General features: G+C 40.2%; 5 protein-coding genes across 5 annotated transcripts; 2 read left to right on the forward strand and 3 right to left on the reverse strand.

Moving 5' to 3' along the window:
• Positions 1-2,139: 2,139 nt before the first annotated feature.
• LOC139310324 (purpurin-like) lies at positions 2,140-16,993 on the reverse strand. Its single transcript, XM_070934482.1, has 5 exons — positions 16,962-16,993; positions 11,261-11,381; positions 7,446-7,582; positions 5,339-5,451; positions 2,140-2,540 (listed from the first exon to the last, which is right to left on the reverse strand). Exons 1-5 carry the CDS (start codon positions 16,991-16,993, stop codon positions 2,140-2,142), a joined length of 804 nt encoding a protein of 267 aa, XP_070790583.1.
• An 11,865-nt stretch (positions 16,994-28,858) lies between these two features.
• PDE6B (phosphodiesterase 6B) lies at positions 28,859-73,488 on the forward strand. Its single transcript, XM_070935447.1, has 22 exons — positions 28,859-29,326; positions 35,027-35,179; positions 35,296-35,385; positions 44,015-44,155; positions 45,011-45,085; positions 45,167-45,231; positions 49,503-49,569; positions 49,851-49,898; positions 51,331-51,480; positions 52,630-52,773; positions 53,119-53,184; positions 54,869-55,015; positions 57,049-57,156; positions 58,535-58,644; positions 61,189-61,276; positions 63,440-63,540; positions 65,298-65,405; positions 67,255-67,318; positions 67,841-67,915; positions 69,750-69,833; positions 72,477-72,630; positions 73,424-73,488. The coding sequence occupies exons 1-22, from the start codon at positions 28,859-28,861 to the stop codon at positions 73,486-73,488; spliced, it is 2,571 nt and encodes an 856-aa protein (XP_070791548.1).
• A 4,731-nt stretch (positions 73,489-78,219) lies between these two features.
• ATP5ME (ATP synthase membrane subunit e) lies at positions 78,220-83,469 on the reverse strand. Its single transcript, XM_070935448.1, has 4 exons — positions 83,369-83,469; positions 80,967-81,021; positions 80,063-80,161; positions 78,220-78,400 (listed from the first exon to the last, which is right to left on the reverse strand). Exons 1-4 carry the CDS (start codon positions 83,402-83,404, stop codon positions 78,378-78,380), a joined length of 213 nt encoding a protein of 70 aa, XP_070791549.1. The 5' UTR covers positions 83,405-83,469; the 3' UTR covers positions 78,220-78,377.
• A 1,642-nt stretch (positions 83,470-85,111) lies between these two features.
• MYL5 (myosin light chain 5) lies at positions 85,112-92,431 on the forward strand. Its single transcript, XM_070935449.1, has 7 exons — positions 85,112-85,187; positions 85,906-86,013; positions 88,356-88,431; positions 89,227-89,331; positions 90,011-90,089; positions 91,412-91,460; positions 92,333-92,431. The coding sequence occupies exons 1-7, from the start codon at positions 85,185-85,187 to the stop codon at positions 92,429-92,431; spliced, it is 519 nt and encodes a 172-aa protein (XP_070791550.1). The 5' UTR covers positions 85,112-85,184.
• Positions 92,432-97,932: 5,501 nt separating this feature from the next.
• On the reverse strand, positions 97,933-117,703 carry TMEM175 (transmembrane protein 175). Its single transcript, XM_070935450.1, has 10 exons — positions 117,598-117,703; positions 115,308-115,346; positions 113,192-113,289; positions 111,242-111,293; positions 109,050-109,085; positions 106,628-106,711; positions 104,478-104,642; positions 103,375-103,453; positions 101,387-101,516; positions 97,933-99,300 (listed from the first exon to the last, which is right to left on the reverse strand). Exons 1-10 carry the CDS (start codon positions 117,598-117,600, stop codon positions 98,634-98,636), a joined length of 1,353 nt encoding a protein of 450 aa, XP_070791551.1. The 5' UTR covers positions 117,601-117,703; the 3' UTR covers positions 97,933-98,633.
• Positions 117,704-127,050: the final 9,347 nt, after the last annotated feature.

Here is a 127,050-nt window from a genome sequence, read left to right on the forward strand (position 1 = left end):
ATAAATGTCTCCCCCATGGAGCATAATTTCCAAATCCTACTGAGAAATACCAGATAATTTGCTAAATAATTAGACAAGCACGGTAAGGAATAAAGCTGAAGCCAGGATTGAAGAACCACCAATTAATAGAATAGAATAGAATAGAATAGAATAGAATAGAATAGAATAGAATAGAATAGAATAGAATAGAATATAACAGAGTTGGAAGGTACCTTGGAGGTCTTCTAGTCCAATCCCCTGCTTAGGCAGGAAACCCTATACCACTTCAGACAAATGATTATCCAACATCTTAAAAACTTCCATTTTGGAGCATTCACAATTTCTGGAGGCAAGTCGTTCCACTGATTTAATTGTTCTAACTGTCAGGAAATTCATCCTTAGTTTTAGGTTGCTTCTCTCTTTGATTAGTTTCCACCCATTGCTTCCTGTCCTACCCTCAAGTGCTTTGGAGAATAGCTTGACTCCCTCTTCTTTGTGGCAGCCCCTGAGATATTGGAAAACTGCTATCATGTCTCCCCTAGTCCTTCTCTTCATTAAACTAGACATATCCAGTTCCTGCAACCGTTCTTCATATGTTTTAGCCTCCAGTCCCCTAATCATCTTTGTTGCTCTTCTCTGCACTCTTTCTAGAGTCTCAACATCTTTTTTACATCATGGCAACCAAAACTGGATGCTGTATTCCAATTGCCCGGGAAAACTTCATCTGTTGAATAAAACACTCAAAACAAGAAAGCCATGCTGTTCTCTTTCCTTGGTAAGCAGATACAGCGGATGGTCTGCAGGATCTTTATTTGAGAAGCTTCCTCAATTCTATATTTCTAGCAGATGCTGGCAACAGCATATTGGAGATTGTCCATTTTGGATGCAGCTACACAAAGAATAGCGGAGGCCCCATAGAAAGCCTCCCCTTGCAATATCTAGGTTAAGTATTCTGTGAACTACAATTTTCAAATAGTTTGTCCTTCCATACATAACTCTTGCGTCTATCCTAAAGGTGTTTTCAAAAGGCAACTGGACTTTCTTGTTTTGCTCAAAAAAAAAAAAAAAAGCCAGTTGCCTTTTGAAAGAAAGCACCTTTGGGACAACCATGACTTAGATAACTGAGAATCTCCATAAACACCTTGTGTATAACTGATGTTTTTCTATTTAAATTAATAAGTTAAGAGATGGAATTAATGCAGGAGAGAGAAAACTTGGCATAGGATTTTGAGAAAGTTTGCAGTAGGAAAATTACATTCATAAGGCCTGTATCTTTTGCTGAAGGATTCAGCGCCATACCAGATGAATATTGCCCAAGAAAGGTTAAATTAAAGGATAATTGAAAAAGGTCTAGTATGCAAGAATATGAGAAGTAATTTGCTATATACTTGAGCCAGTTTTCTTTCAAAAATCTAAATACTAGAAATCAGAACTTAAATGTGCTTTGAGGGGAAAAAAAGGATTCAAAGAATTTGTGAGGAACATGTTTGAGATGTCAACATTAGGCCTTTTACTTCATCTCTGGACTGGACGAGTTTTGCTTTAACAAGCCCCTGTGGAGACAAACAAGATAAACACCCTTTAGTGCCCATAATGCAAGAAAAATTTGCTCAGATCATTTCTTTACTTATTTCTGTACATGGCAATTCCACAAGGCAGTTTTTACATTCCTTACTTTTATCTATAGGAGAATCAATAAATGTTACAACTGAGGTTCAGGCCTTAAAATTAACTGGCAATAGTACAACTTTAATTCTGAGGCAGATTTAGTTTTATTTAAGAGATTCAGTGCTAGAAAAGATGACTGCAATCTCAAGATTGAGACAGCTTTTTTTAAAAAAAATCATAATTGTGGTTGAACTAAATGTGGGAGGGTTTCTATATGTAGTCTTTGCAGAAGCATTTTTGGTATCTGTTATTGGAGACCTTGGCTGAATCATCATGCTGTGGTGTGGTTTATTTAACCATCATTTATTTAACCCTATGGTTTATTAAGATTCACACAGCCAAACCAATTAAACTATATTATGAAGGGTCCTTGTTGCTCTCTGAGCTAGGTTGTTGTCTTTGAGATGTTTTATTACCCAACTAGGTAACATTATCAGTGCTAACATGGTTTGATGTAACTATGAACCAAAGCACTATCCTGAATTGTATTGATCATGCACTGGGAATTTTCATGATCTTAGAATCTGAGGCCAGGACCAGAATTGCCCAGACTGAAACATTCTTCCCACATTCTTCCTTTTCATAGACAATATCTAATTCAGTCTTCTGATAGATCAGTGCCTCGTGTTGCCCCAAAGAAGTCAAATTCATAACTGGCGCCATTGGGCCTTTCCACATACCTGACTGTAGCACAGGCTGGAACAGGCCAGACATGCAGACTTCCTCCTCCTTCTGCTGTACAATTTTCTGAATGGCAGGGGGAAAGCCCCGAGGGTTGCGGGAGAAAACAATGGCGTAACCATCATCACAGGACCCATCCTCCTTCAGAGTGCGGCACGCATAAGTGATGGCATAGTTATCGTAATCTGTGTCAATCACCCAGTAATTATCACCTGGAATACAAAATCCAGTGTACATAATGAGTTCTGGTAACTATTGATCGTGTCAAAAATGAAAGGATCAGTATTAATTCATGAACCCTGTGCCCTTCCTGCATGGTTTTTCTTCACACACAAAAAATCATCCAGAACTTAGAAAAACCTTCCTGAGAGTGTAGGGCAGGAGGGTCAAACTCGATTTCATTGAGGATCACATCAGGGTTGTGTTTGACTTCGGGGGACCGAATGGGCATGGCCAGCTAGATGTCCTACAGCCTATATATGGTCCCCCCAGGCTCCATTTTCAGCTGTGACGACCTCCTGCAGCCCTGTGCCAGGAAACGGAGCCAGGGAAGCTCCATTTTCACTGGCAGAGGGCTGCAGGAGGTCGTCGCAGCTGAAAACGGAGCTTGGGCAGGCCACGCGCAGCCCTCCCAAGCTCCATTTTTGCTGGCAGAGGCACTGTGGGCTGGTTCTTTGCTGTTTCCAGGTCAGCCCCACAGGCCAGATCTAAGCAGCCCCATGGGCTAGATCCAGCCTACAGGCCTTAAGTTTGACACCCCGGGTAGACCTTGAAAAGACTAAGAGAACAGCTGATCAGCCAGATTTTTCATTTGAGGGATTAATATCTTAATGTCTTCAAATTGTTGCTCATCTTTTTTTAAACAAAGATAGAAAGCAGCAAAAAGGAGAGAGGAAAAAGAGGTAGGGTGACATAATTTTTCTTGCCAGAAAATACAGTATAACAGTGTGGGTTTTTCCACCATTACTAAGATGTTTTTCAAGTCATGATGCCCGCCGTTTGAAATATACTCTAAAGCAGGGTTTCCTAACCTTGACAACTTTAAGATGTATGGATTTCAACTTCCAGAACTCCCCATCTAGCTGGGGAATTTTAGGAATTAAAGTCCACATGTCTTAAAATTGCCAAAGTTTGGAAACCTCTTAATTTGATCTTCCTCATCACCAAGTTTCATTCTTAGTGGGTTGTGTGACTTTGCTTAGAATTTAAACTGAATTTATTTTAGAATGTTCTTCTGGAATTACAGGAAGGAATCGGAGGTTTTTTAGAATTAGGACATAACTTTCATTCTTACTGAAGCCATCTTGAATATTTTTGTAATAAAACAATGAGTCATACAATCAACAATAAATAGAGGGATATGCATACAAAGGACTAAGTTAATGCCAGAAAGACTGCAAACACTCAAATGGATATATGTCTGTGGAGATTCTCAGTCATCCAGATCATAACTGTCTCAAAAGTGCTTCTTCAAAAGGTAACTGGACTGTTTTTCCCTTGAGGAAGAAGAACCTCAAGGGGAAAAAAAATGTTCTTCCTCAAGGAAAAAACAGTTCCATTGCCTTTTGAGGAAGCACTTTGGAGTCTCAAAATGGATATAATATTGGATTTTAATATTATTTCAAAATATTCTGATATATCTAGGATTACATGGACGTATGACACATGAGTTTTCCTCTACATTCTTGGCCATAAACTTACAGGAGATTCAAAAAAGTAGCTGGAAACGGGTAGAGTAGAGATGCCTAAAATTATGCACAACATAGTGAAAGTAAATAGAAGTGTCTCTTCCTCTCTCATTCTGAAGTCATCTAATAAAAGTAGTGAGAGATTCAAAACTTCCCTTTTTTTCCTATGCAACACCTAATTGAACTATGGAATTCTCTACCAGAAGATGAAATAATAGTCATTAAAGATATTTATTTATTTTTTTGATTTGATTTATATGCCGCCCTTCTCCGGAGACTCAGGGCGGCTTACAATGCGTTAAGCAATAGCCTTCATACTTTTGTATATATTTATACAAAGTCAGCTTATTGCCCCACAATCTGAGTCCTCATTTTACCTACCTTAGAAAGGATGGAAGGCTGAGTCAACCTTGAGCCTGGTGAGATTCGAACTTGCAGTAATTGCAGGCAGCTGATGTTAATAACAGTGCTTTAGTCTGCTGCGTCACCAGGGCTCTTGGTAGATATGATATATCAATGGCATAAGGTAAAGGTAAAGGTTCCCCCGCACATGCATACTAGTTGTTTCCGTTTCAAAGCTGAACAGCCAGCGCTGTCCGAATACATCTCCGTGGTCATGTGGCCGGCATGACTCGACGCCGAAGGTGCACGGAACCTTCCCACCAAAGTGGTCCCTATTTTTCTACTTGCATATTTGATGTGCTTTGTAACTGCTAGGTTGGCAGAAGCTGGGACAAGTAACAGGAGCTCACTCCGCTATGTGGCACTAGGGATTCGGACAGCTGAACTGCCGACCTTTCGATCGACAAGCTCAGCGTCTTAGCCACTGAGCCACTGCATTCCCCCATTGATACCATATCAATGGCATGCAATTGAATAAATGTACCATATATTTACTCCATTATCAAAGATGATAATGTCCCTTTCTAACTGAGAAATGATATAAATAAGTTGATGATTAGACAGGACAGATTGTAGAAAGAAGAAAAAGGAGTAAATTGTACCAATAACTATTGTAAAGAAAATTGGAAACAACTCCTTGGTACCCTTTTTTCTTTTCTATTTTTCTCTTTCTTTCTTTCTTTCTTTCTTTCTTTCTTTCTTTCTTTCTTTCTTTCTTTCCTTCTTTCCTTCCTTCCTTCCTTCCTTCCTTCCTTCCTTCCTCTTTCATTTCCCCTTTATCTTCCTTACTTTATATTAATTTGTGTTAGTTTTTAACTTCGCTTTTAAAAGTTTTAATAATATACCATATATATTTTAAGTATAGGTAGGAAAATGATATTGTTCTCATGCTCTGCTTAAAAACTGGGGGGAAAACTGACCTCCACTTGACAAATAGCTTGCCAGCCCTTGGTAATTCATGAACATCTTGGCTGGTGTGGTGGGGTCAGGTACCGAATATTGAGCAGCCATATCAGCACAGACCATCCAGAATCTAAAACAGAAAGATATTGAAATTAATTTTAATTTTTTCCTATGTAACTAACATTTTGCTCTTTTGCCTAGAATATATTGTGCTTGCATCCTGTTCTGATTTCATACTATACTGTTTATTATAGTAAATACATGCTGGCTGGGGAATTCTAGGAATTGAACTTCTCACATTTTAAACTTGTTGAGATTTAGAAAGACTGATAGCTCAAAGCCATACCATATCATGCCAAGTGCAATCTGCTTGTCTTGCATTTGTTCTGCATTAGTTCTTCCTTTTTGTTCATGCAACATGTACAACAAACCTAGAGTCTACATTTGCACTTTTAAACCGGGTTTGGACTTTTGTGGCTTAGTATGACGCATAAACCTAAGTCATTCTGTGATTTTCTGGTTTGTTATATTGTGTAAATTCAGAAACCACTGAAATGAATCACTGCAGCTGTTAAATTAGTTACACGGTTGTTAAATGAATCTGGCTTCTCCGTTGACTTTGCTTGCCAGAAAGTTGCAAAAGGTGATCACATGACCCCAGGACACTGCAACCGTCATAAATATGAGTTAGATGCCAAGCATCTTAATTTTGATCATGTGACCATGGGGATGCTATAACAGTCATAAGTGCGAAAAATGGTTCATAAGTCATTTTGGGGGGGGGGGCGTTTTAACTTTAAATGATCACTAAATGAACTGTTGTAAGTCAAGTATTACTTGCATTAGTGACAACAGACAACTGAATTGACGCACATTAATCATTGCTAGACAATATAAACATATAATGTAATTTTCAGCAACGGCAACTTGGTGCCCTCTATATCCTTTGGATTACAATTCCCAACATTGCTGATGGTTAACTCTGCAGTTTAAGAGTTTGATAACCAAATCGTCTGTCAGACCTCATTTTACTTATTTGCAGTCTTCACAATGCCTGAATTCACATAATGGTTAAGGCACCAGGCGGAAAACAGGAGGCCCAGTCCCCTCTGAGGCGTGAAAAGCCTGCTGGGTGACTTTGGGCCAGTCACTCTCTCTCCACCCCATTCACCTCGCAGGATTGTTATTGTGGTACAAATAGAAAAAAGAAGGAGTACTAGGCATATTTGTCACCTTGAGTTATTTATAAAAAATAGTAAATGCAGGATAAGAATCCGATAAATAAATAAATAAATAAATAAATAAATAATAACATAGGTTGCTTAACCTAAGAACCACAGTGGTGCAGTGGTTAGAATGCAGTATTGCAGGCTACTTCTACTGACTGCCGGCTGCCAGCAGTTTGGCAGTTTGAGTCTCACAGCTCAAGGTTGACTCAGCCTTCCATCCTTCCGAGGTCAGTAAAATGAGGACCAAGTTTGTTGGGGGCAATATGCTGACTCTGTAAACCACTTAGAGAGGGCTGCAAATCTATAACTAAATCTAAGTGCTATTGCTATTGCTATCACTACCCTGTTTCCCTGAAAATAGGACCCAACCGTAAAATAAGTCCTAGCATGATTTTTCAGGATACTCGTAATATAAGCCCTACCCCCAATATAAGCCCCAGTTAAGATTGTCAGCCAGATGGATGCATTTAGTACCGTATTTCCCCCAAAATAAGACCTAACCAGAAAATAAGCCCTAATGCATCTTTTGGAGCAAAAATTAATATAAGACCCGGTCTTATTTTTGGAGAAACACGCTATTGCTATTGCTATTGCTATTGCTATTGCTATTGCTATTGCTATTGCTATTGCTATTGCTATTGCTATTGCTATTGCTATTGCTTGGCCCAATCTTGCTGAGTGAAATAGGTCATTGTGATTTGTGAGTCGTGGGTTACATTTGTAAAAACTCAGTTTTATTCAATGACCATGGCTATATGAGTCATGGCTTCCACTTCGTGACTTTCACATCATAGTCGCTGGCCATCTTGATCACAAAAATGTAATTCTGCATAAAATGAACAAGTGCATAATAATACACAGAAACGGTAGTTATTCACATGCAGCTGCAGCTTACCCAAAAAGCTTCATTCTGCCTTTGGAGGACGCAGTCATAGTCCCATCCTCCTCAATGGTGTATTCAGCTGAGATATTATCCTGTAGAAACAATCCTTCTGGGTCTTTCTTGGCCAGAGCATACCATTTACCTGCATACTAAAATAAAATTTAAAAATGGGCAAGGTTACTAGGACAGTGAATACATCTTCACGATGAACACTGCCCAAGACATGACTACAAGCTAAAGTATTAACTGGATCTGATGGAAAGATAGAGCTACTCTTGCAAACTGATTGCCTATGTGTCCTTAATTTAAACACAGATCTTAAACAGTTGTCTAATTTGGATACAGTGAAACCATCTCCTGAATCTGTCTAAATAGTTGGAAGTTTGATCTAGTGATTAAGGTGCCAGGCTAGAAACCAGGAGACTGAATTCCACTCCCATCTCAGCATAAAAACCAGTTGGGTGACTTTGGGCCAGTCCTTCTCTCAGCCCAACTCACCTTCCAGGATTGTTGTTGTGGGGACAATAGGAGGAGGAAGAATAGTAGACATTTGTTCGCTGTCTTGAGTTATTCATAAAAACATATTTCTGTTATTTCTGCTGTTTCTGCTATTTTTTGTTTTTTTGGTACTTAAAAGGTCCTTAAAAGGACCATGGGATTGTGGGTGAAGCCAGGAGATCCTCGCGGATGTCTGGCTACCAGTCCGTCTGTTACTCATACTGCGCACCTGTATGGATAAACAGCTCACGTACAGGACTTATTGATGTTCAACTCAACCATACGATGAGGCTAATTACTGGGTGCACAAAATCTACACCTAGCTACTGGTTACCCGTTCTTAGTCACATACTTCCTCCGCACTTACGACGACAAGAAGCTCTCATTCGGGAGTATAGTAAGATCCTGTTAAATTCCTCTCTACCCATTCATGGCTACATTCCTGATCTCTTAAGATGGCGATTAAAGTCAAGAAACCCACCACTCTTGACAGCGCTTAAACTGCTGGCCGATCATCAGAACACCACACAAAAGTGGATGGAAGCGTGGAGTAGCTATTCCCCCCAAGATATTTCTGAGCATATTAATCCTAATAGTATACCTCCAGGATTTAATCTACCCCGACACATATGGGTGACATACAATAGAATTAGAACGATTCATGGGGTGTGTGCCGACTCCTTGTATAAATGGGGAAAGACACCTTCAGCACAATGCGATTGCGGGGTCCCCCGACAGACTATCCAACATATAGTGAGGGAATGCTCTAACAGAAGGTATCCAGGAGATTTTAGGGACTTCCTCTGCGTAACAATGACAGCTACTGACTGGATCTCCAAACTCGACATTAAACTCTGAAATGTTATTTCTGTTTTCCTCTTAGGTTTTCTTACTGCTCTTTTTCTAATTGTTTTAATTGTTTTAACCTGTAAAAATGAAGTGTTTTAATATTGTGCGTGACCAGCCATACGCTAAATAAATAAATAAATAAATAAATAAATAAATAAATAAATAAATAAATAAATAAAAATAAATAAATAAATAAATAAAAAAATATAAAAACATATATAAAGGCAGAATATAAATAAATAGAAATTAATGAAAGCTGAAAGCTATTCAAACAGGAGAATCAAGTAATAATCTATTTCTTAGAGTAAAAAAGTGGTCATTTTCACTGTTTTTTGTGAGGGCAATACTACAGTAGTGGCCAAAATTGTGGAAACCTTTTGGGAAAGGTGTATTTTCTAAAACTAGCTAATAACACCACTTTTTTTGAGGGGGGGAGTAGTACCATAAAATTATATATCAATGGAAAGATAATTTAATCAAGAATGTAATGCAATAACTTTTATGAAGGATTTGCTCTTAGAATCACAGTTACAATATAAAGAAGAAAAGTGAAACACGTAGAAAAAATGAGATATACAAAAATTATCACGTCAGTTAATACTAAGTTGGGTAACCTCAAGCATGAATTACAGCTTTACAACATCTTCCCATGGAGTGAACCAAGTCTTTTAGTTATGCAGCTTTTGTAATGTGAAACCAAGATTGAATGATTGCTTCTATTAACTGGGTTTTATTGCTGGGTCGCTTCTGACTAACAAGTTTCTTTAGTCAGCTCCATAGATTTTCAATTGGGTTAAGGTCTGAGCTATTCCCAGGCCATTCGAGCAGTGGAATATGGTTATCTTGAAACTTCAAAAAAAGCTGGTGTTATTAGCCATCAAACCTCAAAAATACACTTTTCCCAAAAGGTTTCCACAATTTTGGCCACTACTGTAGGTAGCTATTTGCAAGATGACACATTCAGTTGCACATTAAGAAAATCCTTAATGTAAAGGACCAATTAATAATGGAACAAAATTGTTGGAGGAATATACTTCTTGTTTTCTTCATGGGAGGCCATCCAGCAGAGGCTGAATTGGGAAATATGTGCCCTTATAGATTTATTGAATTATGTCTCCCATGATCCCTCACTATTGGCATATGGATTGGGGCTGCTGAGAGTATAATTCAGCAAAAACCGGACAGACACAGGTTAACCAATCTGTCATTTATCTACGTGAGACACTTTGTCCCAGTGTTTTGGATTTAATGGCCCAAAGCCCCCCTCCATCTCTTTGGTTCTGCCTGGAAGAGCCTCTGAGTTAACAGCCACTTCTTTGGGCTAGGAAATTAAACTGAGTCAGGCATACTTAAAACTTAAATAGGAACCGCCAAGAAATATAAAGAGTGTGAAATAGACTGGAAAGTTCATCTGAGTCCAGGCTGACTGAGGAACCATCTCACCCCAATAGGACCGGCCTGCAGAAAGGGCATGCTATGGACCTCATCGTTCAAGGAATTTTGACTGATGGGATCCAGGAGAAGAGCCTTTTGGGCCATGGTTCCTGCCCTTTGAAACATTGTACTCTGCCCCCTATCCAAGATGAGATCCATACCCACCCTTCTGACCTTCTGTAATGGCCTGAAGACCTGGCTCTGCCAGTTGGCCTGGGCCCCCAACAGGAATGCATTACATTGGAGGTAGTTGACGGGTTAAGAGAAGATCCCCACCTCTCCCCATGTGCACCACACTCCCTTCCTCTTAACCTTTAATTGTAAATTATTATTGTTATTTATTGTGTAATGTTTTACTGACTTTTAATGTTTGAAAGCCATTAATTAATGTTTGTAGACGAGATGGGCAACACACAAATCATGAAGGAATGGAATGGAGTGGAGTGGATTGGAATGGAATGGAATGGAATGGATAAGAGAAGAAAGAAAGAAAGAAAGAAAGAAAGAAAGAAAGAAAGAAAGAAAGAAAGAAAGAAAGAAAGAAAGAAAGAAAGAAAGTTTTCAAAAAACAACACACCAAACAACCAAGAGAAAACAATGTGATACTGGTCTCATATTATTGTCAAAAAACTATATGGACCTGACTGCTATGAAATCAGCAAGAGTAGAACTGGATTTAAAGGAGGTTTTAGGTTATTTTACCTGCCTTGGAGATCACTCTCCTTCCTAAGTTAGCTACAGCAGGGGCATGAAACAGATACAGCAGGCCATTCCCCCCATCCCATATACTATACAGCATACGCATCTCCTAAGACAAAACTATAAAACAAAGGGGAATAAGACTGACTTGCAAGTAGGTTCCCAGGAGCACAGTAAATTGAGATTTTTTTTTAAAAAAAAAAATCAAAACCCTGACTCTGGTAAGAGTGACACATCTTAGAAACCAAGTCCGATTCACGTGCACGAAGTTACGTGGACTTCAACTAATGCCTTTAATTCAATCCACATGCTCTTTGCCCTTGATCTTAGAAAGTGTTCATAGTTACCCGTTTGGAGTCAAAGTCTTCCTTCACAGTGAATGAGTCCACCACACATGAAGTCTGTCCCATGCAATCATTAATCATGAAGATCAGGGTCATCAGGAGGGTGTAGTGATTGTATTTCATTCTGTAAAGCAACACAGTTCAGCCCAGATTAAAAAGACGGCTCTATCTACCATAATGTCTTGTTTTTATTTACTTGGTTACTGGCATTCATCTTCTAGTACTTAACTACAAAGATTCTCCCCTCGCTTTGAGTTCAAAGTCAGGGCACACATTCCTACAGGTAAGGTCTGCGAGATACTGTCGCAATTGGAGTTAAGACAAGGGTGTCAAACTCGATTTCATTGAGGGCCACATCAGGGTTGTGTTTGACCTTGGGAAGCCAGGGTGGGCATGGCCAGGGTGGGCGTGGCCAGCTCAACGTCACTTGTGTCGGGGACGCCTGTGGCGGCCCAAGCGCTCTGCCAGCGAAAACAGGCTCCCGAGCTCTGTTTTCAGCTGTGATGGCCTCCTGCAATCCTCTGCCAGTGAAAACGGAGCTCAGGAAGACTGTCCACGGCCCTCCCGAACTCCATTTTCACTGGCAAAGGCACTGCAGGCCGATCCTTTGCTGTTTCCAGGTCAGCCCAGTGGGCCAAATCTAAGCACCCTGTGGGCTGGGTCCGGCCCCCGGACCTTGAGTTTGACACCCCTGAGTTAAGAGGTTGAAGTTCCGGCCAGTAGGAATGGTTTGCTCCCAAACTTCAAAGAGTTCCAGCATTTACAGCATTTTCAAAGAGTTCCAGCATTTACAATAGAAAACTAAGCCCTCAGCATCTTAGCATTCACAACAGCAACACCACCTATCACAAAAGCAAAAGGAGATGGAGCCCGAGCAGTGAGAACACCATGTGCAGAGTTGTCCTAGATTTTACTGGGCCAAAGACTTGTCTATATCTACTATGAAATATTTGCAAGATGGTAGATGATTATATGTGACATAAAGAGCTCCTCTTAACCTGTATCAGGGAGCAGAAGCTGAGGGGTACTCTTTTTTTTCCTAAAATCAAAATGTGGAAATGTACTACATCAGTCTCTGGCTGTGATACAATTATGTAATTTTAGACCTTTGCATTTTGCAGTTAGAAGCTAGGGCGGAGGCTTCTTTTGTAGGCAAAGCCTATTATTTAAGCTTAAGGATAATTTTGTTGTAATAAAGGATAAGCAAAGTGGGGGGGAGAGTATATATGTCTAGATGACTCCCCCTGAACAATATCATTTTTAAAAAACAATAGGAAGAAAAATGCTATGGAAAGCAGCATCAGCCCTAGAGATCAGCCATGTTCATGTAAGTGGCAGGAAGCTGGGCCTGAGTCAGGCGCAAAGAATGAGGAACACACATGCTGAGTTCCAGTTAAGCTGATTTATTGCTCATGTCTATACACAAGAATGGAGTCAACTAATGGTCAGAGTTTAATTAGCACTAGATAAGAATTAAGTGGAATTCAAGGCAGGTTGGACTTAGACCGCTTATGGGAAGCTAAGGACTTCAGGCTGATTCCTCGCTTGACTCCACCCCCAGGCTCTCCTTGTTGTTCTCTTACATCCTGCCTGTTGCTGTCCCCTCCCCAAACAATCTCTCTAGTTCAGACTTTCAAAACATTTTGCCCTTGGTTTTTAAAGTGATGTAATGAGAACCACAAAAAAAAAAAAAAAAGGCAAAGTCAGCACAAAATTGTGATTGTGAGGACAAATGCAACAATTAAAGCGTGATTAAAGCAAGACTATATTAGCTTAATTAATATGATTAATTAATTATTAATTAATAATTCTCTATGTAGGCAATAATGTCCGTCTTGGGCCACATGGAATATTATAACTTGGCAGCAACTTTCAGGGGGTATACGCTATGCACTTCTGGTTATTTAGCTCAACTATATTGCAAGAACTATGAAGAAAATGATATGAGGGCCTATAATGAGACGGCTATAAATTTTTAGGGCTATAATGAGAGAACAAAAAAATGTGAGATCCTGTAGATCATAGGTTATCCTAAACATACCTCTGACATTATTTCCCCTTGTGGTGGAATACTTCACCTGGACCATTCACCCTCAAACTTTCCATGCATGCATTAAATATGCACCGATAAAATAAATCCTTTTGCCATTGTTCATCCTCTCTCTCACAGCTCCCCCTTTGAATAATTTTATGGCTGTAATCTTATTCTTTCTTCTGTATCCATTGAGGCTTTTTCTAACCTGGCTTTCCTAAAGAGGCCTGCCACCATCTACCATCCCAGAATTGCAATTGTTGAGATTGATGGTTGCTGAAACACCAGCAGAGAGAATTGCTTGAATGCAAAAGACAGCAGCTTATTATCTCCCCGGTTAATATCTGCTTATGATCACAGATGTCATTCATCTCTTGGGCTTTCTAAAGCAAATGACACCAGTCTTCACTGGATCTGATTAATTTACACCTGCTTCCAAGTCACCTGTTCTTTTCTCCAAAGTGGTTGTTTCTGACACCTTCGCAGCCTATTCACTCAAAAAACAACTCTGAGATTTAAAAACTCACTGTTAATCAATATTCATTGTCTCCAGAGTTAAAACAAAGGCCTGTTTCTCAAAAGACCTGTTGAACCTCTGGCTACATCACTTCAAACTGATGGAGAGGGATCACTTGATCAAATGCACAGTCTTGGAAAATTATCATCACTGTGCATCCCAAACTACTAGTTAGCGTATTTTGAATCTAGATCAGGAAGTGCACCATATTGTAATTGACATTTGGGATGCTCTCTTATAAGTGATTCTCAGAGGGATCCCTTAAGCTAGATAAGGTATCATGTAACTTTTCTTGGGTTGCCTTTGTCCTATTGCAATGGTTTATGGAAAATGGCTTAGGGCCTGGTTATTTACGGGACCGCCTACTACCACCAATAGCCTCCCACCGGCCAGTACGCTCTCATAGAGAGGGACTCCTCTGGGTGCCGTCAGCCAAACAGTGTCGACTGGCGGCCCCTAGGGGGAGAGCCTTCTCTGTGGGGGCACCTACCATCTGGAATGAGCTCCCCCCGGAGATACGGAGGATCCCGGATCTGCGCTCCTTCCGCCGTGCTGTGAAGACCTTTTTATTCCATCAAGCGGGCTTGGCCTAATCTCTTCCCTTTTTAAATATGTAAATTTTAATCTGTTTTTAAATTATTGGGGTATTTTAATTTGTCTGGGCCAAATAATTTAATTTGATTTTATCGGGTTTTTAAATTTTGTGTATTTATGTATTTTATTGTTGGCTGTTCACCGCCCTGAGTCCTTCGGGAGTAGGGCGGTATACAAATCAAATAAACTAAACTAAACTAAACTAAAATAGCAGTGCCCTTTGATTGACCTTGATCTCTGAGCAAGCTCTGATTTCTGGCCCTCCGGGTTGCAAAGACTAAATGTGTGTGTTTTCTTGTGTTATGTGATGTTGTGTGAAGTAAAGACAAGGATAGAAAAAGCTCGAACAGTATTCTTCAAAATGAAAAAGGTCTTCTGTAGCCACGACCTAAGCCTAAGACTGAAAATCAGGCTTGTCAGATGTTACATCTTTTCTATCCTGCTCTACGGAGTAGAGAGTTGGTCTCTGACAGAAAACCACTTGAAGAAACTAGAAGCATTTGAAATGTGGATTTACAGATGGCTGTTACATATAAACTGGGTTAACAAAATCACAAATGAAGAGGTGATAAACCACCTGGGAACGCAAAGAGAAATAATCAAAGCCATTAAAAAGAGAAAGTTAGAATATTTCGGACATGTGATGCGACACCCAGAAAAATACAGCATCCTTCACTTAATCCTCCAGGGAAAGATTGAAGGCAGACGAGGCCCAGGCAGAAGAAGAGCATCATGGCTTCAAAACCTAAGGAACTGGTTTGGACAAAACTCAGCAGCACTTCTTCATATGGCTGTTGACAAAAATAGAATTGCCAACATGATTGCCAACATCCGATGACGGATATGGCACAACAACAAGAAGAAGATGTGATGTTGTGAAGTAACAATTCAAACAGTCTGCCTGAAAGCCTACTTTACACTGTCTGTTGCTTCAAATGATAAAGTTTTTTTTTTTTAGATTTTAGTTCACCAACAACTGAAACTTTACAGAAAGCAAAATATAAAGTCTCTGTTCGGTTGTTATCTAAACTACAACATGTTATCTCATACTTTAGATGTTACCAGTGGTGGGATTCAGCCAGTTCATACCACTTCAGGAGAACCGGTTGTTAAATTACTTGCATCCCACCACTGGATGTTACCACCAGTTATTGTATTACAATAACTCCCAGCAGAATTTCCATTTATCCAGTCTTGCGAATATTTAGGACTGCAAAATAATACGAAGTCCTCCGGACCAATGTTTCTCAACTTTGAGATGTCTGAACTTCAACTCCCAGTATTCCTTAGCCAGCATACTGGCTGGGGAATTCTGGGAGCTTGTCTATACAACTTAAAGTTGCCAAGGTTGAAAAACACTGGTCTAAAAAGCCCATTCAGCAAGGGTGAAGCTGATGATATCACAGATGGTGGCTTCTTACCTAACAATTTATTAACAGCAGAGAAAAACTCCTATCTGACCTTAGCTAATCTTGAAAAAGCTAAGCAGGCTCAGAGCTAATTAATACCTGGATGAGAGACTGCTACGAAATTTGAGGCCTGTAGGCTAAGAAGATGAAAAAAAGATAACTTTGAAGGAAGTAATAGAAAACCACTTCTATAATGTGGCTAAGAAACTCCCCTGGATGTGCTCATAAAATCATCATCATGATTTTTTTTCTTTGCATAATAGTTCAGTTCCTTTAATATTTTGCTGAGACAATGTTCTTAAATCTATTGTCCAAATGGGGGAGAATTCACACATAGCTCTCCCAAAACTAAAGTTCCTCCTGTTGCACACCAGAAGTTCCTACTTTATCTGCAATATTTATCTGCAATATCTGCAACAAAGATGATTAAGGGAGTGGAGGCTAAAACATATGAAGAACAGTTGCAGGAACCGCGTATGTCTACTTTAATGAAAAGAAGGACTAGGGGTGACATGATAGCAGTGTTCCAATGTCTCAGGAGTTGCGGCAAAGAAGAGGGAGTCAAGCTATTCTCCAAAGCACCTGAAGGCAGTACAAGAAGCAATGGATGGAAACTAATCAAGGAGAGAAGCAACTTAGAACTAAGGAGAAATTTCTTGACATTAGAACAATTAATCAGTGGGACAACTTGCCTCCAGAAGTTGTAAATGCTCCAACACTGAAAGTTTTTAAGAAGATGTTGGATAACCATTTGTCTGAGGTGGTGTAAGGTTTCCTGCCTAAGCAGGGGGTTGGACTAGAAGACCTCCAAGGTCCCTTCCAACTCTGTTATTCTATTTTCTTTATCTGCTTGGAGTGAACTGATTTAAGCTGGCAAGAACTTTCCTAACAAGGTTTGGCACCTCTGTTATATGCAAAATAGCTGAAAACCTTCATGGGTTACATATGTTCTAGGCATAACTCATGAAACCGAGAAAAAATGTCTTTTAGGCATTTATCTGTTAGCCAGCTATTGATCTCTGTCTCATCTCATGAAAACAATAAAGAGACAACTCTTTAAGATCACATTAATATCTGCTAAGGTACATGACATTTCTTTTAAATAAGCAAAAAGAAAACAGACGTTCTAAACAAACTTTCTGAAAAACCTACCTTGATATCTTGTTGGAGCTTCTGGAATTCATTGCAAATAATTCTTGCTCTTGTTGGACTATAGATGACTGCCCTGTTCTTGCCTTTAAATAAGGAAGCTTGAAAAGACCCTAATTGGCTATTTATCTTTTGAATCTGAATAAGATGCTTAACTGTGGCTTATCCATTATGTAAAAACCATCATCTGTAATCTTTGTACTCGCCTGTCCATCTTCAATTATCAATCCACACATCTTTTACATAACAGAAGAAACCATTCCCAACCCCAAAACTTCTAGAACCAAAAAACATTTGTCATTTCATCCTGTATGAAACATACAGCCAGTTAAACGTGCAGAAGTCAATTTTAAAACTGCACCACAAGATCTGCGTTAGGTTAAATAATTTTTTTTCCAGCTAAGCCCATGCCCACTTACCTTTTGCAAAATATTTAATACCAATGAGACCTTTATACCATTTTAATCCCTTCTTGAGAAAAGCAATAGAAAAGCTCTTTGCTCACACACATTTTACCAGTCAAGGACTAATAAACCAAGAGGGTCTTGTCTTATAGTTTTACTTTCTATTTTCTACATTTTTTTCCTTCTCTTTTGCACCTTTGCCTTTCTTTCTATTCTTCTTTCTTTTAATTTGCATTAGATTTTAGATTTAGATTTTAGATTTAGATTTTTAGATTTAGATTTTAGATTTGTTAATGTGCGCTGCACATTGAATAACTGCAGTTGTTAAATTAGTATCACGGTTGTTAAGTGAATCTGGTTTCCCAGACACTGCAACTGTCATAAATGTGAATCCATTGTCAAGCACCCAAATGTGAATCACATGACCAGGGGGATGCTGCCATGGTTATAAGTGTGAAAAATTGTCATAAGTCACTTTTTTCAGTGCTGTTGTAACTTCAAACAGTCACTAAGTGAATGGTTGTAAGTTGAGAACTACCTGTATAAGAAATTCATTAGAATCCATTTATCTCTGAGAATAGATTATCCTTTATAGCTGTTGCTGAGATTTATTGTTACTGCAGACCAAATCTAACAGAAACCATAAACACATAAAAAACCAAGTTTATCAATGAGCATTCACTCAATGATAGTTATTTATAAGTGATTATTTTTAGTTAATTGTAGAAATGTAATAAACGTCTCCTTATTCTATTCTCCAAAGCTGTTGGAGAAAGGAGATTCACACATGCTCTGGGTTTTTTTTTTTAATTATCAGGGTAACATAATTCTTCCTCTTTCATCTTCTGTGCCTTACCTAGAATGTAAGAATGGGCTACACAGGACTAGGTTATCCACTGATTATATTCCTTTCACACAGGATCAGCTCACAATCAGATCCAGGCAATAGTAGGTCAGAAATATGATGGACATTCTAGTCATTCAACAGTTGAGAAAGAAAATCATGAGGATATGAAGGTTTTCTTGTAATCAAGATTATAGGCATAGAGTACGTATACATTCACTTTTAAGAGCGTGAAATTGCTTCAAACATGATCTGCGGATGAGGGTGATAGAGATGGCACTGAAATGACAGTAGAATATTGATTAACCCTAGCAAAATTTACCTACAGATTCATCATTCATATAATGTTTATTTGTCAGGATGTTGCTTAGCTCTTTTGTAGCCCATGTATGTTCTTAAGGTGGGATGGTGTGAAACAAGGAATCAAGAGAAACTCACTCCTATCCCACTGCATTTTCTTCACAAAGTGGGTAGGATCAAATGGAGATTTGGCTTGCTATATGAACCTGTTGGGGATTTAATACAGTGAGATGTATTAAAAGATGCCTACAAGCAAAGAATACCTTGTAAAGTTGTCCATGTGCATAGGATTGATATTGTCCTGTTTTTCTGGGGTGTGGTGGGTCTTCAAATTCTTGATACATCTTTTCAATCAGAAATGATAGTATAAGACCGTGATGGCAAACCTATGGCATGCGAGCCAGACGTGGCATGCAGAGACATCTCTCCAGGCACAGGAGTCATCACCTATTAATCTTCCAGGGTCGGGCGCACTGGCCAGCTGGTCTTCACATGCACAGAAGCACCAGAAACTGGAAGAAGAGCCGCCCAGTGTGCATGTGTGCACCAGCCACCTGGTCTTCCGGTTTTTGGTGCAAATATGTACACGAAGACCAGCTGGCTGGCGCACCAGAACTCAGCAGAGCAACGGGTGATGGCTTGCATGACCAAAGACGCGGAGAGGGGATCCCGGTGGTCACTTCCTAGGGGAGCAGAGCTGTCAGCCAGGATGGGCAGGCCAGGGCTTCCCTCCCTCCCTGCCCAAGTGGGCTTCTTGCACGGCCCCAGCCATCTAGCCCGTGGCACCAATGTGCGTCTGCGGTCCGGAGTGCCTGGCCGGCTCGGGCACATGGGGCAACAGGGCAGTGTTTGCTGACTGGGTGGCCGGCTGCCCTGCCAGCTGCTCCTGCCTTCGCCGAGGGTAAGAGGCAAGGGGATGACAGCAGTTCTTGCACCCTGTGGCTGCCGCTCAGCTCCTACGCAGCCGGCACCCCAGAAGAGCAGCAGCAGCAGACACAGCAGCAGATGCAACAGCAGATGCAGGGCGAGGAGCAGGAGCAACGGGTTGGCCTCCGCAGATGCTCCCCCACCAGCAAGCTGAGCCCTTGGTGGCATTACCATGTGTGAGGAGCTGAGCTTTCCTCCAGTCCTCCTGGGGCAGCTCGCCTCCACAACTGCGGCTCCTCCTCCTCCTGGCTGCTCCAGCATCCCAGCCAGAAGTGGCAACACAAGAACCGCCCCCGCCCCCTCACCCCTCACCCATGGCGGTGTCAGGAGTAGTGGGCAGGGCTGCCCTGCTGCCCTACTGCTCCATGCACCCAAGCTGGCTAGGTGCTCCAGACCGTGGACACATGTTGGTGCTGCAGGCTGGAGGGCTGGGGCTGCGGAAGAAGCCCATTTGGGCAGGGAGGAATGTCTGTCCAGTGCCAGAGTAAGAGGCATGCTGGCCGGGAAGCGGTTGCACTTCCTCAGCAAAAGTGGTGGGAGCGGGGGTGGGCTGCACTGTCTTGTTCTTGGTGGCGAGTTGGGGGGGGTGCTTCATTAGCACTTCTGGTTTCCGGCACGCATGCACACCAGACAGCTGGTCTTGCATGCCAGAAACCAGAAGACCAGGTGGTGCACCAGAAACTGGAAGATAACCTTTCCAGCGCGTGCATGCGCACCAGGCAGCTGCTCTTCTGGTTTGCGGCATGTGGGAACACACGCTCCCATTTCGGCACTGGTTGCCGAAAAAGTTCACCAACACTGGTATAGGAGATGATCAGGCTGAGCCTGAGGGTGGAGTCAAATGTGTCATCAGTCTCAAGTTCCTCCATGCCCACAGGAGATCTAAATCTATCCCACCCTGAATTCTTATCTACCACCAATTGGATTTGACTGTTAATAGTTCAGATTCTTGTAAAGAATAAACCTGTACTCATGTGAACCGCCTTGACTCTGGAGTTTCTGGACTTGACAGATAGTGGACTAATCTATATACAGCCTCCTAGGTACTTCTGTCTTCATTGCTTGCTGTCTGCAAGAGGTTGATAGCAGACAGTCATGCCTTGTAGTATCTTATTTGATCCTAGCCTTCCTCAACTGGTCTAAACACTAAGGTCAGGGGCTCACACCATCAGATTTCCAAAATTCCACAGGGATTGCTTTTTCTTGCTCTTCCTTCTTCTTCACCTCCTGTCTCCAAGGAAGCAAGGTTGAAGAGAGAATTCTGTCCTGTAGAGCAGGGTCTCAAACCCCGGTCCATGGATGCCAGCAACTGGGCCATGAAAACAAGCAAAGCCCCATTCGTGAGATGCAGGCAACACACAAAACTACACTCCCTCCGGCGGAAAAACCTCTCTCCACAGCAGCAGACCCTGATGCCCAAAAGGTTGGGAGGCTGCTGTTGTAGAGAGTTATGTGGGTTGGATCCAGTGGGAGAGAGAAGAGAATGGGAAAAAAGGAGTGGGAGTAGAGAAGGAAAGTGCATCTCTTGAGGGCATCTTGCCCAAGATCACCTAACCCAGCGGTGGGCTGCTGGGCATTCGCAAGGGTTCAGGAGAACCTCTACCTAAGAGTCTGTGCAGTTCAGAGAACTGCAAATCCCACTCTTAGCTGGCCCTGCCCACCCCACCACCCCACTCCCAGGAGTCCCCAAATGCACTGTTTTGGATGCAGGGCACGCACGGAGGCTTGAGGAGGGCAAAAAATGAGCCTACCGGAAGTTCAGGAACAGGCCTGTTTCCAGCCTCCAGAGGGCCTCCGGAGCCTGGGGAGGCCATTTGCACCCTCCCAGAGGCTGAAAGAAAACCTCCAGAGCCTGGGAAGGGCAAAAATTCCCTCCCCCCGCCATGGTGAAGGAGGCCAACTAGGCCACGCCCACCATGGCCATGCCCACCCAGCAACTGGGCTGAGAACCCCTTGCTAAAAATTTTGAAGCCCACCCCTGACCTAACCTAACTGGTGTCATTTGCTTAATGCAGTTGGATGTTCCAAAAAGGATCTGTGAGGGGACAGTCTTGATCTGCAAGGGGAAAAGAAAACACAGGAGCATTGCCAAATGTAAACAGTTGATCCAAATCATTTTCAGTCATTGTGTGTTCTGTATCTGATCTGTTAGTTGGGTACCTTATACCTCCTTCCGGGCCATGTCCCCATGGCTCTCCAGAGGGCAATGAAATGCCAGCCTACTCACTTATGGATAAGCTAAGCTGAATATGATAACTCTCTTGAAGCTGGATTTAAATAGCTAAAGAAGTTCATATCCCAGGCAGCCAGTCCTTCAGTCAGGATCAAATACTGCTTCAACTGTGGAAAAAAGGCACATGGCAACAAAAGGTTTTAAGGAGGCCAGTAGAGGCCAGATTTTGAAGTTAGGAAATGTGATTTGCTAAATTCCCATGGTCTAAAAATGGACAGAGACATTGTCAAAACTGCGTTTTCTGTTTCATGTTATCTCAGGAGACACATGAGAGCACCATTTTTTAATAAATTATAGTTAGGTTTTAAGTCTCTCTACAGAAGGGGTGTCCCACCTTGCCAACTTTAAAATGTGTGGACTTCAACTCCCAGAATTCCCCAACCAGCATGTTCTCCCCAAGGAGGGGGTGTTTGGGTCTTACACCATCAGTCTAGCAAAATGGCAATATCCATCTATTTTGTCCAACTTTTAATGGTTCATTGAATTAATGTACTCCTTTCCTTAGATTCATTTTAACTTGGTCTTGGTTTTCATTGCATCCTTTTAATATTTTAAATGTTCATTGCTATGTTTTATCACTTTCATTTTTAATGGTTGTAAGCTGCCTTAATGGGACGCGGTGGCTCAGTGGCTAAGATGATGAGCTTGTCAATCGAAAGGTCGGCAGTTTAGCGGTTCGAATCCCTAGTGCCGCGTAACGGGGTGGGCTCCTGTTACTTGTCCTAGCTTCTGCCAATCTAGCACTTTCAAAAGCACATAAAAAATGCAAGTAAAAAAAATAGGGACCACCTTTAGTGGGAAGGTAACAGCATTCTGTGTGCCTTTGGCGTTTAGTCATGCTGGCCACATGACCACAGAAACGTCTTTGGACAGCGCTGGCTCTTCTGCTTTGAAATGGAGATGAGCACTGCCCCTAGTGTCGGGAACGACTAGCACATATGTGCAAAGGGAACCTTTACCTTTACCTTTAAGCTGTTTTAAGTGACACATAGACAGAACCACAAGTTGAAATTTAATAAATAAATGCAGAATAATGGCTTGCTATCTTGAAGAGATGATCTGGGCTGAATAGCAATAGCAATAGCTTCAACCATTGAAATCTTTCCTCTTTACAATTTTTTTTTTTAAATTTGATTTATATGCCGCCCTTCTCCGGAGACTCAGGGCGGCTTACAATGTGCTCAGCAATAGCCTTCATACTTTTGTATATTTATACAAAGTCAGCTTATTGCCCCCACAAACTGGGTCCTCAATTTACCTACCTTAGAAAGGATGGAAGGCTGAGTCAACCTTGAGCCTGGCGAGATTCGAACCTGCAATAATTGCAGGCAGCTGGTCTTAATAACAGGGTGCTTTAGACCACTGTACTACCAAGGCTCTTCTCTGAATGTTATTTCTTTCTTGCTCTGCTTTATTTCGTTTTTGGTTTTATTTACTGCCAACTCAGCCATATTCGCAGGGGAAGGGCAAGAGAGGTTGGGAAAAGAATAGGAGACAGAGTAGGCAATCAAAAGACAATGATCATCATCATTAAAATAATCCAAACAGAAATATGTAGTAATGTCCAAAGTTCAAGGTAGTATTAAAATATCCAAGTAGTAATCATGGTTTGTTGGGTAAAAAAGAAAGACAGGGAAGGCTACCAGAATATGCTGCCTCTTGGCCATTGGCAAAAGGAAACCTGCTTTTCTGCTTTTCTTAGCAAACAAAGCATGAACTGGTATCTATGAACGATGGATGGGATCAGTGAGATAGAATGGAGGAGGTATGAAGATCCAGAGATGGATGGGGAGTATGGCAACTAGACTTTGTTTTTCTCAGTTTACTGCTGTCCCTCAGGCCCAAGGTTTACCATAAGTGAAGATAGCATTTGGACTGGACACTTGAATAGCAATTGCACTTAAACTTACTATATAGACCAGGGGTGTATATATGTGGTCCTCAAATTCAATTGAGGACCACATCAGGGCTATGGTTGACCTCGGGGGGCGGGGGGGAACTGGGTGGGTGTGGCCAGCTTGATGTCACTCACAGGGCATAGCTGACTGGGTGGGCGTGGCCAGCTTGACACCACTCTCCACACTAGTCTGATGTTTCCTCTTGCATTGGGTAGACCAGGCCGAAGCGATGCGGGATGGCCCCTTACATTTTCTAAGATGGCCCTGCAGGCCAGATCCAACCACATCACAGGCCAGATGCAGCCCATGGGCCTTGTGTTTGACACCCCTGATATAGACTTACATACTGCTCCAAAGTGTTTTTACAGCACTCTCTGAACAGTTTACAATGTCAGTGTATTGTCCCGAACAACCTGGCTTCTCATTTTACCGACCTCAGAAGGATGACAGGCTGAATCAACCTTGATCGGACTCCAGACTGTGGGCAGAGTTAGCCTGTAGTACAGCATTCTAACCACTGCTGCATCACCAGGACTATTTAACCAAAGCATCATAGCAAAACTCACTCTTTTCCAGATGTGAGCAAATAGACTATAAGGCATTTGGAATTAATATTTTTATAGAGAGACAAAAATCAAACATTTGACATTAAGTTAAATAATGAATTGGAAAATGATTGAGAACATAGTAGAGAATGATCCTCAACCACAAATGTAAACTATTTAGTATAAATCAGGGAGAAAGAAAATAGCCTCAGGTCATCTCGCTGGACAAATATATGACTGTGGATATGACTGAACCTGATCTCAGGATGACAGCAACTGTCTCAATCCATTTGTCAGAATCCACTGATTTATCCAATGGGAACTTAAAATAATTTATTGGCCATGTTTGCTGGATGGACTACAAAGATAAGTGTTAATATTATTATTTGATTAATCAATAATATTAGGGTCATGTACAAACCATGGGGTATGGTTGGGAAACCAGCTTCAGAATTTGGGGATTGTCCCAACTCAATTTGGACTCCGTCCTCAGTCTTCCAGATTTAAAGTGCAATTTGAAGCTTCATGCTTCGCATTATCTAGTATAGGAAGAACCCAATTCTATCTTTCATGTAAGAGAAGAAGAAGAAAGTACAGGTAGTCCTTGACTTATGACTACAATTGAGCCCAAAATTTCTGTTGCTAAGTGAGGCATTTCTTAAGTGAGTTTTGCCCCATTCATGGCTTTTCTTGCCACAGTTGTTAAGTGAATTACCGTATTTTTTGGAGTATAAGACGCATCTTAGTTTTTGGGGAGGAAAATAGGGGGAAAAAATCTGCCTACCAGGTATTCATCTGCCTAGCATCCTTAGTCTGGTCAGTTTCAGCACATTAGTCTGCTGGTTTTGAGTGCACACATGCACTTTTTATCCCGTTTGGGGATAAAAAACAGCTTCTAAAGCACAACTGATCTTTGGAGAGAGAAGCAATGAGAAAAGCAGGCAAAGCACGGAGATCGCTTCACTTGCTAGCACCTAGTTAGGGCTGGAAAATAGCTTCGAAAAATTTACATTCAGTGTATAAGACGCACCCACATTTTCAGCCTCTTTTAGGGGGAAATAATGTGTCTTATATTCCGAAAAATAAGGTATTCCATTTGTTAGTAGTTAGTAGACTGTGATTATGGCGCAGGTGGCTGGATTCTACGCAACAACACTGGGGATTCGTCAAAAACATGTGATTAATCCACCATAGCTATTTTACACAACTAATGTAGCAAACCCTTTTGCATTACTACTCTTTTGCATTTTAGTATTTAATGACTATCGGCCTCACAGTTTAAGGATTGGTATTATAGTATAGTTAGGCCATGTGTAACTGAGAGATTGAATGCCAATTTGTGATTTTAATTTAGATTTTATCTGTTATTTATCACCTTATTCTAAAATTTTTAACTGGATATTCCTTAAGTGCTTTTATTAGTTCGGTCTCTGGTCTTTGACTGCAATAAACTTGATTTGATTTGAGTAGCATAGTTGTTAAATTAATTTGGCTTCCCCATTGACTTTGTCAGAAGGTTGCAAAAGCTGATTGTATCACCCAGGACAGTGCAACCGTCATAAATACAAACCAGTTGCCAAGCATTTGAATTTTGATCACATGACCGTGGGGATGCTACAACCATCATAAATATGAAAAATGGTCATAAGTCACTTTTTTCAGTGCTATTGTAACTTTGAATGGTCACTAAATGAATGACTGTAAGTCGAGAACCACCTGTGGTTGATTTGGGATAGATTTAATGACATTTACCACAGATATCTGCTCTCTGTGAAACAACCATTCCAAATTTTCAGAAAGAAGGACAAGAGTTTTATGTAAAACTAGCTGGACGCCCATGCTTCGCTATAAAACTATGTGCTTGGGCTTGATAAATTGACACTTAGAGCCTGAAACTTAATGTAGAATGTGTAACACCGTAGCATCAGAGTGTGTTAATATAATGCAACTGGCAGTTGGAACAGAGGTGGAGGGGGAGTAGAATGTCCCGGCCCGCAGCATCCATTGGCATTCATCTGGCTAGTATCCTGTCAGTGTGTGAGGGAGTTGAGGGGTGTTTGGAAACTCAAACAATATTTGCTGTGTGAGCAAGAAGGAGACAGGAAGGAGCCTGGCTGTGGCTTAGCTCAAGTATTCTGTATTAAAGCTGCTTCCTGCTGTGAAAGTAAAACTGAAAGTGAAACTCCTCTCTTCTGCTTGTGTTTTGCATTTGGAACAGATTACTTTTCAGGTGGGGAGAGGGAGTAGAACTCCTTAGCATCAGAGCATGTTAATAATAATATAGGAAATACTAATGCTCTGATGGTCACTTCAAAAATCCTTTTTTAGTGAGCACCTAGAAGCTAAGAGGAATATACATGGCAAATTTCAAGTTTGTAGGCTTTACAATTCTAGAGATTTCACAATTACGGCGTGAGTGATTTTTGCTTTTATATATATAGATGTGCTCAAGAAAATAACATTCCAGACAATAATATTCCTTGGTAAGGCCTGATAATAAGGAGCTGATTTTGGAGGCGGGGAGAAAGAAGGCAATATATAAAGTCTTTTACTTAATTATTTGCAAGTATATGTTTCCACCAGTGAGTTGATTAACAAGATTTGATAAATCATGTCATCCAAGAATAAAGTAAGGGGGGGAGGAAAGGAGTCATTTAAGAGGTAGTGAGCTTTATCTAAACACCAGTAAATAATTGGGGGATCATCTGACAACTGACACTATTCATGGTGTGCACTGCTGAGAAATTATAAAATACGCATGAAACAAATCATAATAGACTTAATTATCATTCCACTATGATTAGGTTGACCTCGGTAGTCTCATTTATTAATATGATCCCTTTGATATGAAGTGAGCCTTGATAATTCCTGAATCCAATTGTCTCTATCATTTGTCTCCATTATTTGACACTTGCTAAGAACCTTTTTTCACAGAAGCAATGGCCCTGTTTAGCATTGGATGGATTGAGCTTGTTGAAATCCAGATTCAGATCAAACTAGTTCCAGTATTTGAGGGGCTGCCACAAAGAAGAGGAGGTCAAATTATTCTACAAAGCACCAGAGGGCAGGACAAGAAAAAATGGATGGAAACTAATCAAAGAGAGAAGCAACCTGGAATTAAAGAGAAACTTCATAACAGTGAGGACAATTAACCGCAAGCTTCAATTCTGAAGCTTGCCTTCAGAAATTGTGGATGCATCATCACTGGAGGTTTTTAAGAAGAGACTAAACAGTCACTTTTCTGAAATGGTATAGGTTCTCCTGCTTGAGCAGGGGGCTGGACTAGAAGACCTCCAAGGACCCTTCCAGATTCTATTCTATTCTATTCTATTCTATTCTATTCTATTCTATTCTATTCTATTCTATTCTATTCTATTCTATTCTTTGTGTTGTGTTCAGTTCCAGTTTGCTTCAAACTACTGAGCCTTTCATCCTTCCGAGGTGGTTAAAATGAGGACCCAGATTGTTGGGGGCAGCATGCTGACATTGTAAATCACCCAGAAAATGCTGTAAAGCAATATGGGGCAGTATGTACCGGTAAGTCTAAGTGCTATTGCTATTGCTACTGCAGATCTGGCCCAAATTGAATCTCTGCTATTTCTTGGGATACAATTTTCTGAATATGATGTGCATTGTGCATACTCCAATGTAATAATCTTGAGCAAAGCTGAGGATTAACATGTCTTGGTCTTCAGTGATTTGTACATCCTAATTTAATTCAGGATTTTCAACATATGCTGGAAGGAGAGATTTCCCTGAGTTAAAATAGCCCTTGAAATTGCAATTGTTGAGCTGTAGTGCCATCTAACGGACTGATGAAAAAAATGAAACACACTGAAACGAGGAAATGTTTTGGTCACATATGAAAAACGGGCATTGCCACCTAGGCTTTTTTGGCACCTTGCAGACACCTTTATGCCTCGTTGCCATTCATCGTGATTTTGTTTTTCCAAGCTAGACATATCCAAGCCTTCTATTATTTGTGAGAATTTCCTTCCAAATCTTTGGCCATCTAATATGCTTTCCTCTGGAGGAATATTCAAATTTTTCAATGTTTTTCCAGGAAGGCAACATTCAGAACTAAAGCTCATATTTTGGGAGAGCTCTGGCTTAATGCAGAATTGAAAGGAACAAGGTCTTCTTTTGCCCCTGACTCAAGATCATTTAATTTCAGGAAATATAACTGATACCTGTATGGGTGCTTCTTTCTTTGCTGATTATCCAAGCAGAAGATATCAAGTATTTGAATGCCTTAAGTAGAAATCCAACACATGGCCAGCCTACAATGAGCCAGCTCTTCCATCAAAAAAACAGGTTATCATTTCTTAGAGAAAATACATAGTACTATAACTGCTTCTTCGGGCCATTTCTATGTCAGTCCATTTATAATTAGTTTTTCCTGACTAGATACACTCCTGCTGAGAACAGGTGTAATTAGATAGGAAACTGACTTGGCTAAGGATTACAATTGAGCTGTGTGTATTTAATTAGACTCCAAGAAGCTTATTTCAGTTCTACTAGCACCATTAGGAGAGGGGGAACATCATAATCACATATACATACGCCCTTATTTGAAACCAGTCATTTAAGCTGCTTGGTTAAGAAGATCTGCTCTCAAAACAATAGCTTGTTGTTGGATAATTGCCTTGCTGATTATAATCTCCACACTCTACACAAACACTGTATTTGTGGGACCACCTTATTCTGCACAGCCGTTGCCTGAAGGCTCCAGAATCAGAATTCCCCATCATGAGCATCAACAAAGACGAAGTCGAAACTTTCTTGGATAGCAATCCAGATTTTGCCAAGCAGTATTTTGAGAAGAAATTGGAGGACAGAGTCTTCTGTCCCAAGATGAACGGTGAACAGTCCTCAGAAGATACCATGGGTTTTGAGGGGATGGACCCGGTAGAAACAGAAACTCTTTTCGAGCTGATACAAGACATGCAGGAAAGCATCAACATGGAGAAAGTGGTCTTCAAAACCCTCAAAAGAATCAGTGCTCACATCAATGCTGCATGGTGCAGTCTGTTCATGTACAGGCAGCGAAATGGCATCCCAGAGCTGGCTAGCCGACTGTTCAACGTTCATAAGGACAGCACCTTGGATGAATGTCTGGTGACCTCTGACTCTGAAATTGTTTTCCCGCTGGACACAGGTGTATTGGGCCATGTTGCTCAGACCAAGAAGACCATAAACATCCAGAATGCTCTTGAGGTAAGGCTTGAGGTTACTCTGTGGACTTTCAGGAAGCCCTTGAGATACAGCTACCCTTGTTGAAAAAAATATAGCCTTTTTAGATCTAAATAGACAACTTAATATCAACTTTACCTCTCCTTAGCCCCAACTGGCATGCCCTAAGCAAAGGATTGTGGGAATTATTATGGAGATCATCAGGTAGCCTATCTTTGGCCTAAGGAAATATCTGTATGGAGATATATCAAATAATTCATAGTGAGTTAAAAACAGAAAATGTTTTTCTCCCTCTCTCATAATATCTAAACAAGAGATCATCCAATGACTTAAAATGCGAGAGATTCAGAAGTAATTAAAGACATCAGACAGCTGTTTGTTAAATTAAGGAATTTGCTTCTTCAAAATGTCCTGTTAGCCATAAATATAAGTTTCAAAGGAAGAGTAGACAGTCACATGGGATTGGATATTCAAGGGACAAAACCCTTGTTGAGTGGCTATTATCCCCAGAATTGAAGGCAACATAGCCTAACTTCCATTGATTATAAGCAACAGTAGAGAGGATAATTGTCCTTATGTCATGAACTTGGTTTCCTGGATTCATCTGCCTGGTCAACTCAAAATGCTGGATAGACCTTTGGTCTGATCTGGCACAGTCTGCTCATGTTCTTAATAGAAGAAAACAGTAAATATAATACAGTGGTACCTTGGTACTTAGCTACTTTGAAACACATCAAATTTGCTACTCAATGCATTTTAACATGAAAAATTTGTCCCGGTACTCATCATTTGTTTGGTACTCAATGCACAGGCTAGAACTTGTCAGTGTTGGCTGCCTTGTGACTCACTACATTATTCGTTATGGGAAAATTTTGTTTGGTACTCATTGTTTCTGGTACTCATTGTGCCTCCCAGAACCAATTACCGTATTTTTCGGAGTATAAGACGCACCTTTTTCCCCCAAAAAAGAGGATGAAAATCTGGGTGCGTCTTATACTCCGAATGTAACCCCACCCAGCTTCTCAAACGGAGGTTTCAGAGACTGAAAAAACATCAAAACCAAAGCTTCAGTAAAGAAGCCCTCAGACAGAGCTTCAGAAAAGAAGCCCCCAAACAGAGCTTCAGAGGCTTTTTTTCTGAAGGTCTGTTTCGGAAGCTTTCAGAGGCAGAAAAAAAAGAAGAAGAAAAAAAAAAGCAAGGCACAGAGCTCACAATCAAGAAACCTGTTGCTAAAATTCACCTCTGGGAACAGCTGATTGGGGATATTCCGGAAGGCCGATCAACCTGCCAATCAGCTTTTTTTCTTATTTTCCTCCCCAAAAACTAAGGTGCGCCTTATACTCCGGTGTGTCTTATACTCCAAAAAATACGGTAATGATGAGTACCAAGGTACCACTGTAGAGGCTTATTATGGAGAGGGGGTGGGTTGGCTGTGTAGCTATTTCTCTACTTGATGTGCCTAGATAGAACAAGAGCAGCAGCTCTTTAAATCAAAGATCTGTCGCACATCATGAGTTGTAGCATAAGAAACCTTTTACAAATCTAGGAACAATAAGAAAAACAGAATAATTGTGTTTACATTCCTTGTGTGTTCATCTATTTTTCCATCCTCTTGTTGTGGTTTAGCACAGCAAAGGTCTCTTTGTTGGCTCCCTTTTCTCTAGAGATTAAGTTCTTTTATTTATTCTCTTTGTAATTTAATTTTTTGGGGGGATTCTTTTTTTCCCTCTTTTGATCTATTCATTCATTTTAAATTGCCTTCTCTGGTCTGTATGTTTCTGGCTAGACTGTTATTAGCATTTTGTTATTCTGTACATGTGGAATGTGTGTTAGTGTGTATGTAAAAAGTATTTGTTGCTTGTGCAACGAGCAGAGCAGAAACACACAGGGAAGGAGATAAACGTGCAGCTCGTGTGAGAAAAATACTTTATATACAACATAATAAGCAGTCTCGGTGTAGGTAAAACAGTCCAAGGTCATAAACAGTAATATCAGTCCAGTAAGTATCTTCCCTTACCAAAGCAAACAGACTTTAGTAACTCTCGGTATACAGTACCATATAACAATCCAGTCTAACACCAATCAGCAGAAAGACGCAGGAAGCAACAGGAACAGGAACAATCAGGAACAAAGAACGCTTCTCTGCGCTGCTTATTTATGCACTGTAGCCTAATTACAGGGTTCAGCAAACCCTGATTACGTGGCTCAGTTGTTTCTTAAAGAAACAGATATATTGCCTGACCAACAAGTTAGGAGTAAGCTACAAGCTGAACCTAACAATGTGCTTCCAAATAACTGATTTGCTCCTTGTTTCTACCACTTTGCATTTTTCCTCCTGTATTTTCTTTGTGGATTCTTCTTGACTGCCCAATGGCGCATTACTGATCTTCCCCCCCCTTCTTTCCCTCCCCATACCTTCCTTTCCAATGCCATGGCTATTCAGTTGACTATCTCTGCCATACTGGCTTGGAGTGAAGGGGTTATATTGAACAAATTGGACAAAATATGGATATTTCTATAGGGATGATATGGAGGTTAAAGCTATCAACTCTGACTCTGAACTGGTATGTCCATAGATGGGAGGTTTAGCATCTTTTGAGTTTCTCTTGCACAAGGGATGATTTTTTGGGGAAGAATGATGACATTTACATAATACTGTAGACTTGCATAAAGTTATTTTAAAAATGTATTTATCACATTTATATAGCTGCCCATCTCACATAATGACTCTTAGGTTGAATCTAAGAAGAGTGATTCACAGCACTGGTTATCCATTAAATTTTCAGACCACATGAGATCTTCAGGAGATCTCATAGCAGTTGAAGGTTTCTTGCAAGGTGTCAGTTATATATCTACCTTCTTAATTCCAGCCCAAAGTGGACATACAGACTTCTTACCTTACTCCCATCCCTCAACTATAAGGGAAAGTAGGTTGAGTGAAACCAGCTCATCATTATCTAACTGAGCTCCTATGGGTGAACATCTCCTTTCCTTGGTTTTTGAAACAACACCATCTTGTTTCAAGCAACCAAACTGAAAGGTGTATCATCAAATAATTTTGAAAAATTGCAGAAATTGGAAGGGATCCTTAAGAAATTCTGAATTAGTAAAGTATGATTGGTGCAGAAGAAGGAACGTGCCTCTAGATGCCTGGTGTTTGGAAGCATGGACAGGGGATTGCTCTTCTATCGATGGTCAGACATTGAAATAGATGGTTGTTTAGTCCAATAATACAGGGCTCTTTCTAAATTCTTCAAAGAACTTAAACATTTCAGTCACTGTTGAATAGTACTATTCAAAGGATTTTCAAATATAATTTGCTAACGCCAATTTGCTTAAGTTTTTCAAGTGAGAAGGGTGTGACTACATTATAAGATAGCAATCATTTTCATTTCAGAAGCACTTCCACACTGCTACTGGCTTCACTCTCCAAGAAACTGGTTGAAGCTAACCAGGTTTGCTCACACTACAGTTGTCCTTGAAGTGTTGAGAACCAATCAATGGTCCTTCTAGCTAATCATCTGGAGAACACTGTGTCCCTACTGATGCCATTCATTGAGTAAACATTACTGTTGCTAAGAGGGGGAGGCCAACAAGCTGTCAGGGCCCATCTCCCTGCTAAAAAAAGAAATAGTACTCCCAAATGAGGGTGGAAGGGGAGGATCCTAAGAGAGAGAAATGGAAATTCCTGACAATGGAAAATGACTCACCTGCACTTAAGCTCCTCAGAACATCAGCCTCTCAAGTTAGAAACTAGAACATTTCCATGTGCTGTCTTGCAGCTGATCTGGAAGTAAATTAACTTGGTTAACAAAGGACAACAGAGTGGAATCAACAAAAATGTTGTGGCAGGATAGGAATATTGCCTTCAGGGAAGTTCCTGAGTGGAAATCTGTTGGACAGCAACCATTCCAGTTGGGAGGAGGATCCAAGGGGAAAATTAGCATGGAATCCTTAGGTAAACCCGAGAGGCAAGGTCTGATCCCCTCACTCCATTCTGAATGCCATTGAGCCTTATCTAGTCTTTCCCAAGGGAAAGCTACCAGTCTGGGGAGATTCCTGTAGAATAAACATATAACAATAAAGTAGCTTCTTTGAACTCCACACATGTGGGTCTGATTGTTAGAGCCTGACAGAAACAAAAGTACCGGTAGTCCTCAACTTACAACAGTTCATTAAATGACTGTTCGAAGTTACAACAGCACTGAAAAAGATTTCAGCACTTTTCACACTTATGACTGTGGCAGCATTTCCATGGTCATATAATTAAAGTTCAGACACTTGGCAACTGACTCATATTTATGACAGTTGCAGTGTCCTGGGATCATGTGATCCCATTTGGTGATCTTCTGACAAGCAAAGTCAACGGGGAAGCCAGATTGACTTGTGTTAGCAACTGAACAACTGCAGTGATTCACTTAACAACTGTGACAAGAAAGGTTGTAAAATTGAGCAAAATGCACTTAACAACTGTCTCACAACTGAAATTTTGGGCTCAATTGTGGTCATAAGTTGAGGACTACTTATATTTCCTCCCAGATGACAAATGTTTGTGGCATATGGCACAAGTATATTGAACTTCTTCCCAGTCTTAAAATTGTGTCCTATTATATCTGCACACACACAAGTCAGTATTATTAATTTGAAATCCCTGCAGTCCATAAATGGTTTCTGATGGGATTACTTCATTGTTAAGTACGCTTTCATAACCGAGTCATTTGCTCATCACAGACCCGTAGGTAAGATACAGTAGGTAAGGTAAACAAATAGTCCCTTCTACGTGGAATTAAAACCAGCTTGATTCCCCTTTCCCTCAGGTGTGACATTGTAAATAGCTTTGACTGTGTAATTTACCCTTCCCCAGTTGAATGCCCTCTAAATATATTAAGATAGCAGCTTCCACATTTTCCCTAGAGAATTTATCATATTTAATTTCCAACAGATCTCTGTGGCATCCAGTTGAGTAAAGTGGTGAATTTTTACTTTGAAGGACAGAGCAAGTAGAACCTTACTGGTAAATATACAATTTGCAAATGAAAGGAGACAGATTGTGAGTCCATGGAGAGGCAGTGCTCACTCAGATACTTAAGAATCATAATCTCAAACATGGTTTTGCCCAGGATGAATATAGCTTTGCTGTAGATAAGTTCCAAATTTGGGTCAAAATTCCTCCCATTTAGTGTGACCTGCATATTGGTGTCTCCCTGACCTTGCACCTCTAAAGGACAACCTACCTAACTTGACAACACTATTTTTAATGGGATTTTAGAAGTCATATCAAGATAATTTTGGAACAAAGAAAAATCAAATATGATTTCTATATTCTATATTATGCTGTGTTAAGAAGGGTTAAAAAAAGGGTCAGGCTGTTATCCTGTTTCTCCGAAAATAAGACATCCCCTGATAATAAGCCCAATCGGGCTTTTGAGCGCATGCGCTAAAATAAGCCACCCCTGAAAATAAACCCTCCCCGAAAATATTTAAACACATGCATAGTCAGTCCCCGCCATTTCCTCTGGTTAGGGAGACAGAGCTGGAAATCAGGTAAAATTGCAAAAGGAGTTCCGTCTTGCTGCATGCGCCCCAAAATAATAAGACCTCCCTGAAAATAAGACCAAGCGTTTATTTCAGGGTTCAAAAAAATATAAGACAGGGTATTATTTTCGGGGAAACATGGTAGGTTACATGTTAAGTGTTCTTATTTCTTTTTTTAAAAAAAAACAGTGCCAACAGTTTAGTACATTTGTTGATGAACTTACTGAGTCTACTACAAAAAACATTCTTGCCACACCAATAATGAATGGCAAAGACGTGGTTGCTGTGATCATGGCAGTGAATAAGATCGGAGGTCCTTTTTTCACCAGTGCAGATGAAAATGTAAGTACTGGGAAAGCGTCTTCTGAGACATTCTCTAGTCCCCAATATCTACATTTAAATGTAACTGCATTGCCGTATGTTGCGTAACTGAGCAAAGTTTTTTTTTAATGTCTCAGCTGTTCCTGAAATATCTCAATTTTGCCTCCTTGAACCTGAAAATTTATCATCTGAGCTACCTTCATAATTGTGAAACACGAAAAGGTCAGGTGAGGAAACTTCTCTAAGCTTATCTGCTATCTCTAAACCTATCTGTTTGTGTGTGTGTGTGCATACATGTATGTATGGTGCCAGGTTTTTAACGAATTCTAAAAATGTGCCTGTGACCCAGGACTGTTTTGTTTTGACAAGAACATCTTCTGTCAAAGGGCTTTCAGAAATTACTGACTATATGTCTTGAGGATCATAGAAAGGTTACAAAACCAGAACGGGATTGGAACAAACCTTATTGAAGCCAAAACAGGTTGAACCTTTTCTGCCTTCTTATATTTCTTGGCTCTTGGTCTTCTCTCTCTGCTTAGTTTCAAAATCTGGAATGGTTCAGTTCTCTACACAAGTACCCCTTAATAGGTGGTCAGAATCAAGGAATGAACATAGGACACGGGTATCAAACTCAAAGCGTCATGTGGCCATCACGTGACATATTGCAACATATTTTCCCCTTCGTGGAGCCGGGGTTGGTGTCAGTGGTGGGTTTTTTTTTTGTTTTTTTTTTTAATTTGATTTATATGCCGCCCTTCTCCGAAGACTCAGGGCGGCTTACAATGTGCTCAGCAATAGCCTTCATCCTTTTGTATATTTATACAAAGTCAGCTTATTGCCCCCACAACTGGGTCCTCAATTTACCTACCTTAGAAAGGATGGAAGGCTGAGTCAACCTTGAGCCTTGGCTGGTTACTCCCAGTTCATCCCAGTTCAGGCGAACTGGTAGTGGCAGCGGCGGGAGGCTCCACCCACCCGCCCAGACGTCATTAAAAAAGTTCTGTGCATGCATAGAAGCGCCACGTGCTCGCAAGGCAAACACGCCCGCATGTTACCAATAGTGAACCGGTAGCGCCGGGATTTGAATCCCACTACTGGTGGGTGTGGCCTGTGCGTGAGGCATCTAGCCCGCAGCCTGCCAGTTTCACACCCCTGACATAGGACATAGAATAACAGAGTCAGAAGCGACCTCAGAGATTTTCTAGTCCAACCCACTGCTCAAGCAGGAGACCCTATATCATTTCATACAAATGATTGTCCAGTCTCTTTTTGAAAGCCTCCAGTGATAGAACACTCACACCTTCTGAAGGCAAGCTTTCCATTGGTTGATTGTTCTCACCATTAGGAAATTTCTCTTTAGTTCTAGGTTGCTTCTCTCCTTGATTAGTTTCCATCCATTGTTTCTTGTCTTGCCTTTTGGTACTTTGGAAAATAGTTTGAGCCCCTCGTTTTCGTAGGAGCCCCTCAAATATTAGAATGAATTATAACAGTAGAACAATAGACAAAGGTCAATTGCAATAAAAAATATGCATCAATGTGGGACCTGAATATTTTCAGAAAATCAACGAAAAATGACCCACCACCAGGCAATATGCCATTTGGTATTCTCAGCATTTGTATGACTATTAAAAACCAAAAAGTTTAAAAACTGTTGTATTCTACAGGTACAGTAATTAAAATCAAGGCAGGTTTATATTGATCTTTTTCTTGTACCTTCTGTTTTCTCTGGACTAAGCCGGGATGAAATCCAGCAGGTTCTGACAGGTTCTGGAGAACCGGTAGCTGAAATTTTGAGTAGTTCGGAGAACCGGCAAATATCACCTCTGGCTGGTCCCAGAGTGGGGTGGGAATGGAGATTTTGCAATATCCTTCCCCCAGGAGTGGAGTGGGAATGGGGATTTTGCAGTAACCTTCCCCTGCCACACCTACCAAGTCACGCCCACAGAACCAGTAGTAAAAAAATTTGAATTTCACCACTGGGACTAAGTAAACTTTTCTAACACTCCCTTAACAATCTGGTTATTCTTTGTCCCTTCCTAAGACCAGGTCCATATTCTTTCACATTACAGAAAACAAATGCCAGTCATAATTTATTTCAGTCCGTGATCAGAATTCCAAAGACAAGTATCATATTTGAATGATGTTGGACCCTTTTTGATATTTGTTTGTTTTTAAATATGATCTTTGGAACATTTTAAAAATACAGACAGTATTCAGTATTTACTCAAAGTATTTACGATTTTAGACAGATGCTGAATAGAAAATATATACTGCTTGAAGCAACTGAAACAATTTTGCAGCATAAAGGATATTGTTCATACTGTTTGCCTAATCCAGTTCTGGAAATTCCAGCAAGAGGGATAAAGTGAGCTTAGTTGTTCGTGCTTTTTCTGTGCATTACATGGTATATGCTGAGAAGAAAATGGCTTCATACTAGTGCTTGACAACTTAGAGTTTTAAATAGTTGGCCATGATTCGAAAATTTAAATGATTTTCTATGAGTGTCCTAGGTACTTCTCAGTTCCACTCATAAACTCTCAGATTTTGCTGATTACCACCCACCCTCTATACAGTGGTATTTTGGTTCTCATTGTTAATTGGTTCTGAGAGATGTAGTGAGTACCAAAAACGATGAGAACCGAACAATTTTTTTTCCCCATAGGAACAATGTAACGAGCACAAGGCAGCCACCGTCAACAAGTTCTAGCTTGGGTGTTGAGTACCAAACAAATGATGAGTACCGGGACAACATTTATCTGTCAAAATGCTTTGAGTACCAAATTCGATGAATTTCAAAACAGTTGAGTACCAAAGTACCACTGTACAGCTATTTTCTCTACTATCATCCTATTGTGTGCCCATTGGAGTCTTCCAATTTGATTGGTGGTGCACCAAGATCATATTCATATACTCCCCCAACACAACCCCACACATGTATCCATGTGCAATCATCATCAAACACATATTCACAACATATGTATTTGTATACAATCATCATTCTCTTTCTCACACACATAGACATGTGCACACACACATCATACTACAATCACTATTTCTTTTCATTTAAAAAAATGTCCTTAGGAATGTTCAAATATCACAGATCAAACAAGCAAGGAAGTGTTTCAAAGAAAACGACAATGAATTTTAACATTTAATATAATTTATATAATAAATTGTGTATGAAGCCTGGCTTGACTTTGTCCATGAGATCTAATTTTTATTAAGACAGAAAGAGACAGAAATCAGAAATGGTGCTTCTTGTTATGTCCTTATAAGGACATCCGCCCTGATTGGCTGCTAGCCATCGGGCGGGAGATTTGAATCCCTGTCAAGGGGGCAGTGCGCCTGCCGGGAGCGAATATAAGGAGAGCTCCGGCAGCGCGCCAGCAGTCTTGTCTTGCTACTTTGTAACTAATAAAGTTATTAAATGTATCGAGCTTGTCACGTCTTCTGTTCCTGCGCCTGATCTAACACTGGCGACGAAGGACTAGAGAAGAGAACCTGAGAAAGACTCACGGCACGATCGCCCACCGAGCTGAAGTCACTACACCACAGCGACTTCCAGAATGGCTACCCCGCAAGCCCCGATGACCGCGCTGAACCCATTCGATCCATCCCGGGAGAAGTGGAGGTCGTACATGGTCCGATTCCGACAGTTCCTGCGAGGTAATGGCTACCAGAACCTCGACGATGAGCGGAAAAGAGCCCTCTTCCTGGCTCATTGCGGATCGGACGTCCTGGAGATGGCGATTGACCTCGTGGCACCCAGGGACATTGAGGAGATGTCCTGGAACAACCTGCAGGAAGTCCTACAGGAGCACTACGCACCTACAGGCACCCCCATCGCAAACAGGTTCACCTTCCAGCAAAGAAACCAGCGGGAAGGTGAATCCATCAAGGAATTCGTGGCAGCGCTTCGCCAAATCGCTGCCAACTGCAAGTTCGACAACGTGGATAATGCCATCCGAGACCGCGTTGTTTTTGGAATGCGAGATGTGGGGCTGCAGAAGAAATTCCTCAGCCGGAAGAGGATTCCACTCAAAGACGTCCTCGACGAGGCAACAGCGGCCGAAACATTTGAGCAAGCAGCCGCCGCGATGGTAAAGGCAAGAGGGATCCATAAGATCCACAAGTCGGGCCTGACCTCATCAGACGAGGCAACCACACAATCCGAGTCAGATGAGGAAATGGCCGTCCACAAGGTCTTCCGCCCCCCCAGGCGGGAAAACCCACAGCATGGCGACCGGGGAGAACGATGCGGCAGCTGCAGAGGCGACCACCCCAGGGCAACCTGCAGATGGAGGGACGCGACCTGCCGCCGATGCCTGAAGAGGGGGCACATCGCAGAGGCCTGCAGAGCCACAGATCCAGCCCCGGAACCGCCCAGACCACGATTCCGGGAGAATCGCAAAGACAATCAGAGGACATCCAAACGGTCCTCAAACCAGTCCCGGCGCGGGGAGGAGGAACATCCCCGAAATAGAACGGTGCACCAGACCACCATCGCTCACACAAGCAACGAGGGGACCACCAAGTTCCACGTGACGCTGCTGGCAGAGGGGTCACCGTGCAAGATGGAGGTAGACTCCGGATCTGCCTACTCCATCATGGACTGGCAGCACCTACAGCAGCTGAAGCCATCCTACAAAAAGGCCCAGCTGAAAAACCCGAAGTCGAGGCTTGTGGACTTCAACGGAAACCCCATTAGAATCCTGGGCAGAGCCACCATCCACGTAAAGTACAACAACTTCAATGGAGAGCTGCCCATCACCATCATGGAGCACAGCCAACTGAACCTGTTAGGTGTGGAGTGGTTTAAGCCGCTGGGGCTTTCCATCGAGGGCATCCACGAAATCCACAGGGACGAACTCGACACCATCAACGAAGAGTTCAAGGAAGTCTTCGATGGTAAACTGGGGAGATTTGTGGGGAGGCCAATTTCCTTCAATCTGGACAAGGGAATCACCCCAATTAGGCTCAAGCCCCGCCGAGTTCCGTTTGCCCTGCGGCCTAAAGTAGACGAGCAGCTGGATAAGCTGATCGCCCAGGGCGTCCTGGAACCGATTGATCATGCCTCATGGGAGACCCCCATTGTGACCCCACTGAAGCATGATGGGTCTGTGCGCATCTGCGCCGACTACCGTTGTACCATCAACAAGGCGTTGGCACAGAGCGCATACCCAGTCCCAGTTGTGCAACACCTGCTGCATTCCCTGGGATCTGGCTCAATTTTCGCGAAACTGGACCTGGCCCAGGGTTACCAGCAACTGCCAGTGGATGAAAAAACAGCGGAGGCACAAACAATTGTCACGCACAGGGGGGCATTCAAATGTAACCGCCTCCAATTTGGAGTCAGCGCTGCCCCCGGCATCTTCCAATCTATGATGGAACGCCTTCTCCAAGGCGTTCTAGGGGTGGTGCCTTATTTCGATGATGTGCTCATCTCCGGTGACTCAAGAGCCCAACTCCTTGAGAGGCTCAGGCTCGTCCTACAACGGTTCAAGGCCAAGGGCTTGAGAGTCAGGCGGGACAAGTGCATCATCGGAGCACAGGAAGTCGAGTTCCTGGGCTACCTCATTGATAGCACGGGCATCCACCCCACCAAATCAAAAGTGGAAGCAATCCATGAAGCTCCAAGCCCAAAAAACAAAACGGAGCTTCAGGCTTTCCTTGGGTTGCTCAACTTCTATGCCATTTTCTTAAAACAGAAAGCCACAGTTGCTGAGCCACTCCACCGCCTGCTGGGGAAATCGGCTTCCTGGAAGTGGGGCCAGGAAGAGGAAGCAGCATTCCGGGCCATCAAAGGACTATTGACGTCCAAAAGCGTCCTCATCCAATACAGCGAGACGCTGCCCATCAAGCTGACTTGTGATGCGTCGCCATACGGGGTGGGGGCAGTCCTCAGCCACGAACTGCCCAACGGCACGGAAGCCCCAATCGCCTACTTTTCGAAGACCATGTCCGGCGCAGAACGGAACTACAGTCAGCTGGACAAAGAAGCCCTGGCCATCGTGGCTGGAGTGAAGCGCTTCCACGAATACCTCTACGGAAGACGCTTCACCATAGTCACCGACCACAAGCCACTCCTGGGACTCCTCGCAGGCGACCAACCCACCCCGACCTTCATGTCCCCACGGATGACGAGATGGACCATCTTCCTAGCCGGCTACTCCTACAGGCTCGTGCACCAGCCAGGCACAGCCATAGGAAACGCCGACGCGCTCAGCAGATGCCCGTCAAAGAATCCAGTCGAAGACCCAGCCCCCACGCTCCACCTATTCCATATAGATGACGACGCCAGCTGTCCAGTGGCATCCGCGGATGTGGCCGTTCACACCCAAAAGGACCCCACACTCCGCCAAGTGAAGTCCTGGATCCTCAGAGGGTGGCCATCGGAAAAGACAGAGGAGAGGTTCAGCCTGTTCGCCAGGAAACAGAAGGAGCTGTCCACCATAAAGGGCTGTCTGCTATGGGGAGACAGGGTGCTGATTCCAAGCACTCTGCAATGGCGAACGTTAGAGACTCTGCACAAAGGGCATCCGGGCATCATCCGCATGAAGGCCCTGGCACGGAGTTACGTCTGGTGGCCCTCCATGGACAGAGACATTGAGCAATGGGTCTCCAGATGTGACCCGTGCCAAGAAGTTCGCCCAGCACCGCCGCAATCCGAAGTCGCAAAGTGGGAGACCCCCAGCAATCCCTGGTCGAGGATCCACATCGACTTCGCGGGTCCGATGCAGGGGCGACACCTCCTCATCGTGGTAGATGCCTTCTCCAAGTGGCTCGAGGTGGTACCCATGGCATCTACCACAACAGAAGCGACGATCCGAGCCCTGCGCCGTCTGTTCGCCACACATGGACTACCGGACGTGCTGGTCTCGGACAACGGCCCCCAGCTCACATCCCTGGCCATGGAGTCCTTCCTGGCAGGACTGGGCATCCGCCACGCCCTATCCGCCCCCTACAGGCCGGCCGGAAATGGACAAGCGGAACGCATGGTCAGACTGACCAAAGAAGCCCTCACCAAGATGGGCCCGGGAGACTGGCAAGAACGCATAGATAACTTCCTCCTCACCCAGCACATCACGCCACATGCCACCACCCACAAGAGCCCGGCCGAACTGCTGATGGGCAGAAGGTTGAGGTCACCCTTGGACCGGCTGCACCCCCAATACAGCCCGGAAGTGACCGCAACCGCCAGCCGCCCGCTTCGCGCCTTCAGCAAGGGAGATTCAGTTTTCGCGCTGAATTTCAACGGCTCTCCTAAGTGGCTGAAGGGGAAGATTGCCAGCACAACCGGCCCCAAATCCTACACCGTCGAGTTGGAAGATGGACAGGTCTGTAGACGTCACATCGACCAACTCCAGAAAAGGTGGGGGGAGCACACGAAAACCAGCCTGACGAGGGAGGCCTACAACACCCAGACGAGGTAGGCCTCCAACACCCCGGCGAGGTAGGCCTACGACACCCCGACGAGGTAGGCCTACCACATCCCTGCGAGGCAGAGCAACGCCATCCCGACGAGGTCGGCCCGGCACACTACCAGGTACTGTCACGTCGGCAGTCCAGCGAGGTAGACCGGGGCCAACCGCATGGGGGATGGCAACACCAACCCAGCCAGGTGGGCACCCGGCACAACAGGGCCAGGGACTACCAACCCAGCCCGCAAGTAGACTGGGACCTGCCCAGAGGAGGAGCAGCGCACCCCACCAGTGACGGCAGCCGACACCAGCCCAGCCAGGGAGACCGCAGTTCCAGGCGAGTAGACTGGGACCCAGCCAAGACGGGCACCCCACTACCCATGGGCGAGGGTGGCACACGACTCCCCGGCGAGAGGGACCCCCGCCCATTGCAGAAGACAGCCAGGAAACAACAACCCAACCCGGATGACCCCAGGCACCACCCGACGGTAGACCAGGGACTAGGGGGAAGGGAAAGCCAACAACAACCCGGCCGGGGAGACCTACACCACCCCGGCAGGGGAGACCTCCGCCGCTCCGCAGAGGTAGTCCCGCAACAACGTCCCAACCAGGTCGACCACCACCAACCAGACGGGGTAGACCAACACCAGCCCAACCAAGGGGACCAACGCCACCCCTGCGAGGTCGGACAGCACAACGATAGCCAGCACCACCCGCAGCCGGCGGACCGGACCCGAGGGCACCGAGCGGAACCACCACCCAACCGGCAGCAGGCCGGACCGCGACCGAACCGCAGCGCCCGGGAGACCAGGGAGGAGCAAGCGACTGACTTACCGAGACTCAGACGCTCTTCCCGGGTCGGAACCGAGCAACCGAGACGAGGTGATAGATCCACAGGCCAGGAGGAAGACCAACAGAACCAGCCATCCAAGGTCTGCGGTCCGGCCGGAGGCGCTGGGGGTGATCCCGCTCACTCGACAGCCGAACCGAGCCCGGTTCCGGAGAGGGAACCAGGAGACGAAGGAGCCCCATCCATCCAGGCCGGAGACGGAGAAGAAGTGAGACTGCGCAGGTCAGCTAGGGTGCCGAGGCGTCCTACGTACCTGCGCGATTACGTGACTTTTGTGGACGAGATTTGACAGTTCGGACTAAGGGGGGAGGAGTGTTATGTCCTTATAAGGACATCCACCCTGATTGGCTGCTAGCCATCGGGCGGGAGATTTGAATCCCTGTCAAGGGGGCGGTGCGCCTGCCGGGAGCGAATATAAGGAGAGCTCCGGCAACGCGCCAGCAGTCTTGTCTTGCTACTTTGTAACTAATAAAGTTATTAAATGTATCGAGCTGGTCACGTCTTCTGTTCCTGCGCCTGATCTAACACTTCTGAATTCAGTAGACTGTCTAGGCAATTTATCTTACTGGCTTTGTTCTTCTGCAGGTTTTACTGTGGTCAGCCAATAAAGTATTTGAGGAACTGACTGACATCGAAAGACAATTCCACAAATCTTTTTATACAGTGAGAGCATATTTGAACTGTGACAGGTATTCAGTAGGTCTTCTGGATATGAGTAAGCAAAAGGTAAATTGTTCCTAAGTGTGGCTCAGTGTAAGCTTGTCTATTTCAGTTCCACAAGTTTTCATGTCCTCTTCCATTTATGTCAAAATATTGGTGCAGCAAAATCAGAATGAAACAAACAAAATACTGCAACATTTACAGTGCTATTATCTGGTATTCTTCAAAATATTCCCCTAACATATTTAGTTTTGATAGAAGAGAATATTTGTAGCTCTGGATTGAACTGTGGGGTCCTTGGTACTCTCTTAGTTTGGTGGGGTTTTTTGCAGATGTTTCATTACCATACTAAGTAATATCATCAATTGCTAGATCAACGAAGCTTATAGAGTAACCAAGGACTCCATATTTAGTTTCACGAATTGGCCTTTCTGTATACAAATTATGTGCCCAGCCATTGAAATACAGCATTTGTCTGCCACACTTTCCTACAGAATTGTGCAAGTCCAACAATTTATTTGGAATGTTTTCCCGATTTTGTATTAGTTTATTGGTTAAATTGGTTAAATTTATTGTTTCCATGCCAATGGCAACAACTCATCCTTTCCATTGGAAATGATAGGGATGAAAGTTGGGGGTTTTCGTATGCAAACTTCATGTACTTAAATTTCAGAATTTACTTGAGTTACTTGGATTTGAGCAAGGAAAAAATGATGCAAATATTCAAAACAGGCTCCATTATTACACAGATGAGTAATTGCAAAGCTAATCCACTGGAATCTATCATACAATGCTAAAAATAGCCTCACAAAGAACATCTGTTTGGAAAAGATATTTCTCCCAACTAAAAAAAAAAGGATATTAGGAATAGTTCTCCATTTTAAAATGTATTCCTCTTTTAACTTTTATTTCATTTTCTAGGAATTCTTTGACTTGTGGCCAGTATTAATGGGTGAAGTTCCACCTTATTCAGGACCTCGAACTCCAGATGGCAGAGTAAGTTACTAACCAGAAAAGATATCTTTCTCTATTGACTCTCCTATTACGAATGTCAACTCTGGTTTCTGTTTTTTGTAGGAAATTGCCTTTTATAAGGTCATTGATTATATTTTACATGGAAAGGAAGAAATTAAAGTTATCCCGTAAGTAAAGTAAAATAATTGTGGGGCATTGATACAAAGTTATATGCAGTCAATTCCTCCAATCTAGTCTACAGAATGCTGTTGTTCAGTCTGACTCTTTGCCGCTCCATGGACCATAGTATGACAGACCCCTTGTCCCAGTGGTGGGATTCAAATAATTTAACAACCGGTTCGGCCAGGGTCAGGCTGGCTGTTGTAGGAGTTGTGGCACATCCCCATCCTCCAGCTCTGCTGAACATGCTGGACGGGCACCATGCGATGGCCAACCTGACCCTGGGTGAACCGGTTGTTAAATTACTCCCCCCCCGCTATCAAAGTGGACCATGGGAGCTGTGCTGCAATGGAGAAATGTGCAACGGAGCGGCTGACCCGAAGGAAGGAGGAGGAGTAGGGAGAAGAAAGAGGGAAAGCGGCTTTCTCTTTCCTTCACGCTGGCTGCTCCATTTCTCCATTGCAGTGCAGCGCCCAGGATCCACTTTGATAGTGGGGGGGGGGGTGTAATTTAACAACCAATTCCTCCGAATTGGTGCAAACTGGCTGAATCCCACCACTACCCTTTCCTCCACTGTCTCTTGGGATTTGTCCAAATTAATGTTCATTGCATCAATGATACTATCTAACCATCATTCTACAGAATACAAGATCATTTTTAATAAAGAGTAAAAAAAAATCTTAGTGTGCTGTTGTGAGTACTGCCCTCTCCGTGGTGCCCCTCAGATGTGTTGAAATTGTATTTCCAACCAGCCTAATTAATTGAGAATTATTTGGGAATTTCTAGAGTTATAGTCTTTACCATCTGGTGAGCCTCAAACTGAGAAGAAAGAGTTGGAGTGTTATGACTGAGCTCAGATGTTCCCTCACTTATAAAGATAATTAACTCTCAACCTAACATATTTTACACCTTTTTATGAGAATAAGTAATACACTGCCTCTTTCATTTTGGTGGGAAATGAGGTTCTTTTTTTTAAATATAAATGTATGAATTCAAGCACAGGTCCTACAATGAATCTGTAGCTAATAACAAGTTTACCGTGTAAGTTAAGATAAATATAGATATTCTAAAAGTATGAATGAAGAAAATTAAGCTGAAAATGTATCTATTGCTGGGACACTCCAATGTAGCTATAGAGCAGCGGTGTCAAACTCAAGGCCCGTGGGCCTGATACGGCCCCTGGGGTGCTTAGATCTGTCCCACAGGGCTGCCGTGGAAACAGCGAATGACCAGCTTGCGGTGCCCCTGCCAGCAAAAATGAGCTCTGTTTTGCTGGCAGAGGGTTGCAGGAGGCCATCGCAGCCAAAAACTGAGCTCGGGAGCTTGTTTTCACTGGCAGAGCGCTTGGTCCGCCACAGGACACAAGTGACATCAAACTGGCAACGCCTATCCTGGCCATACCCACCCCGGTCCCCTGAGGTCAAACACAACCCTGATGCAGCCCACAATAATAATAATAATAATAATAATAATAATAATAATAATAATAATATTATTATTATTATTATTATTATTATTATTATTATTATTTTATAATTAATAATATTAATGTCCAAATTGAGTGGAGGAAACATCATAAAAGCCATAAATACCTGGGCTATACCTGTGATTAGATACTCTGCAGGAATAATTGACTGGACCCAGATGGAGTTAGACAATTTGGACAGAAAAACAAGGAAGCTTATGAAAATGAATCATGCCTTGCACCCTAAAAGTGATGTTGACCGATTATATTTCCCAAGAGCAGAGGGTGGTCGAGGACTCCTACAAGTAAAGCAGACTGTGGAAGAAGAAAAATGCAGCTTGAATGGTTACATCCAGAAAAGTGAAGAACCAATGATTAAGGAAGTAAATAAAGGAGGCCTTTTAAAGACAACTAAAACAAAAGCAGAATATAAGAAAGAAGTAATTGAGCAGCGAGCTGAAAATTGGAAACACAAAGCTCTGCATGGCCAATACTTGAAAAGTATTGAAGGCAAAGCTGACCAGAAACTAACTTGGAACTGGTTAAGATCAGGAGTACTGAAAAAAGAAACAGAAAGCTTTATTTTGGCAGCTCAAGAACAAGCCCTAGCCACAAACTGTATGAAGGCAAAAATTCAACATGTTACCACCAACAGCAAATGCCGCCTCTGCAATGAAAAAGAAGAGACAGTTGACCACCTGATCAGTGGGTGTAGCAAAATTTCACAAACTGACTACCTACAACGCCATGACCGTGTTGCTAAAATCATTCACTGGAAATTGTGCCAGAAGTTTGGATTTGAGTACAGCAAAAACCACTGGGAACATCAGCTTGAGAAAGTTTTAGAGAATGAGAAACTCAAGATCTTGTGGGACTTTAGGATTCAGACTGACAGGCACTTGGTCCACAACACACCTGACATAACAATAGTTGAAAAGAAAAAAGTATGGTTCATTGACATTGCAATACCTGGTGATGCACGAATTGAAGATAAGCAGCAAGAAAAAAATCACAAAGTACCGGGACTTACAAATTGAAGTTGAGCGACTGTGGAAAAAGAAATCGTGTGTTGTCCCGATTGTAATTGGAGCCCTTGGAGCAATACCCAAAGGGCTACCCCGCTATTTAGAAATTCTAAATTTGCCGGACTTGAACATTTTGACTCTACAAAAAACCACCTTACTCGGAACAGCTTACATCCTCCGACGATACCTTAACAGTTCCTAGGTCCTTGGTTAGGACTCGAGCTGCTGAGCTATTAACCAGCCTCAAAGGCTGTGAATCTCACTAAAGATTAACCAATAAATAATAATAATGATAATGATAATAATAATAATAATAATAATAATAATAATAATAATAATAATAATAATAATAATAATAATAATTTTATTTCTATACCGCCCTTCTCCCGAAGGACTCAGGGCAGTGTACAGCCTATTTAAAAACACAAGACAAACATCAATTTAAAATTTAAAATTATTAAATAAATTTGGCTCCATTTAAAACCCCAAAAATTTAAAATACCCCAATTTAAAATTATCATGTCGATAGCACCCTGAGGAGACCCTCTCTGTGGGAGCGAACTGGCCGGTGGGAGGCTATTGGTGGCAGAAGTCGGTCTTGAAGGTACCCGGGTCCTATGCCATGGAGCGCTTTAAAGGTGGTAACCAGCACCTTGAATCGCACCCGGAAGACCACTGGGAGCCAGTGCAGCTCACGCAGGAGGGGTGTCACATGGGCACAACGAGTTGCGCCCATAACCACCCACGCGGCCGCATTCTGGACCAGTTGGAGCCTCCGAGTGCTCTTCAAGGGGAGCCCCATGTAGAGAGCATTACAATAGTCCAGCCGGGAGGTGACAAGGGCGTGAGTGACCGTGCGCAAGGCGTCCCGGTCCAGAAAAGGCTGCAACTGGCGAATCAGGCAAACCTGATAAAAGGCCCCCCTGGCCACGGCCGTCATATGCTCTTCTAAAGACAGCCGTGCGTCCAGGAGGACACCCAGATTGCGAGCCCTCTCTGTGGGGGGCAAAGATTCACCCCCAATAGTCAGCGATGGCACCTGCTGACTATATCGGAACGCCGGAAGCCACAGCCACTCAGTCCTGGAGGGGTTGAGTCTGAGCCTGATGAAGTTGAGTTTGATACCCCTGCTGTAGAGAAAAGGGAAGGGAAGAATTAATATGGTATATAGCATCTTTACATAGAGCCCTGTCATAAAGTGTCTCAAGCAGTATGCATTATAACTGGATCACCTGATCACCTGAAAGTTATCTGGATAAGTAAATGTGTCAGTGACATTGAAGATATATAAATGGATTAGACAGTGCCATGTGTTCTGTGATGAACATGATATCATATCAGAAAAATACCCTAAGAATATACTCTAAAGTGATTTAAGTAGGAAGTAATTCGTTGTCTCCTACAAACTTATATAATTCCTTCCCAGGTTTTGTTTCTTCAGTACAAATCTATCATACTGAGGAGTTGAACCTATTCAATATCTCACATATTTAAAACTCTGAATGATCAACTTCTATGCCACAATTTTTCGTGATGTTTTCATGTTTTCAGCTGATACCTGTAAAACACGTTGGTTTATTGCTGAAAATTGGTGAAAATGCAGCCATATCTACATACTTCATTAGGAAGTCATTCGTTGTTGTTCCTTCCCTCAATTAATTGTTCAAATTCATAGCTTTTTGTAAAAATACCAGACTGCTTTAAAAAGCATGTAAAGAAAGAATAGAAAGTACATTTCATGCATTCTTTTTCTTTCCAAGCCTAATTTTTCACGTTTTATTACATTTAGAAATCCCAAAGAAGATCACTGGGCACTGAGTAGTGGCCTCCCTACTTATGTAGCAGAAACTGGTTTTGTAAGTATTTATGTTGACCTCTTTATATAACTCAAGTGTACTTTGGCCAAGAACTAAAGATCTATCTGGGTTTATTTTCCCAAATAGGAACTATATTTGAATCAAAGAGAAGTTTCAATAGCCACTCGTGGTATGAGGATGGCCTGAATTTTAAAAAATGAAATATGTATAAATACTTGGATCACAGCCATAATATGTCAATCATATGTAATTTCAGTTTTTATTTAATTTTCAAAAGAGCAACATATATATTGACATATTTTTTTTCTGCAATTTTTCAGATTTGCAATATTATGAACATAGCAGCGGATGAAATGTTTACATTTCAGGTATTATAAACCTGTTCATAAGAGTTTTATATTTGCTCTGCTGGTGCCAGGTGTGAACAATAAGCATAGTTCAAGCTAACTATTTTATTATGTTGTGCCTATAACACAGTCTGGCAACCTATCCCTGGGGACCAGAGGTGGGTTTCAGCAGGTTCTGACCAGTTCTGGAGAACTGGTAGCGGAAATTTTGAGTAGATCCAAGAACCGGTAGTAAAAATTCTGACTGGCCCTGCCCCCATCTATTCTCTGCCTCCCAAGTCTCAGCTGATCGGGAGGAAATGGGGATTTTGCAGTATCCTTCCCCTGGATTGGGGAGGGAATGGAGATTTTACAGTATCCTTCCCCTGGAGTGAGGTGGGAATGGAGATTTTACAGTATCCTTCTCCTGCCACGCTCACCAAGCCACGCCCACCAAGCCACGCCATGCCATGCCCACCAAGCCACACCCACAGAACTGGTAGTAAAAAAATTTGAGCCCACCACTGCTGGGGACAATTAGATAAAATTACGAAGAATTTAGGAAGGGTCAGTCCTAGCCTTTTTGAAGTTGTGCAATGACTCCAGGCTAATTTTGTGCTCGATCCCTCCTCCCTGCCAGGCTGGGTCCTTCCCAACATCTGGCAAAGGGATTATCTATATGAATAGACAACCAAATGTTCTTGAAATATTTTGAACTATAGGCTAATATTTTTACATATTTTGGCCAACTAACATGGTTTTCCTCCCCACCCCCCAATTCACGTTGGAAGCACTCTTTAAGATGTTTTAAGGTTGAAAGGATTAGCCGGTAACATCACTGTTGCATGGGGGACACCCATGGAGCTTCTTTCATATCCCTATCAAAGAGCTGGAGTAAAGGAAGAGCCTGTAGTACAGTGGACTAAAGCCCACTCTTATTAATATCTGCTGCTTGCAATTACTGCAAGTTCAAATCTCACCAGGCTCAAGGTTGACTCAGCCTTCCATCCTTTCAAAGGTAGGTGACCCAGATTGTGGGGGCAATAAGATGACTTTGTATAAATATACAAAAGTATGAAGGCTATTGCTTAACGCATTGTAAGCCGCCCTGAGTCTCCGGAGAAGGGCGGCATATAAATTAAAGCAAAAAAAAAAAAAATGATGGGAGTTCACCTCACCACGCAACAGCACTTGAGTCTCAAACATGGGCTTGCAAAACTTCAACCCAGCATCCTAACCATGTGACCCACTGTGCTCTTTAATAACATGGTCAAAGTCCTCAGATTAAAGGGCAAATCATCTAGAGCACATCAGTTTGTATACTTCTATGAAAATCATATTAAAAATAAAATGTTGCACACAACGTTTGTTTTAAGTAACAGATTTGCATCATGTAAATACCGGTAGTTTTATTATTACTAGATCTGCAGGTTAGCCCTAGATCTGTTTAATACTAACATGCTGATGTTTCAAGAAAGGCCCTGTTGATGAATCAGGATGGATCATCAAAAATGTTCTCTCAATGCCAATCGTCAACAAAAAAGAAGAAATTGTAGGGGTTGCTACATTTTACAATAGAAAAGATGGGAAGCCCTTTGATGAACAGGATGAAGCACTAATGGAGGTAGGTATAATTAATGGATATGAAAATATAATGTGTGTTTCCCATAAAGTAGTTGATTACATATACAATTCTGCAGTGGCTAATTTAATTTCCAGTGTGAGAGACAGAATAAACCAACCCATTCAGCACAGTTCCATTTCCGTTGTTGCCTTGAGTTTTGACTTCATATAGCAAATAAAGAAACATTGGGCTGAGAATATCTAGTGAAAAGATTAATAATATTATAAATGGTGGTTTCATATTATTCCTAATATACCTCTCCTTTGTAGATCTTTTTATGTGTAAGCTGATATCTCACTTCTTTCTTCATATGAATATCGAACTGGCCATTGGCCATATTCTGAGGAGGTTTGGAAGTTGTAGTCCTCTAAATGTCCTCAAACACATTTATAAAATACCAGTTTTGGAAAAAGCTTTTCCTTTCTATTATCCTGATATATTTCACTTATCTAAACTCCCATTCTTCTTGTTTCCTCGGATCTTTCACTTTCTTTGCCTCGTGTGTAATTTGTTTTTATTTTGAGCTCAAATTCTATTTGGGACTCCCTATGAAAGAAATAGTCCCATAACTTCCAGGATGGGTCATTGGGTTTGCACAGTCAACATTATTAACAGATTAAGACTGAACAGAACAGTACCATCAATCCCGCTATCCAAAAATCTTTTTGATATTACTGTTAGTTTTTTAAAAAAATTACTATTCTCTGGCTTCAATCAATGAAGATAGCCACCTTGAGCACTTCATTTTCACATAAAAAGGATGGCAGTAATATACAAATCTGGGGGGGGGGGAATAATATTCAAGAGTATTATAAGAGCCGCGGTGGCGCAGTGGTTAGAGTGCAGTACTGCAGGCTACTTCTGCTGATCACCGTCTGCCAGCAGTTTGGCAGATCGAATCTCACCAGGCTCAAGATTGACTCAGCCTTCCATCCTTCCGAGGTCGGTAAAATGAGGATCCAAATTGTTGGGGGCAATACTCTGACTCTGTAAACTGCTTAGAGAGAGCTGGAAAGCACTGTAAAGTGGTATATAGGTCTAAGTGCTATTGCTATTAAAAATTGAAAGCTCAGAGAAAAAGAAATGGGCACGGCAAAAAGGAGATCAGCTCCAGTTTAGTAATAAAATATTTTTGTTTTGTTTTTCAAGTCCTTAACACAGTTTCTGGGCTGGTCTGTGCTCAATACTGATACTTATGATAAGATGAATAAACTGGAGAACAGAAAGGACATCGCACAGGATATGGTGCTTTACCATGTACGATGTGACCAGGAGGAACTTCAAGAGCTCTTGGTATGACTTTTAAAGATTTGGCTCTATTCTCATCCTCTCTATTCCTTATTACTTGATTAATTCTGTTTCAACTGTTAAGGGGTTGAGAACTCTGTGGATCCTGACCACTACAAAATCTGCTACAAGATAAGACCAGTCATTAAACATCAGTAGATAACAAACACTGAACAAGATTGGGGTTGTTGGTTTGTTTTTTTTTGTTGTTGTTTTTTGGAAATCATTAAATTGTCATAAAAATATGTTGGTGATACTGAAAGGTTGCAGGTTTTATCCATCTGCTGCTTGAGATTCCAAAATATACTTCTTGTATGCTTATAACTTCAACATGCCTGTGTTTCTCCACAGCCAACAAGAGAGAGGTTTGGCAAAGAGGTGAACGAATGTAAAGAGGATGAACTGATGGAACTTCTAGTGAGTGTTGATTGTTGTGAGTGCCTTATTATGGTATCATGCCCTTCTTTTAAAGATTACAGATCTAAACTGGGAAATCTTTTATTTGGTTGCACATTACATAGGAGAATATTATATAAGCAGATAATGATGTCCTAAGGTCATAGTCCTAAGAGCAGGGCAAGAAGCAATGGGTGGAAACGAGCCAAAGGGAAATCCAACCTGGAGCTAAGGAGAAATGTCTTTACTCAGTGGAACAGCTCACTTCCTGGAGTTATGGGTGCTCCATCACTGGAGTTTTCCAAGAAAAGATTTGACAACCATTTATCGAGGATGAAATAAGGAATCTTGCCTTGGGCAGAGGATTGTAGACACAAGGTTGCTTCTAGACCCATGATTTTTTGTCAGTTAAAATGTCTAACTCCTGTGCAGCTTCCCATACCAGTCTAGCAAGGGTTAAACCACCCAGACCACTACCCCTTAACCTCACCTCACCCCTGGCTCCTCCCCTTGGGTATATAAGGTTGCCACCTGGGCACAAGAGCCAGTTCCAGCCATGATCCCGTAAGAAGATCAGGTAGAGATTAATATATGCTTGAACCTGAAATATACCCTATGTATGAATAAACTGAATATACTGATTGTCTGGTTATCCTGCGAGTTATTGGGCTAGATCTGTCGATCCTCAACATTTTATGTCTTTCTTGATATGTCTCCTCTGATACATATAAAGTGTGCTTCAGCTAAGTAAATATCAATTGTTATTATTTGATTTATAATTTATTAAGCAAAGGCCACACAAGGCAAAATAAAACATTTGATTGATCCTATTCATCACAGAAGTTTTTCTAGACTTCAATAAAAACTCACCTCACTATTTTTATCCATGAGTTTTGTTGAAATAATTAAAACTGTTTGCAAAAATTATTAATTTCAGCAAAGCTTTTCCTCTAAGAGAATTTGCTAGAATTTTCCAATTTCACTTATTGACATGTTTTGCACAAACCAAGAACCTCAGCTCACCTCAGGCAATATAGATTTAGCATTAATATGGTGCAATCCTTGACAGAAAAAAAATTCCACATTTTTACAAAAACAAATACATTAAAGAGAAAAACACTGACCTCATGTGTCTGTAGTGGTCATAGAATACAAATATTGGTCATGGCTCATTGCAGGAATGCACAATATATGCTAAAGTATTGACGAACTAGAGGTGGAATGGCAGGAAATCAGACACGAGCAAACAGGCAAGACAGTTATTTAAATACAACACAAATGCCAGCAAGAATCCAGACCGAAAAACTGACTATGAGTAGTCTTCCTATCTGACCGTATCAGTGTGAGGTTGTAGATGATCACAAGCTCTAATCAATTGCAATAAAAGATAAGAGCAGATAATGGATCTGTAAATGGTTTGCTTAATTAACCAGACCTTACATAAACTATAGATTTGATTAGCAAATCAAGATCTTGGAAAATATAAATGAAATGCTGGCAAAGCTTTTTTACAGGACAGGAATTGAACAGAAGTCTATCTAAACTAAGTTTAGTTTGGTGCATTCCAGTTATCGCAATGTTTGCTAACTCATAAAGTAGCATTAGATGCAAGCATAATTACTATTTTTATGGCAGTTCAGAGAACAGAGCTTGTTGCTTCCACTCTGGAATCTAAACTAGAAGTGCTATTCTTTTTTGACCCCAGAAAGAAATGCTTCCAGATCCTGAAGAATGTGAAATTTACGCCTTTCACTTTTCTGATTTCGAATGGACTGAACTTGATCTTGTAAAATGTGGCATTCAAATGTATTATGAGCTTGGAGTGGTGAAAAAATTCCAAATTCCACAGGAGGTAAATGGTAACGTTTTGCAGACTCTTCTTCAAATGTGGAGAATTTTTTTAAAAGAATAATGAGCACCCTGTGGCTTTACACTCATCCACTATTAAGTGGTGGCATTTTGAACTTTCTACAAATGAGTTGTCTTTTTAAAAGGGATTTGTCTGCTTGCATTATATCACAGATTTCTTTTAGTAGTTCAAAGCAGAATTCATAGCTTTTCTCCTCCAAATTTTCCTACAACTCTAGGGGATAGATTGGGCTGAGAGGTAGTTACTTATCCCAATGTCATCTTGTGGGCTTCCCTGTCTGAGAGTAGAATTAAATCTGGGTCTCCCAAGTTATGAGCCAATACCGTAGCCATTTCCCCAAGTTGGTACAAAATAAAGCAAAAGCAAAAATCTGTAAAGAGAGGGAACAGGAAATCAGATATACCAGGGGTGTTATTCAGCAGGTTCTGACAGGTTCTGGAGAACCGGTAGCGGAAATTTTGAGTAGTTCCCAGAACCAGCAAATACCACCTCTGGCTGGCCCCAGAATGGGATGGGAATGGAGATTTTACAATATCCTTCCCCCAGGAGTAGGGAGGGATTGGGGATTTTGCAGTATCCTTCCCCTGGAGTGGGGTGGGAATGGAGATTTTACAGTATCCTTCCCGTGCCATGCCCACCAAGCCATGCCCACCAAGCCACATCACATCCACCCAAGCCACAGCCACAGAACCAGTAGTAAAAAAATTTGAACTCCACCACTGATATATGCATATTGAATGTAAATTATCTGAGGGATAGTAGGAACACCTTAGAATTGCACATAGATTTGAAATATCCTGCTCTTTGGGTGATGATTGTACTTCTCCATTGAACCAGAACCCACGGGAAATTCTAGCTGGCCAGACTTTCTGTACACAAAATCTCTAATTGCAATTTATAGGTTCTTCAGTAACGCTTCAGATAGTTCTCCTCCTTCCATTTTTGAAAGCCAAGATGAGCACAGCATGTTCACATGCAAAGAATCCATCAGCCAATCAGTGTTGGCTAGCACTTTTTGACCAACTGTGGAGGACAAGGAACTGCCAATCAATCAGTACTTGGAAGTTAGCCAATAGTAAATTGCATATTTGTTTTTGTAAGCCTCCGGCCATGGCATCATCTAATCTGCAGGATTACAACAATCCTTTTTGGATATTCATCAAACTGGAAATTACCTATGAGAGACAGTTAGTATCATAAATAACTACTAAATCTAAGCTGGGAGTTCCCTGGTAGCCATTTCAGGCTAACATCTTCTAAAACTTCTATAGTTTTGAAACTTACTGGATTCCTAAGATTTAGAAACCAACTGGCCATTGAAGGTGAAGGCCTAGGAGAAAACAGGTGTATGCTTTTAGCCTTCCTTAGTAACTTGTATACATTAATACATTTTATTTAAATTATAAACTGCTTCAAAATTTTAAGTTAACACTTTAGGTGTCAGTGATCCAAATTAATGAATAAAATAAATTATGGGCTCACTAAGGAAAAAGGAAATACAGGTAGCCCTTGACTTACCACCACAACTGAGCTCAAAATTGATGTTGCTAAGTAAAAATTTGTTAAGTGAATTTTGCCCCATTTTATGACTTTTCTTGCCACATTTGTTAAGTGAATCACTGCAGCTGTTAAATTAGTAACAGGGCTGTTAAATGCATCTCGCTTCCCCATTGACTTTGCTTATCAGAAAGTAGGTCGCAAAAAATGATCACATGGTCCCGGGACACTGCAACCGTCATAAATATGAACCAGTTGTCAGCATTTGAAGGTAACTCACATGACCATGGGGATACTGAAATGGTCATAAATTGAAAAATGGTCATAAGTCATTTTTTTCAGTGCTTTTGTAACTTCGAACTATTGTAAGATGAGAATTCCCTGTAATATATTTCTCCTGAACAGCTGAATACCAAGAATCTTTTTTGGGGGGAGGGGGGGAGTTTCTTACCTCCTTTAGAGAAAATTGTGGCACATAAAACTTGGTTTGCACTGATTAACTCTTTTTATTTTCACAGGTCCTGGTGAGGTTTGTTTTTTCAGTCAGTAAAGGTTACCGAAAGATTACCTATCACAACTGGCGCCATGGCTTCAATGTTGCACAGACTATGTTCACCCTCCTTATGGTATGTTTTTACTAGGCTTTCTGTAGAAACAGTTCAGTTTAGAGTAGGGGTGTCAAACTCGATTTCATTGAGGGCCACATCAGGGTTGTGTTTGATCTCGGAGGGCTGGGGTGTGTGGCCAGGGGTTGGCGTGGCCAGCTCAACGTCACTCGTATCGGGGGGGGGCACCTGTGGTAGCCAAGTGCTAAGGCAAGACTTCCCTGAGACCCTCCCTCACTCTCATTATAATCTCCTTCCTTCCTTCCTTCCTTCCTTCCTTCCTTCCTTCCTTCCTTCCTTTTCTTTTTCCTTCTCTCTTTCCTTATGTTTCCTTCCTTGCTCTCTTCCCATCTTCCCTTCTTTTTCTTTCTTTTTCCTCTTTCCCTTTCTCCTTTCCTGTCCCTTCTTGGATGCTCAAATGCAAAAGGGGAAACATTTCTCATTTTGTTTTCCTTTTAGTTTGTTTTGATAGCCCCCTGCCAGTGAAAACATAGTGTGCCCCATTTTTGGCCGCAACAGCCTCCTGCAGCCCTCTGCCAGTGAAAATGGAGCTCATGTGGCCTTCCCAAGCTCCATTTTCACTGGCAGAGGGCTGCAGGAGGCCGTTCCAGCCAAAAATGGGGTGCGGGGGTGCATGCCCCCCAAGCTCCATTTTTGCTGGCAGAGGTGCTGCAGGCCGATCCTTTGCTGTTTCCAGGCTGGCCCAGCAGGCCAGATCTAAGCACCCCGCTGGCTGGATCCGGCCTGCAGGCCTTGAGTTTGACACCCCTGGTTTAGAGCACTGTCATTTCCAGATATAACTCTTACTTCTACCATTTACTAGATATAATTATCTTTGCCCTTAAAACAATGAAATTCATAACTCTCACAGTTCCCCGAAATTCGTAGTTTGTCTAAGTATCTACAACAATTTTTAGCTCAGATTTTCCAACCTCATTCTGGCTTAAGAGCCAAGATTCAGATATTCCATCGTTTATCAAGAAATTAGGCAATAAGGTGCTTTATACAAAAATCACAGTCCATAATATTTAAAGCACTTCGGTAGAAATTATCTTTATTTGGATGCAGATTTAGGAATGTCGAGATGAGTTTCTTAAGCATCCTCAACGCTTCTGATTCTTAAAATATGCTCAATTAAAAAAAAAATCTTAAATTCCACTGATTCTGGAAAGGGCTTTGTGGGTTACAAATGGATGGCCGCAAATATGCAAGCTCTTTTGAGATTTTTGAATGCAAGTTCTATTTTCATTTAATTTTAATGCAAAAAACTAAGATAGCTTGCGATACGAATAGCAATGGAAATTCAGCCTGTATGGATTTTTTTTTAAAAAAATCTCTAACAAAATAAAAGATATATATATATATATGGTGTGTGTTTTAAAAAACTTGCTTTGTATAGACAGGTAAATTGAAGCAGTACTACACAGATCTTGAAGCCTTTGCCATGGTCACTGCAGCTTTGTGTCATGATATTGACCACCGTGGAACCAACAATCTTTATCAAATGAAGTAGGTGCTCTTCTTTTATTATCAACATAATTTACATTCTGAATATAGATTTCATATTAAATTCTACAGGCTGCTCCCCCAGAAGTCAAATGATTGTTCGTGCACATAGGAAAACCCGCCTGTGTCCACATTGATGGAGAATCATGTGCTGCTTCTCAGTGACAGTTCAAGGATTTCCATCAGTTGGTTTTAACTGGCCCCAACAAACAGAATGTAAGAAATTGCAGTCTGAAACAAACGATAGATTCCTACCTTCTTTTGTCCGAAGTGTCTCAGAAACTTTTGATTTTCCTCTTGCATACCCACAAGATTTTCACTCGTGCAGAAATAGCACCCAGTTCTTCAGGAAGTATTTTAGCTCTTTACCGTCTCCAAAAGCTTCTCCAACCATTACAAATTTTCAAAGAGCAAAAACTCTTTTTGTGATGGCAGAAGCATCCATTCACAGTGCTCCTCCCTGCCCCCATACCAGTGAAAGCAAGCACAATGATAAAGCCAAGGTCCAGTCTCTTCCCTAGTGGACTCAGTTTTGTAATAAAGGGGTATTTGAAATTATTCTCATTTCACTTTTTTCTTGAGATCATCAGACAACTTACAACACTGGGTTGCACTTCACCGAATATTTTTATTTTCTGAGAGGCATTCTGGGAAACAAAGATGGTACTGGGGCAGTGGTGGAATTCAATTTTTTTTCTAGCAGCTCTGTGGGGGTGGTTTGGTGGACATGGTGTGGTTTGGTGGGCGTGGCAGGGGAAGGATACTGCAAAATCCCCATTCCTACCCTACTCTAGGGCCAGCCAAAGGTGGTATTTGCCAGTTCTCCGAACTACTCAAAATTTCCGCTACCAGTTCTCCAGAACCTGTCAGAACCTGCTGAATAGCACCTCTGTACTGGGGGAAGAAGGGGTGAATGCAGTGGTGGGTTCCTCCCGGTTCGGCCCGGTTCCGCTGAGCCAGTAGCAGTGACAATAAGACATCACCGAACCAGTTCTGCCCCCCCGTCGCCCCCACCTCCCGCATTATTCTTACCTTTAATTTGGCCCCACCCCCAATCTATTGCTGCCTCCTGAGTCCCAGCTGATGGGCTATAAGGAAAAAAACTGTTTAAACTCTTGCCGCGGGGCTTCAAAGAGCCGCCCTACAGTTGATCAGTGGTAAAAGGCAGTTTGGTGGTAGACCTGTGCCTCCAAAAACAAATGAGTAGACCGGTGCCTGCAAAAATAAATGGGTAGACCAGTGCCTGCAAAAATACATGAGTAGACCGGTACAGCTCTGCAAGCAGTTAAAAGCCTGGTAGACCAGTACCTCTGCTAAATCCTAAAGAATTGTCACATGACCATCAAGCCACGCCTGCAAAATAAGCCACACCCACAGAACTGGTAGTAAAAAAATTTAGAACCCACCCCTGGGTGAATGGTGTTTGTTTAACAACATGATGGCTTTCAATTTAAAAGAAAAGTGAAAAGAGGCAGAAAAATTCTGATGCAGGTGTTTCAGACACCCTAAACCCCGTGGGCACACCTTATCAACACTTACCAGATATGGGATGCAAAAATCCAGAGGATCACTAGATGGCATCAAAGGGCTTCTAAATCTTTTTGTGGTCTTCTGATTTTGCAGCCCAGATCTGATAGCGGTAGCATTGCTTTTTCTGATGGCTTATATAGCCTCCATAAATATATTTAAAAACTTCAAAAACTACCATTTTTAACGGTTGAAGCCTTTCTCATATGAATGTATCACTCCTTGCATAAAGAATTATGCAGAAAAAGAATGATACGGTAGATGTTCAGCTGTGAAGGATATGATGAAGGATATGCTTCTAAAGTATATTCATATTTAAATATCTGTCTGCTGTTTTAGCTTCTTAGAAATATTACAGCTGATATTTTTATTGTTTCTGTTCTGTACTGTTTACATGTTATCAATAGCTTTGCAAAACTGCCTTGGAAGCAGTGAAGCGTAACAAAAATGTATCATAAAATAGTTATAATGAGATAGCACAACTCAAGGAAATCATCATTTTAATAAGAGCTTTCATCATCAAAGATTAGAGCAATTTATTTTATTTATTTATTTAGTTTGTCAAACATGCATAAGATAACAGATAACATGATTATGAATATAGGAAATGGATACAAAAAATGGGGACAGTAGGACAGGGATGGTAGGCACTTTGGTGTACTTATGGGGTGAGGTCAACAGTAGACAGTCTAAGGTTAAAGTTATGGGGGTTAGGGGATGTAACCACAGAGTCAGGTAGTGCATTCCAGGCATTGACCACTCTGTTGCTGAAGTCGTATTTTCTGCAATCAAGTTTGGAATGGTTTACCTTAAGTTTGTATTATTGCGGTTGAAGCTGAAGTAGTCATTGACAGGTAGGACATTGTAGCAGATAATTTTGTGTAGTACAGTTAGGTCAGACCGATGTCTTGTACTTCCAGTCCCAAAGCAATCATTTACAAGCTTGAGGATAGAAATAAAGAAGTATTGGCATTCTCATAATGATTCCATTCTTTAATCTTCCCTGGTGTTTGCTAACAGATCTCAAAATCCCTTGGCAAAACTTCATGGCTCATCCATTCTAGAGAGACACCACTTGGAATTTGGCAAATTTCTGCTCTCAGAAGAGGTGGGTGACCAATATTTTGAATGGCAGAAGTAATTGGATGGATTCATGTTTTGCTTTTATGAAACTGTGATTGGTAATAAACACAACTCAAATTTTGATTGGAATTAATAATTGGTTTAAAACTTTGCACCAATTACAAAGCATTCATCAACCTGTTTTTCCTTTCTCAGATACAGGATTTAAAGAAGTCAATTCTTTCAGCTCCCAAGTACCATAGCCTGCCTTGAGACTGCATTTAACTCCCATGTTAAATAAAATAGAAAATAAAATTGGTTTGTTAACAATTCAACAACTAACCGGTTCAATTAATCATTTTATCAGACAGTTCAAGGCACACACATGCTTAATATTGATTGTTTAAGCCAGTTAATTGGGAGTTGATGCTAGAGCACTCTATTTCAAAGTTTAAATTGTCAGTAGTGAAATTAAAAATGAGGGCATTTTTATACAACGACCTCTTGGAAAGCAGCATTTCAAGCTGAGAAAAGTGAAGAAAATTACCTTCAGCTAGGAGATGGGAGTGAAACAGATGGCAAACTGGTAGAAGTGTCCTGAGGAATAACAGGCATCAGCACACTTCAAAATCGAGTCTGCCAAATATTTGGAGAACAATCAAAAACGTACCTACCCATTTAAGAAAAAATTCATCTGAATAAAACACCAGTAGAAACTCTTGCTCAATAGTTATAGAATGATGGATCAATTGGTGGAAAAATAGAAATTGGAAAAGTTGGGTGGGGAAAGATGAATATCATAACATGATCCAGTTTGTTGTTGTTGTTAATAATAATAATAATAATAATAATAATAATAATAATAACAACAACAACAACAACAACAACAACAACAGCAACAACTTTATTGTCATTGTACATGTATACACAGTATACCCATACAACGAAATTCACTTAACACCCAAATACAAGGTCCAACACACATAACAATCCCCAAACACACTCCCACCCACCACAATTCCCCACCCCTAAACAACCCAAACATCCACACAACAGACCAAGTAATGCCGTCAACAGCTCACTGATGGTGGCCCTTTAGTTCATTGTTGAGTGCAATTATAGCTCTGGGATAAAAACTATTCAGAAAACGTGTGGGCTGAGTTTTAATTGTTCTGTATCTTCTGCCAGAAGGCAACAGTCCAAAAAGATTGTAAGCAGGATGGGAAGAGTCTCTGAGAATGTTATGCAACTTACTCAAACAACGAGATTCGAAGATGTCATCCAGGGCTGGTAGCTGGAGTCCGATGATATTCTGGGCAGTTTTAATGATCCTCTGTAGAGCTTTTTTGTCCACTACAGAGCTGCTCCCATATCATGCAAGAATGCCGTATGTCAGGACACTTTCAATGGTGCTGCGATAGTAGGACAGAAGTAGATGCTGAGATAGATTTATCTTCCTGAGCATTGTCAGGAAGTACAGCCTCTTCTGTGCCTTCTTCACAAGCATGTTAACATTCATAGTTCATGAGAGGTCCTTTGAGATATAAATCTTTATGTTGTTCTTTCCAAATGATGAAGGTGTTCAGTTACATTTTTCTATATTCTGAGAGTACAGCAGAGAAGAAGTAATTGAACACAGGACCAGTAAAATCAGTTCAGCACTTATCTGATCATTTTCCATTGGCTTCTGGAAAATTTTCCATTGGGTTTTGGAAAACCATCAGCAAAAGCCCATGATGAAGTATGAGATATAATATGTTTATATATTTCACGTGTGTGTGTGTGTGTGTGTGTGTGTGTGTGTGTGTGTGTGTGTTTTGAACCTACAAAAAAGAATTAGTACTTCTTCTCAGTATCTATTTGATATATAAATTATATAATTGTAGTGGAAGGAGTGGAAGAGCCTGGGGATGAAGTCAAATAAGGAATCAGCCTAGCATCGCTAGTAGCCACAAATGATTTAAGTCCAATGCCCTTTGGAGTCTGTTAACTCTTATCTAGTGCCAAAACAGTGCTATTAGTTTATTAGATTCCTGTTGCTTAGGCATGAGCAATAAATCATTTACTCAGAACTTAACATGGGGGTCTTTTGCACTTGACAACTAGGCTTTAAAGAAAGATACCATTAGGAAAAGTTAGAGGAACCCAACATGATGCTTAATTGGAAGGACTAATCTTCCACTCTGATTTATGTATTTCTCCCTTTTAGTCCCTGAACATCTACCAGAATCTCAACAGGAGGCAGTATGAACATGTAAATCACTTAATGGATATTGCTATTATAGCCACCGATTTAGCACTGTATTTCAAGTAAGTGAATCATGTGTTAATTACTAAAGGGAATCCACATGTTTGACACAGTTCTTCAGAATATTGCTACATTTTGAGTGAAACAACGCAAATAGGAAAGAAATAGTAAAGTAGTTTCACTGCAGGTAGTCCTCGATTTACGTCCACAACTGAGCACAACATTTCTGCTGTTAAACGAGACAGCTGTTAAGTGAATTTTGCCCCATTTTACGACTTTTCTTACCACATTTGTTAAGTGAATCACTGCAGTTGTTAAGTTAGCCCCAAGGTTGTTAAGTGAATCTGGCTTCCCCATTGACTTTGCTTGTCAGAAGGTCTCAAAAGGGGATCACATGACTCTGGGACACAGCAAAGGTCATCAATATGAGCCAGTTGCCAAACATATGAATTTTCACCACATGACCACGAGGATGCTGCAATGGCCGTAAGTGTGAAACATGGTCATAACTCCCTTTTTTCCAGTGCCATTGTAACTTTGAACGGTCACTAAATGAACTGTTGCAACTCGAGGACTGACTGTATTCTGTATTCTTTAAAAAATTGGTCTGCTCTAATTAGATTCTGCTCAAACAAACACAGGAGGATCCAAAATATAATTTGGAGAAGAATATAAGCCCTGAAAGCAGGGTTCTCCAACCTTGGCAACTTTAAGACTTGTGGACTTTAACTCTCAGAGTTCCTCAGCCAGCTGGCTGAGGAACTCTGAGAGTTAAAGTCCACAAGTCTTAAAGTTGCCAAGGTTGGAGAACCCTGCCCTAAAGTGTTATGGTGTTGAATTTACTCATTGCTATCTTTCTTTCCACTACACCAGGGGTGTCAAACTCCAGGCCCGGCCTGTGGGGCCAGCCTGGAAATAGCAAAGGACCGGCCTGTGGTGCCTCTGGCAGCCAAAATCGGGGGGGGGAGCACATGCAGCTCCCACGTGCCCTGTTTTGGCTGGCAAGATGCTGCAGGATGCATCCGTCCCGTCTCTCTTCCCACCACCCCCACCCGGTCGGCCCCTGATGGAGAACTACTATGCTGAACCGGCCCTCGAACAAATTCAGTTTGATACCTCTGCACTAGACACTCAAATGTGCACGTTTCGTGTCAATTGTCCTTTATTTTATCCCCTCTATATCCTGTGCTTTGGATAAGACTGAGAAAGTGACTGGCTGAAAGTTAGATTTCATGGCCAAGGATGCTTCTCTGATCTTAATCCAACACCTTAATCAGTACATCACATTGTGGTGTTTTCTACATGCAGTACAGATTATATATAGCTTCAATATGCTGGGCAAAGTCAAGCAACGGATTGAATTGGTTTATTCTTCCAGAATAGCATTAACTTGTAAATATTAAGGAAGACCCTGTTTTCTTGACATGAAGGCAATATTTTGTTGTCTTTGAGTCTGTAAAATATTCAAGACACGTATGCAGCTTAAGCATTAAAGCACAGGAAGTTGCTTATATTTCACCGATAGCAAATTCTGCTCCACACTTTCAATATTAGGGCTAATCCAATGGGAAATCTATATATTAAAGGGAGGTTTTCATTCAATTTTTAATAGGTAGGGCAGGGGGTAATAGTGTGGAAATCTATATCAGAATTAAGTGAGCCCAAGAGGACCCGTGAATTCCTTTTCTGTCTAGGACTTGTGCTTATACTGTTCAGTTACTAAGAAATTACTGTGAATTTTGATGGTGCTCAAGCTACAAAAGGGATTGATTTTTTTTATTTGTTTGCCGTCTGCAATCTTTTTTTTTTTTTTTTAAAGAAAGAGAACAATGTTTCAGAAAATTGTTGAAGAGTCAAAGACCTACAACGATCAGAAAAAGTGGACTGAATATTTGTCTCTGGAAACCACAAAGAAAGAGATTATTATGTAAGTGATCTCTTTTTAAAAAGCTAAACATATAAATGGCAACAATGAAAAACACAAAATGGCCCATTATCTCAGATTAAATATTTTTACTAACCTAGGTCTACCTGTATGCAGGTATGTATATATAGGCATATATATATATATATATATATATATATATATATATATATATGTATGTATGTATGTATGTATGTATGTATGTATGTATGTATGTATGTACATGTTGGGTCTTTTTGTAACAATTGGCTATCTGGTTAAGATGTAGGTTCTTTAAGAGAGTTATGGGTGAGGTTTAAGGTAAAGAAAGTTGAGAATTTTTGATGTTAAATTTTTGGTGTTCTCCCTAGGAGGAATTACTCTGAGTGCAGAGCAAACACTACAGGTAGTCCTCGATTTACAACAGTTCATTTAGTGACCGTTCGAAGTTTTACAACGGCACTGAAAAAAGTGACTTATAACCATTTTTCACACTTATGACCGTTGCAGCATTCCCATGGTCACATGATTTACATTCATATGCTTGACAATTGGTTCATATTTATGACGGTTGCAGTGTCCCGGAGACCATATGGTCACCTTTTCCAATCTTCTGACAAGCCAAGTCAATGGAGAAGCCTGATTCACTTAACAACCATGTTACTAATTTAACAACTTGAGTGATTCACTTAACAAGTGTGGCAGGAAAGATCATAAAATGGGGCAAAGTTCACTCACAAATGTCTCACTTAGCAACATCAATTTTGGGCTCAATTCTGGTCGTAAGTTGAGGACTACCTGTATGGTCATCTAAGCCACTTGGATTGGATGAGAAAATTCTAACAGCTGCCTTTTGGAACTAACTCTCCTAGTACTGCTGTAAATTAAAATATAATAGTCATAAAACCTTAAAGAACTTGGACAATCTGGCCAGTAGCTACCTGGAGGTTACACACTCATGCATGCATACTCACCATCAGCAATACATGGGAAGATGAGGCTTTTCCCAGTCCTTTCTAAAACTTATACATTAGAGGTGGTATTCAGCAGGTTCTGACCAGTTCTGAAAAACCCGTAGCGGAAATTTTGAATAGTTCAGAGAACCGGTAAATACCACCTCTGACTGGCCCCGCCCCCATCTATTCTCTGCCTCCCGAGTCCCAGCTGATCGGGAGGAAATGGTGATTTTGCAGTAACCTTCCCCTGCCATGCCCAACCAGCCACGCCTACCAAGCCATGCCATGTCCACCAAGCCACACCCACAGAATCGGTAGTAAAATATTTTGAATCCCATCACTGTTATACACCAGGGGTGGGTTCTACTTACCTTTACTACCGTTTCATAATGGGGCTGCTCATGTGTGCTCGCTACACTTGCGCAGAAGCATTCTGATGACATTGGGGTCGGTGGGCGGAGCCTCCCGCCAGTTTTACTACCAGTTCTATAGAACCGGTGCGAACCGGGGGCAACCCACCACTGTTATATACATGTAGGAATACGTTATCTTGACATACCAAGGTTCCATTTCTAATTCCAACTCATTTCAAAAATTTAATTCCAATAAAACAACGGGAACAATTTGCTACAGAACCCAAAGATTCACCTGAGGGAGGTATCTAACTCTTCTAGAGCTGTTTTTCTTTCCTCTCTACTAGATGGATTTCTCCCAAAGCACAATTCCCTGTTTCTCAATGGGTTCCTTTTGGGTCAGTTCTTCCTGGTACCCTCATAAGTATATGTGCATGTATCTGCCTTGGAGAGCTGCTTGGAAATTTGCTTTGGTGCAGTGGTTTTGCTGCTTGGGAGAATGTGAATGGACAGAAAAACACAGATTCCCTCATTGTGTTTTTCCTTCTGGCTTCTCGTCTACAGGGCTATGATGATGACCGCCTGTGACTTATCCGCTATTGCAAAACCATGGGAAATCCAGAGTAAGGTCAGATGCCTTTCACACAGTGTCTTTTCTTCAAATGTTAAGAGCAATCTGTGGATTGTGTATTTTCGCTATCATAGAGTTGAATTATTTTATCCTTGTAGTGTCTATCAAAGCGTTAGGGGTTGACCCTACAGCATATATAAAAGACTGGATCCTGCCCCAATAAGACAATATAAACTTTACATTGTGTTTTTTTTTTCTTTATCGCTTTGGTCTTCCCAACATCCACTTGTAGTCTTTCAGTGATGGAGCTCAGATACATTAGAAATTCCATCAAGACAATTTACAGCCAGTCTAACACATCTATTTAACAAGTGAGATGTGAAAAAGTATTGTATTCCAGAAATCTATGGTGTGCTTTTTTTCCACAGGTAATAACCTCAGGTTGTGTTTAAGATGATTAAGTAATGCCGTAAAAATTTTAGAGGTTTAAAATCTCATTGACATCAATGACCTTCTGTAAGCATAAAAGTTGTGAAATGTGAATGCCAGCATCATAAAAGTTTTTCCCCCCATGTATAGGTGGCATTACTTGTAGCAGCTGAATTCTGGGAACAGGGAGATCTGGAAATTTCTGTACTTCAACAACAGCCTATTGTAAGTTCATTTTAAAAAATAGTCATTGATTTGCTTCCAGTTTTCTTCTGTTTTTTCCTCCTAGTAACCTTTCTACTTCTGGAAGGTGAAATCTTATGCTACGGGCAGCCCTCCTTTCCAAATGTCCATCCAGCAAGAGGAAGAGCCAGAGTTAACTCAATTCTGATTCAGTGGGCATCAGCACTGCAGGACATGTGAAATAAAAACCTTGCTAGAACATATAGTGTTAGGGACACGGTGGCTCAGTGGCTAAGATGCTGAGCTTGTCGATCGAAAGGTCAGCAGTTTCGAATCCTTAGTGCCGCGTGAGCTCCTGTTACTTGTCCCAGCTTTTGCCAACTTAGCAGTTCGAAAGCACATAAAAAATGCAAGTAAAAATAGGGACCACCTTTGGTGGGAAGGTAACAGTGTTCCGTGTACCTTTGGTGTTTAGTCATGCCAGCCACATGACCACGGCAGAGGTGGGTTTCAGCAGGTTCTGACCAGTTCTTGAGAACCAGTAGCGGAAATTTTGAGTAGTTCAGAGAACCGGTAGTAAAAATTCTGACTGGCCCTGCCCCCATCTATTCTTTGCCTCCCGAGTCCCAGCTGATTGGAAGGAAATTGGGATTTTGCAGTAATCTTCCCTTGGATTGAGGAGAGAATGGAGATTTTACAGTATCCTTCCCCTGCCACACCCACCAAGGTACGCCCAAGCCATGCCACGCCCACCAAGCCACACCCACAGAACAGGTAGTAAAAAAATTTGAAACCTACCACTGGACCACAGAGACATCTTCGGACAGCACTGGCTCTTCGGTTTTGAAATGGAGTTGAGCACCGCCCCCTAGAGTCAGGAACGACTAGCACATATGTGCGAGGGGAACATTTACCTTTACCTTTATAACATATAGTAGAAGCTATTTTGGGACCTTTCCAGGTGAAACAATAGTTTCACCCCATTTTGTAGAGAGATGAAGACGAAAAAAGGGCTTATCTATCTCACTGTAATATTTCCTCATTAAAATGGGTAAAGGGGCCGAGATGGAATGGTTCAAGGACAGATAGTCTCTCCTCTGTACATCATTTCATCTTGAAATTCACCCAATTTCCAAAGCTAATGTGGTGGTCATTGAATGGAAGTCCCCCAAATTTATATACGGAGAGAAATGTTTTTCCTCCTTTTCCATGGGAGTAAATAACAGCCATTTATGTGAGAACAAATTAAACTTAATTGAGATGACCTCATTTTTGCCCAAGACTGATTATTTTCCTCTTCCATTTGGCTGATTTATAATCATTCTCTTTATCTCATTGAAGATATGAGGCTCACTGCAGGTAGTTTTTGACTTACAAGAGTTCGTTTAGTGACCCGTTCAAAGTTACAACGGCACTGATAAAAGGTGACTTATGACCGTTTTTCACATTTATGATGTTAGCAGCATCCCCATGGTCATGTGATCAAAATTCAGGTGCTTGCCAACTGATTCATAGTTATGATGGTTGCGGTATCCTGGGGTCATGTGATCATCTTTTGCGAGCTTCTGACAAGCAAAGTCAACGGGGAAACCAGATTTGCTTAACAACCGTATTACTAACTTAACAGCTGCAATGATTCACTTAGTAATTGTGGCAAGAAAGGTCGTAAAATGGGGCAAAGCTCACTTGACAAATGTCTCTCACATACCAACAGAAATTTTGGGCTGGTTATAAGTCGAGGACTACCTATGCTATTACAGTGCTTTAAACCCTAAGGTTTCTTGGCAACACTAGAATTCAGACTTCAAAACTCTGTTTCTTAAGAGGATTTAATAAATGTGCCCATTCAAAAACAACCATTGCTATTTTTTCCTAGCCTATGATGGACAGAAGAAAAGCTGCTGAGCTCCCCAAACTTCAAGTTGGTTTCATCGACTTTGTGTGCACATTTGTATACAAGGTAAGCGGATTAATGATCTGATCTATTAGGTCCAGGAACTTTTACTAAATTTAAGTCACTGTATGAAACCTCTTGCCCTCTAGGTGATTTAGATTTCATCTCCCACCACTTTTAGAAAACATGAGCAATAGCAAGGGATTATAAGAATTGTAATCCAAACCATCTGGATGGCATTAAGTTGCTTATACTTGGTTGAGGCAGATATTTTTATCACCAACAATATCTCTGCTTATGGCACCTTAGTACAAATCCTTTGGGAGTTAGAAGGCAGTTTTCCATTTCCTTTATTTATAATTAACCTTTTTTTTTTGTTCACTATTTTTAAAAATGAGAATCTAGAGTTGCACTCTAGCATTTTCTGAGCTTTCTGTTCCCTCCAGTGGGATGTTGGAAAGAAATTCTATAAATAGGTTGGACTTTCTCAGTCAACACGACAGCTCTCCAAAACCAAATAGAATCTGATGAGATTTGAGCGATGAAGAGAAAGGATCAAGTTTGAAAATAAGCAACCCCAGAGAAGGGACCAGAAAAACTCCCCCAAAACTATACTCCCACAAAAAGTGGAAGCTATTATGTGTAAATAGGAAACAAAACCACACTCTCTCATACTGATGATGCTCCCTAGATGGGTGATGAACTGTCTGCAATCAAGCAGAGAACTTCAGAGAACACCAAGAATTCCACCCCATGCATCTTTATTTTATATTGTTTGATGTTACATAATTGAACTTGCAAATGATTTGCATTGCTAGGTGAGGAAGGCAACTGACCTAGCTTATTGTTTTGAGACACTTGAGAAAAATGCTTTTACAATTATATTATGTGAGATTTTAAATTTAAGGAGTTTAATATAAAGATGAAGGGAAAAATTGAATTTGGTTAAGATTAGAGGTTAGGATGAAGAGTAATATTGGTCTATAAAAAAAAATAGAGAGAATAAATACTATGACAAAAAGGGAATATATAAATTGTGTTGAAATGACTAAAAATTGTCTAAATTTGTGAACCGGCCAATACTCTGTTCAGAAAAAATACTTTGTTTGTTTGTTTGTTTGTTTGTTTGTTTGTTTGTTTGTATAAAAAATAATAAAAACTTTTTTTTAAAAAAAAGAAAAATGCTTTTACAATCTCGAAAATGTCTATCGGCAAGAGAGCTTCACTGCTTCCTTTCTAAAATATCTTGTCTTCCAGAGACCTGTTCTTCAAGTTCTGATATTATTCTTCATGGAAGAATAAATTAAATTAAATTAAATTAATTAAATTAATAAATTAATAAATATAAATTAAATAAATAAATAAAGCATTCTTAATGAACGGATGATAGGATTAGGTTAGGTTAGGTTTCAGTGACTACAATAAATAAGCAAATCATCAAGCAAAACAGAAAAAAAATTCTGTTTTATTTCCAATTAAAGGATTTACTTTGTAAATATAGCCTTCTCTTTTCTTGAAGCAAATTTTGAAGCTTTTGACCTTGGATAGATCTCTGTGTCAGGTTTCGATGCTATCTCAAAATAAATGAATTTCCAAACTGCCGATCTTTAAGGAAATTTTCTCTTTATTCGAGCACAGCAATCTGATCCTGACTCTTTCGCGGTCAGTACTGACCTTTGCCCCCCAATCCCTCCCTTTCCGATCCCCAATTCTCTGCTCCTCATTGGCTATCTTCCAAGTCACTTTCCTGATTCCTTCTTTGTCAGATCACAGGAATGTCTCCCCCCCCTCCCATCTCCGAGGAGACAGAATCTTCAAAGGGATTTAGTAGGCAAAGGTTCAGGCTTCTCTTCTCTTTATTATATGTCAGTGCTGGGACGCTGACACTCTGCTGTGTAACTGATGCTTAACGCAGTTTATAAGAAAAGGGTTGTTTAAATGACCATGAAATGGAATTATCTTTCCTGAGGAACTCCTCAAGATGAATAAAGGAAATTATATCCCAAATTATAATGCTTAAGCTGATCCTTGTTCCACAAATCAAAATCATACAGGTAAACGACCCACATTTATCCCCCAAATGCTTGGCTGAAGATGATCATACAGTTCAGATTTTATAGGAAGACAACAGCTTCAGCAACTGAGTTCAAAATAGTTATACAGGTAGTCTTCAACTTAAAAACATTTATTTAGTGACCGTTTGAAGTTAAAACAGGACTGAAAAAAAAGCGACATATTATCGTTTTTCACACTTAAAATTGTTGCAGCATTCCCACAGCCATGCGATCAAAATTCGGACGCATGTCAACTGGCATGTGTTTATGATGGTTGCAGTGTCACTGGGTCGTGTGATTCCCTTTTGCGACCTTCTGGCCAGCAAACACAATGTAGAAACCAGGTTCACTTAACAACTGTGTTACTAACTTAACAACCACAGTGTTTCCCTTAGCAACTTTGGCAAGAAAAGTCGTAAAACCAAAAACTCACTCAGCCAAAAACTCACTCAACGCAAAATCAAAACTCACTCGACAACAGCTTAACAACAGAAATTTTGGGCTCCCTTGTGGTTGTAAGTCGAGGACTATCTGTAACAAGGAGATATTAGAGTGACTGGTAAAGGCTACAAACACCACAGGAGGCTCATGTCTTTGCCAAAGGACTTGGAGACCATTCATTTGGGATCCTTCTTCCTATTGTTTGCTCCTGTAGGAATTTTCACAGTTCCACCCTGAAATTCTGCCAATGTATGAAAGACTGCTCAACAACCGCAAAGAGTGGAAAGCTCTGGCTGATGTGTCTGAAGCAAAGATGGCAGCTTTGCAGGAAGAACAGAAGAAGGACCAAAAAACAGATGCTCCTGAAGGTTAGGGGAAAAAATGAAACTTAGGATCTCTAATATTCTTTCTCCTTCCCAGCTACTGGCTTTATATAATATGACCTGAATAGTGTGAGAGAAAGCTGATTGTGATAAAATATATTAAAATATCAAAGCATCCTATGTACAGGAGGAGGCTTAGTTTATTTTGCTATGGTTAAGTCAAGAGGAGAGGTTCCTTCCACATTGGAAAGACTAATTTATGGCCCCAATTGCTCAATGGATTGAAGCCATGATATGACTTACGATTTACTGTATAAACAAGTTGCTTATATACATAGATTGAGTATGGATAAATTTCAATGAAACATGGTCGTCCTTTACTGGACATCCTTTATCCTTTATTGAAATTGTTACATAAAACTTAAATGTGTATTACTTCTGGCATTTCCTTTTTTTAACTCGTATTTTTTTTCTTTGTTTAAAAAATAAGGCAATAAGAACAAAACCAATAGCAGAAATTAGGTTTAAAGCACAGCTAGCAATTTCTCTAAATGAAGTACAAGTTTAGCCATGCCATTTCATTCATCCTCATCGATACCAATTTTATAAACTTACCTCTTTTCTGTCAACAAAATTCTTCCTTTGTAGCAATTCCAAAATCCAACCAATTTTGACTTTCCCCACTCAGTTCAGGTAGCTTCTTTTTCACCTGATGACGATCCTGCAATTAAAACAGTGCCTGGCATGCAAACATTAAGTAGATGGTTCTTCATAGCCAATTCTTAAATGGACACCCATTGAAAACCTCAGCTAACCATTGCTTTTTTTCTTTTTGCAGCACCAAAAGAAAAAATGGCCAATGGAGGACCTGTTACCTCATCTTCAACTTGTTGCATTATTTAGGTCAACATTTAACAGAAGATTACAATAGGTCAACAGTACCTAAGGGCTGTTTCACATATACAGCATCAGAACTAGATTTGCCAGGTGTACAGATGAACAAGAGCCATAGCAATGTGGATCTAGAGAAGCGTGTACTTTATGTATTTTCAAATGTGCTTCATGCAAATTCTGCATTTATACGTCTCCTTAAAAAACTTAGATATATAGCTAAATAGCTGAAGATGCTGCCATATGTTCTAAAGTTGTCCTGGAACATGACATGTATATATGTTTGAGCTACATGAACATTCTGCATCACTGAACTAACTCTTTGCCTCCTGTGGTATTTTGTGGCTATATTATTAGAAATCTAGAATAATCTACTTCTCAGGACCGTTTTATAAAATCAAGGGCCAATCATGGCTGAAGTAGTTTGAAATTAAGCAGACTCATAACAAAGCTTTGGGGGACCTAAGGTGTTCTCATCAATAACCTCTACAATGAATAATTTCAGAGAAGCATGTACGAAGGAGAGACTAATCTGTAGATAGGATGTAATCAGCCATCAAAGGGAGAAAAACGAAGTATATTCCCATACAAATCACTGGGGAACAGACCCACCACGACCACAAATCCTGCTTCTGCAAGACATTAAGTTGCAGTCCTTGTTTCAAATGTACAGTGGAGGGTCTAAAGCAGGGGTGTCAAACTCACAGCATCATGGCGACGTCACGTGTTGTATCAGGACTTTTTCCCCCCTTCACTAAACTGGGTGTGGGCGTGGCCACCGCATGACGGATCTGGCCCCGGGCCAGGACTTTGACAGCCCTGGTATAAAGCTTCAAATTTGGCCTTGGACATTAGTTTTTACTCAGGGGTGGGATCCTACCAGTTAATCAACCGGTTCACTGAGCGCGCGCTTTGCCGAACCGGTCCGAACCGGTAGAATCCCACCACTGCTTTTACTTATTCTTACAGAATACTTCCTTCTTCTATTGACAGAAGTAAATCCCAGGTTTAAAAAAAACACACACGCACATACAAATGTGAGGCTTTCTTTCAGATGCAAAGAAATTATAGTTGTGCTCATAAGTTTACATACCCTGGCAGAATTTATTATTTCCTGGCCATATTTCAGAGAATATGAATGATAACACGAAAACCTTTCTTCCACTCATGGTTAGTGTTTGGCTGAAGCCATTTATTATCAATCAATTGTGTTTACTCTTTTTCAATCATAATGACAACAGAAACTACCCAAATGACCCTGATCACAAGTTTACATACCCTGGTGATTGTGGCCTGATAACCTGCACACAGGTTGACACACAGGGGTGTGAATGGCTGTTAAAGGTAACCATCCTCACCTGTGATCTGTTTGCATGTAATTAGTTTCTGGCTGCCTGACAGACCCTTGCATCCTTCATCCAGTGCTGCACTGACGTTTCTGTATTCTGAGTCATGCGGAAAGCAAAAGAATTGTCAAAGGATCTGCGGGAAAAGGTAGTTGAACTGTATAAAACAGGAAAGGGATATAAAAAGATATCCAAGGAATTGAGAATGCCAATCAGCAGTGTTCAAACTCTAATCAAGAAGTGGAAAATGAGGGGTTCTATTGAACCCAAACCACGGTCAGGTAGACCAACTAAACTTTCAACCACAACTGCCAGGAAAATTGTTTGGGATGCAAAGAAAAACCCACAAATAACTTCAGGTGAAATACGGGACTCTCTGAAAACATGAGGTGTGGCTGTTTCAAGATGCACAATAAGGAGGCACTGGACGAAAGATGGGCTGCATGGTCAAGTCGCCAGAAGAAAGCCATTACTACGCAAATGCCACAAAGTATCCCGCTTACAATACGCCAAACAGCACAGAGGCAAGACTCAAACCTTCTGGCACAAAGTCATTTGGAGTGATGAGACGAAAATTGAGCTTTTCGGTCACAACCATAAATGCTACATTTGGAGAGGAGTCAACAAGGCCTATGATGAAAAGTACACCATTCCTACTGTGAAACACGAAGGTGGATCGCTGATGTTTTGGGGATGTGTGAGCTACAAAGGCACAGGAAATTTGGTCAGAATTGATGGCACAATGAATGCAGTATATTATCAAAAGATACTGGAGGACAATTTACATTCATCAGCCTGGAAGATATGCATGGGACGTACTTGGACATTCCAACATGACAATGATCCTAAACACAAGGCCAAGTCAACCTGTCATTGGCTACAGCAGAATAAAGTGAAGGTTCTGGAGTGGCCATCTCAGTCTCTTGACCTCTATATCGAGCCACTCTGGGGAGATCTCAAACGTGCAGTTCATGCAAGACAGCCCAAGAATTTACAGGACCTGGAGGCTTTTTGCCAGGAAGAATGGGCAGCTTTAACATCTGAGAAGATAAAGAGCCTCATCCACACATACCACAAAAGACTTCAAGCTGTCATTGATGTTAAAGAGGGCAATACACCATATTAAGCACTGGGATATGTAAACTTGTGATCAGGGTCATTTGGGTAGTTTCTGTTGTCATTATGATTGAAAAAGAATAAACACAGTTGATTGATAATAAATAGCTTCAGCCAAACACTAACCATGAGTGAAAGAAAAGTTTTTGTGTTATCATTCATATTCTCTGAAAAATGGCCAAGAAATCATAAATTCTGCCAAGGTATGTAAACTTATGAGCACAACTGTATTTGTTGTAAGCAATTTTTGCTTATAGACCAAATAAATAAAGAGCTGGTGATTATTGGCAAAGGCAGTTTATTTTCATGTCAGGGATATAATGGGGAAGCAGAGCATATAAGCATTTGTGACTTGAAAAAAAAATATTTATATTTATTGGCTGCCCAACTCCAGTGAAATAAAATAAAATAAATTCTGTCAAAACGTATGAGGAGTTGGGGACTGAGCCATCCAGAATTATAAGTTAGTACTATTGAATGAAATAGAACTTAAACTGTATATAAGCAAATTGCTTTTTCATCACAAAGGAGTATGGAAATGGATATGGGAGAGCAAGGACATCAGCCTGGTAGCAAAATGCAAATTATTCCGCATTATCATGATTCCAAAGGTACCTATGGCTGGACCATGAAAAAACTAGACAGGAAGAAAATTGATTTCCTCAAACTGTGGGCTTGAAGAAGATTCCTGAACACTTCTCGGTCAGCAAAGGTGACAACCAAGTACTGGAGCATACAGCACCAGACATATCACTACCGTGCAAAATCACAAAATTCTATCTTACAGTACTTATTTCAGTCATGTCATCTGATCAAACTCACTGGAAAAGGAAGTTATCCTTGGAACAGTCAGAGGTAAGAGGAAATGATGCTGTCAAAAAACAGGACGAGTACTGTGTTTCCCCGAAAATAAGACCGTCTTATATTTTTCTTGAACCCTGAAATAAGCGCTTGGCCTCATTGTCATGCACTCAAAAGCCTGATTGGGCTTATTATCAGGGGAGAACTTATTTTGGGGGAAACAGGGCAGATACTATCAAAGTCACCCCCAGCCAGAGCATAAAGTAAATGAAAAGTCATACAAGATCAGAAAATGTGTAGAGGGCTGGTCCATAGAATCACGAAGAATCAGACATGATTGAATGGACAGCATCGTATCGTATTCCCCTGAAAATAAGACACTGTCTTATATTTTTTTGAACCCTGAAATAAGCACTTGGTCTTATTTTCGAGGTCTTATTATTTTGGGGCATGCAGAGCAAGATGGGGCTTCTCTTGCCATCTTACCTGATTAACCCTAATCAGAGGAAATGGCGGGGACTGGCTATGCATGCGGTTAAATATTTTTGGGGAAGGCTTATTTTCAGGGGGCCTTAGTTTTGATGATTTCCCTTTGCTTTCCCAGGCGACTTATCACCTCATTTCTGATTTTGTCAACCCAGTTAATACATAACAACCGTCTGTAAATCCACATTTCAAATGCTTCTAGTCTCTTGAAGAGGCTTTCTGTCAGAGACCAAGGAGTGCATATTGTAAATAATCTAACATATGTACATTTATAAAAAATGTTATCAGTGGAAGTGAATTACCCCTTTCTAAACCTCTTAAGAAACGAGCACTTCTTCCCTCACCTAAGATCTGAGCTGCTGCACTTCATTTCTAATGGAATACATTGATTTCAGTAGGCTTCATTTGATTTTTCCAAACCTTTCTTAAGTATGCAAATATGAAGAACATTACTTATTCTGACATGATGTCTTTACAATCCATGTCTGATAAAAACTAAAAAGTAAAGAAAATCAAGAGAACCTCACTATATAAATCCAGAGAGCCAGTGACATAACCTGCCACACCATCATAAAATCGAGGCAAAAGCAGTTGATTTCTCAGTCAACAGCTCAAAGGTTTTTCCAACAATATATCTATTTTTATTATATAACCTTGCTCCTCCTTTTTGCACATTGTGCTATTGGTTTTTTAGAAGTTCTCTAGTGTCTAATAAATTTTAAATCAAATAAGTCATAGAAGCAGCTCTCTCTCTCTCTCTCTCTCTAATATATGATACCAATAAAGATGAATATTTATAGCTCCGGGTTGAAATGAGAGGTCTTTGGTGCTCAGGTTGGTTGTTTTCTTACAGACATTTTACCCAAATTTCTTACAGATATTTTACCCAAAGTAACATCATCAGTAGTGTGTGTGTGTGTGTGTGTGTTCTAGTCAATACACAAACAGCATCAACACAAAGACTTCGAGAATAAACTTAGATCAACACACTGTATTTCATTTTGTCATTTCTTTTTTAATTAGCGCTATGCACATTAAGAAAGCCAACATTGTTTGTGAATGTCTGTCTATTGATGTAAATAAATGTATTTTAGACATTTAGAATTATTCAATATTTCAAAGATTGGATATAAAGATGTGGACCAAGGAGTTTTATTTCAGTATTGATTCTTGAGCTGAAAAAGAAAAAAAAGGCAATTAGCAAAAACAGCAGCAAGCTACATCCTAAATGCACACAGAATTTAAACAGATTTTTGAAGAAAGCTTTATGAAATATATTCTTGTCAGATGCTTTGGCAATTCTCCTTAACTGATAATACTTTAGCTGCCAGATGATCAAAGACACAATAATATTCTCTTCCAAATATGGAAGAGTTATGACATATTAGCTTTATATTATAATTTTCCCCTGCTGGAGAAGACTCCTGTGAGTCCCTTGGACTGCATGGTGAACAAACCAGTCAGTCCTAGAGGAGATCAACCCTGACTGCTCTTTAGAAGGCCAGATCCTGAAGATAAAACTCAAATACTTTGGCCACCTAATGAGAAGGATTCACTGGAGAAGAGCCTAATGCTGGGAAAGATTGAGGGCAAAAGAAGAAGGGGACGGCAGAGAATGAGGTGGCTGGATGGAGTCACTGAAGCAGTAGGTGTGAGCTTAAATGGACTCCGAGGGAAAGTAGAGACAGGAAGGTCGCGATAGGTTGGACACGACTTTGCAACTAACAATAATTTTCCAATTAAAATAAATATTTAGAATAATCTACAATCAGATGTAGCCATCCTTGAAGCACATTCATTGAAATCAACAACTGTCCTGGAGAAACCTCTGATGCTGTAGGACTGGTTCTTTCCACTGATACCTGAGATGACAGGCCTCCACAGCCAACCACAATAAAAGAAAAATGACATACATGGAAACATTTGATGCAAGTATATAAACTATGATATTTGCATCATGATGTATGTTTCATCACTTCCCCCAGCTCCCCAGGAGGATATGCCTGAAGTACTGTTTTCATGTGCAGCAAGAGTATTGTATGTACAAATTTGGAAAAGCAATGAAACATTTCCAGTGGAAGATTGGATTAGAAAGTTAACTGGATTTGCAGAAATGGTAAGTTGGCTAGTTTAGTCAGAAAACAATAGGCAAAAGATGTTTTTGAAAGACCAGAAACTTTAAGATTAAAAAGAGACAAAGATGATGGATAAAAGATTATAATCATTACTCAATAGAAAGAAAGGCAGAAGGCAGAATTATATCTTTATTCCCTTCCTTCCTTTTTTCACTTTCTATCTTACCATATTAAAAATGCATATAATTTATTTATATCCTGCCTTTACAAACAACAATAACAAATTTACAAATAGCTCAAGGTAGTGAAGATATCCAATATACCTTCCTCCTCCAATTTTCCTCACAACAACTCCTCTGTGAGGTGGGTTGAGCTGGTTTTCATGGCTAAGGCAGAATTGGAATTCAGTCTCCCACTCGCTAGCCTGGTGCCTTAACAATTAGACCAAACAGGATCTCTCTCTCTGTTTGGCTAGATGGATGCATTCAGTTGTGGGATTCAAATAATTTAACAACCGGTTCCCTGCTTTCATGATTTCTTCCAACAACCAGTTCACCAAACTGCTCAGAAAGTTAACAACCGGTTCTCCCGAAGTGGTGCGAACTGGCTGAATCCCGCCACTGGATGTATCTATGTATGTTATGTGGGAGAGAGGAGATTTCACTGAAATCCAAAACATCAACCTGTTGACATAGAGGTAGTCCACTTACAATCATTCATTTGGTGACTATTGTCAAAATGAAACAAATGTACAGAAAATACCTTCTTCCAATGCTTTTGCAATTCTTTTCAATTCCTCCCGTTTTGCTTTTTCCTCTGCTTCTATTATCCTATCCTGTACAGCAATAGGCTTTAAATAGGCTATTGCAAAGTAAAACAATATGTATTCAGAGGAAACATAAATGCATTATAATTTATTTCTTCACAGTACTTTGCTTTCAATTCATTAAAAGCATGTGGAGTTTCAAGATACAAAATATTTAACATAGGCCTCTGGAATAAATTTTAGCTTCACAGTGGATCAGATTTGTACTCCACTTTTAGCATTGCTAACATTTAACTAAATTATTAAGATGCAATTTCACAAAATATAGAAAAAAGGTAATATAGAGAGTACACTATTTTTTTAACTTATTAATAAGCCCTGAATTCAGAATGGATTTTTAACAAGATTTTAAAAAATGTTTTAAATTGATTTATTAAATTTATATGCCGTCCGATAGTGATTTTTATAAAATGCTTCATAAAATTGAATATGCTCATAATGTTCATGCACCAATAAATATATGCATCAAATCTTAATTTTGGAAGTATAAATGTAGACTCCAATCAGGAGCAATGTGATATTAATAAATTGGTATCAATAAACAACAACCAATCTTGTGCATTTTTTTCACATGAAGTAATCTAAGACTTTTTAGAACATGGGTGTCAAACTCACGGCCTGCAGGCCGGATGTGTCATGCACAGGCTATGCCAATGCCCGATTTAGCGAAGGAGAAAAAAGTCACAATACATCACATGAAGATGCTTGTGAATAACTGTTAAACCAGATGGAACAGCTGGATGTAAATGCATCTACTACAAAAATATTACAGTATTGTTTAATTGATGTATTTTTCTAAACTAAACATAATCCAAAAGGTTATTTTTATTAACCACTTACCATATCTTCTTGCTCCATAAATGATTCCCAACACCAGTGCTGAGTATCTGCATAACTTTAAAATTACAGAAATGTGAACCATAAAGAATATTATGCTTAATTCATAAAAAGACTGAATTCAGATGTTCCAATGTGTTATATATATTCCACAGTTGTACCATTCTGCATACCCACTATTATTATGAAGTGGTGTACACATTATACTACTTGTTTAGCGATCATTCAAAGTTACAAGAGCACTAGGAAAAATGTATTCCCCATGGTCACGTGATTAAAATTCAGATGCTTCGCAACCAGCATGTATTTATCATGGCTGCAGAGTCCTGGAGTCAGTTACATGATTGCCATTTGCTGGCTGGATCACAGCTGGCTTCCGACAAGCAAAGACAATGGGGGAAGCCAGATTTGTTTAACAATGGCAGTGATTCACTTAAATCAGGGGTGGGCAATTAATTTTCCCAAGTACCCACAGAAGGAACTGGGACTGTTATGGAAGGCCAAACCAACTGGGTTGCAAACAAGCATAGGCATGCATGCATGCCGTACGTAAATAGGAAAAAAAAGCAATCACCTTCAAAATAAAAGTAATACAATTGTATTGAATGCGTAGTGTACACTTATTTACATTTGAATTCTAACTTTTGATTGATCTCACGGGGTTGTATAGGGACAACCAAACAGCCGGATGTGGGCTGGGGGTTGTAAAATGTTCAGGTCTGACTTAATTTGTGACAATGCCTTGCTTAGCAACTGAAATTCTGATCCCAACTATGATCTTAAGTCAAGGACTATCTATACAATTTTGTATATTATACTTGCTTTTAGCAGCATAAAAGCAGTAACCAGAATGAGAATACAAAAATGATGACTTGTTTGAACATTTTGATCGTGTTTTCAAAAGGTTTCCCAGATATTTTTATTTTGTAATGGTGTGTTGGAATGTCCTTGGGAGACAAAAGGAAGTTGCAGATTACACAACCATCACGTAAACCAGGGGTGTCAAACTTGTGTCATCACAACGTCGTCACATAATGTATCAGGACTTTTTTCCCCTTCCCTAAACAGGGTGGGGGTGCAGCCAGCACATGACACATCCGGCCCGCGGGCCAAGAGTTTGACACCCCTGATGTAAACAAATCTCAGCCAACAGAAGCAGAAAGGACCAGGAAAGCATTGCAGAAAGCACCTCCTTAGTTTTCTGGAGAGTAAAAATAAAGCAGGGGAGAAATACTTCCAGATTTGCAGGATTCTGTCCATGTAACCTTACAAAGACATAGCTAGTACTGGTAGTTCTTTTTGTCTAGATTACCTCACAGGACTAACAGATATATCCTTTGGCAAAGCCAAAATAGCTTTTAAACAGCATTCAAGACAAACTCTCCCCGATGGCTGTATTTAGTTGTCATGATTACATTTCATCAGAACCTTTCTGATACAGCTAGCTTGTAGGTGAAAATCTTTTTAATTCTTTGGGCATGTCTAGATTTTGTTAAGAATTTCCTGTTAAGTGCTCTGAAGAGTCTGAGTAAGATACCAGTTATAAATGCTTTATGTATGCTAAATGGTCTGTGATTAATATATATATGTAGGCTATAAAGCACTGTAGTCTACGTGCTATTGCTATTTATATGTATGTATGTATATGTATGGCTGTGTATGTATGTATGTGTGTATATATGCACACATATACACACATACATATATGTATATGTGTATACATGTGTATACACACATATATGTAATGTGTGCACGCATATACATACACACATATATGCATACATATACATACACACCTGTACATATACATATGCAATATACACATACATGCATATATGTGTGTGTGTGTGTGTGTGTGTGTGTGCATATCTATACATACAGATGCATACAGATAAAATATATCTGTGTATGCATGTGTATGTATAGATACACACATATATATGTGCATATTGCATATGTATATGTACGGGCGTATATGTATATGTATGTGTGTGTATATATACATATATGTATACACATACCCATGCACACACAGCCATACACATGCATGCACATACATACACATACACACATACATATAAATAGCAATAGCACTTAAGATTACAGTGCTTTAAATAAAAGAGAACAAGATGCGATTTGAGCGAGGGCGAGAGGGAAATTCACACGAAAACCCGGGACAGACGAGCTACGTGGAAGACTCCGGATCTGCAGGGCCGAAAGGGCAGGAGACGGGCGCACCGTTCCCCAGCCAGCCCTTCTCCGTGACCTCCACGGTCACCTTCCGACTAAAAGGGGGCGCCGGTTTCCCTCCCTCGTGTCCAGGCCTCGCCCACTGCGAGACGGAGCGCGTGCATGCCGGCGCCCCAACGGAAACCCGAAGCGGCACGCGCGGCGCCTCAGCTCACCTTGATGAGCGGTGAAACCTCCACTGGGGCAATCATCTTCTCCTCCCGGCCGAAGGAAAACGGATGTGACGCACGAAGCCGTTGAGAACGCAGGCGCGCCGTGACGCACAGACGTCGACGTTACAAAACGAGATAGACAGAAAGAGGTAGAGATAGAAAATGGAAGATCACGCGTGAATGCAATTTTTTTTATAGAGCTACGACATCAAGAATATGCCTCCGAGAAATCCCATGGAAAGTCTGCGGCTATTTTTATTTTTAACTTTTCAGAGTATATTTAAAATCAAATAAAAGGAAACTTTTACCTTTATAAATAACATCAACATTTTTATATGGTGATATTTTGTACAAGTCTTAGAATCTAAGGATTATTCTGCCAATGCCTTTTCCAATACCAAATGCTTTCTCCCCTGCGTGCAGACCAACTACACAGTAGTCTAGCGTAAGCCAATAAGAATAAGTTTTACTGACTTGCTCGGGAATTCTACAGTATTTATGAATTTAATCATTTTTATATCAAAATAAATGGGCTTTTACATTATAAATTGTTTGATGAAACAGAAATTATATGCTATGATTAATTCATCAAACAGTTTGAAAAGCTTGTTATTATTGATTTACTTAAAAAGAACAATATATGTTTTGAAAGTTACAAGTTGAAAATGTTTTCAACTACTCTTAAGACACAACATCTTTAAAAGTTCCTTAAATTGGATCCTAAAGAAGAGAGCAACAGCAGAGAGTAAAGATACACATAGAGCCTGCCAAAGTCCCAGGGAGAATATCACAATACAATATAATCAGTGAATATTATTAGCACGAGCAGCTGTGGGCACATTATCTGAACTGCAAGAAACCATTCCACAAGAATATTTTGAGCTCATAAATATTTCTAACAAGGCCCGTCATTTTAAATATTTGATTTAGAGAAGTCATGTTTCATTTTGCAATAAATCATAAAGTGGTTCATTAACTGCATAAACCATTTAAATAAATGAAGTGGATTGTTTAAATTTAAAAATGTAAATTTGGTATCCAAAGCACGCTAAACCCAAATGCAGTTTGTTTATGTATGCTGCCAACTGTGATTGTATAATTATGATTTATGATTTACCATGTTGTGTGAACCCAGATACTCAAAGGGATATCTAGCTTTCTATAAATAGAAATGACTGGGATTGAATATGTTAAATCTGTTTAACTAAGTCAAAACCATCCAAGTCAAGATCTACTCTTCCCAATTCACAGTCATGATGAATTCTCCAGAATTCTTTGTATTTCTGGTTTATTATAATAATAATGTTAAAAGATATGGAGAAAACTACAAAATCAAATCTTGTTTAATTTTAAGAAATCATGACGAATTATATCAAGAAATTGATATAATGTAGCATCTTTCAAATGTATTTCCCAGAATATTCAGGGGTGGAATTTAGAAGTCTTCCTTAAAAAGTTAATTCTTGTTTAATCCCTGCTCAGTGAGAAACTGTTCTTACTATGTTATAATATATGAGTTCAAAAGGTACACAAAAATAGCTTGAGTGACAGTTGAATCCACCGCCATGGATATTGCAGCTCATAGCAATTGAAGGAATGTCTTACTGGACAACTTCAACTAACTGTTGTTTGTTCACCAGGGAATAGAAGGTATCTTGAAGTTCTGACCAAGTATGGAGTCATCTTGTGAGCTGAAGATTTTTTCAGTGTTGAGATCTTCTTCGGGAATGCCATCTGGAAAGACAAGATCCTCCTCTACATATAAGAAGTGTTTGATACAGTCAACTTCCCAGAGAAATAAAGGATCTCTCCAGGAAAGATGGTGAGTTTAACCTGTATTTTAAAAAATGATGTCTCTATGTTTTTCATAACACAAACTTGATTGAGTAATCTCTTAAAGGGTAAATATTTAGAGGATAGATATATATATTTATTTAAAAACTAAACCAGTTTTTTTCAAGTATAACTCCAAGCTACAATCTGTATATCCTCCTTGCCAGTGCTGTCTTAATGCATGGGCCTGATGGGTATTTGCCCGTGGACCACATGAAGCATAGGGGCCCCATACTAATATGTGTATGTTAACCCTTCAATGCACCTTGTATCATATAAATACAGCAACTGTATGGCTTACTAATTATTATTGTGTTTTTCAAGCCTCGTGTATTTTTCAAATGTTTATCATGTTGATTAGTTGTTGCTGCACAGAATGTTTTTAATGTTTCAACACCAATTTTGTTGGAAGTGCCAATAAAATAAATATATGTTTAATTTGATTGACCGTTTACATTTTTATTCCTGTGAGTAGTTGTCGTAGGGGCCCCAGTACACTGCTTTGGCCAGGGCCCATAATGCTGTTAACACGGCCCTGCCTCTTGCTTTTGTACAGGATGGTATGTATAAAACATTATAGCATCAAGGCTGCATTTTGTTATTTAGGAAAATAACCTGAGAATGATTATCAGCTGTCCTATCTTCTTCTAACTGTGTGATCAGAACAAAGCAAGATCTGACTGAATTCATAATTCTCTTCATTTCAGGCCAGCCGAAAAACCAAAAAGAAGGAAGGTGGTGCCAAACGTGCTCAAAGGGCTTCCTCTAATGTTTTCTCCAACTTTGAACAGACACAGATCCAAGAGTTTAAGGAAGTAAGAACATTTCTCTTTAGGATGTTTTAAACTCCACATGAGGGGTATTCCACTATAAAAACTGGACAAGCTTTAACCTATTGTCATCCCACACAACTGGCTTGTTACTGTGCATTAAAAATAGGAGATCTTCACTAAGAATATTTATCGGCATACAGTTTCCTTTAAGTCAGAGGGCTTCTCTCTCTCCCTCTTGCACTCTCTTGATCTCCCTCTCTCCCATTTTCTATCCGTTAGTAACCTAGAGATGTCAGGCAGTGAAGTACATCTTAGAAATGAATCAAACTAAACTTTGAAGAGTAGGATGTGGTAATATGTTGCATTTATGTTGTATTTACCCATTAACTTGCTTTTTAAATAATAAAATCCTTTGCATAGATGTGTCCTACTTTGTTCAGTAGGATTTGAGCTGTGGTGGCACAGTGGTTAGAGTGCAGTACTGCAAGCTACTTCTGCCTGCAATTTGGCAGTTCAAATCTCACCAGGCTCAAGGTTGACTCAGCCTTCCATCCTTCCGAGGTGGGTAAAATGAGGATCCAAATTGTTGGGGCCAATATGCTGACTCTGTAAACTGCTTAGAGAGCACCATAAAGCAGTATATAAATCTAAGTGCTATTACTATTGCTATTTACTACTAGAAAGCCTACAGTATATTAGATTGCAGCCTAAATCAGAAAACAGTTAACAGAAACAAGATAGAAAAATATGATATAAAAATGAGACTCATTTGCAGACTGACTCTGCCTACCATGTAAGGGAACTCCCCCCCCCCTCCAATTCAGGAATTTTGTATTTTATTTAAGAACATCATTCTTGTTAGTATATCACATGCCATCAATCTATAGGCTGTTGGGACTTAACAGGAAAGTCTTTTAATCATAAGTAAAGTCTGACACTACTGGACTGGGGAAACCTTTACCTTACACCTTGCAGTCCCTGCTCCCTCCTACATTGGAAATGAAGCCCTCAACCTGCCAAGCCCAGCCCAATGTGGCCCTCATATCCATAAAAGCTGATTCCTCTAAGCCTGGTTTTCTCAGACTTGGCAACTTTAAGATATGTGAGTTTCACCTCACAGCTTCCTGACTAGGGAATTCTGGGAGTTGAAATCCACACATCTTAAAGTTGCTAAGATTGAGAAACCGTATTCTATATTATTGAAGCAGTCATTAGTTTCCCCCAAATTTGTCCTGTGAATGACTATTAATAAATATTAATTAATAGCCATTAATTAATATCAATGTCTAGACTGTATTTATGGGGGTTTGGGGATGCAACTGACTCTGTTGTTGCATCCCCAAACCCCCATAACTTTAACCTTAGACTGTCTGCTGTTGACCTCACTCCATTTCTAAGAGGTCTGTAAGGAGCATGCATAAGCATACCAATGTGCCTACCGTCCCTGTTCTACTGTCCCCATTTATTCATATCCATTTCCTGTGTTCATACTCATGTTTATACTTATACCTGTTATCTCGTACATGTTTGACAAACTAAATAAACAAATAAAAGAAAGAAAGAAAAATAAATTGTGATGTTCAATGTTTTTTCCATAGCTACCATACAATATGTCATATAACCAGGGTGAAATGCTACTGGTTTGCTCCAGTTCGGGTGAACTGATAGTAATAAAATCTACTGGTTCGGGAAACAGATAGTAAAAAAAAAAAAAAGCTACTGGTTCCGTCAAACTAGTAGTTAAAAAAGCTACCGATTCAGGCGAACCGGTAGTTTAAAAAGGGTAATCCTGCTTTCTAGCAAAGCTAAATCATGCGCCACAGCTGATCCCCACCTCGCTGTTCTACTTACCTTCCCAAGCCTCCTTTTGGCGTGTACTGTGCATGCGCACGCAGCACACGCAGCACACGTTTGGAGGGTGGCGTCCATGCGCGGCCAGCGAACCGGTAGCAAACTGCATATAACTGTATATAACTACAATATCTGTGGTGCTTGGAACTACTGTTAACTCAATTTATGCTGATTATTTAGAAATGCATATGTTCCATTTCTGTTTGTTCAAATAGCTAAATTTAAGAGCATAGCTAAGAAATGGAGGAGCCTATTCAATAACAATTCCATCTTCCTGTAGAATAATTTGTAACTCTAATTCTGGAAGTATGTTTGCATGTTTTTGATAAGAAAAAAAATTGAAATCTACAGCTCTAAATTTAAGCTTAACTATCACATTTTTGCTTTTCCAAATGTTGGAATGTAGAAAAAACTCTCATGCCAATATTCTATCCACTGAAATACATCGGACCTAGACTGAAGTAAGTATGATTAGGATTGAGATGATATTAGTAACTAACAGATACATAATAAAAATATTTTTTAAAAAATAGGCTTTCACCCTAATTGATCAGAACAGAGATGGCTTCATAGATAAAGAAGACCTAAAAGATACCTATGCATCATTGGGCAAGTGTTATGAAATTATTTCCTCTCAATTTAAAATCAGTTTTTTTCTCTTTGTTTTGTAATCTGATACAGTAATAATTACACTTAAGTAGAATACAAGGAACAGAAACAAATTGCAATAAATTAGAGTAACCTTAAAATCAGACTCTGTAGAGTAGGGGTATCAAACTCGATTTCATTGAGGGCCGCATCAGGGTTGTGTTTTACCTCTGGGGAAGAAGGGGACATGGCCAGGGTGGGCATGAATCTATTTTTGCCTGTGGCATCCTGCAACCCTCTGCCAGTGAAAATGGAGCTCAGGAGGGTCACAAGCGGCCCTCCTGAGCTTTATTTTCGTTGGCAGAGGCACTGTGGGCCAGTCCTTTGCTATTTCCAGGGTGGCCCCATGAGCCAGATCTAAGCACCTCATGGACTGGATCCCAAGCTTTGAGTTTGACACCCCTGTTGTAGAGCAACAGATGGTAAATATATTTTCTGCTCTTAATATAATTTAAATGTAAATTACAATAATTTCTCAATCTAATTCCAAGTATATTATTCTATTGATTCAAGGAGATTGCAGATAAATTCAGTTTAAAATCTACTTTTGTTATTAATTGCTTGAGCTCTTTATGTTCTTTTAAAATGATTACAAGTTGAAGGGGAGTGGGTAATTGGAAATTGGAATTTTTTGAAACTGGTAAAATTACTTTTTGCTGGCATTTATAAAAATTGGTAGAATTTACCATCAACAAGATTCATGTAAATCTGATATAGCTAAAGACAGATGCAATTAATGTCTTTGTTTGATTTTAGGTAAAACAAATGTCAAAGATGATGAATTAGAATCTATGCTTAAAGAAGCTACAGGACCTATTAATTTCACCATGTTTTTGAACTTATTTGGGGAAAAGTTAAGTGGTAAGTTTAGCACTAACTTATAAAGCCATTTCCACCCCAAAAAAAACTTAGGCTGAATTTTCCTGTTTGTTGTGAATTAGGACAATGAGAGCTTAATAGCAATCCTACAAATGTCCTTATTTGGCGAGGTTGTCCTTTAATAATAGTGGCTAAAAAATTAAAATTAAAAACAAGTAGGAAATGTTGAAAACTTTGGGGATTTCCAAATTCAATCTTCACCACTTTTGATGTTAGCTGATCCACATAGATCCATATACTTTTGAATTTTGTAGTGGCATTTTTGCTCAAAATGTGTTCAAAATTATATTTAGAACCAAATTTGATTTGGAAAATGAGTATCACATTGGAAAACTAAGAGAGGCATGAACTGATTTATTTGGAAATGGACTTTACTTGGAGCTCCTAAATCCTGATGTCCTAATTTTAGTTTTCCAAACCAAAGCAATTGTTTTCCCTTTAAACAATCCCTTTTTATAGATTAACGACTTGTCAACCCATCAAGGGACCGTAGACAATGTTGAGCTCTTTTCCCTAGTCCTGTGAGGCATTTCAGCCTTAGAACTGTAACAAATTATTGGAAACCATTAAAACTGATGCTAAATCCTCTAGTCCAGCATTTTAAGGCTCAGAAGGAACAAGAGTTCCAACAAATCCAACTATATCTCATTATTTTCTGCAGGTACAGATACTGAAGAGACTATACTGAATGCATTTAAAATGTTTGACCCAGACGCTAAAGGCAACATTAACAAGGATTAGTAAGTATTAGATGGCAAAAAGGTCATTGGGAGTCAGGTGGCATAAATTTAAATAAACAGCTCTTATTGTGAAGCAATCCATACTGTCAGTTTGGTTTGAAAATAACTTGGATGATACATCAACAAGTTTCTGCCCAATTGCATCTAGGCTACAATCTAATATCATTTAAAGTGCAAAAAGTAATGCCAAAGTAATGAAAATTGCTTGCAACTTCTTTCTCAGTTCAAAGCTTTGGTATAAACTTTTGAAAGTCTTAAAACAGTTGACCTGAAGAAGCACCTGTCCCTTTAAAACATCTCTCAGATTGTTGCTTCTGATTTGAGCTCTTTCTGCAAAGGTTTCCTACCAGAAAGGAGCTAAATGAGAAAATCAAATCAAATCACTTCATAACAGCAGATAGATAGATAGATAGATAGATAGATAGATAGATAGATAGATGGATGGATGGATTGAAGGATGGATAGATGACAAGTATATATATCTTAAAGTTAAGATATATAACAAGGAATATGAATGAAGTAAAGGATGTACAGCAATAAAAGTATAATAATAGAGTAGGAAAAAATAACATCTATACATAAGTAGTTGATTGTTGATTGATTAGTCTAATGGCCATATCAAATAAAACAAGGTAATACAGCATTTTGGGATGTAAACTATTGAATGAAATAATCGGATAAAATGATTGCCAATTGACCTCAATCTGATCTAGATAGGTTCTAAATTGAATGGCTACAGCTGTCAACTTGGAAGTCTTTTATATGGTCCACGTGTTTGTACCGTGGGAGAAGTAAGACAGTTTATTTCCAAGTAAAATCAGAATCTTCAATTAAAAGACAAATAGCGCACATAGAGGCCCAAACTGGGCAACCTAGGAAGAAATTCTTTGGTTCTTATCAAATAAGAGGAGTGACAATTATACTCTGTGCCTGGAAATGTCTTCAGAATGAGGAAGGGGGTGAGAGTCATCCTAGAGTCCCTGTTTATAACCATGTTCAACTGAGGCAAACACGTGACATGTTCTGATAGAAAGTAAAAAATTGTCATGTAATGTTTCTAGATCTCTAATCTAGAAAGATGACATCTTCCATGCTGCCATTCAATCGTCAAGTAAATTAAGACACCCACGCAGACATATAAAACATATTTTGCAAGTAATGTACAAGACTTCAGTGGCACTTAGCTCATTGGCAGACAGGTACAACTGGGCTTTTGTAATACAGAAAACATTCTCCCACGTAGGAATAGACAAATATGTATTTTTTTCCATGCAACCCTTTCTAACATTTTAAAACAAATCTCTTCTTTGTTTCTTCAACAGTATGAAACGTTTAATGATGTCCCAAGGCGATAAGTTTACAACAGAAGAGGTCTGTATTTTTAAGAATGCTGTTTTTTAAAGTGGAGAGGAACTTTTAAAAATGCAGCCAGGATCATCCCAATTAAAAATTAAATTCTTTAACAGGGATATTTATTATGGGGTTACGCCAAACAATTGCCATCTTATACCAAAAAGTTCAAAACAAATTTCTTGAAACAAATAGCTATTGTTCCAAACTCATTTAAACCAGAATTTCACAATTATAACACACTTGAATAAATAAACCATTGAAGGTAATGTAAGGATCCATGAAGCTGCCTTACATAATCCAGATCACTGAAGAATCTGTCATCCTGCTGAAATCGAATGGCAACAGCTGTTCAACTGAGGGGTGCTAAACTCTGGATGCCACAGATTAAAATTCATTTGCTTCTGTCTGTAACACACAAATGTGGTTACTAAAGGGCTGGCTCTAACTGAAAATAAAAAGGTTGCCAAGTTTAATCTAAAGAAAGTGCAGATGACTTCTAAACTCTTTTGTACTTCTAATTAGCTAATGTAATATGTACTTAGTGGCCACACAAAATTCTTATTCTTTAGAAAAATTAGTTAATCATTACTGTTATTTTCAGGCGAAAGGTAACAAATGGAGTAAGTTCCTTTTGTTGAAGTTATTTTTTGTCCTAATAAATGGCAATTCAGTTGTGTGAAAACTTTGATGGAGAACCCTGAGATAGCAACTTCTAATTTTGTTACTTCTGTAAACAAAATGTATGCTTTTTTGAGTCTAGCAGGAATTTTTAGTAGACACGCTTCTACAGTTTCTAACTTTAAAAGCTGAAGAATTATTTGGCAGTGGTCTATGGCCTTGTCCTGCTCAAATTCCTTGGCTGAATTCTTCCTTTTTCTATTGTTGTACAGATAGATCAGATGTTTCAATGCTCCCCTATTGACTCGGCAGGAAATCTGGATTACAAAACTCTCTGCTACACCATCACACACGGGGATGAAAAAGAATGAAATTCATAAGCTTTAGGAAGTTGTGTTTACATCTGTCACATTAATTAAACAAAATGACAAAACATTTCTTGCTTTCTCTGTGATTTGAAACACTTATTTAAACAGCCATCTTTCCTGATATTGAATTGATGTTATTAACAAGGTCATTTGAAACACACAAATCCATTATTTCAGTTGCGTTTTTGTGCCACTAAACAGTTAAAAAAAGAGAACAGTTATAGTATGCACCTTCACATTGCATTTTAAATATACTTTTAAATTATGGTAGCATTTATTGCAGGCATACTTTTATGCAGATGAAATATTCAATTGGTGCATCATTGTATATTCCAGATGGTCATTCACTCTTCCTTCATGGTGAATATTTGAAACAGTGGAACAGTAGCAGTAGCATAAACTACCGTAGCAGAATACTTTTATACACAGCATTTGACATAGCAGCCGCTTGGAAATGTCCCATCTGCATCACTTGACTATCTGCCACTTAATATAATTGAGATTTAAAATTCACCTGGAAATAGATTAAGAGTTACGTTTTTTTTTTTTTAAAAAAAATTGCCCTGGAATATTCCAAGCAATCTGTTACACAGCTACTTGTGTGTGTTGAACAGAGATCAGAATGAGAGACATTGTTCTGTTGTGATTAAAAGAGACCTACCTTTTAGTCTGAGGGCTAAAGTCTGAGTTTGGTGCAGTGGTTAAGGATCAGGCTAGAAACCATCAGATTGTGAATTCTAGTCCCAGGCACAAAATTACCTGGGTGACCTTGGGCTAGTCACTTTCTCTCAGCCCCTGCAAAGAGGCAATGGCCAAAGCATTTCTGAAGAACCTTCCCAAGAAAATTGCAGAAACTTGTCCAAGCAGTCTCCAAGAACTGGACATGACTGAGCCAAAAAGTGGGGGTGGGGGGGGAGTCTATTCTACCCTCAGGGATGGAAGTTCTCTGAGTGATTTGGGCCAATCAATGTCAGCCTTTCAAGATTGATCAGACTAAGAATCCAATATCATGTAGGTCAGCTCTGCTTTCATTATAAAGCTATGGTAACATAATCTTGTAAACCTGAATACACACACACTTTACCTCTGTGAGAACTAGGGTCTTGTCTGAGATGTTTACTAGAGTTATCTTCCTGCTCCAGACTCAGTCCTCGTTTATCTGATCATTGTCCTTCATCTCTTCTCCGTCCTTAAAGGGCGTTCCTCTCTGCTTTTTGCATATACTCACCTTAGCCCACCCTACTTTACAGGGTTATTATTGTGAGGAAAAGTAGATAATGTATTATGCTTAGATAGAAGTGCATATAAAAACAAAAAACAAAACCTGAGATACTACAATGGACTGTTTCTTAGTCAATTAGAATCTCCCATTGTGTTTTGTGACTTTTGCTCATGGTTTTCATGAAGGGAACAAAGGAAAACTCTAGTCATGTTTTTACAAAACTTATACTAGATGGGGAATAGCTGATTTAAGTTCATTAAGCATGAACTTAAAGATCTAAGTTCCAAAGCCATGTAAGTAGTATGAATTCCATATCATAGATTTAGGTCTTCACTTAACTCTGCATCTCCATTCATGGAAAGGACTCTATACTCACACTATTTCCACAAGTGCACTTTTTGGCTAAAATACAGTAAATTTTACTGATTAGTTGTCTGATCATCTCAAAAAGCTATAACAGCAATTCAGACAAAAGCAGGATATATTCATAGTAAATTGTTACCCTTATAGTCACCCCTAATGTGTACTGTTTCCCCAAAAATAAAACCTCCCCAGATAATTCCAATCGGGCTTTCGAACGCATGCGCTAAAATAAGCCCTCCCCGAAAATACTTAAGCGCATGCGCAGCTGGTCCCCGCCATTTCCTCGGGTTAGGGTTAGGGAGACAGAGGTGGAAATCAGGTAAGACAGCAAGAAGAGCCCCGTCTTGCTCCACACGCCCCAAAATAATAAGACCTCCCCCCAAAATAAGGCCAAACGCTTATTTCAGGGTTCAAAAAAATGTAAGATAGGGTCTTATTTTCAGGAAAACACAGTAGTCCATTCTCTTATGTGTGGTCTTTGATAGTAAAATTATAGTCTTTCTAGCATTATGCTTTTTTTCTAAACAAGAAGACAGATTAGCCCGAGTGTCCCAATATTTCTTAGCTTTTAAGTAAGGATTTAAGTACCAGTGTGTGTGTGTGTGTGTATTTTATTAAAAGATTTTTTAAAAGTTAAAAATAATTTAGACTAATATAGAATAAGGGATAAAAAATGAAAAATAAAGATAAAAAAGAGCTAATAGTGGAAGAAAGAAAAAAGTTAAAGTTAAAAATAAAAAAGATACAAAGAAGTAATTTCTGAACTTCTTTACACCAGTTTTATATAAAATTACAAATTTACCTGTTTCTCTAAAGTTATGCTGAGACTTTTATTTCGATAAGCTATCTTATGAAATCATTAAAACTACAAATCATAAGTTCATTTTTTTCAGTTTTATACAAAAAGTCCATCAGGAGTTTTCCACTCAGCAATAAACATATTGTCTTTTTTTCCGATCAAACAAGGCAATTTGGTCAACGGACTAAGTCAAATGTTGACAAATATCTTAACTGCGTATTTCCTAGTTTAGGAAAGTGCAGATGGTTTCTTCCTCTACTGAATTAAGAGAAAAGATACCTGGAAGTTTTCACCATTATATTAGTGATGGACTTCATGACCATCCAGAAGTTCTTGAAATACTTTTCAGGCTTACTGTAGATCATGGGTGTCAAACTCGCCATGTCACATTGCTGTCACATGATGTTTCGTGGTGTTTCTCCCATTTGCGGAGCTGGGGTGGCTGTGGCCTGCGCATAATGTATCCGGCTCACGGGCCGCCAGTTTGACACTCCTACGTCTAGATAATGGTGAAGAAATGTGTCTAAATCATATTCTCTTTCTCCATGCTATGGGCAATAGGTTTTATTTGAAATAGTTATAAATTTTTTTTGAGAAGGAACACTAAAATGATATGAGATACCAACTCTTAATAAATGTAACATTTACTAATAATAAAAAAAAGATTCCATTCAATGAACATGGAGGTCGAATAATAAAGGACCAAAGAGCTTTCAGGAACTATTGTTGGATCTTAGTATTTTATGTTGCTATTCAATCTCAAATCTCAGATATACCATATCTCATAAATACAGTGCAGTACCATAAATTCATTTTTCATGTATATAGTATAGTGCAATGAAAAAAGAAAACAAGATACTTTACAGCTTGCCTCTGTAATGCTTTTGAAGTCTTACTATTCTTTTTTTTTTTTTTGGAGTGGAGTAATGACGAGTTTCTATTGAGAAATACTTGGTGCTAAAATACTCACATTAAATGCCAATATCAAAGATTTATCATCAAACTTGTAGACATGTCAATAGCTTGACAGTGAAAGCAACGTTGTTAAGTGGAGCTGAGAATAATACTGAAGAAAAAAACCCACAAAACAGAGCTAGGAAAATATTTCACATTTATGATATAAATCAATTAGCCTCAAAAACCAGCATAAGCCTTCCAAAGGATTATATATTTCAAGGCTCTAGCATCAAATAGTTATATTTTTAAAAATACATTCATTCATTCATTCATTTATTCATTCATTCATTCATTCATTCATTCATTTATTGTTAAATTTATTTCGCTGTGAGGTTACTCTGTGTGGTTTATAACAACAAAACAAAAAAAAAATGATAAAATTGTAACCATAACAATAGCAAAGAAATAAAACCAGGGGTGAAATGCTCCCGGTCCGGACCGGATCACCCGATCCGGTAGCGATGGCAGTGGGTGGTTCGGAGAACCAGTAGCAAAAATCCCTGCACCCCCCCCCCCCATGCCTAGCTGAGCCGCACAATCATCAGAGGCTTTTTTTTTTTTTTACTTTTAAAAGCATTTTTTCTACAACTTCTTCTGCCGAAAAAATGCTTTTAAAAGTTAAAAAAAAAAGCCTCTGATGATCGCGCGGCTCAGCTGGGATCGTCAGAGGGTTTTCAAAGCATTTTTTTCTGCAACCTCTTCCGGGGAAGAGGTGGTTTAAAAAATGCTTTCAAAAAGCTCTGATGATCAGGCAACTCAGCTGGGATCATCAGAGAGACTTTTAAAGCATTTTTTTCTGCAACCTCTTCAGCGGAAGAGGTGGTTAAAAAAATGCTTTGAAAACCCTCTGACGATCCCAGCTGTGTTGCCTGATCGGCAGAGCCTTTTCGAAGCATTTTTTTGCATTTGCAGAAAAAATGCTTTGAAAAGTTTAAAAAAAAAAAAGTTGGCCATGCCCACCCAGTCATATTACACCCCCACACACCAAGCCACGCCCACAGAACCGGTAGTAACAAATTTTACACTTCACCCCTGAATAAAACAATACAAATAAATGATGAAAGTACAATTAATATGATAAAGTATTAAGGAAAAATAACTGGAAATGAACATAAACCAAAAAAGGATAAGGACAAACACATGATTGCATGTATAGAAAAGAAGTCAGTTTGTAAACACATCATTTAACCTTGAGGACATGGAGTAACATGAAGTCTTTCATTACATCCACAGTGAATCAATTCATAAGCAGAGAACAAACACATACCATCAAGCATTGTACAAGTTTTCAGGTCACAACCATTCATTCAGCAACCATTCATAGTTATAATGGTACTAAACAAGTAAAACTTACAACGGGTCCTTGGAGTTCCAATCCTTGCAGCGTCCCTGTTCACATAGCAATAGCAATAACACTTAGACTTATATACCGCTTCATCGTGCTTTACAGCTCTCTCTAAGGCTAAGCAGTTTACAGAGTCAGCATATTGCTCCCAACAATCTGGGTCCTTATTTTACCGACCTCAGAAGGATGGAACGCTGAGTCAACCGTGAGCCTGTAAGAATCGAATTGCTGGCAGTGGCAGAATTAGTCTACAATACTGCATACTAACCACTGCGCCACCACAGCTCTGTGATTACATGATTACAAGCTTGGCATTTTTGCAATTTCTGATGTCCCATGCCAGCTTCCCACAAGTACTGGTAAATGTTTTACTTGGATAAATTTCCATTTGTTGATTCTACTGTATACTGTTAGATCTGCTGGCAGCAAATTTGTTTTGTCTCATGATCAGTTGAGGAAGCTGGCAGGAAGTTAGAAGCCAAAGTCATGCAAAGTCCTCACTTAAGGACCCACAAGATCCCCATTTAACAACAGTAACTGGGACTGCCAGAATTGCTGTTGCTAAGTGACATAGTCATGTGATGTCACACTTTATAACTGCGCTGTTTAGCAAAAGAGTTCCTGGTCCTAATTGTCATCATATTCCAAGGACTATTTTAAGTTCTATCTTCCTGTCATAACAGAATGATCTTCCTTGCTTCATTAATCGCTCTTCATCTACTGATAAATGCCAAATGACTGGGATATAATACAGCATCACAATAATATTAATTTATTTTCTGAAAGTTACATTAATAAAGTTATGGCTATTAAACCCAAATACTTATGGGATACTAAGAGATACTTATGATGTAGGCTTGTCACATTATTGAGGCAATAATGGGACAAGCCTATACTGTAAGTATCCCCTCATCAAGTGATAGTTCCAGCAAACTTTGGTTATACTGACAGCCAACTCTTTCTAAATATTCTCTGAACATTTAGCATGCTGAACATAGGTTTCTTTTAAGAAGTTGCCAGTGCTGAATGAATTACGTCTTTACATAACTGTTGACAGTAATTTGTTGACTCACAATTCATTTGTTCAGCTAATCATGTTACTTTGCACTGATTTGCTAGGTTACACACATTAGATAGCAGCTGTTAGGGTTACAACTCAAGACACACATGGAATTATTTAGCAGGTTAATACATCCTCCAGGTCACTTAATGGCCACAGAATGGATAAGGACATTCATATTATCACCTTTACTGGCTATGACAAATGGCACTTCCCAAGAAACTGCTAATGCCATTATTTTCTCCCAAATCATCTTATGATTCCTCACTAATCATCTATGATCAATGAGGATATTGAGGTGATGTGCATCCTAGCCACACTCACTGCTCCAGATGCCAATCCATGAATAAAAGGAAAAGCTGAACATCCCTAAAGAAAAGAACAATTCAGTTTTAGCTGAGTCCCGAATTCTCCAATTCGCAGAAGTATCTTGATTTTCCATGTAAAGTGCAGGGGAAACTATGAGATCGTATCGGCTGGGGATAAACAGGCTTCTTCTTCTTCTTCTAAAACATTGTTCTTTGACCTGGCTAGTGACATCATATACTTTAGTATCATCAAGCCAATTCTGACGAAGATGCGTAATACCAGAAAAGCAAATGGGACGATTATTTGTGTGAGATGAAAAATAGTCGTACTTAGCTCGCTCACCACACAGGTCAGGCAGAAGACTGCAAGGCTCACGCAGGGGTAGAGAGAAAGCTTTGCAAACATGAAGGCGTGCTCTTTGCCACCATACTGAGCAAAAGGATGCAATGTCTCGACTTCATGGAAGAGCGCAGCAATCCATATGCTGAACTGGAAGATGCTCGCAAAAAAAATGGTAACACAGCTAATCTGAATGGCTTCTATTTCGTTGTAAGACTTCTCGGCAAACTCGCTGGTCAGCTGGTAAGCGAGAGGCAGTCCGCCAATAAAAGCCAAAGAAAGAGTATTAAGGAGGGTCATCAGTCGTGTGGCTTTTGTCACATGGAGGAAGAGCGAATGATGGACAAACCAGAGAAGACCAATGGTTACAAACGATCCGAAGTAAGCAAGGAAACTTGGACCAAATTCTCTCAGTGCTTCAGCAAGATGACCATTGTATTTCTCTTTAACCATGTTATCATCAGGAACGTTATCTTCACTGTTGAGTAAAGAAAATTATGTATTTAGAATAGAGCCACAACAAACATTTTAAAGTGATACTTCATGAATTTCACTTCGGTTTACTGAATTTGCTTATAACCTCACTAACTTCTTGAATACATTTCATTCCATGCCTAACCAAGAAGAAAATGTAAATGCATCAAGCACTCCTTAAGTTCAGACTCCTTTTTTTTTTGGTAATTGTACTTTAGGAATAGTCATATCTGATTACTATGGAAACCATCAGCCAATCTGGGTATGTAATATAGACTTATACACACTCACCCATTCCTTTATGAGAGTATATGTTTGCTATGGGTGTATTACTTGGAACCCTGACAGTATATACAGATAGTCCTCGGTTTACCATAGTTCACAGCATTCAAAGATACAACAGCACTGGAAAAAGTGACTTATGACCGTTTTTCATACATACAGCTATTGCTGCACACACACCCCACAGTCACATGATCAAAATTCAGACGCTTGACAACTGATTCATATTTATAACAGTTGCAGTGTCCTGGGGTCATGTGATCCCCTTTTGTGACCTTCTGACAAGCAATGGGGAAGCCAGTTAACAATCATCATGTTACTAACTTAACATCTGCAATGATTCACTTAATAACCATGACAAGAAAAGTCGTAAAATGGGGCAAAACTCAATTAACAAATGTTTCACTTAGCAACATAAATTGTAGGCTCAATTATGGTCGTAACTCAAGGACTACCTGCATAATCCACATTCTGTTGCATTTCTAGCAAAGTAATATTTTGAAGATTACATTTAAGTGAGGAAGAACCAAAGTAAACTGTCCATTGTCCTGATTACATAATAGGCACTTTCCCCCTATCAAGAACAAAAAAGGATTATAAATCTGGGACGCTTTTATCATGAATATAGTAACCCTAAGCAATGATTTATGTCTTTTATAATTCTCAAGGAATTCAGAATTCAGTTTGTTAAGAAGGTCCACTTTAGAAAACCCAAAAAAACAAGGAGTGACTTGCCATAGCATGGTAACCCAAAACCAAACCATGTTAATGTGATGTATACATGTTATCACAGTGCTTGTATTCAGATAACCACTGCAAATCCTGTACAATGAAGGAAACAAAGCAAGAAGTGGGGAAAATTGTCCCACAAGTGTTTCTGTTGTTGACACAGCATGGATTGCTTGGCATAGAATGTTAAGTTAATTGGGATAATCAGCACATATTTTCCATAGGACTGAACAAATCCCACCCTTTTGGCCTTCCGGAAAGGTAATTAAAACTTGGTTTTGCCGGTTGGCTTGATGCCCTGAAGGGAAGCGCTCACCGCTGGGTGTAGTTGACGGGGTAATAAGGCCTCATCCCTATACTGTCCGTCTCTTGGTTCCTGTTTTCTTGCATAGTTTTAAAACATTTTAATTGGCATAGTTTTACAATTTTAACTGTAAGCCTGCTAGAGTCGACTTACCAAAGAGATAGGTGGCACACAAATTTAACAAATAAAATAAATAAAATCCTGGTCGAAGATGGCACACTGGAGATAACAAAGTTCAGGCATGTTTATGACAGGTCTATCCATGATACTGTGTTTCCCCAAAAATAAGAACCTCTTATATTTTTTTGAACCCTAAAATAAGTGCTTGGCCTTATTGCCATGCACTCAAAAGCCCGATTGGGCTTATTATCAGGGGATGTCTTATTTGGGGGGAAACAGGGTAATAAAAATAAAGGTAAAGGTTTCCCCCATCCAGTCATGTCCAACTCTAGGGGTTGGTGCTCATCTCCATTTCTTAGCCGAGGGAGCCAGCATTGTCCGAAGATATTTTCGTGGTCATGTGACCAGCATGACTATAAACCGAGGTGCACAGAATGTTGTTCACCTTCCTAGATAAGTGGTACCTATTTATCTACTCGCATTGGCATGCTTTCAAACTGCTAGGTGGGCAGGATCATGTTAATCTTGATGATCATCAATCATCATGTCAACCATCTTAATAAATATATTCAATTATAAATGCTATTTTTCCCCTTAGCACTGGATCACACTTGGAAATACCGGGTGCAGTTTTATTCTATTGCTGAAGACTTACCATATGTCCAGAATTAACAGAGTTGCAACAATTGCATAAACTCCATCACTGAAGGTTTCCACTCGTTCCTTACTCAGGGGTTCCTTAAGATAAGAAGTAAAATACTCTACAGGGAGTTCCTCCTCTTGACCTGCCAACAAAAATTAGCACGCTTAATAAAATTGGTTTCTATGTTAAGGTGACCATTAATTTGCTTCTTCATAAAGTCCTCAACCCCTTCCCCCAAAGCAGTATCAATTTGATTTATCATTATTCTTATTTTATAGCTGCCTTGTTTATCCAAGCTTGTTGGGAGTATTGTGTCTGCATTATTTTTATACAGGTAGTCCTCGTTTAATGACTATTCATTCAGCAATGGTTTGAAGTTACGGCTGTTTCAGGCCCCCTTTGGTCATGTGATCAAAGTTTGGGCACTTGGCAGTCTGTCTGCATTTACAATCACAGTGTGTGCTTCAACTCCTCCCGACTATCCAGGAGCCTAGATAGCTCAGCAGACTAATGCATTGTAATTTAACTCCAGCTGTCTGCAATTAGTAAATTCGAATCTCGCCAGGCTCAAAGTTGACTCAGCCTTCCATCCTTTCTAAGGTAGGTAAATTGAGGACCCAGTTTGTGGGGGCAATAAGCTGACTTTGTATAAAATATACAAAAGTATGAAGGCTATTGCTTAACGCATTGTAAGCCGCCCTGAGTCTCCGGAGAAGGGCGGCATATAAATGCCTGTCTCCCACCATCTTTGCCCTTTTGGCTGTCCTGCACTCTTCTGCTGCCACCTAGTCTACTGCCCCCAGCTGACCTTCGCCATTGTCTTCCTCCCACTGCTGAGGCTTCAGGGAAGACAAACAAGAGCCTTGCAAAGAACTAGTTTGGTCTAGTGGCTAAGGCACTATGCTAGAAGGCGGGAGCTTGTGAGTTCTAGTCCCGTCTTAGCCATGAAAATCAGCTGGGTGACTTTGGGCCAGTCATTCTCCTTCAGCCCAGCCCACCTCACAGAGTTGTTGTTGAGGGGAAAAATAGGAGGTGGGAGGAGTATTGGTATGTTTGCCACCTTAAGTTATTTATAAAAACAATAAAGGTGGAATAAACAAAAAAAAGGCAATAGGTGCCACAGCTGTGTATGCTTCGTCAGCAGAGGGAAGAAAATCAGCCATCAATAGATATATAGAAATAGACACCATTCAAAAGAGTCAACAAAAAGCTAAGAAGGAAACAAAAAGACCAGCATACATTCTTTTCCAATAGCCAACACCCAGATAAGCAGGAAGTAACATCAGGCGAACAATCAAGCAGAAACTATATCCTAATCAAGGAACTACCAAGGAGAAAAAAAACATCCCCTACAAACCAGGCAGGGCAAGTTACTGTATATAAACAGGGAGCAAACTGACGATGTTACCTAGTTGGGTAATGAAATGTCTGTAAGCAAACAACTAAGTTCATAAAGCATCAAGGACTCCACCAACATTTCACTTCAAAGTTGATGAGGTTGTGAAAAGGATCGTATTGAGAGGAACAGGAAACTATCCAGGGAAGTGACTGAACCAAAACATGAATGCTTAAAGTAATAAGTTCTCCTTTTCTGTTCTTTTTTTCTGTTTGAGTCAGGGGTGCTATTCAGCAGGTTCTGGAGAACCGGTAGCGGAAATTTTGAATAGTTCGGAGAACCGGCAAATACCTCCTCTGGCTGGCTCCAGAGTGGGGTGGGAATAGAGATTTTGCAATATCCTTCCCCTGGAGTGGGGTGGGAATGGAGATTTTGCAGTATCCTTCTCCTGCCACGCCCACCAAGCCACGTCCACAGAACCAGTAGTAAAAAAAATTGAATTCCACCACTGGTTTGAGTTATTATTTAATTATTTGCTGCTTTTTATTGTGAGACTTTACTCATTTTGCATGATGATGATCACGATGATGATATTGTTGGTATACATCATCTAGTTCTTAAGTTTCCCTGGGGGATATAAAAAGCTTTATAAAACAACACTCACCAAGAATTCTGCTTCTAAACCATTTGGTTAGATGGCTGAGAAGTGGGAAAAAAACAATGAGCCCAAGAAACATGTACGACTGCAAGGAAACAGAGACACATTTACTGAACGTTTTTGCATTGATACAATGGTAATAAGTAAAAAAGGATGCATTTCCATTGCCCTACTTATCATGTATATAATTAAAATAAAAGACTCTGAATGATTTCTGGAATCATTTAGCAAGAATGGGTTTTGGAGGAAAAACAGTACTAAGTCCAAATTCACACTTGTCAGTTAACACGATGAAGAAGAATAGCAATTCAGAGTCATGTATATCCACAATTCCTTGTACAGGACTCGGAACAGAGCATTCCGGTGCTTATGGACCTCTTAAGCATACATGTCCCTGACAAAGACATCTTTTAGGCAGTCTGTATAAAGCAAAAATTCTTTCCAATAAAATAATAAGGTGCCTTTTTCTTGTAAATAATTAAGAATACTGTGTACTACCGTGTTTTCCTGAAAACACTGTCTTATATTTTTTTAACCCCAAAATAAGCCCTTGGCCTTATTTTCGGGGAGATCTTATTATTTTGGGGTGTGTGGAACAAGATGGGGCTCCTCTTGCCGTCTTACCTGATTTCCAGCTCTGTGTTTAAATATTTTCAGGAAGAGGCTTATTTTAGCGCATGTGCTCAAAAGCCTGATTGGGCTTATTATCAGGGGATGTCTTATTTTCGGGGAAACAGGGTAATAGCAAGGATGATCTTCAAAAGCTTTATAGAGCCATAACAGAATTACTCTCACATGAAGGAAAGCATCAACAAGTTTGGAACAACTCCAAGTCTGAAACAGTAGAAAAATCCTAATGTGTAGATCAGGGGTGGGGAACAATGGTCTTTTCATGACTTGTGGACTTTAATTCCCAGAATTCCTGAGCTGACTTAGGAATTCTGGGAGTTGAATTCCACAAGTCATAAAAGGGCCATGGTTCCCCACCTCTGGTATAGACCCTCAACACAAAACAAAAGCATCTTACATACATAATCACTAAATTTAAGGCCTACCACAATATAATGGTACAACACTTGGGAAACACTGTCCTAATTCAATGAACCTACCAATGGAAAGAAGAAAAATGAGAAAATGGCAGCCAAAAAGCTCAGTGTTGGTCCTCTCAGGATAATCTTTAAGATATGGTATTTATAAAATGCCTTATTTTCAGATTCCTGTATCTGATGATTCAGTAGATATGAATGCCTGAAGCCATATAATACAATCATCGCCTGCAAAACAAGAAAAGATTGTTGCACCATCAGAGGGCAAATAATTGTTTAGATGTAAAATTCAAATAATCACAGTTTGGGCACTCGGAAGATTTACCTTGAGTTCTAATAGGGGTATGTTGCACCTGGGATCCAAAGATGAAAAGGTGTTTCAGAGCAGATGTAGACTTCTATACCATACTTTTTTGGGCCTCCTTAAAGAAGCCATATACTTTTCTGGACTTACAGAGCAGCTGTGTCCCTACCCATGTCAAAACACCTTATTGTACATCCTTAAATTAATCTTAGGGAGCGTGATGGCTCAAAGGTTAAAGATGCTGAGTTTGTTATCTGACAAACTGACAGCCGGGGTTCGAGACCCAAGCGCTACAGAACAGGGTGAGCTCCTGTCAGTTGCTCCAGCTCCTTCCCACCTAGCAGTTTGAAAGCATGCAAATCCAAGTAGATAAATAGGTACCACTTCAGTGGGAAGGTAACAGTGTTCCATGCTCGGCATATACCATATTTTTCTGTGTATAAGATGCTACTTTCTTTAAAATATTTACTTGAAAATTGAGGTGCATCTTATACACAGGAGGCCGAGAAGGCCGCACATGCCAGATGAGACTCTATCTTATATGCAGCTCTATCATTCCTCTCTATTGTAGTTGTTTCATGTATCACATTGCCACTCTAGGTTTCATCTCTATTGTTCCTGTGATGCATTTCCTGTTCTTGTTGTATTACTCACTCTGACAAGATGGCTTCTGAACCATGATGGCTTATAGCTGTGATGGCGAGGTAACATCACAGGTAACACGCAGTACCCTCTCTCATGCGAGCCGTCGCCCCAGTTCCGCTGTGCCGCGCATGCCTCCCGCTGGCCAGCTGGTTGTCGGGTCTCTGCTGCGCATATGCGGGGCACGTGTGGGGGGATCATGTGTACATGCATGGGGGGCAGGGCATGTGCATGGGGTCACGCACATATGTGCGGGGGCGATGCGCATCCAGGGGGTCATGCATGAGCGGGGGAGCGGGGCATGTGCAGGGGGTCACATGCACATGCGGGGGGGCATGTGTGGGGAGGTGAGCGTGCATTGCATGTTGGGTTTGGCTGCACACACTTTTGGCATTCTGTTCAGAAAGGTTAGCCATCACTAGCTTATAGTGTGCTTACTACAAGAAACTACATGAAACATGGGGGCATCTTATACATGGAAAAATATGGTAGTCATAAAACCAGCATACATTTGCAATTGTTGTTGTGTCCCAGGGTTCCAGGGTCATGTGATCACCATTTGCAACCTTCCCAGCTGGCTTCCAACAAACAAAATCAATGGGGAAAGCTGGCTTCTTAATACTTTTAACGACTGCAGTGATTCACTTAACAGCCATGCAAAAAAGTTGTAAAACTGGCTGCGACTCACTTAACTGCCTAGCTTAGCAATGGAAATTAAGACTACCTGTATATTCTCTCACAAAGGAAATTTTTGTTGATCTTGTAATTACTACCCATCTCATTTTTAATTATGGTTTTTTAAACTATACAGTACAGGTAGTCCTCAACTTACGACCACAACTGAGCCCAAAATGTATGTCATTGAGAAATTAAGTGAGTTTTGCTGCATTTTAAATGACTTTTCTCACCACGTTTGTTAAGCGAATCACTGCAGTTCTTAAATTAGTAACATGGTTGTTAAGTGAATCTGGTTTCCCCATTGACTTTGCTAGTCAGAAGGTTGCAAAAGGCGATCAGGTGATCCTGGGACACTGCAACCGTCATAAATATGAGTCAGTTGTCAAGCAACCCAATGTAAATCACATGACCAGGGGATGTTGCAACGGTCGTAAGTGTGAAAAATAGTCATAAGTCACTTTTTTCAGTGCTGCTGTAACTTTGTCATTTAATAGCAATAGCATTTAGACTTATATACCACTTCACAGTGCTTTATAGCCCTCTGCTGTAAATCAAGGACTATCTGTAGTGAAATATAAAACAACTATACCTGGATGACACCAATTATAACAGCACAGCTACTAAACATAAAAAGTCCAAATGGTTCATCAGGAAAAGACGCCATTAAGGAGAACTGCAAAATAAGAAATTAGATTCTTTCTGTATTTCAGAACAGATGGTTAATCTGAGATCCTGGGACCAAATTTGTCTCCCTGGATCCCATCTGTGACTCTCCATGCCTTGCCAGTTGCAAATTAATCTGTAGAAAAATGGTGGCAGGAGTTGCTGTGGTTATATACTGTATACTCCATGTTTGGCTTACGGTCACTCACACAGTTGGCTGGAATACACTGAGACCTGGTCAATTTCAAGAAACAACAAAACTTTTGCTAGTAATAATGTATATTTGCTCTTTCTCACACTCACACTTATCCAGGTCCTTCACAACTACCGGTAGCAATAGCACTTAGACTTAGTGCTTAGCATTTAGCACTTAGCACTTAGACCGCTTCACAGTGCTTTACAGCCCTGTCGTAAGTGGTTTACAGAGTCAGCATATTGCCCCCCCCCCCCCCCCCCCACACACACACAAAATCTGGGCCCTCTTTTTACCAACCTTGGGAGGCTGGAAGGCTGAGTCAACCTTGAGCCAATCAGGATCAAACTCCTGGCAGAAAACAGAGTTAGCCTCCAATTCTGCATCCTAACCCACTGTGCCACCATGTCTCTTATAACTAGGCTCTTACAACTAAAATAACTAGGCTCTTAGGCACTAGTCAGAGGGATAGAAACTGCCAAATCTGTATCCAAGGATGACTCTAAGGGCAGGCTTCAGGATCACTTTGATCCCCAAAGTCCTGGCTTTGTTGATTCACAATACTGGCAGCTAGTCTTGCCTTGTTGATTTTCAAGTTTGGTAGCTGTTGATGGGACTTGTGTTTCCCATTGTCTGTTTTGACCCAACTTCCTTTGTTCCATTCTGGTTACATTTTTTTCCCTTTGTTTTCTTAGCAATTTGGTTGTTTTTTTTCCTTAATTACCTCCCCTAAGGGATCTTTTAGATAAGGTTCCGGTCTGTTTTACATGCTTAGTTTATCTTTAGGGATGGCAGCTTCGGCCTAATTTCACACCGTCATTTTGAGACAGGAAATATGTACAAATTGTAGTGTGAGCTCTATGATTTTTAAACATCAAAGAAAAAAATATATCCAAATGCCATCCAAAACATTGGAAGTACAAAAAAAATAATAATAACAACACTGTCCATGCTTCAGATCCACCCATTTTATTTCACCTGTACTAGCTTCCACCTTATGTGGAAGAAATATGTGAAGTCAGCACCTTGTTGCAATTCTGGAAACAGTTTAAAAAGCTCTTCTGTTGCAATTTGCTTTTGATTCTAGATAATTGACTAGAGGTGCCTCATTCCAATTTTAATTTGGGTTTTATCTTTGCTTTTAGATCAGGGCTATCAAACTCAAGGCCTGTGGGCTGCATTCGGCCCACAGGGCGCTTAGATCTGGCCCTTGGGGGAGCCCTGGAAGCAGCGAAGGACTGGCCCGCAGTGCCTCTGCCAATGAAAACAGAGCTTGGGAGGGCTGCGAGTGGCCCTCCCAAGCTCTGTTTTCAGTGGCAGTGGGTTGCAGGAGGCCGTCGCAGCTGAAAACAGAGCTCGGGAGCCCGTTTTTGCTGGCAGAGCACTCGGGCCACCACAGATGCCCCCAACACAAGTGATGTCAAGTTGGGCATGCCCACCTTGGCCATGCCCCCCCCCCCCAGGGGTGGGTTCTACTTACCTTTACTACCGGTTTGCAACGGGGTCGCACGTGTATGCTTGCTTTGCTCGTGCACACGCTCTTCTGCACAAGCGCAGAAGCTTCTGTGCATGTGCAGAAGCATTTTGATGACATCAGGGTCAGTGGGCAAAGCCTACCACCAGTTTTACTACCGGTTCTATAGAACCGGTATGAACCGGGGGCAACCCACCACTGCCCCCCCAGAGGTCAAACACAATCCTGATGAAATTGAGTTTGATACCCCTGTTTTAGACCGTACTCTGAGTTTAATTATATATTACTCTGCTTCTATGTTTTCTTTTGTTTGATGTTGGTAACATGTATAGTTAAGTACATACATACTCTTATCCACTGTGGCTTCTGAATCTCCAAAATGCATCCTACATTGGATCCGAAGGTTTAATGCGATACATCTGTTTAGCTGATCTCAGATGTATCAAATAATTGCACAAGATTCCAGCAGACTCCTAATCTTTATTAAATGGATCGTATTTGCACAATGTATTGAACTACAAATCAGCACCTGCACAGGTGAAACATAAAGCTTGTGTGGTCAATTTGTGGTTCAATGCAATGTACAAATCTGGAAATCTGGATTATAAGGTAACCAAATCAGGATGTGTCATCATGTAAAGATGTGACATAATGCATTAAAGAAATAGAGTGCTTACTTACTGTATATGGCAAAAAAGTAATGCTCATCATGCATGCCTAGGAAAAGGAAGAAGTGATACAGCAGATGAAAAGAAACCGTCTCCTGTTCATTAGATACAATAATTCAATTCTCAGCATCATGGGGAGGCAGTCAATCAATCAATCAATCAATCAGAATAGAGCTGGATGGGACCTTGAGGGTCTTTTAGTTCAACCCCCTTTCTGACAAGTGGCTGTCCCATTCTCTTCTTAAAAACCTCCATTGATGAAGCACCTACAACTTCTGAAGGCAAGCTGGGTAATTTTCTCACTTTTAGAAAGTTTCTCCTTAATTCCAGGTTGCTTCTTTTTTGATTAATTTCCATTCATTGTTTCTTGTCTTGCCTTCTGGTGCTTTGAAAAATAAGTTGACGCCCTTTTCTTTGTGGCAGCCCCTCAAATACTGGAATACTGTTATCATGTCATCCCTAGCCCTTCTTTTCTCTAGACTGGCCATACCCAATTTCTGCAACCGTTCTTCATGTTTTTGTCTCAGGGTCCTTAATCATCTTTGTTGCTCTTCTCTGGACTTTTTTCCAAAGTCTCAACATCTTTTTTGTAATGTGGTGACCAAAACTGGATGCAGTATTCCAGGTGTTGCCTTACTAAGAATTTATAAAGCGATACTAATTCATGATTTTTCAATCATGGTTCAAGTGCAGCTCAATTCTTTCCTGAATGGCAAAGATAACATCAGATACTCCATATCAGAGAGTATGACTTTACTCACCCCCCATCTTTGGGAAAAATCACACAGGTCTGGAAACTAACATACTGTTACATGTAGTTCTATTCCACTGTTACTTTTAAAAACCAGCCCAAATCAATGGCTCCAGTTAAACCTCAGAAGGGAGATGAAGGCCTGCATTTTTAAGAGCTATGAATGAAAGGTTTCAACATTTCTGGCTGAGCCTATTGTCTACCTACCTGCATAATCTTTTGGTTTCTTTTATTTCCTTTTTCTTATTTTCTCTTTTAATAATCTGTATCATTGATGCCATAGACATCAAATTGCTCTGGTGTTGTCTTTCAAAGTAAAACATATCATAAGAATCAGTGGTGGGATTCTAATTTTATTACTACCAGTTCTGTGGGCGTGGCATGGCTTGGTGGGCGTGGCATGACTTGGTGGGCATGGTTTGGTGGGTGTGGCAGGGGAAGGATACTGTAAAATCTCCATTCCCTCCCCACTCCATAGGAAGGTTACATTTCCTCCCGATCAGCTGGGACTCAGGAGGCAGAGAACAGATGAGGGCGGGGCCAGTCAGAGGTGGTATTTTACCGGTTCTCCGAACTACTCAAAATTTCTGCTACCGGTTCTCCAGAACTGGTCAGAACCTGCTGAATATCACCTGTGATAAGAATACTTTTGTGAAGTTGCCAGTTGAAATGTACCTTTCCTTTTTGAAATGCGAAACTTTCTAAGGCAAGAATCCTGATGATCACTCTTCATTCTTTTAACATTCTAACTGCAAGATTCAGGAATCATCAAAGTACAGTAAATTTTAAAAAATGACTTCTATAATTTATTTAGATTACTGAGGGTATAAAAACCACTAGTCCTTAGATGTCTTGGCTCCCAAGAAATCTGAGAAGTTTGAAAACTATGGTTTAGAGATATATGTGAATGAGACCAAGGCACATTATTTGGTTTATCTCTAAACGTGAGCAGCTTAGCATTTTACAGTAGACCTTTGATCTACTGCAAAATCTTCATTCTGAAATTACCTCACTTTTGTTTTCTATACTAAGAGAAGGATTGAGATGGAGGAGCAAGTCTTTTTAATTCAGAATTGCTAGAATTAGTGTCCACAGTATGTTTTTATTATAATAAAATCCTACCAACGCCATTTTCATTTAAACTATTAATTACAAATTAAGATATAATGACACAACAAACAGCATATTTTCCTTTCCGAATCTTAATTCCCTTCATACCCAAATGGCCATTTTGAAGTGATATGACTTGAATTAAAAGCTCTCCTGGTACATCAGCACATTTCCTAAAAAACATTTTTTTTGAAAACTCAAAGCCACAAATACCAACACTGTGATTCATCAGTACAATGATTTAAAGATATCAAATTCCATTTCATATCTTACTAAAAGCTGGGAACATCTATTATTTCAAAAAATAGATTTAGGATTTTTTTTAAAAAAAAAAATTCACTCACCAAATTTGCAAGGGCAAGTACATCATCAATGAGTTCAACCACCTGAAAAAGTCTAGAGGGAAAAACGAACTGTTATAAAACAGACCTACAAAGTTTTGATTAATAACTAAATTCAAACGGGCAAGTGTTAAATTTGGTGATAATTATCAAATATTCTCTATATGTAGCAAAAATGGAAACAAGAACAAGATGCCAAGGAAACTGCCAGTTAAAATCCAAGAACTACCCTTCCTAAAATGCCTTTTAAATCAGCAGATTAGACATCCTCAATTCCAATCATCAGGACTTTCTGGTGAAGTCATCCAACACTTTGCTCCTATTCTTGCTTGTTCTATAATTCAGAGAAAGGAAAACACACTGAATTTTTTTCTGGTATGACTTACCTTAAAGGAATTACTATCTCCTTCCTGTGTTGAGTTTGCTCCAAAACACAAGGGTAATTCTCTGGAATCTTGCTCGCTCTCTCCCTCTGGCACATGCAAAGGACTCAGCTCATTATCTTACTTAGGTTTACCATATTTCACTTATAATGAGTTTCAGATAAGATAGTAGAACCTTTCCTCTACTTGTCATTTATTTATTCATCTACTTCGAGTAGATAAAGCCTTCTAGTCAATCCTGAGTCCTGGAGTTTGCCTGGAAAAGATATTTTCTTGCCAACATTTTTGGAAGTGGTTTGCTATTACCTCCTTCCTAAGGCTGAGAGAGCCCAAGGCATGGCTCCTGACCTCGAGCCTGCTGCCATAACCACTACATCAAATTGCTTTCTTCACTTAATTAATACAATAAAATAAATTAGAGAATTCTGTCTCTTCTGAAGAAGGAAAAGGAATCAAGTACAGATGTTGGCAGTAAATCAAGCAAATACCAGTGCAACTGTCATTGTTAACATTTGAAAAGTTCTTATTCTTTTATTTTTTTTTATCTTGGGTCTGGCTGATCTTGATTAATTTTCATGTATGAACTTCTTCAATCATCAATGCCATTTGCCCAAAATATGAATGAATGGCTCCATCTGCATATTAAGGTACATCATCATATCTCTGCTTCTGGCTACATAAGACCCACAAATTTACTTGTTATGGTCTGAAAATCATGGTTAATGATTTATCATTACAGGTCAAGAGGGCCAGTATAGCAGGATCAACAAATCACAGTTTAATGCAATATGTGTGCAAGCTGTGACAGCTTGAAGGGTAACAAGCAAGAGCCTTGGTAGTACAGGGGTTTAAGGCACCCTGTTATTAAGCTGGTTATTAAAACCAGCTGCCTGCAATTACTGCAGGGTTCGAATCTCGCCAAGGCTCAAGGTTGACTCAGCCTTCCATCCTTTCTAAGGTAGGTAAATTGAGGACCCAGTTGTGGGGGCAATAAGCTGTCTTTGTATAAATATACAAAAGGATGAAGGCTATTGCTGAGCACATTGTAAGCCACCCTGAGTCTTCGGAGAAGGGCGGCATATAAATCAAATTAAAAAAAAAACAACAACTCTTATATCCTAATGAAGGATTTGGAGAAGTACTTTGTGATTGCTTCCTTGAGAACTGGGTTGCTGATGGAATTAGTCTGGGTTCTTAAGTGGCCTTATTTTGAAGACAAGTCTAACTGGTTGGGAGAGGCAAGTAATCTAATTCGTAAGGCTGAGTTTAGCAAATTTTGCAAACCAGTTATCCACCAATTCTGTGGATAAAGTTCGTTTATAAGCTGAGCAGTAACTTCAGCACGGAGCAGAATTGTGTAGAAAGAATAAAGTTGATCGTAATGAAAGAAGATTGAAGGAATAATAAATTATGACAAGTGAGATACCCATCATCACACCTGCTTTCTTTGGCCACACAGACTAGCTATTGATATATTGCTGTTGGGTTTCTAATACCGTCTGACTGGTTAAGTTACAGTTTTCAAGCGCTTGATACATGTACAGTTTCTAAAATACTCCAAATTTCCTACCTCACATGAGCTGCCCAAGCAACTGTTACTATTAAAAAGGTCATCAGATAAACAGCAATTTTGGTGGCTAGCAGCTGCTGGACACTTTCTCCAAGTTTCTGGAAAAAAAGCACAACATTCATCAAAAAGCCAACAAACTCTTCTTCCATATAATACTACATAATTCCATTTCAAATAAACAAATTCATGAAAAAGTGTTTTATATAATACATACTGTATTTTTAGGAGTATAAGACGCACCGGACTATAAGATGTACCTACCTTTTTTGGTGAGGAAAAGAAAAAAAAGAAATCTGCCTCTGCCTTTGCGCAATTTTGCCTTCTTGCAGCAAACAGCCTGCTTTACTTTCAGTTTCGTTTTCAGCATAGCTTGATTAGCACAAGGGAAAAAAAATCTGCTCCAGCAATTTACCTCCTTGCAGCAAGCAGCAGAGCCCTGCACAAAATAGTTGAGAGCAACACAGCTGAGAGTCAGGAGGCTGATCCAATCAACTTGTGCTAATTAGGCTGTGCTGAAGCTAAAAGGAGCTGTTTTTTCTTGCTGTTTGCTGCAAGGAGGTAACTGCTGCAAGGCAGAGGCCAAAGGGTGGGGGCCAGTGGGTGGGCGGGGCTACATTCAGTATATAAGACGCACCTAACTTTTCACCCCCTTTTAGGGGGGAAAAAGATGTGTCTTATACTCCGAAAAATACGGTAATTCTTAAGGTGATCTTTATTATATTTTTAAAGTGTTGAAGGAGATACTTTCACTTATGTTCAAGGACATAAAGCTAGCCTAGCTCACAAAATACAAAAATCACCTAATAAGAACTCATACTATCTATAAATACTGGATAAGTCCTTTATGAATCTCAAACTGGCTTATAAACTGTGTTTTCATTTTCAGGAACTGCAAATAAAGCTTATGGTTAATGATAGGCCTTCTCTTTTGTTCAATCCTGTATTATCCCTAGGCTTTGGAAAGTACCGTAGACTCAAATATTCAGTGCAATTTCCAAATTATTTTATGTAGACCTTGTTTGTGTATATGCGTGCATGTATTTTGTACTTCTACATTTATATTATCCAGATTGCTAATTTTAATTACTTATTGTTGTGTACGTGTAGCCTGAGCAAGCCTATTAGCATACTTTATTTAATGTTGTCTTTTAGCCATTTTTTTTTGTCTGTACCTTTATCTTAACTATCCTGGCATTGTTAATTTCATTTTGAATATTTGAATACCAAATGTCTTGGGCTGTTTAAAGGACGCAATAAAGTTAAATAAGTAAATAATATTATTCAAATTCCTTACTTAGAATACTACACCCTTGTCTTTTACCATCTTCTGCCATTTGTGTACAGTACTTTGAAATCTATAGCACAAAATGCTGAATCTCCTGAAACAATTCTTTATTATACATTTAATTCCTGACATGCTCAGTCATGAACTCCTTGCCATCCAAATTCTCAACCCCCTTCCTAACATTATACAATTCTTCTGGGGAACCCCAATGTGCTTTTTCAAGAGGCAACTAGACTTTCTGGTTTTTGTTTGAAGACATTTCGCTTCTCATCCAAGAAGCTTCTTCAGCTCTGAATGAGAAGCTTCTTCAGCTGGATCTGGATCAGCTCTAAAGAAGCTTCTTGGATGAGAAGCGAAACCTCTTCAAGCAAAAATCAGAAAATTCAGTTGCCTGTTAAAAAAGCACCTTTGAGACAACTATGACTTGGATGATTGAGAATCTCCATAGGCATTCCTCTGGGGAATTTACACTGCTAAAAGTGGTCAAGAATTAAGGGGGAGAAAAATACGTTGCAATCTATTGTTCTTTGCTATCATTTGTAATGGACTTTCATCCCCAGCATATCAGTGAGACAATAAACAAAGTTAGTTCCCAGGCTGATGATAACAATACTTAAGAGACTTCTCCCTAGGCCAACAGATTATGGCATTCTGTACTGTGCTTACCTACTATGGGCCTGACAGATCAAAAGAGACTCAATTTCAGTGATCCATAACAGCATGCCTCACTATGTTAGAACCACCTTATTGGAAAGTCAAACTGCAACTTTAGTTGTTTAAACAGAATCACAACTGACCTTTATGTGGAATATGAAATAAACCGTACAGTACCTCATCTGAATGTATCTTTGTATGTGCCACAGGTAAAATCTGCAACAGAAGAATCATATAGCTATAGTAACGGGCAAGTTTTAATTTGCAGACATGAAACAAATGTGCAGAAAACATCTATGCTTCTTAAAAAAAAAAAAATCAAAAGCAGAAGTCCTTGTGTTGAATATTACCTGTTCAGCTTTCCACAGAAACATTTTATGGAATATAATATTGTTTAGCAAGGATGATGGGTTGCATTGGAATTGCTGAAGATACTTAACAGTAATTATTTTTCTAAACTGATAAATCTGAATGGCTGAATTACAAAATAATAAGAATCCCTTTTTGAAATGTATTTTTATAAATGTGTGTTAAAAGTTTAAAAAAATTAACACATACTAATCAAAAACGGAAAAGAAAATGATATAAAAGTAGAGCAAGAAAGAAGCAAAAGAGATAGAAAAAAGAAGACTTTTTAAAATGTATTTTGACCATGCAGTCCAAACATCAGCCTAAATTAAGGCCAACAATATTCCAATTGACTCCAGATAGTTGTAGAATCTTGTCACAAGCAAGGTTGGCTGGACTTTAAGATTCCTGTATGAAAGACTGCTACTAGAAACATTTGTCTTAATTACTATCCAAGAATACCGAATTCAATTTATTTGGCCTGTATAAACACCAATTGTCTAATACTGGTAGAGAGTACTACGTTCCCATAAAGACACTTCTTAATTTAATGTGCACATTATTCAAGGAGGTTTAAATGCCAGGAATGAGAGTGGTAGATAGGTAGATTTAGCAGTGAGCTTTAGGTTAATGATTGATTTAACGATATCCAAAACTTTCTTCTGCAGCCTAACCGCACTTAAGAATCTGTCTTTAAATGAATGGCTCATTATCCATGACGTTACCATTTTTTAAAAATACCAACAGCTTTTAAGAGTGCTGCAATGAAAGACAAATGATTGATTTTAAGTCACTTTTTGCAACTGAGGCTTTGGCGGGGAAAACTCCAAGTAACAGGTAGTCCTCATTTAATGACCACAATTGGGACCAGCAAATCAATTAAGTGAAGCAGATGCTACGGTAGTCTTGATGCTACCATGTCATTCCTACCCATTCCAGTGTCCAGCCAAAAATCTGATAAACAAATCTGTATTTCATATGTTATTAAATATTTATACAGCCACCCAACCCACACACAGTGATCTGCATAAATATCCCGTATACATTAATATTAGTTACTAACAACTTTAGTCCATTAGAAACAATGAAAGGCAAAATTAATATGGAAAAGGATCAAAAGGGAGTTTGAGGAGAAGTGAAAGACAGCATCCCGTAAGCAAAATCATTTTAATTTAGAAGATTATATACCGTCTAGCATGACAGCATCCTGACAAGAGAATGGTCTTGGTTAAAGTAAATAAAAATAAGTATATAAAGGACTTCACCATGCAACCTGTGGATCTTTGTTAAGTGAAATATGGTTTGGTGATCTAACCCAACTGCTTGGATTCACATAATACAATTCAACCATATAGTCTGGGTTCTCAAAATTCACTTAGCCCAGCGTGCTGATTTATTTACAAGCCTCTCCCTCTGAGCAAAACATACACAGTGTCTCATCTTTGTAAATGAAGATTTACAAAACAAAAACCAGAACATAACATCACTAACAGCAGTGCCGATGGGAGAATGCGACAAGTCATGAACTGAACTGGAAGTAGCACCCTTTAAATGTCTACTGAGTGAGAAAGCTGTATAAAAACTCTCTCACACTGTTGTGATGAGGATAAAGAGGAAAAATTTCTGCCTAGCACAGTGTGCTAACGGAGCAGAGAAATAGACAAATCTATTTGTTTTAAATAGAAGGTAACCACTGCTTGATGTATTGCAGGAGAAAAGTTCACATTTTGCAGTGGGTGCATCACAGCAAAGTTGGATACCTCACTCCCACTTCCCACCCACGCGCCTACCTCCCAGGATCTTTACTGGCCGTATCTTCTACCTTATCTTACAGTACTATAAGTGGGCAGCTTTTCTGCCTTCTTATAGTACTGCAAGACAAGGTAGAATATAGATTTTATTTTCCTTGCATCTGCACGACACAGGGATTTGCAACGTACAGGGTGGGTGGTGAGGAAACAGCCGCGCACGGAACATCAACCCATCTCTTTCTGCACGCCATCCTGCGTGGATCAACTACGCGCCTGTTGAACTCCTGCCTGCCGGGATGCAGGGTTCCCTTTCCGAGTGGAAGAGGAGTAAAGAGCCTTTGGCCGGTGCGCAGCGGCCTCCGACTCACCATGACGGTGGCGATGATGGAGAAGAGCGCATCGCTGTAAGCCAAGAGCCGCTGCGAGGCTTGGGTGCCGCCGCCCAGCTCGCCCAAGCGCCGGTCGTGGCTATACGGCGTCGGGGCACGTCCGCCTCCTTCTGCCATCGTCCTTCTGTCTTTGGGGAGGATGGGCAGAAACAGAGCCGGCAACCTCCTGCGCCGCCGCTTCCGCTTTCTCTTCTGCAAGGCGCCCGCCCTCCCGCCGCTCCGCCTTCGCCTTTTTATTTTTGCGCGTGGAGGCGCTGCTGGACGAGGAATCGCTCGTGGGTCCTCGGCTCCTTGGGCGAGCGGCTCCCTCTTTCGGCGAAGTTTTCTTCTTGCTCGCAGGATGTAGTTGTTTCATCTTTTTTAAAGATCTTAAACCAAACTCTGGGCAGCTCACGACGACCCAAGTAAAAATAACCAAAAAAACCCCTCAAACTATGTCAACAGTGAAAATTAAAACGAGCCCACACACCTCCTAAAAACATTTGGCAAGGATTTCTGACCATGGTCCCAAAGGTGCTTTTCAAAAGGCGGTTGGACTTTCTTGGGGGTTTCCCCCCCCCTTGAAAACGTTTCGTTTCTCATCCAAGAAGCTTCTTCAGTTCAGCTCCTTGGATGAGAAGTGAAACGTTTTCAAGGGGAAAAAAAATTAAGAAAGTGCAGTTGCCTTTTGAAAAGTACCTTTGGGACAACCGTGACATGGATGACTGAAAATCTCCATAAACATTTGTGACCATTCTCCATATCATCATCTTAGAAGAGAAGAGAAGAGAAGAGAAGAGAAGAGAAGAGAAGAGAAGAGAAGAGAAGAGAAGAGAAGAGAAGAGAAGAGAAGAGAAGAGAAGAGTTGGAAGGAACCTTGGAGGTCTTCTAGTCCAACCCCCTGCTTAGGCAGGAAACCCTACACCACTTCAGACAAATGGTTATCTAATCTCTTCTTAAAAACTTCCAGTGTTGGAGCATTTACAACTTCTGGAGGCAAGTTGTTCCACTTATTAATTGTTCTAACTGTCAGAAAATTTCTCCTTAGTTCTAAGTTGCTTCTCTACTTGATTAGTCTCCACCCATTGCTTCTTGTTCTACCCTCAGGTGCTTTGGAAAATCTTCTTCTTCTTCTTCTTCTTCTTCTTCTTCTTCTTCTTCTTCTTCTTCTTCTTCTTCTTCTTCTTCTTCTTCTTCTTCTTCTTCTTCTTCTTCTTCTTCTTCTTCTTCTTCTCCTCCTCCTCCTCCTCCTCCTCCTCCTCCTCCTCCTCCTCCTCCTCCTCCTCCTCCTCCTCCTCCTCTTTCATCTCCTGCAAATGCAACACTAGTACTACAGCCTGGCAACCTTGGCTGACCAGAGAAGCTGAATGAGACTGGCCCTGGATGGATGGGAGCTCTCCAAAAATTTTCAGCATCTATAGGACAGGCTAGGAAGTTAGCAAAATATCCCAGAAAAAGACAACCAAACAGCATTTCCTTATTGCTGCCAAGAAGACTACATGGATGTATCTGTATTGTCATCAAGAGTTGACCCTGACTGGAAGGAGACTAAGCATAGCCAGGTCTTTTCTCATTCACATGGGCTCTCTAAACAATATTGCATGTGGAAAGATGAAAGAACGTAACAGCAGCATTAACATGGCAATAAAATATATTTATGAAAAAATGAAATAAAATAGTCTTGGTGGTTAGCAAGCATTGAAAATGTCACTCCGAGGCCATCATACTCCTCCAGCCATTTATCCTTATTCCTGGGGTTCTTTTAAACAGTTCAAATGGATCCAACCCATATTCTGAGAGAAAGCTACTGCATTCATAATGCATGATGCCATTGCTAAGTTGCATTTTAGTGATCTGATCAGAGGTTTCTTCTAGAAAGCTTAACAGTCCAGAATGTAGCTATGAGCAGTTCTTATTACAACCCAGGTAACACCCATGAGTTGTGCTGGTTACTAATAGGATTTGAGATGCAAATATAAAGCCACATAGGCCATAGGTTCTAGTTATCTGAGGCACTGCTTGCCTCCCATGAGTTCTACTCATCCTGTAGGATCAGAGTTAGGATCTTCAGGTCCCATGGATTAAACTGTGTCATCTAGTAGACCCAAGAAAGCGGTGCTTCTTCAGAGCAGCACCATATTTCCCCATATATTCAAATTTCCTCTATATGAGCCTTGGGAATCTGACTATCCCTTCCAGTAGGATGTTCAGGGCCGGATTTTCCTATAGGCTAACTAGGCTTCAGCCTAGGGCCTCAAGATCAAGAGGGGCCTACATTCAAATTGTTACCAAAATTAAAATTACACTTTCACTATAGGTGAAAGGACCTCATAAGTGGAATAGCCTAGGGCCTCTTTTCATCTAAATCTGGCCCTGAGGATGTTTGTTCATTTTGGGCTCCTATTCTTCCTTTCAGATATTATAATATTTCTTGCCTTTTCAGTTTTTAAGCCACCCAAGTTTCATCCTTTCAAATTATTTTTATCTTGTCCAAACAGAATATGGGCAATTATTGTGAGCCCCTCAGAATCACTTAGGAAATGAACAGCTTTTCTTTCTTTCTCTTTCTTTCTTTCTTTCTTTCTTTCTCTTTCTTTCTTTCTTTCTTTCTTTCTTTCTTTCTTTCTTTCTTTCTTTCTTTCTTTCTTTCTTTCCAGACCATCTCATAATTCAGGCAAATCTGAGTGGCTTACATCAAGACAAACAAACACTATATTTTTTTAAAAAATGTGGGAATAGGGCCAGACAAAGCAATGCAGAGAAACTAAAATAGATTCTTGTACCTAGCAATTTTGGGTGATGTCAGATTCAGCCTAGTCCACTGTCTTTGTCTGTTTGATAGAGCATTTCCTATTGGCTGCAGGTATATTAAAGGGAGATGAGGGTGAAACCAGATGAAAAGACCAAAGAGGACATATGTTATGCCAGGGGCATAAACCAATCAGGAATCAATTTGACAGGGAATCACAAAAGAGGCGGGATAAGGGTCAGCAATGTGGATGGTCAGTTTTTTACTACCGGTTCTGTGGGCATGGCTTGGTCCACGTAGCATGGCTTGGTGGGCATGGCTTGGTGGGCCTGGCAGGGGAAGGTTACTGCAAAATCCCCATTTCCTCCCGATCAGCTGGGACTTGGGAGGCAGAGAATAGATGGGGTGGGGCCAGTCAGAATTTTTACTACCGGTTCTCAGAACTACTCAAAATTTCCAGTACCGGTTCTCCAAAACTGGTCAGAACCTGCTGAAACCCACTTCTGCCTCAGCCACAGAAACTCAACTGGTAATGTTTAGCTGGCCATTCCCTTTCACCTCTATTTACCTCACAATGTTGTTTGGGGGGAAATAGGCCTACATACATTGTCTTGAGCTCTACTGTGAAAAGTGGATATTAATGTAATAAATAAACTTTCTCTGAATCAAACAGGAAATATTATGAAAACTCCAAGCCATGTTACCTGAGAAATTAACGTACGGTATCTGAAGGTCTATCTGTGAGAAGACTAGTCTACATTTCCCTCTATCCTTTTTTTAATTTTTCTTTTCCTTTTCCTTGTGTCTCACCAAGATATTGCAATGTCTGATGAGTTCCAATATAGTTAAGTTACACTGGCTAATTAAAGTGCACACTGACTGGAATTACTGGTTCATTTTATAGCTCTGACTGATGCTATCCAAATGAAGAAGTGAAACAGTAAAGTGTGCCAGAATTCTATTAATTCTTTTTCTTCCAGCCTCCAAAATCTCTTTAAGTGATGCTCGAAGCACATCTAGTTACCATATGATAATGCAATTTATCTGGAGGATGTGACAAGCATTTTGTGACTTAAGAAAAAGTACAATCAAGGGCAAACAAATGGCTATTTGGTACAAAACACTGAATCACAAATTAACTAGCCAAAAATAATCTGCCCTTGTTTGTTAGATAAATTCAGTCTATAAATTTACAATTCAATATATGATATCAGCTGAGAAAACCGAGTTAACTATATAAGCTATGGTTCAATTAATCTTCCGTTTGTCATGTAAACCCAATCAAAGTGTAAACCTGAAGCAATATATCAAAAATTATATAAATATAATTTATTTAAAATTATTTTTATAATAGGTATATTTATATAATGTATGTTCATAATATACAGTATACATATACATACTATATGTATACATACACACACATGCATGATATATATACATACACACACACTCATATATACACACACACGCACATGTATGTACAGATAGTCCTCGTGTTACAATCACAACTGAGCCAAAAATTTATTTTGCCAAGTGAAACATTTGTTAAATGAGTTTTGCCCCATTTTATGACTTTTCTTGCCACAGTTGTTAAGTGAATCATTGCATTTGTTAATTTAGTAATATGGTTGTTAATCTGGCTTCCCTATTGACATTGCTTGTCAGAAGGTTGCAAAAGGGGATCACATGGCCCTGGGACACAGCAACGGTCATAAATATGAGTCAGTTGCCCAAGCGTCTGAATTTTGATCATGTGACACAGGAGTGCTGCATCTGTTGTAAGTGTGAAAAATGGTCATAAGTCACTTTTTCCAGTGTCATTGTATATACATACATATATAATAAAATAGTGAAGACAGAGTAAAGCAAGGTAGTTTTCCCTCTTGAAATCTGTTGATTCTTATCTAGCTTTAATTGGCTTTGACAATTAGTAGATCAGATTCCTGTGTATAAATACCATGAAAGAAACTCGTAGTGCTTTTGAACTCTATCCTGTCTCCTAATTTCTTATGCCTCACATTATATGGTTAAGTGGTTAAACACAGGTACTGGCTACCAAGCTACAAATCACACCATTTTTTTTTTTTTACTGAACTACTTTGGGTACTTTCCCCACACAATAATACTTTCAGTATACAAAACTGTTGAAGAGATTGGATTAAATGTCTATGGAGATTCTCAGTCATCCAGATCATGGTTGCCCAAAGGTGCTTTTTCAAGAGGCAACTGGACTTTCTGAAAGAAAGAAAGAAAGAAAGAAAGAAAGAAAGAAAGAAAGAAAGAAAGAAAGAAAGAAAGAGGAAGAGAAAGAAAGAAAAAAGAAGAAAGAAAGAAAGAAAGAAAAAGAAAAGTAAGTCCAGTTGCCTCTTGATAAAGCTCCTTTGGGGCAACTGGTTTAAACTCTTCTCTAGTTTCTTTTGTGTAGGACATGCCTTATGGGAGATAAATGAATATAAATATACAGCATAAAATGATACTGTTAAGAATCTTTTTAACAATTTTAATTTATTATGTTAATATGCCAACTGAGTATTCCACATGACACTGAATTTCATGTGTCAAATTTCTAAGGAGACAGGTATACGTCAGATACTATTTCCAAGAATGTCGGTGGAAATAAGAACGCTTTCTACCCCCGACAACTATACAGTGAGTTACCTTGGACTGTAATTTACTACTAACTTCACAGGATTAAATTACAAGACTTGGACTGTGTTTGTAACCTTGGAACAGCAATGTCATAAAATCAAGCAGGCTGTCTCCTCTGACAGAGTGGAGATGATACATAAATTGAAGTCTAGGGAATAATTTAAGATTTGATTTGGTACTATGGAGGTCTGGAAGCCATTAAAGAGCCTTCATTTTCCAAAGCATGTAACGTGATATTAAAACTGCGCTACCTTATTTGAGAGTAAGTTCCATTAACTTCCGTGGGGTTTATATGTATGCAGACCTATATAGAATTCCATTGTAATTCTAACTGTTCAAAGGAAGGACTGTATAAGGCTAGAAGGCTTTCTAAATTAACCTAACTACTAAAACTGATGTTGTCAACCTGATACTTTTATTACTATACTTTACAAAAGAGATCTTCATTCTTGCAATCTGAATTTCACAGAATTATAGAATACAGATAGTCCTCGATTTACAAGAGTTCATGTAGTGACCATTAGACGTTACAACAGCACTGAAAAAAGAGATTTATGATCATTTTTCACACTTACGCTTTGCGGTATCCCCATAGTCACATGATTTACATTTGGATGCTTGACCAGTGGTTCATATTTATGACAATTGCAGTGTCCTGGGATCATGTGATCCTCTTTTGCAACCTTCTGACAAGCAAAATCAGGGGTGGGCTGTTGGGGGTTCACAGGGGTTCAGGAGAACCTCTAGCTAAGATTCTGTGCAGTTTGGAGAACCCTCAAATCCCACTCCTGGCTAATACTAGTGCAGTATAAAGCCTACTATAACTTTCTGTGATCTTAATGCAGCCTAGGACTGCATTAGCTTTTTTTGGCAAATGCAGCACGCTGCTGGCTTCCATTTAAGTGGTTTTCCACTAAGACACCTAGATCCCCCTCAAAGTTACTGCTCTTGAGCCAGGTACTGCCTATTCTATACCTGTGCATTTGATTTTTCTTGCCTAACTGTACAATCTTATTTTTCTCACCACTGAATTGCATTTTGTTGGATAGGGCCCAGTGTTCAAAGATCATCTTCTATCTTGAGTCTTATCTTCTAGAGGAGGGGTGTCAAACTCGATTTCATTGAGAGCCGCATCACGGTTGTGTTTGACCCGGGGGGGGGGGCAGTGGTGGGATTCAAGTAATTTAACAACTGGTTCTCTGCCCTAATGGTTTCTTCCAACAATCAGTTTGCCAAACTGCTCAGAAAGTTAACAACTGGTTTTCCTGAAGTGGTGCGAACTGGCTGAATCCTACCACTGGGAGGGGGGGGGGGAGGGTAGGTGTGGCCAGCTCAATGTCACTCGTTTTTCAGCACTGAAAAAAATGACTTCTGTTTTTTCACACATATGGCCATTGCAGCATCTCAATGGTCATGTGATTAAAATTCAGATTCTTGACAACTGGCTCATATTTATGACAGTTGCAGTGTCCCATCATCATGCTTGTGACTTTCTGACAAGCAAAGTCAATGGGGAAGACAGATTCACTTAATAACCCTATTACTAACAATTCCAGTGATTCACCTAACAATTGTGGCAAGAAAGGTCATAAAATGGGGCAAAAATCACTTCAGTCTCACTTAGCAACATAAATTTTGAGCTCAATTGTGGTTGTACGTTGAGGACTACCTGCTTTATGTCTAAGATGGGACTAGCCTAGCCTTAACCATTACACTAAACTGGATTTCCCTTTTCTGTTGAACGGGGGACTCAGTGACGTTGTACTGAAGGAAATCCTTCCTCTATTTTATTTACACGGATTTTAATCTTGCTTGGGCCTGCATATATTGAGCCAGATTTGGAAAATGTGAGAGCGGTCATGGGAGCCTGGGAAATGTCAGCTGATCAACTAGTTTCCTCAAGACCAGTTTAGCAAGACTCTCTTAGGCATCCTATAGGACTGCTAAAATGCAGATTGCCTTTAGTTTGGGTGAGGGTGGTCCTTGCTTTAGATCTACTGGTTCAGCAACCGTTTGAAGTGATGATGTTGCTGAACAAGGGGGATTTTACAACGGGTCCTGATTGGCTGTGGCTGTCGCAGTATCCCAGTGATCACATGACCATGATTTGGACCCTTGGCAAAGGACTTGCAATTAAGGTGTTGTTGCAGTGTCCTGCCATCATATGATTACCAGATTCAGATTCACAGAGTTGGAAGGGATCTTGTAAGGTCATCTAGTCTAACCCCCTGCCCAAGCAGGAGACCCTATACCATTTCTGACAGATGCCAGTCCAGTCTCTTCTTGAAAGCTTCCAGTGATGAAGCTCCCACAACTTAAAACCATTTGCAACCTTCTCTGCTGGCTCCCAATAAACAAACTCAATGGAGAAGCAGAAGATCACAAAAGGTGATCACATGATCTTGAGACATTGCAGCTCTCTGGGATTCACCTAACAACCTTAACTGGGACTGTACAAAACAGAACTGCTGAACAAACCAACCCTTGTTTAACTCTCTAGCTGACAATCTACACTTCCTCCCCAGATCTTAATATCCTGAGTAAAATATGCCCGTTTTGCGCTTAAATGTCAGTACTAGCGTCAGCCACGGGAAGCTCTAAATCTTGATCCTGTACTAAAGACAAAACCATGAGAGTAGAGTGGAATAGAATTATTGGCCAAGTGTGATTGGACACACAAGGAATTTGTCTTGGTGCATACACTCTCAATGTACATAAAAGAAAAGATACATTTATCAAGAATCATAAGATACAACACTTAATGATAGTCATAGGGAACAAATAAGCAATCAAATCCTATTAGGAAACAGTCAATATAAATCATAAGGATACCAGCAACAAGGTTAGTCATACAGTCATAAGTGGGAGGAGATGGGTGTTAGGAACAATGAGATGATTAATAGTAGTGCAGACTTAGTAAATAGTTTTGAGGATGTTGAGGAAATTATTTGTTTAGCAGAGTGATGGCATTCGGGGAAAAAACTGTTCTTGTGTCTAGTTGTTCTGGTGTACAGTGCTCTATAGTGTCGTTTTGACGGTAAGAGTTGAAACAGTTTATGTCCAGGATGGGAGGGGTCTGTAAATATTTTCACAGCCCTCTTTTTGACTCGTGCAGTATATTTGAGAGTATTTGCAAGACACATTAATAAGCCATCTCCGACCTAGCCAAATCTTGTTTCAATCTAGACTAGTGTTGGGTGAAGCCAGTTAAACAGACAAGGAAACAGGTGAAACCTTAAATTTATTCTGGTTGAAGTTATTGTATCCTATGCATAATGTACGTCGCGTATGAGCTTCTCTCCTTTGGAAGAAACCAGGTAGGGACTAGGAAGGAATCAATTGCAATAGTTCTCCGAGTGCCGAAAGTCATGGGAATGACGTCACAAGGGTCCAAGCAACTTCGCGGAAGCCGACGTGGGCGCGGCGAACATTCCGACCAGCAGGCAGGAGAGATAAGAAGTGGACCAGCACACCGGAAAGAGAGAGGGGCGGGAGGAGGAGGAGGAAGGCGGGGCTTAGAACGTTGAGCAGGGCGGGACGAAGCGCTTAGTGGGCGTGGCCCGAAAGTAGGCATCTGCCGTAAGGGGAAAGGTGCTTTCAGTGGTTTTGCTATGCTTTTCAACCACTGTTATGAAAGGAATCGCTTCCTACAGAAGACAACGGAAAACCCCCAACTTTTTCCTACTTTGACAATTGTATTCTCTTCCTGTGTTTTATGAGAGCAAAGACAGAATGTTTTTCACTTCGAGGTTTATTTTTTAACCCCCAATCTGGACTACAAAGATCAAGTGTGTGTGTATAAATATATGTGCGCGCATGTGTGTGTATATACATGTGTATGTATTATATATGTATATATGTATATATGTGTGTGTGTGTATATACACATTCTATATATATATATATATATATATATATAAAATCTCCCTACAAACAGTCCTGCCAACCAGCGACATTGGCACAAGACAATTCTATATAGTGGACTAGGGTCCAATATTAAGCTTTCTCAAACTAAAAGATGAGTGGAGAAATAATATACAACATAATCCGCT

This window comes from Pituophis catenifer, unplaced genomic scaffold, assembly GCF_029215685.1.
Source record: "Pituophis catenifer annectens isolate HBS135680 unplaced genomic scaffold, rPitCat1.0.hap2 SCAF_2, whole genome shotgun sequence".
Lineage (NCBI taxonomy): Eukaryota > Metazoa > Chordata > Lepidosauria > Squamata > Colubridae > Pituophis > Pituophis catenifer.

Coding starts and splice junctions, on each gene's coding strand:
- LOC139310324 (XM_070934482.1), bottom strand. CDS start 16,993: ATGAATTCCAGAAGCTCCAACAAGATATCAAG. Junction 7,583..11,260: donor AAGACTTTGACTCCAAACGG/GTAACTATGAAC, acceptor ATTTTATTTTAG/TATGCAGGTAAATGGTATGC. Junction 2,541..5,338: donor AAGCTATTTGTCAAGTGGAG/GTCAGTTTTCCC, acceptor TTTGTATTCCAG/GTGATAATTACTGGGTGATT.
- PDE6B (XM_070935447.1), top strand. CDS start 28,859: ATGAGCATCAACAAAGACGAAGTCGAAACTTTCTTGGATAGCAATCCA. Junction 29,327..35,026: donor ACATCCAGAATGCTCTTGAG/GTAAGGCTTGAG, acceptor AAAAAAAAACAG/TGCCAACAGTTTAGTACATT. Junction 35,386..44,014: donor GTGAAACACGAAAAGGTCAG/GTGAGGAAACTT, acceptor GTTCTTCTGCAG/GTTTTACTGTGGTCAGCCAA.
- ATP5ME (XM_070935448.1), bottom strand. CDS start 83,404: ATGATTGCCCCAGTGGAGGTTTCACCGCTCATCAAG. Junction 81,022..83,368: donor AGGTTTCACCGCTCATCAAG/GTGAGCTGAGGC, acceptor GTAATTTTAAAG/TTATGCAGATACTCAGCACT. Junction 78,401..80,062: donor TGCAAAAGCATTGGAAGAAG/GTATTTTCTGTA, acceptor TTTCTTTTTCAG/CTCAAGAATCAATACTGAAA.
- MYL5 (XM_070935449.1), top strand. Junction 88,432..89,226: donor AGATACCTATGCATCATTGG/GCAAGTGTTATG, acceptor GTTTGATTTTAG/GTAAAACAAATGTCAAAGAT. Junction 90,090..91,411: donor GGCAACATTAACAAGGATTA/GTAAGTATTAGA, acceptor TTTCTTCAACAG/TATGAAACGTTTAATGATGT.
- TMEM175 (XM_070935450.1), bottom strand. Junction 106,712..109,049: donor TTACTTTTTTGCCATATACA/GTAAGTAAGCAC, acceptor CTTATTTTGCAG/TTCTCCTTAATGGCGTCTTT. Junction 101,517..103,374: donor GTTTAGAAGCAGAATTCTTG/GTGAGTGTTGTT, acceptor TTTTGTTGGCAG/GTCAAGAGGAGGAACTCCCT.